A 144,179-nucleotide genomic window follows, 5' to 3' on the forward strand; every position below is an offset into this window, starting at 1 on the left:
ATCTGGCTGGTCCACTTGCTCTGTCATCAAAGTCTCTGACTGCTATTGCCTCTGTCAACTGAAACTCTGCATCTCTGTGCTCTTCAGTATCTGATTGCTCTAGCCTCTGTCACTTTGATCTCTGACTGCATCCGTGCTGCTGCTGGTTCTATCTCCCAGCATTGCATCCGCACTGCACCTCCCAACTGACCTCCCTGTTGGGATAGAAACATCCTCTGATGCTGAAGCTCTACCTGCTGCTGACAAGTGCTCCCTCTCTGACATCTGCGCTACTGCAACATCTCCATGCATCTCGCACCATTGCACACCTCTCTGTGCCACCTAACACTGTGCAAAACACTTGTGCCTCTCGCATTGCTACAGCCTGCTAGCTATGCGCTGTCCTGGGATTCCCTGCACTGTCGCTCTCTCTGCCGCTCCATCCGCATCTGTCTCTACCCAATCAGTCAGTTCCTGCTACTACACATCGGGGCTCCCGTAGCAAGGTCTCATCCAAGAGGTTGGGTACCTCAAGGATCTTGCCCCTCCTCCTTGGGACAATCAATCCACATCACCCCACCTCCTACCTGGAGGTATGGATGCATGCGATCCCTCAGCCCACCTGGCTTGAAGTTTCCCCCTACTGGAGGTCTCTGGATGAGTAGATGTCTCTACTCGATCTCCTTTCAGCTTCCCCTGTTGTGGCTCCTCCACAACCTCCTGAAGCTGCTGCACCAATCGTGGCTCCTCCACAATTGTCTGAGACTTCTTCTGGCTCTGCATGTTGAGAGGTAATATACGCTCCCTCTCAACCACCAAGTCTCCATCAGTTGCCTCGCTGCTCAAGGCTTTGCATGCATCTTGATCCTCAAGAGCATACAGGTTCCTGACCCGTGAACCAATCTGCTTCACCTGTCTAGTGATGATGTGTCTAAGGAAAACCTTTCCCTTAGTAAAGACCACATCATATCCTCTGTCTTCCAACATCGCGATCGACACCAAGTTTCTCTTCAGTCCTGGTACATACTTGACATCGGTCAAGGTAAGGCGAGCTCCATGCTCCCTCTGAAAAATAACCGTGCCTACACCTGAGACACTATACTTCTCATCATTACCCATCCCTATGAGTATCTGGAGATCTTTCTCCTCCAAAGTACTGAACAAACTTTTGTCACCGGTCATGTGGAAAGAAGCTCCACTGTCAAGAAACCAACCACTTCCCATCATGGATGAAACCATGCATGCGAAGAGTTTGAAGTCCAACTCAAACTGTGAAGCAAGTGAGGCTGCCTCACCTTCAGATCCTTCCCCGGATCCCTTCTTGGACTTCTTCTTTGGGCAATTAGTAGCATAATGACCCAACTCATGACAACGAAAGCATCTCACCTTCGCCTCGTCAACCTTCTTCCCATCATTGGAAGAACTGGATTCGGAAAGAGAAACCTTCCCCTTCCCCTTCCTCGCCTTACTCGCTAAGGCACAGTTCTCCTCATCCTGCATGGATGAAGAACCGTCTCTGGTGCTCCGCCTGATCTCCTCCTGCACAAGATCCGACCAAAGTCTCTCCCATCCTGGCAATTTCTCTCGACCATTGATAGAGTCCTGATAGGAATGCCAACTCTTCGGAAGACCAAGGAGAGCCAAGCTCACCAAGTCCTCATCATCGACAGTAACCCCCACACTTCCCAGCTCATCTCGACACTGAGTGAACTTCGTGAGATACTTGGGAATACTGTCTCCCTTCTCGCATTTGATGTTTCTGAGTTTATCTTTGAGCGCTAGCTTCCTCTGATCGCTCTTGCTTTGGAATAATTCTGTTAGTGATTTCCACATCAAATATGGAGTAGCCTTTCCATGGAGGCTGGACACAATGTGATCCTTCACGCCCTCCAACAGAATTCTTCGACATTTTGCGATCTTCTTTTGCCAAGCATCAGCTTGAGTAGCATCAGTAGGCTTTGGGATATCTGTATCTATGAACTCCTTCAGCCCGTTATCATCCAATACTGCCTCCATCCTGTCCTTCCATGCAATATAGTTTGAGCTGCCCTCAAGAGCATACTCCAATCGCAATCCGTTGAAAGACATTGCTGCGTTGTCACCAAGAAAACACTGCTGCAAATTCGAATTCCACCAGCAACCAACTCAACTGCTTCCGATCTAGAATTCGTGACTGAATAGTAGATCTGATGATCAATCCTCGCTTGATATCCTGTAAAAATCTCTTCTACAAATCAAGCTGCTCCGATACCATGTAGAAACCTTTTCTACAAATCATCTAGCTCTGATACCATGTAGAAATTTTGAATAATATGACACATATTCAACAGAGATTATCCTGATCATACAATTTAAGCGGAACATGTATAATACATAATCTCCTCTACGTTGATCATCAAATTACAGAAGCAGAAACATCCACAGGCACACATAGAAGCATCAATCAAACTCATAAACACAGTATGTATCCCGGGGAAAGCATCTCGCTAAAAACCCCACACTATCTGTATATTATATTGATTGAATCATGTAACAATACAAAGCATAATACTTCTCACAAGTATCTCCACCTGTTACACACAATACAGCTCAGATTTGATCTCCAAATCTCTCCCGCTGCTTGCCTGTCTCCACTGCTCAAACCTGCTCGAGAACTGATGAGAATTGCTTCCCAAACTCGATTTTACACTGCAAAATAGTCACCCACACTATGTTGGACGTGAGCAACAGCTATAATATCATGAAGATACGTGAGCAAACTCATTGGCATACTCAATCCTTTGATTGTGCAAATCATCATGCACAGCTATAGTCACAACTGATAGCAATCTGATCCTCTAACACCTGTCCCTGCTAAACTGAACATGCACTGACATGCAACTGAGTTAACTGATGTATTCTATAGTTGCATTATGAGTAAATAACTTGTGAATTAATTAATAACTAATTCACCCAACTCATCTTTAGTCTATTGATCAGTTAGACTAAATACAACCAGTTTAACAAAGCTAAACTGAACACAACTCCATCAACTGTACCTCCAGTCCACTAAACTCAACTCACTTGAGTTCTAACTGAAGTCATGCATGCACCAACTCAACTGACTCATGAGAAAAGCGTATTTCCTTCTGACAGCTGCATGTGCCACTTCTGTAGCTCAAACTGAAGTGCTCCAAGAGAATAAGATTAAGTTTATAGTCCAAATATTATTGTGAGATAATAATATTTGACTTTTCTATTTTTGACTTTGATCACTCACACTGTGATCACTCACACTGTAATCACTCACACTGTGATCACTCACACTTTCATCAAAAATAGAAGTCCATCTATTTTTCCCAACTTGATCAATCATCCATAGACATGATCCATATGTCTAAAAATAGACATAGTCTAAAAATAGACTTGCGCCAAAAATAGCCTGCGGGCCCACTTAGTGAAGGCGACTCTTTTCACTAAGCTCCATCATCTTGTTGCACTCTCAACAAGCATTTCTTGTTGCACACTTTTCAACAGTTTTTGACCGGAATAAGGAGGAAGCCTATCAACTTGCAAAGGAAATGGACTTGCTTGAAGCAGAATTCAAGGAACTAGAGATAAGACATAAATTGAATCAGAAGAAGTGGGATTGCCTAGCTCTTGAGGTAAGGCATCTCAAGGCCTTGAAGAAGAAGGTTGAGTCTGATGGAAAGAATGAAGATGCTTCTGTGGGGATGATGCAGATACTTGGTGCTTCTGCTACTACGGAAGTGGCCTCTAGAAGGGATCCTGAAAGGAACAAGTTGGAGTATGTTCGAATGAAGGTTGGAGGTGCTGATGTGCTCACTATGGTGGATAGTGGGGCTTCTCACAACTTCATGGGCGAAGATACTGCGAGAAGAATTGGGCTGAAGTTTGTACCGGCAAAGGCACAAATGAAGACAGTGAATTCTCCTCCTATTGAGATTCTTGGTATAGCTGAGAGGGTGGACACTACACTTGGTGAATGGACCGGGAAGGTGGACTTCACTATAGTGCGGATTGATGACTATGAAGCTGTATTGGGGATGGAGTTCATGAAACAATTTGATGCTATGATCGTTCCACATTTGAAGAAGCTCTACATTTATGATGGAAGGGAAGATGTACCCATTGGTGTTCCAACCATTGGTGTGACAAGGCCTGATTGTAAATTAGGAGTGATGCAAATGGAGGATAAGGAGAAGGTGAACAAGCGGTTGTCTAGTGTTGAGACAAAGCTTGTGGAGCAGTCATTGGTCATCAAGACACTTTCAGATAGCATCTTGGATTTGACAAGAAGGCTAGAGTTGGTGGAGGATGATGATGATGATGATGAGGTATATGTGAGGCTGGATGTCCAGAAGGAAGATCGAGTTTCTTATTCACAAAGGATGGAGATTGAGGATCCTGATAGATGGATCGAATTGATTAGTGAGGGAGAGCCTTTAGGCTCTACTCCCTCTACATCTTCTTAGATGGATGAAGAAGATGGGGCTCATTGTTAGCTGCTCATGGCAGTGAGTCCTTAAACATGTTTGAGCAGGTATGATTGATGATGCAGGGATGGCTTGGCATCAAGCATCATGACATGTTGCAGATGAGATGGATGGAGTTTCCATGGACCTGAGCATGGATTATGGATATGGATTCTTGAGGAGTCAAGGATGTGGCAGAACAGCTGATGATGGCATGAGGATGTTCACTCTCATGGATTGAGCGTGATGGTTGGATTAGCTACCCAACTAGTTCAGACATGGGGACGCGTAGTGTACAGAGATGTGTTGGCATTGTGCTGGAGTATCATGACAGAGGTTCACATGGAGACACATGATGAGGTCGACACGAGATGTTGCAGTGGAGATTGTGGCAAAGGGGTCGATGATCATGGATCGAGATGATATCTGATGGAGAGCATACCGTTGAGGTGCATACCTTGGTATGGTGAGCTTGGTGGCCGTTGGTCACTAAGTCGAGGAATGATGGAGATGAGGCTCTACATATGTTGCAGGGATGTTTGCCTTAGGTGGAGGATTTGACATCATAGATAATGACGATCTTGGTGGATGGCTACCGGGATGGTATGTTGTCGAGGACGACAACGATTTCAGGTGGAGGAGGATGTAAGGCCTTCGAGTTGCGGGTGCGACGGGCACCGGCGAGTCTTCGTGCACGAGGGCATGGGCACGCACGAAACGCCAATGCAACGGAGATGCGAACATAATGCGATGATTGGTGCGACAAAAGGCGAGACACTTATGCGACTAAGTGTTGAACGACATAATATATATATGTGATGGATTAAGACTTGAAGCCGACTTGTGTAAAAGTCTTATGGGCGCATGTTAGTGGTTTTGGGGGTCGGCCAAGGGGCTGCACACCCCATGTAAACCCACGCTAAGATGGATATATATAAGTGGAGCTTAGAGCTCATTTCAACAACACATTCCTCTCATCTCTTCTACGCATAAGATCAAGAGGTAAACAAAAGTGCGCAGAAATAAGGGGAGCTGCGCATATCTCATGCGCTCCACTTGAAGGTGCACTTGGAGGTTATCTTGAGTCGGTCGAAGAGTGGGCAAGGTGTGCCCGGGGTGCGGTGGATGTGCAGATTTGTGCAGGACTTGGTGAAGAGGATTTAAGTGGCTCGGGTGAGCACTACTCTTTGTGCAAGGGTGCACATGTATTGTAAAAGGCAGGGTTGCCTCTCTGTTGTAATATTTGGCTAAGTGTAGACTTGGTTTGGCAAGGCACACTTGTACATTGTAAAATTGATATTCTTAATATATTGTCGGGCAGACTCACATTACGGGGAGTTGCCCCTCCCCTTTATACTTGTTGCAATTGTTGTTGTTCTTGGTATAATTGCATGATGATAATGAATGAGTATGGGCTTCATTAAGTATAAAGGATAAATGCATGTTTACTTGGTTGCGAAACACAAGCTAAGTAATGTTAATGTGAAAGTAGGTGTAGTCCACGAATGTTAGTATTGGTGAAAAGAAAGCGTTCGGTGGTGCCGCACCTTGCTACAAGCGGTTGGAAGACTACCGCAAGTGTAGGGGCGTGACATGGCCAACGGTAGAAGAAGTGGTTTATGGGCGTATTATGAGTATTTTGGGGGTCGGCCAAGGGGCTGCCACCCACATGTAAACCAAGGATGGAACGCATATAAATATGACATGCGTTGAGTCATTTTGAACAACAAGCTTCGCACTTCTCTACGCTCTTGGAAGAAGATCTCTAGTGCGCATATTTAAAAGGAGGATGAGCGCATACCTAATGCGCTCCTCTTGGTGAGTCGCACTTGGTGAGAGTACTCTTGGTGAGAGGTGAATACGTTGGGCAAGGCGTGCCCGGGTGTATTGTGCGGAGGCATTTGTGCGGCGACTTGGCGTGGGTGTCTTGGCGACTTGGGTGAGCGCCCGCCCACCGTGCAAGTGTGGACGAAGGTGAGACGGAGGTTGGAACCGGAGGTCGTTGAGTTGGGCAGGCAGTACTATGTGTTGTGCACACGATTTGGGCATTTGTCAAGAGTTGGCAAGCGGGATTGCATGTGGGTAGGGATACACGGTTTGGGCGTTTGCGACCAAATGAAGAGCGAACCGGCGAAGACGTGCGACGAGGTGAACGACGGGTTGGAGAATCGTGCGGCGACCGTGCGGAGGTGCCGACGAGCTGGGCAACCGAGTTTGCCGAAGTTGTGAAAATTTGGCTGTGTAAATTTGGGGTTTCCCAAGGACTTAGTCTGTACATTGTAAAAATGATGATTATATAATATATTGATTCGGGCAGACTCACATTACGGGGAGTTGCCCCTCCCCTTTATACTGTTGCAATTGTTGTTGTTCTTGTTATAATTGCTATGGATAATGAATGAGTATGGGCTTCATTGGTATAAAGGATAAATGTATGTTTACTTGGTTGCGAAACACAAGCTAAGTAATGTGAAAGTGAAAGTAGGCGTAGTCCGTGAACATAAGTATTGGTGAAAAGAAAGTGTTCGGTGGTGCCGCACCTCGCTATAAGCGGTTGGAAGACTACAGCAGGTGTAGGGGCGTGACACTTACAGTCGCTTGGAGGCCTTGTCAAGGGAGCGACTGTGGCTCTTGTTTAGTGTAAAAGAGAGTTAGCTTAGGGGTTAGACAACTGGAGGGGTTGGGTAGCTCTTGGAGGTCCTGTAACACCTGAGTGAAGTCAGTGAAGTCTTAAGTTGTCGACTCCATTTTCTTAAGGTCATAAAAGAGGTTGAGTCTTATCATAGTGACCCTTGGCTCATGTAAACCGATGGAAATGGGAAAATGTGAGAGGAGGCACTTACATAGTGCAAGTCTTAGGACCAAAATTTCAACACCTTTTGATATATTTTTGAATTCTCATGTATGATATTTAAAGAACTGAAGGTTTTGCCAATTGTCTAGTTTCCCTAATAATAGACCCAGGTAAACCAACATGATAACTTTGCTTTTCTTTTAACATATCAATATAATCTTTAATTTACCCCAATAAAAACATATAAATATATTACTCAAATAAAAACCCACACATATACTTCTTAATTTAGAATTTTTGGAACATTACTATTTTTCAATCTTAATATCTATTATAAAATTTTTCTTGATAATTATCCGTAAATTAAAAACTAAAAACACCAAAAAAACATATTAACTTCCTTGTTTGTGGGACAAGGGACCCACCTGTACTCAATGATTTGACTACTAAATCTAAAAAAACATACATACTCTACCTCTCTGATTTTGAACCTATCTACAAAAACATACATATAAATTAAATCTAATTTTTTTTTAACCCTAAGTACTCTTTGGATAATGTAATTACATTCATTTTGCCGTTCGCACGATACCTTTGTCTTTTTTTTTAATTAGAGAGGAACGTTTGACATGAGTTTAAATGGTTAACCACTCCGGATTAAAGTTGTCGTTCCTAACGCTCGGACTGACGTATTCCTGAAGTAATACGTTGAAAAGTCAACTCTAACTAGAATGCCATAGAACGTCAAAGCTAAGAAAATATCAAAAAAGAAATGGTCAGTTTTAGATCATCAACCAAACCCACACGTCAGAAGAGACAAACTTAAACCCAACCTCCCTGGGTGCCGTGCATATCCTGATTTGCCCCCTAAACACCGATCAAACGAAGCAAAATCCTCGATGACTCGTTTTCGGCCATGGCCGCCCGACATGTGTTGAAGCCAACGACTCTCCCCCTCCTCAGTCCACGCATTAATCTCTTGCCCGGACGTTTCCGTTAACCCTCATCCCCGGACTCAGTCCATATTTTTTCCTCCTCTGCCTACAAATATTCTTGGCTTCTCATAGAACCTCTGCAACTGATTTCGACAAGGTTTGGAAGACTTAGAAGACTTAGAGATAAATTGGATTTTACGTATTCTGTATATCTTTCCTCTGTAATCATATATTTTATTTTCAATAATCATGGCAGCTGCAGCAGTAAGTCAGAGATCGTTCGCTTTGAATTTGTTCCTCTTGTTTGCCATTTTGTCTATGACAGCTCTGGCTACAGCCAGGCCGATGTTTTACAAGGAACGGCCCTGCGAGGAGATATACATCGTTGGGAAAGGAGAAACTCTGCAGACAATCAGCGTGAAATGTAACGCCCCCTTCATTCTCATCGACAACCCTCACATCCAAGATACCGACGATATCTATGAAGGCCTGCCACTCCAAATAACTTATTAGATTCACAGATGACAGATTAAGAAAGAAGATACTCAGCTGTTTGGTTAAGTGGGCTAATTACCAGATGGCCTGAAGATTTGAATTTTATTGGCCCAGTGGATTATTGATACTTTTCATCTTCCCTGTACATAAAAAAAATTAGCGAGAAATTTTAACAATATCTTACAGTTCTTGTTTATTTTTCATTTTTTTCCCAAAATGAAAAAATATGCTTCAGCTATCGACCGGGATTCAATGGATATAAAGCGATTTCTCCTCTCAGTCAATTTCGTACAAAGACAGACATGTAGCTATGCGGAATTTAATAACACAGAGTCAATAATATTGTTGATATAAAATCTGTTTTCGCGTGTTTCATCTTCTGGTTCTGTAAACATCTTACTGTTGAAAGTTTCCGAGGTTCTTAGATTTCACTGATGGTGGAGGATTGTTCGTTCTGTGTAGCTTCCATTTTGGCGGATGTAAAAAGTTTATTTTTATATATATATTTAATTGAAAAAATTGTGTCTCAGTAATTTTGGGTATACATAATCTTATTTAAAATTAGAATATCGAAAACTAAATTTCTTCACCTAATTATCAAACCACATACTCATAAATTATTATTTATATTTATATATATATTAACATAAATTAATAAAAATTGTTGTTTTTTACTTCAAGATAGACACAAAATTTTCAACCTCATAACATATCTATTTATTAAAATATTATCTACCTTACTTCCTCAAAATAACAAATATGTACAATATAATAAACGACATAAATACAAATATATCAGTATCCTTATATTTTTAAAAGTCTGCGCATCTTTAGATTTTGGGCATCCACTGGTTGTGGCGCAAATTCAATTGTTGATTGGTATCTTGTTGATGGGTATATCGCAAATTTTGCCGATATATTCAATAAATCAAAGGCCTAATGAACGGTCATCATTATTTTTTTGGGGGAAGGGCACTCTGCTGAAGAAGCTACATATTACAATATATATAATTATTTGTACATCTGAACTGAGTATATCGTAAATTTTGTCTATATATTCAATAAATTAAAGGCCTAATGAACTGTTATCATTATTCTTTTTGGGGGAAGGGTATCCCGCTGAAGAAGCTACATATTACAATACAATATATACAATCATCTGTACATCTGAATTGAGTATATTGCAAATTTTGCCCATATATTCAATAAATCAAAGGCCTAATGAACTGTCATCATTATTCTTTTTGGGGGAAGGGCACCCCGCTGAAGAAGCTACATATTACAATATATACAATCATCTGTACATCTGAATTGAGACAAACATCTGTTGCACGCAAGCAACTCAGCAATCCGGCAGAGCGAGATTGATAAGCAAGCAACGAGGGATCTAACACGGGTGAGGAGGCGGAAAACCGCCCATACCGACCACGTGGGATAAATGCCCAAGTGCTAAACGGCCATCATTATTCTTATATTTTGAAAGTCTGGGCATCTTTATTTCCATGGTAGATTTTGTGCATCCCCGGCTGTGGGGGGATTTCGTTGACTCGTATCGTTATGTAGATTGCAAATTTTACCCATTCATCAGGTCTTAGTTTTTGTGATGCAAATTTAATGGTTGGTTGGTATTTTTATTAGGCAGGTTGTAAATTTTGCACATGGGTTTTTAGTTTATTTGTTTTATGTTTTAAAATTTTGGGTAATTTTTTTAGTTGAATTTACTCAAAATTTAATAAGGATTTATTGGAATCATTTGAGTTGTGAATTGTTTGTAAATAAGTATTTGGAAAAAAAAAATTCAGTATGTTAAATTTATTTATGTATTCAGAAATGCATTTTCAAAAATAAAAACTCAAAAATTAATCCAAAATTATTTTAGCTATCAAAAAATTCCAAAACAATTAAACAAAACTATAATAAAACAACATAAATTTTTAACTTCATTCAAAAATTTACAATTAATAATATATAAAATCATACATTGGAAAATTTGGGCAGTCAAAATTAATGTTAATAGTTGATTTTATTCAATGTCCATTTGATAGATAAATTTGCAATCATACTAATATATAAAACGATGCAAAATTAAATGGCTTTCTTATCTTTAAGCCATTGCAGCAATTGCTTCCTTATTCAGTTATTGTCTTCCATAGAAGGCTAATTGTTCTAGAAACAGCTTGTTAAGATAATCTTTAAATATATATTAAAACAACTTAAAATATGGAAGACTAATTGTTCTAGAAACAGCTTGTTAAGATAATCTTTAAATATATATTAAAACAACTCAAAATTATTTGTGGTTTCAAGATTTAAAATTGTTGCAGTAGTTGATGGGATTTTGATTAGATGGTTAAGATGGAGGGTTGTCATCCATTCCCTGCCTTCACAACATGCTTATCCAAGTCCACTATTTTGGGGTTACTCAAAGCTGTAAAACAGATAGTCTTGTATTTGTAGTTTCAATCTGGGTTACTCAATGCTGTAAAACATACTCTTTGATCTTTAGTTTCAATCTGAAAAGCTACATGAGATTACCATTCAAAAATTGGGCACACATAGTCTTGCATTTGAAGTTTCAATCTGTGTTAATGCTGTAAAACACATACTCTTGGATCTGGACTTTCAATCTGAAATGCTACAGGAGATTGCCATTCAAATTTTTTGCACTCTGCAATGCTGCTTTGACATCGTCTGTGCTTCCATTAGAAGTCCATATACTCTTGTATGAGAGGGTAACCAACCACCGTGAGCTCTGAAAGGTCAGAGTTTCAGAGTAATCCGTTAACGTGTTTGTCTAAAAACCTCAGTCAAAGCTTGGTAGATGCTTACTAAATGTAAACATAAGAAACATTCACAGAATATACCCGAAATAAATGTCAAGTAGTGGAAAATTTAATCGGTGCAATAGTTTTACTATGCTCTCAATAAGTAGAGATGCGTTGAATGTTAAATGCATACTCTCCAACAAGGATTTATGATGTTCATAAAGAAGCTAAAACTTTTCTTTAGGAGAGATTGATTAGATTTGATATCTTCTCAACACAATAGAATCCCATATTTATAAGTGAAAAAATTTATAAGAATTATGATAATAACGACATCTAAATGTTAGAACTCACATGAAAAATAATAGCTTCTGGAAGATTAATATATTTATGGAATTATCTCCGACACTTTTCTTTAATAAAGAAATATATTTTTTTTTAGCACACTTAACCTTTTTTTACACCATTCAAACTTAGCTTTTCCTAGAGGCCTATCAAATATATATACCACATTATCATATGTATTACAATATAGATCGAGTCATTTTACTTTGATTGTATCTTTTCTCTTACAAAATGACGTTTTGTATCAATATACTTTGATTGGCATGACAGACTTAATTGAGCCTTATTATTACATTTGATGATGGTTGTTTCATCTTGCTTTTCTCCCATATCTTCAAGGATGCTCCTTAGCCATATTCCTTCACAAGTAGCATTGTGTAAGGTTTTGTACTCAACTTTAGTGGAAGACAAAGAAACAATTGATTGCTTCTTGTTGTGCTATCACATAATTCCTAATCCAATACAAAATGCATAACCAATGGTGGACTTCCTACCATCATGATCTCCTGCTTGTCATCTGGATCTCCTTCACAATCGAAATCCAAATAACATATCAACTCAACATTAAAATCATTAGTATATTCAATACCAAAAGTTGTAATCTCTTTCAAATATCAAAGGACTCCCTTAGCTTCTTTTTAGTAATTGTCATGTGCTTAGCTATGAAATGACTAAGTATACTGACTGAATTTGCAATTTATCTAGCCTAGTAGTAGTTAAGTAATTTAGATTTCCCACTAGTGCTACTATAAAGTACCATTCACTTCTTTTGTTTCATCATCATTGCCGAGATTAAAATTATGCTCCAATGGTCTAGACACCGACGATATCTATGAAGGCCTGCCACTCCAAATAACTTATTAGATTCACAGATGACAGATTAAGAAAGAAGATACTCAGCTGTTTGGTTAAGTGGGCTAATTACCAGATGGCCTGAAGATTTGAATTTTATTGGCCCAGTGGATTCTTCATACTTTTCATCTTCTCTGTACATACAAAAATTTAGCGAGAAATTTTAACAATAGCTTACAGTTCTTGTTTATTTTTCATTTTTTTCCCAAAATTAAAAATATGCTTCAGCTATCGACCGGGATTCAATGGATATAAAGCGATTTCTCCCCTCAGTCAATTTCGTACAAAGACAGACATGTAGCTATGCGGAATTTAATAACACAGAGTCAATAATATTGTTGATATAAAATCTGTTTTCGCGTGTTTCATCTTCTGGTTCTGTAAACATCTTACTGTTGAAAGTTTCCGAGGTTCTTAGATTTCACTGATGGTGGAGGATTCTTCGTTCTGTGTAGCTTCCATTTTGGCAGATGTAAAAAGTTTATATATATATATATATTTTTAATTGAAAAAATTGTGTCTGGAGTAATTTTGGGTATACATAATCTTATTTAAAATTAGAATATCTGAATCAGGAAAACTAAATTTCTCCACCTAATTTTTTTTTTTTCCGAAGGTGGTAAAACCTATCAACTCAGGTGTCAAACCAACAGTGAGGACAGCCATCTCTGGCTGCTATCCGCGAATGCTGGGTTTGACTCATCACTGTTAAATAGGAAAACCACGCCACCTGGCATAACCCTGCTGGTGGTCCGTAATCGGGAGCAGGCTCTCACTCCTGCCAGATGCCTCTGGGTCTTGGGCCGTTAACCTGTTTCCTTACGTCCGAGGAAGACGAGCTCTTAGCCAAATTATTAAACCACATACTCATAAACTATTATTTATATTTATATATATATTAACATAAATTATATGATAAAAGTTATTGGTTTTTTTCTTCTATACTATAGAGATAGACACAAAAATTTTCAAGCTCATAACATATCTATTTATTAAAATATTATCTACCTTACTTCCTCAAAATAACAAATATGTACAATATAATAAACGACATAAATACAAATATATCAGTATCCTTATATTTTTAAAAGTCTGGGCATCTTTAGATTTTGGGCATCCACTGGTTGTGGCGCAAATTCAATTGTTGATTGGTATCCACTGGTTGTGGCGCAAATTCAATTGTTGATTGGTATCTTGTTGATGGGTATATCGCAAATTGTTGATTGGTATCTTGTTGATGGGTATATCGCAAATTTTGCCCATATATTCAATAAATCAAAGGCTTAATGAATGGTCATCATTATTCTTTGGGGGAGGGTACTCCGCTGAAGAAGTTACATAAATGGTCATCATTATTCTTTGGGGGAGGGTACTCCGCTGAAGAAGTTACATATTATAATATATACAATCATTTGTATGTTCGAATTGAGACAAACATCTGTTGCGCGCAGGCAACTCAGCAATCCAGCGGTTTAATGAATGGTCATCATTATTCTTTGGGGAGGGTACTCCGCTGAAGAAGTTACATAAATGGTCATCATTATTCTTTGGGGGAGGGTACTCCGCTGAAGAAGTTACATATTATAATATATACAATCATTTGTATGTTCGAATTGAGACAAACATCTGTTGCGCGCAGGCAACTCAGCAATCCAGCGGTTGTATGTTCGAATTGAGACAGCAATCCGGCGGTTGTATGTTCGAATTGAGACAAACATCTGTTTGCGCGCAGGCAACTCAGCAATCCGGCGGAGCGACCGGCGGTTGTATGTTCGAATTGAGACAAACATCTGTTGCGCGCAGGCAACTCACCAATCCGGCGGAGCGAGATTGATCTGCAGAGCAGCGAAAGCAAGCAATGAGGGATCGAACACGGGTGAAGAGGCTGAAAGCCGCCCGTCCCGACCACGTGAGATAAACGCCCAAGTGCTAAACGGCCATCATTATTCTTATATTTTGAAAGTCTGGGCATCTTTATTTCCATTGTAGATTTTGTGCATCCCTGGCTGTCGGGGGGATTTCGTTGATTCGTATCGTTATGTAGATTGCAAATTTTACCCATTCATCAGGTCTTAGTTTTTGTATTTACTCATTGTGATGCAAATTTAATGGTTGGTTGGTATTTTTATTAGGCAGGTTGTAAATTTTGCACATGGGTTTTTAGTTTATTTGTTTTATATTTTAAAATTTTGGGTAATTTTTTTGGTTGAATTTACTCAAAATTTAATAAAGATTTATTGGAATCATTTGAGTTGTGAATTTTCTGTAAATAAAGTATTTGGAAAAAAAATTCAGTGTGTTGAATTTATTTATGCATTCAAAAATGTATTTTTAAAAATAAAAACTCAAAAATTAATCCAAAATTATTTTAGCAATCAAAAAATTCCAAAACAATTAAACAAAACTATAATAAAACAAAATAAATTTTTGACTTCATTCAAAAATTTACAATTAATAATATATAAAATCATACTCAACTAAATGATTGGAAAATTTGTCCAATCAAAATTAATGTTAATAATGTTAATAGTTGATTTTATTCAATGACCATTTGATAGATAAATTTGCAATCATACTAATATATAAAACGATGCAAAATTAAATGGCTTTCTTATCTTTAAGCCATTGCAGCAATTGCTTCCTTATTCAGTTATTGTCTTCCATAGAAGGCTAATTGTTCTAGAAACAGCTTATTAAGATAATCTTTAAATATATATTAAAACAACTTAAAATAGGGAAGACTAATTGCTCTAGAAACAGCTTGTTAAGATAATCTTTAAATATATATTAAAACAACTTAAAATTATTTGTGGTTTCAAGATTTAAAATGGTTGCAAAGTTGATGGGATTTTGATTAGATGGTTAAGATGGAGGGTTGTCATCCATTCCCTGCCTTCACAACATGCTTATCCAAGTCCACTATTTTGGGGTTACTCAAAGCTGTAAAACAGATAGTCTTGTATTTGTAGTTTCAATCTGGGTTACTCAATGCTGTAAAACATACTCTTTGATCTTTAGTTTCAATCTGAAAAGCTACATGAGATTACCATTCAAAAATTGGGCACACATAGTCTTGGATTTGAAGTTTCAATCTGTGTTAATGCTGTAAAACACATACTCTTGGATCTGGACTTTCAATCTGAAATGCTACAGGAGATTGCCATTCAAAATTTTTGCACTCTGCAATGTTGCTTTGACGTCGTCTGTGCTTCCATTAGAAGTCCGTATAATCTTGTGTGAGAGGGTAACCAACCACTGTGAGCTCTGAAAGGTCAGAGTAATCCGTTAACGTGTTTGTCTAAAAACCTCAGTCAAAGCTTGGTAGATGCTTACTAAATGTAAACAGAAGAAACATTCACAGAATATACCCGAAATAAATGTCAACTAGTGGAAAATTTCATCGGTGCAATAGTTTTACTATGCTCTGAATAAGTAGAGATGCGTTGAATGTTAAATGCATACTCTCCAACAAGGATAAAGAAGCTAAAACTTTTCTTTAGGAGAGATTGATTAGATTTGATATCTCCTCAACACAATAGAGTCCCATATTTATAAGTGGGAAAATTTATAGGAATTACGATAATACAACTCACATGAAAAATAATAGCTTCTGGAAGATTAATACATTTATGGAATTATTTCTGACACTTTTCTTTAATAAAGAAATATATTTTTTTAGCACATTTAACCTATTTTTACACAATTCAAACTTAGCTGTTCCTAGAGGCCTATCAAATATATCTACCACATTATCATATGTATTACAATATAGATCGAGTCATTTTACTTTGATTGTATCTTTTCTCTTACAAAATGATGCTCTGTATCAATATACTTTAATTGGCATGACAGACTTAATAGAGCCTTGATTATTACATTTGATGATGGTTGTTTCATCTTGCTTTTCTCCCATATCTTCAAGGATTCTCCTTAGCCATATTCCTTCACAGGTAGCATTGTGTAAGGTTTTGTACTCAACTTCAGTGGAAGACAAAGAAACAATTGATTGCTTCTTGTTGCACTATGACATAATTCCTAATCCAATACAAAATGCATAACCAATGGTGGACTTCCTACCATCATGATCTCTTGCTTGTCATCTGGATCTCCTTCACAATCGAAATCTAAATAACATATCAACTCAACAATAAAATCATTAGTATATTCAATACCAAAAGTTTTAGTCTCTTTCAAATATCAAAGGACTCCCTTAGCTTCTTTTTAGTAATTGTCATGTGCTTAGCTATGAAATGACTAAGTATGCTGACTGAATATACAATTTATCTAGCCTAGTAGTAGTTAAGTAATTTAGATTTCCGACTAGTGCTACTATAAAGTACCATTCACTTCTTTTGTTTCATCATCATTGCCGAGCTTAAAATTATGCTCCAATGGTCTAGACAATGATTTACATTCACTCATAGTGAACCTTTTGATTAATTCCTATGTATATTTACTTTGTGTGATCAAAGTTTTACCATCATCTCTCTGTACCTCAAGGCCTAAACAATAATGCAACTCTCAAAGGCCCTTTATTTCAAACTCTTGTGATAGACATATTTTGATATTTTCAATTAACTTAGTGGCATTTCCTGTTATTATAAGACCATCAACATATAAAGAAATCAAAGCAGTATGCCCAATTTTATTCTTCTTGATATACATGTTTGGATCTCCTTTACTTTTAATAAAATCTTGTTGAACAAAGAAGGTATTAATCTTCGCATACCAAGATTTGGGTGTCTACTTGAGTCTGTATAATGCTTTCTTTAAGCTACAAATAATATGTCCATGTCCTTTCTTTACAAAACTTTTTAGCTGAACAAGATAAACTTATTCCTCTAATTATCCATTTAGAAATGTCGACTTAACATTCAATTGATGTAGCTCCTAATTGTGCTTAGTAGCCAATGCAATCATCATCCTTATGGTGCTTATTTGAGCTATAGGTGCAAGGGTTTATTCATAGTATATCCCCTCCTTTTGTGAATAACATTTTGCAAAAAATCTCGTCTTATGTTTTTCGATGCTACCATAAACATTAAATTTTAGCTTGTTTAACTATTTTGAACTTATAGGGAGTTTATTCTTAGGAGCTTTGTTAATTCCATGTTTTATATTTTATAATAGAGTTACAATGTTCTTTTATAGCATCCATCCATTCCTTATGATCCTTAGCTTAAAAACTTAATAGTTCCATAACTTGAGTCATTAATGCATAGTCCTTATACATTACAAGTGTTTGAACTTTTTGTGTTGATCTATTGGTGCTACACTAATTTGTGGAGTTCATTGACCTCTCTTTTTTTCTTTGTGGAGTACCTTCATTTGTACTTGGTGTGCTTTTAGTACTTGAGGTGTATATGCTACTTGAAGCTTCATCTTGCACCTATTAAACAACTTATTCCACTTTGAAATTTTCATCATTTCCTTAGGTAGAAGCCATGCATCATGACCATCCTCTTTTCGTATTTCACTTCCATGCTCATGAAATAAAACATATATGATTACAAAGAATTTTTGAGGGATGGGATCAAACATTTTATAAGCTTTATTATATGTACAATAACCAACAAAAATACATTTTGGTTGCACTGACATTAAGCTTTGTTCTATATTCTTAGGGAATATGTGAAGGACTTTTATCCAAGAATTCCCAAATGTATAACTTTTGGTTTAAAGCTATAAAATGATTCAAAAGGTGTTTTCTTTCTATAAATCTTTGGTAGGACTTCTATTTTTAATTATAGAGAATTATTAATGGCTTCATCCCAAAAACCATTAGAAATAATTTTACCTTTTATCATGCTTCATGCATATTCCACCAATGTTTTAATGTTCCTCTCATCTACTTCATTTTGCAGAGGAGGATGTGGTATTATATGCTATTGTAGAATCCTATTTGTTTTCCAACCATGTTCTTGAATTCTATAAAATACTCAGATACAACACTTTTCTTCCTCATAAACTAGACCTAATGTTAGGTCCCTATAATACTAGTGTATCCCGCATATTGTTATTGTTGTGTCCATGTTGCCCCCATATTGCTATTGTTGTGCCCCATAGAAGCCCACTGTTGTTATTGTTGCGCCCTTAAATTATTATTGTTATGTAGACCCTGATTATATTGTGACTCGTTAGACTCCTATATATACAAAGGAGGTATTTTAATTTGTATAATCCAAGAATTTTTCATTTATGTAATGTAAAGAAGGTTTGTCCCTCGAAGAGAATAATTTTTAAGTCATTGATCTTGTTGTCACTCACTGAATTGTGGGTTTCAATTGGTCAAGGTTGCCCAAGAGCAATGAAGTTAAAGCCATTTTTCAAGCCACAGAAGCCATCAGAGCTTAACCAGACCCTCCCCATTTCCAAGTGCTCAGAAAAATATTTCCAACGATATATGGAAGTCCAAAAATGGACTCCTGGAGTAGAAGATAAAGCATTTTGAATATTACCTTGGAAAAGCCCAGCTGATAGAGAAAAATGACTAAGTGTAGAAGACAAATCACAATCGGAGGTCTCAGGCTGATTGTAATCACAAATCGAGCTTGCTCGTAGGTAAGGAGCACTGGCGGAAGTAGAAATAGCGATCTGTCGATCACCAATATCACATATCGGCAGTCGGCGGATTAGGGCTCAGTATTCATTGGTGATCGATGGGTTTTAAGTCCTAAAACTATGCAGGGGGCCAATATTGTGATGCAGTGTTAAAGTTCCAGGGAAGGGCTGAAAAAGTTAACAAAGGAAATTGTCGACATAACCAAGGCGGGCGGACCCCTTTCTCTCTCTGATCTAGGTGGCTCCACAGACACACATAGGACAAAGAGGGCTTATGAAAGCTTGAAAATCAAAGTGATCAGAATGCTTTCGAAAGAAGACCAAAACATATATCTTGTCGTCTTAATCGCAATGGTGTGAACGGTTCGTCAATTCGAGCTCATATGAGGGAGAATGAGCCAATCAAAGTTTTGGTCAAAGTTCGACTATGGGCTAGGTTTAAGTGTCCTACAAATTGACCGACCCCGGGGCATGAAATCTAGCTCCTGAAAGCGGGCGAAATTGTGGCCTCGTTAAATTGTCCAATATCCCTTATTTTCAAAATATTTAAAAATGACTATTGGTTTAAAAAAAAAAATAAAAAAATATATATTAGGTGGTGGGCCATGACCCCCGCCACCTCCATTGGATCCCAAAGCTTTAATTAAAAAAAAAAATTTAATTATGGCTCGATGGGCCATGACCCCTGCCGCCCTCCCTCAATTTCAAGCCACAAAGTTAAATTTAAATGTGGCTCGGCGACCATTAGCTTGCCGAGCCCTCCAACCCCCCATATTAAAACTTAATACGGGGTGGGTGCGGGCCACCTCCGGTGGACCCGACCCACACCCCAACACCATGACATCACGTTAAACAAGGCCGGTGGGAGTTGAAGCCATGGTCGGCAGGAGGTCTTGCCCCACCCATGCGGCGGCCCCACTTTAAAACCATTCCACACACCATGTAACTTTCAACCAGCAAACCTTAAATGCACCCCTTTTGTATGTGTTCATTAATGCACCGCGCCAAAAACATTACGACGGGGGTTATGGGGAGAGGGCCACCAGACTAACGGACCTTCCCCCGTTTTGGTTAATTAAAACCATTATGTAATAAAAAGGAGGGGCATGATTTGATCCCCCGACCCCTCCTCAACGAATTGCTTTATTTACCAACGCGCCAACGGTCACTGTTGGTAACTCCGCCTGAAATTTTACATATAAACTCATTTTGTCAGTTTGCCCGCAGCATGGAGGAGCCAGTAGAGCGCACAGAAATTGAGACAATTTTTAATTAATTTATTTGTAGGTGGAAACATGAGTCCAAAGAAGAGGCAGGCGGAACCATGATTGAGTAAAATTCTCAGGAGGGTGAAATTTTTGCAATGTCCAAATTGGACAAAATTTATGTCGATCCTACACCTCTCGGCAACATGAACCCGATGGCGCAGTCAGTTTTCTGAACTGAGCAGCAGATTTTCAGAGGAATCGGAGGAGGGAATCTTTGAGGAATCTAGGGGGAATCTAAAAGATTCCTTAAGCCCCAGAATTCCACTTTCTCAGAATTCAGAAATTTGACAGTCGATTTTGCACTATTCGATGCCACAAATATGATGGTGCATTCAAATTTTCCATTTTCTCATTTCATTTTTCGGCCACTTTTCAAAGTGGAGTGTAGGTGTCAGCATTCATGTGCAAGCAGTCATTTCCATGCGATTCGACGCCGTGAGATCGATGGTACGAACAACTTTAGCAACTTGACATCCTTTTCTTCAGATGGCCCCAGGATGTGAGGTATATGCAGTGTGTTCATGTACTTCTTTTTCTATGAGATGCATTGTGCTGCACAGATCCCTGTTTGATGTTTGATGTGGGATCTTGTTTCTTACATGTCTCATGATTCCTGCTTAATGTGATGCAGAATCATTTCTGGGATGTACTTGTTATCATGATTCGTCATGTTGATGGGATACTCATGTGTCGTCATGTATGCTTACATTGAGATCCCTTTTATGCCATGTTGGTGAGATGCTCATTATCATCATGCATGAGTTTAGGTCATACTAATAGGAGTCCTTTTGAATGAGAGTTCCTGCAGCGAAACATCTCTTGGAGCCACTCATGCGTGAGGGCATTTTCCTTGTATGATAGCGACATCACCTCTTATGTACATCATCACTATTGACAACACTTAATGCAGCGGCCTACACCATCTTGACACAAGGGCCCATAGATGTAGTCCCTCCTGGATGAACTCCATTATGAACATCTTGTTATTTTATGTTGTTGATGATTGTCAAGTTCCTTCTTATTTACAACATGCATATATGTTCAATTATGCTATTTTAAATACAATTATAAACACATCATGAAAGCAAAAGATCTTGGATAAATCCGGGAGTTGAGACAACTCGGATCAATTTTGGTATCAGAGCGGTCTTTGCGTGGATGTGAATTGCAAGCGTGAACAATGGAACATGCAGTGACAGAGGATGAAAAAGCGATATATGAGACCATGCTCAAAATTTCCCAAAGGGTGGAAATAATGTATGAAGCTCTACAAAAAGAGACAGAGGAAAAGGAGCGATTGTAGCTTTAGTTGCGAGCCATAGAAGAGGCCCTGGAAGAACTAAAGAACAACAACTAGAATCTTCAAACAAAGAACGTTGAATTGAAGATGCTTCTACATGAAGAGAAAGAGGAGAAACATATTTTGCTACGATAGCTGCAAGCAAAGGATGAGGCCTTGGAAAAGCTGCAGCGTGACCCATGTGAGGTGAAAGGTAGTTCTCTGAATACATGTATGTGTCCTGATGATGTTTTCATTGTTTTTGAAAATCATACCACATGAATTAGCTCCAAACTGTTGAAGGGAATGGGTTATGAAGGAAAAGGCTTGGGCGTTAATGGCCAAGGCATTGTCAACCCCATCAAAGTAGAAGAATTACCCCATCAGGCAGGACTTGGGTATGTCAGAAAGGAAGTTGGGGAATGTGCTGAGACAACTAGCGAACCACCAACAACAAATGAGGAGTAGCCCTCATCAGTTCTTTCCAAATCGACAAAGGACGTAAAAGATGTTGATTTCCTTTCAGTTTCATCTTCACATAGTATGATTTTTGTTGGAGAAGTGGAGATCCCAATTACAGGGACAAACATGAGGATCCTTACTAGGACGAGGCACGAGGAGGAAAAAGAACTTGGTGTTAATAACCAAGGCATAACTCAACCTTTGGAGGTTTTGCATAAACATCGATTTGCAGGATTGAGATACACCAAGGGAGAATGCTCGAAGGTGTCAGATTCTTCCAAGACATCGTTGAAACTATTGAGGAAAGAGAATGATGGGAACACATCCCCATCATCCCATGGCAGTGCCCATTGCAGGGAAGGAGCTGAGGCAAACTCTCATCACCATACTTACACCAGAGACAACAAGGAAAGGTATAACCAGTTTCGATATTCGAATGTTCATTTCGATTATAATCATGTTGTTAATGATGAATGTAAAACATGGCATCAAAAAACATGTACCTTTTGTGGATTACATAACCATACATTTTCTAAGTGTTGGAAAAGAATAACAACACACAAAAGGAGGAGGCATGAAAGACCCTCTCAATAGCAGGTAAAGAAACATTTAAGCAGGTTTGGAGGAAGAAGAAGTACTGCAGTCATTGCAACAGAGGTGGCCATCAAAGAGCCACTTGTTGGAGGCTCCATCCAGAGAAGCGCCTTAAAGACAAAGTGTCAGTGCATGAACCACGTGAAACAATTGTTCGACAAGAAAAACCACAATAGGGGGATGACCCATTCATAGCGATAAGTGAAAAATGGTTTCTAGATATGTTAGCTTGTCATGGTCATGCTTTTGTAAATCATTTGTTGCATTTTAAAATGTAAAAGTGATGATGTGTTTTCCATCACTTGTTAAGCAACAATGATGTCTGATCTTATTTTGAGTTGCATGATAAACTGTGAAAGTGATGTCGTGTTTCCATCACTTGTCAAAACAAAATAATGTTTGGCCTTGTTTTTGTGGATCATGTGTTGCAGTGATGATGTGTTTGCCATCACTTGTTGGAGCAACAATGATATGTTGGCCTTGTTTTCGTAGCTAGCGTATTGTTTCCATTTCGATGTAAACTTGACCACCGAGTATGTGTTATAAAATCGTGGCAAGTGTGGGATGATTGAGTCATTAGTTGGTCATGAAAGTCAAGCATGTAATTTTCAAAACAATGTACTACAGGTTGCAGGTGTCGGCTCATCGCTTAAGGCTTCGAAGAACAAAGGTGAAGGAGATGGAAGCGAGACATTTCAGGATGCTTGTGATGCAGACAAGGTACATAAAAGTTGCAGATTATTTTTCATGCTTTTGGAGGACAAAAAGATCCTCAGTGGGAAAGATTGATCCAGGTGGCTCTAGGGACACACACAGGACAAAGAGGGCTTATGAAAGCTCGAAAATCAAAGTGATCAGAATGCTTTCGAAGCAAGACTAAAGTGTAGATCTTATTGTCTTGATCTCAACGGTGTGAACGGTTCGTCAATCTCACAACACAAAGTTAAATTTAAATGTGGCTCGACGGCCATTACCCCGCCAAGCCCTCCAACCTCCCATATTAAAACTTAATACGGGGTGGGTGCGGGCCACCTCTGGTGGACCTAGCCCACACCCCAACACCATGACATCGCATTAAAAGAGGCCGGTGGGAGTTGAACCCACGACCGAAAAGAGGGTTGGCCCCGCCCACGTGGCGGCCCCATGTTAAAACCATTCCACACACCATGTAACGTTCAACCAACAAACCTTAAATGCGCCCCTTTTAAATGTGTTCGTTAATTCACCACATCCAAAACATTACGGTAGGAGTTATGGGGAGTCGGCCATCGGACCGGCGGACCCACCCCCATTTTGGTTAATTAAAACCATTATGTAATAAAAAGGAGGGGCGAGATTTGATCCCCTAACCCCTCCTCAATGAATTGCTTTATTTACCAACGTGCCAACGATCATTATTGGTAACTCCACCCGAAATTTTATGTATAAACTCATTTTGTCAGTGCACCAGGAGCATGGAGGAGCCAGGAGCATGCAAGAAAATCGAGACAATTTTTAATTAATTTATTTGCAGGTGGAACCATGAGCCCAGAGAAGAGGCAGGCGAAACCATGATTGAGCAAAATTATCAGGTTGGTGAAATTTTTGCAGTGTCCAAATTGGACAAACTTTATGTCGATCCTACACCTCTCGGCGACACGAACCCGATGGCGCAGTCAGTTTCCTGATCTGAGCAACAGATTTTCAGAGGACCCAAAGGAGGGAATCTTTGAGGAATCTAGGGGGAATCTAAAAGATTCCTTAAGCCCCAAATTTCCACTTTCTCAGAATTCAGAAATTTGACAGTCGATTTTGCACTATTCGATGCCACAAATCTGATGGTGCATTTAGATTTTCCATTTTCTCATTTCATTTTTCAGCCACTTTTCAAAGTGGAGTGCAGGTGTCAGCATTCATGTGCAAGCAGTCATTTCCATGCGATTTGACGCTGTGAGATCGATGGTACGAACAACTTCAGCAGCTTGACATCCTTTTCTTCAGATGGCCCTAGGATGTGAGGTATATGCAGTGTGTTCATGTACTTCTTTTTCTATGAGATGCATTGTGCTGCACAGATCCCTATTTGATGTTTGATGTGGGATCTTGTTTCTTACGTGTCTCATGATTCCTGCTTGATGTGATGCGGAATCATTTGTGGGATGTACTTGTTGTCATGATTCGTCATGTTTTGTTTGAGATCCCTTTGTCGTTATGTTGATGGGATACTCATGTGTTGCCATGTATGTTTGCATTAAGATCCCTTTTATGCCATGTTGGCGGGATGCTCATTATCATCATGCACGAGTTTAGGTCATACTAATAGGAGTCCTTTTGATTGAGAGTTCTTGCAACGGAACATCTCTTGGAGCCACTCCTGCGTGAGGGCATTTTCCTTGTATGATAGCGACATCACCTCTTATGTACATCATCACTATTGACATCACTTAATGCAACGACCTACACCATCTTGACATCAGGGCCTAGAGATGTAGTCCCTCCTGGACGAACTCCGTTATCAACGTCTTGTTATTTTATGTTGTTGATGATTGTCATGTTCCTTCTTCTTTACAACACACATATATGTTCAATTATGATATTTTAAATGTAGTTATAAACACATCACGAAAGCAAAATATCTTGGTTAAATCCGGGAGTTGAGTCGACTAGGATCACTCTCCTCCACGTGGCATTGACGATTGACGATCGATTGATCAACGAGGTTTCAACTTAAAAAGACCCGCAAACTGCTGATATTGCGATAAAGTGGTGCATCGTTGGGGTGAAGAGAAAACTGAATACAAAGGAAAGTATGAAAAAACAGGGCTCGATTGTCCTCTTTCTCTCTCCTCTTAGGAGCCACTTGGCGGCCTCTAATTGGTCCACCGAGCTGACATGGCAGTTGACATCAACGATGACATGGAAAGTACAGATGATGATGTGGTGGTGGACATGTGTCACTCGTTTGTGGCATTTTCAGGGGTCTAATGGGTTATTTCCAAGTGCCACGTGGCAGTGATGATGTCAGCAATGACATCACCCATCGCAATCGGCGATTGGCGATTGCACAATGTAAAGCTTTCTCTTCCGCTGAATCTCCTTCCATAGGCTATATTCCATAAATATATTGCATTCGGACTATCAGCCCGCGCTAAGGAAAAAGGTAAAGGGGTCTCCATCTCTGTGGTTACAATTGCAATAACAAAGGAATAAGGCCCCTACATAGTTGTTGAGCGCCTTAGTGCTCAGAGGACTAAGCCCTTGGTTCTAGCCCCCAGTCATATGCGGAAATTTACAAAAGGGGCTAAGGGGAAAATTAAAAGCGCCCTTCTGTTTCGTCTGTTTTTAGCGTTTAAAGGCCCGTGACTGAGAGATTTGGCTGTCACACTTCAACGAGGCACCGATAGTGCAGGACAGAGGGAAAAAGGGCATGATGGGTTGGCATTTAAGGCAGACAGTGACCAGGAACTAACCAAGAGAGGATTAACCATGAATTAGCAGGAACACTCCATGGCAAAAGGCTAGCAAAGAAGAGTGGCATGAAGATATTTCCATAAACCATCATTTCAGTTTCGATGGATTAATTCTATTTTGTTGTTTTGATCACTGTATTGTTATTCTGTTTTTCTTTCAAGAAAGAAATCTCCCTGCTGTAATAGTTAGAGGATTCACGCTGAGACACCCATCCATACAGACAACTGTAACTTCAGCCTGAAATATATTTTATGTAACTGATTTCTTACCCTCCCTCTCATTATAAAAGGGAGGAAGAAACATTGAAGAAAGGTTTGAATTCTAGGAAAAAACTGTATGTGCTTCTGAAGTTGTATGGATTCTAGATCTACATATTTCTTAATAGGAATGATACAATGGTGATTCCCATGTTCGAGTATTACAATATGTTGTTTCTCTGTTAGAATACCATTATGTTCGCACTTCCTCTCTGATTTCAAGCAATTTTAGCTGCCAAAAATATCTCTTATATTCTTATAGATTCATTGGTGTTAACTAGTTAATACATATGCCTGTATGCAAGTCTGAGATTATATCTTATAATGTGCGCTTCTTGAAATCATAGCATTCACTCTTCTTACATCCACCTGTCTATCTTTAACTCAGATAAGTATAGAACTCTTGATGTTTCAAGCTCTATGTGATGAGTTATTATTCTCTTTCTCTTTCATTATTTTGCAATATCTCATTAAACTGCAAGTCCTTGATTACTCGGCCTCCACTTGTTTTTGCCTTATTCTTGTGAGTTGTATATGTGAAAGGATACTAGAAATACATGGCTTATATCCTTGGATGAAGGAAACAACCCATGTTGTTATGTGTATATTTGTATATTTGTAATTACTATGTGGAGAAGATGCATTTGATGCCTTCGGTTTCTTGAGGATCATATGAGATAAATATAATTTACATGTGCCCAGGCACTGGTCTTATAAGAAATACAAGGCTATCTCTAGGAGAGAAAATAGATCTATCTTTTTGTGAGTTGATTGCATAACATTTGGTATCAAAGCTTTGAATTCTAGGGTTTCTCTTCTTCAAATAGGTCATCTTGGAATTTTCGCTATACCGTTTTTTCTACAAGGCTTCAAATGATGGAATTTTACCACACAGAGATAAAATCTTAGTGAACTTCATGTAAACATTTCAAATCTTGGTTCACTATATTTTCAGAGATATGATCCGATTAAGTTAGGTTTTTTGTAGACTCCAAAATTCAGTCTCAAATAGGTGACCAATGTAAAATCGTCATAACTTTCGTTTCATGCATAATATTTGACTTCTATAAAAAGAGTCTAAAAGTGCATGGAATTTAGTTTTTTGTTTATCAATTTCAAGGACGAAGGTTGAAACAATGACACATGACATCCCATACAAATTCGCTCTACCGAACGAGTCCATAATCAGGTCATCGTGGGAGATTTAGCATAACTCTTTCTTGAAGAATCCAATCTCTGTCAGACTTTTGGGTTTAGAAAGAAGACTCAGAGGGCTACCATGGGAAGAAATTTTAGAACTTGGAAATTCACATAGTTACAACCATTTCAAGGTCGAGTTCCTAAAATAAAGAAAAAGGTGTGTATTTTGTTTTTAAAAAGTTGCATAACTTTTGTTTGAAATATTAGTTTGAATAGATTCCAAGGGCATATTGAAGCATATATACCAGTATTGGGTTCTAAAATTCCTCCCAAGAAAAATATTTCTACACCCATTAAGTCCTATGAAAGCTCTATTATGATGCACAAAGAGGAAGAATTGCAACATGATATATCAATATTACGAGACCAAGTGCAACATATTTCGCTCTCAAAAAGATAAACCAAAGATGAACTAAAAGGGGACATGGTTGGTTTAAAAGAAGAATTAAATAGTGACATGGATGGTTTAAAAGGTGACATGAATGGTTTAAAAACATACATGGAAGGTTTGAAGGAAGTTTTGACATAATTTTTGCAAGAAAGGCTTCCCGGTGGTGACAAGGTAGTCCATGAAAATCATGATGAGGACAAAAGGAATATGAATTACGATTTTAGGGACTCCAATGTGAGGTTTAAGCACCACCGCATTCCAAAGATCGATATGAGGAATTGTGATGACAAGGATAAAGTAACATGGATACTGCAGATGGAGCAATATTTTGATCTATAGGATGCGCAACCCTCACAAAAGTTACGTATTGCATCTTTATATTTAGAACCCAATCAGTTTGTATGGTATAGATGGCTTTGTTCTTGTAAAACACTTGTCAACTAGTCAATTTTTATGGAGGAAATGATAACACACTATGAAGATACAAAGAGAAACACCTTCTTTAGCCAATTGATAAATCTCAAACAAAAGGGTTCAATGGCGGAGCACATTGAAGACTTCCAAAAATTGAATATTACAGTAACTGATATTCCAGGGGAGCATAGGATTGATGTCTTTATAGGGAATTTAAAAGATCACATCTAACATGAGGTTTGATTTTGGGAACTTGATTCATTGGAGAAAGCATTCAAGGTGGAAAGAAAAGTTAAAAGAAAAATTAGGGCAACAAGGAAGTTTACCACTCACAACTTTAAAGATGGAAGTGTTGTTGCTCCTAGTCTTCCACAACCTACAAGGTTGACACCAAAAAATTTCTGGAAAAAAGAGAAAAATGGCTTTGTTATGGTTTTGATAGAAAATACACTAAAGGTCATAAGTTTGTAGATAAGAAATTATTTTACACAGATTGTGAAGAGGAGTAAGAAAAGGAACAATAAACATCAAAAGAGGAGGATATACACCAGGAAAGAAACCCAGAGAAATATGAAATGAATTCGACCATATCTTGTAATGCATTGGCACGAATTACCACTCCTCAAACTCTCAAGATAGAAGGATGTATTAAGAAGAAAAAGGTAATAGTGATGATTGATTTGGGTAGTACCCATAATTATATTCATTGTAAGATAGCCAAGGAATTGAACTACTTCCTATATCCAACACTGGAGTTTCAAGTGATGGCTGCAAATGGAGGAACTATAAATTGCTTTGGAAAGTGCCATAATATCAAGCTAACCATGGGGAAACATGCATTGAATAGTCCAATGCTTTCCATTCCAATGGGTGGTGTTGATTTTGTACTAGGAGTCCAATGGTTACAATCTTTGGGGACAATAAATTTCAAATTTTAAGAACTTTTCTTGATTTTTTTTTGGGAAGGAAAGGAAGTTCAATTAAGGGGTATCGTAGGGAAACTAGGAAACATAATCAACTCTAATGGCGTGAAAAAGCTTATGAAGAAATACAAATGGGGTGTAATTGCACAATTATGATCACAAGAGGTTCAAACATCAAAATCATCTATTTCTCCAAATCTCTTAGAAGTATTGGACAATCATTCCAAGGTGTTTGAGACTCCCAAAGGCCTCCCACCTATTTGTGATCATGATCATGCTATTCACTTGATTCGAAGAAGTGCTCCTCCAAACATCAAGCCTTAAGGATATCCTTATGCCCAAAAGAGTTAAATTGAACGTATGGTTGCAGAAATGCTAGAGGTTGGTATAATTCAACCTAGTCAAAGGTCTTTCTCTGCTCTAGTAGTATTGGTGCACAAGAAGGATGGATCATCGCATATGTTTCGAGATTATAGGGAGCTCAACAATCTCACTATTAAATATAAATTTCCCATTCCAATCATTGATGAATTGTTGGATGAATTACATGGATAAATTTACTTCACCAAGTTGGATCTTCATTTAGGATATCATCAAGTTAGAATGAAGACTGAAGACATTTCGAAAACAACTTTCAGAACTCATGAGGGTCATTATGAATTTTTGGTCATGCCTTTCGGCCTTATTAATTCACCTTCCACATTTCAAGGTTTGATGAATTCCATTTTCAAACCCTTCCTTAGAAAAATTGTGTTAGTATTTTTTGATGATATACTAATCTACATCAAGTCTTGGAAGGATAATGTTCAACATGTGACAAGGTGCTCAAACTATTGGAGGAGAAACAATTATATGCAAAAACCTCCAAATGTTTCTTTGGAGTACAGGAGGTGGAATATTTGGGTCATATTGTATCTCCTGAGGGTGTTAAGGTAGACCCTAACAAAATTAAATCCATTAAGGAATGGAAAATTCCCACAACCATAAAACATCTTTGAGGATTTCTTGGGTTGACAGGGTATTATCGCAAGTTTGTTAAGAATTGTGGGAGAATAACAACACCTCTAACATCATTACTGAATAAAGATGCATTTTCTTGGACTCCAGAAACAACGAAGGCCTTTGAACTTCTTAAAGAGGAAATATGCCAAGCACCAGTCATAGCTATGCCAAACTTCACAAAAACTTTTATTGTGGAATGTTATGCTTTAGGAAATGGAATTGGTGTTGTTTTAATGCAATAAGGATGACTCATTGCTTTTAAAAGTCGTCAAATAAAAAACAAGTATTTACACAAACCTATTTATGAGAAGGAAATGTTGGCAATACCACATGCACTAAAGAAATGGCGACCTTACCTAATGGGAAGACACTTCAAGGTAAAAACATATCATGATAGTCTTAAATAATTTTTGGAACAAAGATTATATTCATAGGAGTAGCAAAAATGGGTGACAAAGATGTTGGGTTATGACTTTGAAATCATCTACAAAAAATGGAATCAAAATGTTGTTGCAGATGCACTCTCTAGAAAGGATGATGATGTGGAAGAATTTATTTGTGCCATTTCTATTATCCAAACCAAGTGGATAAATGAAGCAAGGGATGAATGGAAGAATGATGAAGAGGTGTTGTCACTCATTAAAAAATTGCAGCAATGTCCCAATACATATGATACATTTACCTGGAAAAACGATTCATTATGGTACAAAGATCTCTTATATATTTTTAAGAATTCCCAACTCAAACAAGACATTCTTTTGGAATTGCACACCTCTCCCTTAGGAGGGCACATAGGATTTTTACAAACTTACCTAGGGTCAAGAAGGATTTTTTTTGGGATGGCCTTAAATCTGATATTCAAAAGTTTGTGGCAGAATGTTTGGTTTTCCAGCAAAATAAAGTCAAGACAATTAAGACCCCAAGTCTGTTACAACCTTTAGCCATTACAAGTTAGTGTTGGGAGGAGGTCCCAATGGATTTTATCATAGGTTTACCCAATTCTAAAGGAAAGAGTGTCATCATGGTGGTAGTTGATAGACATACCAATTATGCACACTTTTGTGCATTATCTCACCTTTTAAAGCTAGTACAATTTCTGCTGCTTTTATGGAAACAATTCAAAAGCTTCATGGACATCCAAAGATTATAGTAAGTGACAGAGATCCCATTTTCACTGGAAATTTTTAGACAAAATTATTTTCTTGTCTTGGTATTCAATTATCTCATAGCTCATCTTATCATCCTTAATTTGATTGGAAAAATGAGACTGTGAACAAATTTTTGGAAGGATATGTTCATTGCTTTGTATCTAATAAACCAACACAATAGGTCAAGTGGTTACCTTTAGTTAAATGGTGGTATAACACTTCCTTCCACACTACAGCAAAAATGACCCCATTTATCACACTTTATGGATATCATCCACCATCCATCACATCATATTTAAGAGAAAATTCTAAGGTTCAAGCAGTGGAAGATCACATTGAGCATCAACAATAAGTTCTCCAACTCGTAAAGGATAACCTCACTCTGGCATAGAATTGAATGAAAAAACAAACAGATAAACGTCGCAGTGAAATGAGTTTTTATGTAGGTGATTGGGTATTTTTATGGCTACAACCATACACACAATTGTCTCTCAAGCAAGCTAACAAGGATAATAAATTATCACCCAAGTACTATAGTCCTTACAAGGTATTGCAAAAGATTGGTATTATGGCATACAAATTGGAGTTTCTTGCATCTTCTCGAGTACACCAAGTTTTCCATGTTTCATGCTGAAATAAGGTTATTGTTGACAAGATTCCAGTTCAAACAATGTTACCACAATGATGAAGAAGGAAAAGTCATATTTGATCCTGAAGCAGTCACGGAAACAAGAACCCAATAGCTACCGAATCGATCAATTTCAGAGTATCTCATTAAGTGGGAGAACTTACCCACTGAAGATTCCATATGGGAGGATGAGATTTTTATATAGAAGCATCCAAAACTACTCAAGCATTGAGGAAAACACCTTTTTGAAGGATAGGGGCATGTTATGTCCCTATAATACTAGTGTATCCCACTTATTGTTATTGTTGTGCCCATGTAGCCCCCATATTGTTATTGTTCTGTCACATAGAAGCCCACTATTGTTCTTGTTGTGCCCTTACATTATTATTGTTATGTAGGCTTTGATTATATTGTGACCCCTTAGACTTCTATATATACAAATGAGGTCTTTTCATTTGTATCATCCAAGAATTTTTCATTTATGTAATGTAAAGGAGGTTTTTTGCTCGAAGAGGACAATTTTTAAGTTGTTGAACTATATTTTTTGTGAGTTGGTTGCATAACACCTAAATATATCTAGTTCTATTATCAATAAAATACTGATTCAGTTTGGATCATTATCTTATTTTTCATCTACATTTATGATTTTAGAAAAAAGTGGAGGAAATAATTCACAAAACAATTTTTACTAGTGGGTCCTAATTTAGTGCATTTGGGTCTAAAACCTTCTAGAAATAGTTTAAGGCATCAACTGGAATTTAATTAATTAATTTAAATTATTTATTTCTAAGAGAGGGGTTAAAACCTTCTTTCTTGACTTATACACCTCTTAACTTTATTCTACACATATGTACCTTTCCAATGGTGCAAGAGTCACGTCAATTGGAGTTTGTATGCAAACGTTATGCCACCCAAAAGTTGAAATTCCTATTTTGACCACCATGATTTGAGAGGATGCCACGTCAACTCCCATTATTCATGGAAAAGGGGCTAGCCACATGATCATGATGAAGAAGACTCTAGAAGAGTTGATATTGTAACTATAGTTAAGAGTTGAAGGAGTCAAACTTAACCACTAGTAGGCTATCTGGTAGTGTTATAATCAGACCACTAGGAGGAAAAGGGGTTCCATTCTATTTGAGCACAATTTTTTTTTTCTATAGATAATAAGAGAAGCTGAGAGTCAACAAAGAGAGAAAATAGAGAGGGTTTCTGCACTATAGTATCATATGGGCCATAATTCCCACTTATTTGTACTTGCATCCATTTCCATTCAAAGAACGAGAGAGTAGAGTAGTGTCACTTTCTAGCTGTGAGTGATATTAAATTTTCATCCCTTCTCTATTTTCTACATTTTATGTATTACATGAATAAAAAGAATAACTTAATAAATCTAGAATTGTAAGGAAAATAACCCTCATAGTATATATTTCATTTTCAGTATAAATTTATTAAATTTGTTGTGACAAGCTGTCTAGTGCAATATCCATGGCAGTTTATGGATCATATTGGTACCAGAGAAGGTTTCTTTGTGTATATTGTGCACAGTTATAGGGGATATAGATTACCTAAATCAAAAGTGATAAAACCATAGCCTTGTCCAATGAATTTTTCAATAACCTTTAAGATCCCATAGGGAGAAGTTTGTATGGTTGGAAGCACAAATCATAGATATAAACTTGAATGTGACGCTCCTCATGGTGGCCTTAAAAAATAAGCTTTGGCTATTCAAAGAAGATGGAATTTCTAATGTGGAGGTTGGTGTTAGGGTCCTATAATAATAGGATTCATAATGTTGAATTGGCTGTGGTTAGTCTTGTAATATTGTACATACTTTTGCTTTCTGCAAAATGTTTTCCATATTAAAAATTAAAAAATGTAAAGAGGGTATGTCCTAAAAGAAATATCAAAGGACAAAAAGAATAAGAAAAGATAAAAAAAGTCAAAAAATATGAACCCCAAACAAAAACAGATCATGAAAGTGTGCAAGTCTAAGTGCCACTACTTTTTACTTTACTATGCAAAATAATGGTTATGTGTAGCTTGTCATAAATGCCACAATCCATGATAGTCAAACAGTTTAATCTTGACTACTTAATGCTTTAAATTTCATGTTTATAGATAGAGAATAAAGATCTATCCAAATTGTTTAATCTTGGCAGAGCAGTAGTTAGGTAGAGAAATAAAATGTGCTCATAAGCTTAATCTGAGCCATTGGAAGATATAAGGATAGAATTAGATAGTTTACTTTTCAAAAGAAAAAGGAAATAAAGGGTATGCTAGCTTAAATGCACCTAATAAAGTGAAGAAAAAATGTTAGGGTAAGCAAAGGGCAAGTAGAAGAAAGGTTGCAAAAGTACAAGGTTGATTGAAGCATAAGCACATTTATCATAATTAATCCTATGTTTCAGTGTGTAGGAGCAATTATGAAAGTGAAAGGATGTTCACAAGCTGGTTTGATTAACTTCCCCTCATTTCATTTCATCCCCCACTACATACTTACAAATTTCCCCATTATTCCATCATTTCCCATTAAAGTACCATGTTCCCTTCATTTTGACCCTTGCCCCTTGGTTTCACACATTTCCCTGATAAATTACCTTCCAAAAGTCATTTCCCAACCCAAAACCCCTTTTCCCTAGTGTGAAACCCATTCCCCTTTGAAAAAATCATTTTCCCCTTATTAATTTCCCTATTTTACACAAAAAACCCCCAAAACCCTTTTAAACCATAAAACCCAATATTTCCTAAGTTTTGTCTCCCTCCCATTTTATTTAAATTAACTGCGCAAATTCAATTTTTTCCCATTTAACCCAGCCCCTTGGTGTGGTTAAATAAACCCCATCGCAGTTAACCCTAGTGCCACTATATTAAACCCACACATTATACTTTTAACCTGCACCACTTATTCATTAAATAATTACAAGTTAAGTGTAATTATCCCCTGGGCCCCGCTAATCTCCGCCTGATTTCCCTTCGTGCAGCTTCACCGCACGATAGCCGTCAAATCTTTCACCCCTAGATCTGACGGCGTGCACCCATATTGCATGCTCCCGACATCCGACCTTTACTAGCCTGAGAGCATGCGAGATTTGTGGTTTTTCTCGGGCCCCTTTTGGCTACGTGGTAGCTCCATGCTAACTCGTGTGATCTTAAGAAAATATTGCCCGATGGCCAAAAGCGGCACGATGAGCCTCCGAAACTGCCTCCCCGCTAAAGCTGAAACCATCCGCTGTTCATATTATGAAATTCTGCACCAATTCTAGCCGTTACCCGTTAAAACACCAAAGACACTCATTTTCGCTATTTTCACTTGTTTTTCACTAAAAAGCTGCCTTAGCCATTTATGCCACCTTGAGCCCCTGCGACCGCATTTCACCATGGATTACCTCCTGAACATGCTCCGGGCTTCATCCATAGTTCCTACCTATTCAAATACAGCCTTCGGTCACCTCCTCTTAGACCTGGATTTTATTAATAATTGTTGTATTTTGCAAGTAATTATAAGACCAGAAAGCTTGGATAAACAGTTTTGATACTAGTTCCAAAACTTGTTTACTCCAAGATTCGCAAGGAAAATGTATTCAGAATCCTTTATCCAGAAGAAAAAGACAATCATCACAGAGCAGAAGAAATCATTAACACAGAGGTAGTAATGGTTAAAACACAAATAAAATCATTTTCACCAGCACAACAAAGGATTCTTATAAACTACTCTCCCAACAACTTTTTGTATTCTACATAATAAAAATCATTTTTACTAAAAACACAGAAACAAGAAAAAGTGAGTAAGATTTACAGTAATAAGTAAAATTAAAAGCAGGTGACAGAGCATTCATGGTAAAAGAAGTACAGTTAAAAGACAAACAGAGGAGGCAGATGAAAGTGTATCAGATAAAAGGTCATAAGTAAATAAGACATCCAGCGTGAAGACCAAACAACCAAGTAGCTTAAAGGGCAAAAGATCAGAGACTAAAAGCCAGTGAAACCTAAATAACAGGGACAACAAACAACAATTCAATAGCTATCTCTATCTTCTTGCATGAAGATATTTCCTTTTCCTAGATTAGTTCTCAATACAGTTTGAGATATTTTGTAAAGTTCTTTAGTATAAATACTTCATAATTCGAAGTATTGAGAGTGGATTGCTATACATTTGTAGAGTTATTTTGATCTTAAACCTAAGGGTGATTATACCACTTTTCAAGTCAACAGACTGGAGCAAGTAATAAAAAGATTGCACTAGAGGATTCATGAGATGAGCTATTGCAGTGAAGTATCTGCTTTGTCTAATTTTGTTACCTTTTTTGTGTTTCATAAACTTAATTGTTATCTAAATTTGAATGAATTAACTGGAAGCTTAACTCAGAATTTGTTTAAGTACACTCTGTTTTGCACAATTAGTCATTTATATGTTTTCCTTTGATACCCGGATTTGAGAACCCTTAATTTCTCTCCTGTCCCGGTTGCCCTCTTTCACTTATCTTCATGATCCGACCTAGGGAACCCTTAATTGTTCCCTGGATCCGATTGGAAACCATTTCACCTTCAATCCTTTGAGATCTGTAGTAACTCCTCTATCTTTCCCTCTAGACACTATTTTTAGAACTTAATCCAGTCTTGTTTGTCTGACATTTGACCCTATAGCCCAATTGTAAAAGACAACCCTTTTCATCTAAGTAATTCCACCACCCAAATTCAAATAAAAAAACCCAAGCACAATCATAACTAGCCTAAAATGAATTAACTAAAACAAAGTTAAATCATAAAGAGAGAGCCCTCTCTGAGATTAGGAAGGCTAGGTCCTGATCTCCAAAAGTGGTTTGTGGTTATCTCTATCATTTCCTTTTCTGACAACTTCGAATAAATTTTGGAGTGATAACATCATTGGCCACCATACTGGGGACTACGACACTTAGTCTCATCAAACTTTAAGGAAACCTTAAAATTTCATCTAAAGCCCCTTAAGGTCATTTTTCGAAGTTGTTTTTGAAAAATTTCATAAAAAACAGTTAAAAAAGTTAAAATTCTGGCTCCTAAGAAGACTCACTATACCAAGGACAATCCAGATCCAAACCCTACTACTATAGTTGATGACCCAGACAGAATTTTAAGAAAACCAAAAACATAGAAACTCAGGCAAGTAGTAGCTAGTTAGTCAAAGCAAACTCACTCCCTGAGGAGTTGTCAACTTTAGAGGAAATCCCTTTTGATTTGTCATTTGACCTCTCATTATTTAGAACTAAATCTGAGAATGCCATCCATGAAACAGTGTTAGACCCTGAGTTTGTTCAACTCATTAAATAAAAAAGGGTGATTATCCATCTAGATTTAGATAAATTTGTCTTGGAGACTTTTGACAAGTTAGAAGCTTTGACCTCTACATTGATAAGCCATATAGATGATGCTTACCTTCAACAGTCTGTTGAACTAGTTGCCCTTACTGCTGCTGCCTCTGAAATTTCTGCACAATCTTCAATCACTGTAAATACACCTTCATTTACCACTACCTCACTTATAGTATCCACCACGATCCATTGCCCTAAACCAGTTATTCATCAACCATCCTCACCATCATCTATTTCATCTCCATCCAGTTCAAGCCATTCCTCAACTACCAGCTCCTTACCCCCTAGTCAAACCAGAATCCAAGCCATGGCAGACCGATATGCACCTCTGGTTTTACCTACACAACTCCATGCCATGCCCCAAGACTATCAAAGCAAAATCTTTTTGTTTGATGCTACTGGTTAGTACACTGCCCAACAACATGTGAACAAAATGACAAACTATTTTGAATTGCATGAGGTAGATGAATCAGATGTCCAAATGAGGTTGTTTGCCCAAACATTAACTGGGGATGTTAAGAAATGGTTCAAAGCTTTACCTGCTGCCCATATTGTAGACTTAGCTACTTTTCATAGATTATTCCTTGATAGATGGGAGAGAAAGAAAACCCCCTGCAAATACTTTCTGAATATGATAACATTAGAAGAGCTCCTAATGAGTTAGTTTAGGATTATTGTATTAGGTTCAATAAAATCTACAATGCAATACCTGCTAATCTCCACCTGACCTAGCTTTAATCAATTTCCCTGATGGTTTTGACATTGACATGTCATACCAGTTAAGGGAAAGAAACCCTCAAACATTGGAACAAATGCAAAGCAATGTTGTTAGTGTAGAGGCCAACCTATTAGCCAAGAAATCCAGAATGAGAAATGAAAAGAGAGTTGTAATTAAAGAGGAAACTTCCACTTCTGATGGAAAAATAGATAATTTAGCAAAGAGTGTAGAAAGAATAATGGATAGATTAGAAAACATGGAAAGAAAAACTCAATGGGAGAATCAACAACCACCCCCAATAAGAAACCCCAACTTTAGGAAGAATCCTAATGCTGGAAAGAATGCTATACCAGATCAGCAGATTAGGCCTCCCTTCCAGGAGAACTATGTTGAGGGTTCACAGAGCCATGAAGAAGAGGATGACACCTAGATAAACTTGTTAGGAATAAACAATGAAAATATTGTTTTTCTTACTCAAGAAGAATAGGAGTTGTACATGCTGCAACAATTGCAATTAGAATCTGGTGAGTCCTTTGACTTTAAATAGGGTTATGAGTTAGCTATATATGAGGCTCACAAATACTATAGCTTAAGAAGGAAAAAGAACAATGAAGCTCCCACTAAAAAATCAATCTAGACCCAAAATAAAAAGATAATAGAAGCTTCTGTCACTAAGATTTTACAAATCCTTCCTAGGGGAACATCGGAGACTTCTACCCCAAAAATTGTAGATATAACCTCCACTGAAACTAAAACTGAAACAATCACTCAAAACATTCCAAATAGGAGAAATCAAAGAAAAACAATTGAAACATAGACTGAATTGCCTAGTACTGAGAAACAAGATAAAAACACACAGATTGCATTTGTTAAGGAAGATCTCATCCAAACAAACAAAGCTCAGATCCTTTCAACATCAAAACTGAAATAGAAAAATTAAAGATATCAGTTCCTTTAAATGAACTAGTAAAGAATGAATCCTATAGATCACAGATAACTGAAACTTTAAATATAGGAGAGGGAGAAGATGCTGTCAATTTGAATGATGATCAACCTGAATTATTGTTTGGCCCTGAGGCCAATGGTATTCATCAGCAAGGGGGAGTCCCTCCTTTCTACATTAGCTTGAACATTCATGACAAAATATTACATAATGCTATGTTAGACTTAGGGGCATCCCATAACTTGATGCCAAAAGCAATCATGGAGAGATTGAACTTAGACATTACCAGACCATATAAGGACTTGTTTTCCTTTGACTCTAGCCAAGTTAAATGCCTTGGTTTGATCAAGGATTTATGTGTAACTCTAGTCCAGTGCCCAACAAAGAGTATTCTGATGGACATAGTAGTTGCAGACATCCCACCCAAATATGGAATGTTGCTATCTCGCTCATGGGGAGCAAAATTGCAAGGATCCTTGTAGTTAGATATGTCTTATGCCACCATATCTATTTTTGGCCAACAAAGGAAACTATATAGAGAGACCTTGATGAAATACATGGTGAGTAGTGTAGAAAAACCACAAAAATTTCCTATATACTCCATGCATTCTGATATGGACTCTTTCATCTTGTACAATTCAGACCATGACAATAATCAAATCACAACTAAAGAACTGAAATACAAAACAACTGATAGTGAGAACATTTTTCATGAGTCCCTATGGCATCTAGATTTTGATGGATCTGTGAATAGGTTAGGGGCTGGTGTAGGAGTGTGGATCCATAATATGGAGAATAATCATTCTAAGGGACATGCATTTAGATTAAACTTCAAGTGTACAAACAACATGGCAGAGTATGAAGCCCTAATCTTAGGGTTACAAATGGTTAGAAAACTTGGAGCCAAGAGAGTTTCCATACTTGGAGACTCAGAATTGATTATTAAACAAATAAATGGTGAATACTCTGTAAACAATCCTAGACTTAGTCAAGATATGGAGACTGTCCTAGATTTGATTAAATACCTCTTGGAAACAAACTTTGCTGCCATTCCTAGAAAACAAAATATGCTAGCCCACAGTTGATCCAGGTGGATATTGATGGCCACCTACCAAGTCCACCTGGACCCCCACCATTGTTTCTCTCAGCATTTTTAGTTTCCTTAATTGTAGCACAACTTACTATTTTTAGCAGTTTTTCGGGTCCTGAACTTCCAGAGCCGTTTTGAGGCCCTAAACGATGGTTTTTGGGAAATCTGGGGCAACATGGGTCCATGGACCGATGTTGCCTCCCAAAGTGGTATTGCTCGGATAGATCTTTCTAATGAGCTATTGTACGCGTCAAACGAAGATCGTATGCCAAAGTTACGACCCCGGGAAGTTGGTGTACCAATTTACCCAAACGGGGCCCACAGTTTGGCGTTTCATCTTCTAGGGTTAGGTTTTGGAATGTTAAGGGTTTTCCATTGTTTCTCAACAATAAATAGGCCTTCGAGCCTCATTGTAACATAGTTCAGAGGCATGTAGCCACCACATCTCTTCTCAGAGATAAGCTACCATCGCCCTAGCTAGTTTATTTCCATTACTGTTTGTAAGCATATTTCAGTATTTTACATTAATGAAATGAAGTATTATTTCCGCTGCATATCTGTGTTTATGGTTATCTCTGTAATTTGTTGCGTTCCTGTTTAAAGTCTGGATCAATGGTATCAAAGCGGTTTGCTTTTTCTCTGTTTTTCTTTGCATGTCCCCAACAAGGTCAGGATATAAGGAGTTAGGGCTTGAACTGGTCGAACCTTTGCAAGACCAGCCTCTCAAATCCCAACGGCCTCCCATGGCGGATGAGAAGAAAGACAAGGGGGCAGGAGATCCTATCAAAATCTTGCTCGAAGAAGCCCTCGAGCAACAACAGAACGCGATGATGGACAACTTTTCCTAGATCCTTCAGCGGCTACCCAGAAGCGATGCATCGGCTTCCAGCAGCTACTCTGGAAACGCCACACCCTTTAAGGTACAAGTTAATTTTGAAACCCCCATATTCGAGGGTTAGATAGACGCAGATGTCGTAGATAAATGGTTAAATCTACTAGAGGGTTATTTTTCTGTTCATGAATTTTCGAGTCGGGAAAAGATTGTTTTCACTCTTTTAAAAACAGCCCCCACGTCAAGGACTGGTGGGAAACCTACTGCGAGCAGAAGGATGAAATTACTGGCTCACTATTTTTAGTCGCACCCACCTGTAATTAATTCCGGGATGCCATCAAGGAGCAGTACTACCCTGTCGGGAGCTATGAGGATGAATACATAAAGTGGACCATGCTGCGATAGGGAAGGGACCAAGACGTGCCGGAGTTCACCAATCTTTTCCATACCCTTCGCACAAAGTTGGGTATCAAGGATTCGGAGCAGCATTTGATACTCAAATACCGTGGCTGCCTGAACAAGTACATCCAGGAAGAAATACAATTCCTGAACATCTCCTCGCTCGGCACAACATACCGATATGCCATCAAGATCGAGTAGAAGTTCAAACAAAAGAAGCGAGACTTTGGATCTGTGAATCCAAAGTAGGGGAAAGGTGCCCCTAAACCATAGAACAAAGGACAAAGCCAAGGCGGGGCAGCCCAAGACAACCCGCCGAAGTTGCAAGCAAAGAACAACGCCGTGAAGCCAAAAAAGGACACGGGAAAATAGTGTGAGTTCCATAAGAGCTCCACTCACAACACAAGTGAGTGCCGGGCCAAGCAGTCACTGGTGGCTGAGCTAAAGGTTTTAGAATCAGATGCATGTTCCGACTCTGAGTCAGAACCCGACAAGGGGAATGACAAAGGGAAGCAGATCATTGATGCGGATCCCAACGCCACTGTTGCTACCGCCAAGATCCAGAGAAATGAACCCGAAGATCTAGAGGAGGAGGAGCATCTCTTCCAGTCCTAGATGTGGGTAAAGGGCTCCCCCTACAGTTCATTGTTGATAGAGGGAGCCAAAAGAACCTCATTTCGGCAGAGGTCGTGAAGCGGTTGGGCTTACCGACCATAGCACATCCACAACCGTACACCATCGGGTGGCTTCACCAAGGACGAGATCTTCGTGTGAGTCAGCAGTGTCGCCTTCCATACAACATCAAGCCCTTCACGGATGAGGTATTGTGTGATATTTCTCCCCTTGAAGTTTGTGATGTATTATTAGGACAACCATACTTGTGGAAGTGACATGCTGTGTATGAATCAAGGCCCCGTGCTGTTATTATTACAATGGGAAATAAGTTGTACAGGATACCAGAGGTAGCATCACCTACCGCCATCTCTTTGGTTACTGCAAAACAATGCAGTAAGCTCATTTCCAAAACCGGGAAATTTGTTTTCTCGATGATACGCCCTCAAGGAAAGAAGAAGCGGCCTCCAGACAGGGCCCCTCTGCATGACAACTACAGATGGACAAGGTCGTGGAGGAGTACGAGGACATCTTCACCTCCCTCGCAGGGGTTCCTCTGCATTGTCAGGTCAAGCACTCCATCAATCTGACCCCAGGTGCGCCGCTACCCAATGGACCAATTTATCGGTGCTCTGTTCTAGAGAACGATGAAATCAAGAGGCAGATTCAAGAGCTCCTGTAGAAAGGTCACATCCGTCCGAGTTCATCGCCTTGTGGGAGCCCGATCGTGTTGGTACAGAAGAAGGATGGGACGTGGAGACTCTGTATTGACTATTAGGCACTGAACAAGATCACTGTCCGTAATAGGTACCCGATCCCGTGGATTGATGACCTCCTGGACCAACTAAACGGGGTGAAATATTTCAGCAAGATCGATCCGAAGTCAGGATATCACCAGGTACCAATCGAACCCTCTGATGTCTGGAAGATTGCCTTCAAATCCAAGGAGGGCCTTTTCGAATGGTTGGTTATGCCTTTCGGATTGACGAATGCTCCTGCAACCTTCATGAGGCTAATGGATGACATCTTGTGGCCATTCACCAACTCATTTGTAGTAGTATACTTGGATGACATTCTGATCTTCAGCCAGAGTTGGGAAGAGCACCTCCACCACATCCGACAGGTTCTCCAAACATTGCGGCAACACAAGCTATGTGCCAATTTGGAGAAATGCACTTTTGGCATGACCCAGGTTCAATATCTGGGATACATCATTGATGAACAGGGGGTGCATGTGGATCCAGCCAAGATCCAAGTCATTCGGGATTGGCCATCTCCAACCACTCTAACAGAGCTCCATGACTTTCTAGGTCTTGCCAACTTCTACCGCAGGTTCGTGTTGGGGTTTTCTCATATTACTTGGCCCTTGAGTCAAGTCACTAAGGGAGGAGTGAAAGCAAAATTCTTTTGTTATGAATCTCAACAGAAGGCATTCATAGAGTTGAAGGATCGCCTCTACACAGCACCAGTGCTCGCGTTACCAGATTTACAACAACCATTTGAAGTTGAGACAGATGCCTCTGACTATGCTATTGGGGCAGTCCTTACTCAACATGGACATCCAGTGGCATATCACAGTGAAACACTTTCAGACACAGTCCGAAAGTACCCCACTTATGATAAAGAGATGTATTCCATTGTGCAGGCCTGCCGACAATGGAAGCATTACATTTTGGGGAAGGAAACGGTCATCCACATAGACCACCGACCCCTGCAGTTCATACAGACCCAAGGGAAATTGCAGAATGATCGCCATCAGAAGTGGTCTACATACCTGCAACAGTTCCACTTGAGTATCAAGTATAAGAAGGGCAGCACCAATAATGTTGCAGATTGCCTCAGTCGACCACCGATCATGGCGTTAACCACCGTGCTCAACTCTTGTGGGCACGAGACTTCTGATTGGCCACTTCTCTACAAAAGCGACCTAGAATTCAGCCACACATACCAAACACTCTTGGAGGGTCAGCATGTTCCAGATTTTCACCTCTAGGATGCCCTGTTATGCCACCTGGGTCACCTTTGTGTTCCTTCAAGCGAGCATGCCAAGATGATTTGGGAAGCACACTACAGTCGGGCTGCTGGGCATTTCGGGGTCGAGAAAATAGTGGCAGTACTGCAAAATTATTTCTATTGGCCGAATCTTCGACAGGATGTTGGGAAGTACATCAGATCATGTACTGCCTGTGCCATTGCCAAACCGACCATCAAGAAGCACGGCCTCTATACCCCGTTGCCTACCCCTAGTCGACCTTGGGAATCCATCTCCATGGATTACATGTCAGGCTTTCCTTCCACTAAGTATGGAAATGACTGTGTTTTTGTGGTCGTTGACAGGTTCTCGAAGATGGCCATTATGGCGGCTTGCAAGAAGAATATCACAGTAGAAGCCACTGCTAAACTCTTCTTTGAACGAGTATGGGTGCACTTTGGGATCCCATAGTCTATCATCTCACATCGGGACAGTCGGTTCCTCAACACATTTTGGTCCAGTCTCTGGTCAATGCTGGACACCAAACTCACGAAGTCCACAGCCTTCCATCCTCAAACTGATGGCCAGACGAAGGTTGTCAATAGGATGATTGTGCACATCCTGCGCATGTATAACTCAAAGCATCCACGCACATGGGACGAGAGCCTCCCCTATGTTCAGCACAGCTACAACCGAGCTCTTCACAACTCCACTGGCCATACCCCTTTTCAGGTGGGTTTGGGATTCTAGCCACTATGCGCCATTGATGTGGCCATGCCACTTGCAGCTACTCACATAAATTCAGCTCATGTCCAGTCCGAAATAGATAAGGCCACCAGCTTCATTGAGCACATCCAACATATTCGCCAGCAGGTCCATGACATTTTGGAGAAATCAAATGCCAAGTACAAGCAACGACATGATCAACATCGGGTGCCACACAAGTTTCAGGTGGGCGACAAAGTCTGGTTGCATTTGCAAAAGGAATGCCTTACTGGAGCCTATCGGAAACTGAGACCACTCCGATATGGTCCTTACACCATTACTAAGGCTGTGGGAGACAGTGCATTTGAGCTCAGCATCCCCCCATTCCTTGGCCTGCACCCAGTGTTCAATGTGGACCGCCTTCGGCCATACTTTCCACCATTGCTAGACACATCCGACATTGCAGAACAGCTCACACCCACAGAATTAAATCCAAATTGCATGGAACAAGCTGCAACTGATCGGATTATGGACACACAGATCAAGAACACTCGCCAACAGAATATCCAACTGTATCGAGTTGTCAAAGCAGGCCAACTCCTTCACCAGGGCAAGTGGCTCACCAGGGAACAAGTTCAGCAAAAGTTTCCTCATCTCATGGAGGAACTCAACGCAATGGGGACCATTGCTTCCTAAGGGGGGAGGAATGACCCAGGTGGATATTGGTGGCCACCTGCCAAGTCCACCTGGACCCCCACCATTGTTTCTCTCAGCATTTTCAGTTTCCTTAATTGTAGCAAAACTTACCATTTTTAGCAGTTTTTCGGGTCTTGAACTTCTAGAGCCATTTTGAGGCCCTAAACGATGGTTTTTGGGAAATCTGGAGCAACATGGGTCCATGTTGCCTCCCAAAGTGGTAGTGCTCGGATAGATCTTTCTAATGAGCTATTGTACACGTCAAACGAAGATCGTATGCCAAAGTTACGACCCCGGGAAGTTGGTGTACCAATTTACCCAAACTGGGCCCACAGTTTGGCGTTTCATCTTCTAGGGTTAGGTTTTGGAATGTTAAGGGTTTTCCATTGTTTCTCAACAATAAATAGGCCTTCGAGCCTCATTGTAACATAGTTCAGAGGCATGTAGCCACCACATCTCTTCTTAGAGATAAGCTACCATCGCCCTAGCTAGTTTATTTCCATTATTGTTTGTAAGCATATTTCAATATTTTACATTAATGAAATGAAGTATTATTTCCACTGCATATCTGTGTTTATGGTTATCTCTGTAATTTTTTGCGTTCCTGTTTAAAGTCCAGATCAACAGTCTTGCCACTTTTGCTAGTACCTACAAATTGCCCTTCCAACCCAACCATCAGTACACTACAGAAGTGAGACATAGGCATATCCTACAAGATAATTTGAAGTATTGGCAGATTTTCTCACAAGATTGTCAAATTTATGACTTCATGAATGCTGAAGGTGAGTTTCAGAATTGTAAAATAGATATAGACTATACAGTAGATAATGACATAGATGGTGACATAGATGTAAATATTTTAGATATAGGTAAACCAACTAATTTTACTAGATTATAAGTAGATAACTTAAAAAATGTAGAAATAGAGGAAATAATGAATGATGATTTTAAAATTCTTAATCTTAAAAATATTTTTTTGCCTAAGGGATTAGGCCCCGTAGAAGATTTTTTTGATTCAAACGATGTAGCTAGGAAATTGAAAATGGAACTTTTGACAGCAAATATAGAAGAATGTAACATAGGAATTGAGGAAAAACAATAACTCAATAAAATATCAAAAGCCTTACCTCCAGAGGAAAAGGTAAAATACATAAATCTGTTGAAAGATTTTCAAGATGTATTTGCGTGGAGTTATGAATACTTGAAGTCTTATGACACCAGCATAATTCAACACAAAATACCTCTCAAAGAGGATCATAAACCTTTCAAATAGAAACTTAGGAGAATTAATCTAGTTCTTATGCCATCTATTGAGAAAGAAGTTAAAAGAATGTATGATGCCCAAATCATAGCTTCCATTAGATATTTAGATTGGATTTCGAACTTAGTCACTACTAGGAAAAAGACTGGAGAATCAGATTGTGTGTTGATTTCAAAAATTTAAACAAGGCCTCATTAAAAGACAACTATCCTCTACTAAAGATGGACCATATCCTCCAGAGGGTAGTAGGCTCATCCATAATCTCTTTACTTGATGGATTTTCTGGATATAACCATGTCATAGTTCAACTAGAGGACCAAGCCAAAACTACATTTACTACTCCTTGGGGTACCTTCATATATTTGAAGATGCCTTTTGGATTAATGAACTGTCACACGAAATGAGTCGATCTTGCGGACAAGATAGACCTTCCTAGAATCTAAAGAGATCTAATGACAAGCAAGCCAATCAAAAACTATCTTTCTCTAAATATGCATTTATAAACAAAGGCAAACAAGTGTTTTAGGCCTACCTTGGGTCCAATGCAAGTTTGTGGAAGCCTTGCTCCTTTGATCCAAATGAGCTCCCTCGTTGTGTATCTGCAAACACAAACAAGCAAACAAATTAAATAGCACCTGAAAAGCCAATATCATAAAACATATTTAACATGAAGATCAAGGAATTCATGAAACAAATGACATAAGACAATTTGTTGAGAAAAATGAATCTGATTGTATTAATTCAAATCAAAGAAGAACTTTACAACCTGTGCCTTGATGCTGTACAATCTCCTCCCAGGGTCCAACAAGAAGTCTCCTCTACTTTGACAAGTTTCACTCTCTTCCCAATGAAGCCAAAAAGGTATGTGATCTCTCCTCTCAAGCTTAACTAGGAAGTCTCAATTCCACCAACATTTACCCTAAAAAATGTTCAGCTTCTAACCTCCCTAGCAACCAGCCCAATGCCTTAATGTATAGTGCAATGGAGGGAAGTTACAAGGTCCTCCTTCAAAGGGATAAAGCCCTCCTTCAAAGGGATAGCTCCTCTCATCAAGGGATTAGCTCTTTCTCTTTTGGGATGCATGAACCACCTAAGAGCAACCAATCCACGTCAAAATTCCTTCTAGAATCCTCTAGAATTAACCCAAAGTGAGTTTTTTAGAATAAACTTGCGCCTTTTTGACTTTCACAGGGGTCCGCACCAACTCCTTTAGAGACAGAGCGGGCAGGTCCGCAGCTTTTATAAACAGGGGGTGCGGGACCGTAGGCAACAGTGAGAGAAAGTGCGGAACCAGAGATTTGTTGATTTTCAATGTCTTTCTCTCATTTTCAAAGCTTGACTTGAAGAGCTGAGGTTTGAGACTTGCTTAGGAGGACAGTACAAGTGATGATAGACCCATACTGACTGCAAATAATCATGGTGACGATATTTTTGTGTAACATGAACGCAGGAGCAACATTTCAAAGAGCTATGGATATAGCTTTTGCCAAGGAGATCCATGACTCCTAGTGGTATACTGTTAGGCCCCTATACTACTATTGTAACCCATTATTGTTATTAGTATAACCCATTTATTATATTGATGTACCCATGTAGTGCCCATATTGTTACTATTGTGCCCCATAGAAGCCCACTATTTTTATTATTGTGCCCTTACATTATTATTGTTATGTCGGCTCTGATTATGTTATAACCCCTTAGACTCCTATATATAGAAAAGAGGTCTTTTCATTTGTATCATCCAAGAATTGTTCATTTATGTAATGTAAAGGAGGTTGCCCCCTCGAAGAGGCTGAATTCTAAGGCGTTGATCTATCTTTTCTATCTTTTCTTGAGCTGGTTTCATAACATTTGGTATCAGAGCTTTGGATTCTAGGGTTTCGCTGCTCCAAACAGGTCATCGTGGCATTTTCACTATAACTTTTTTTCTGTGACGTTTCAAAAGTCGCAAAAAAAAACCCATTTGAGAAGAAATCACACTGAACCTTGGGTTTGAATTTCAGAGCTTTTCACGCGATATTTGCGGAGATATGATCTGAGGAAGTTGGTCTTTTTGCAGACTCCTGAATTACATTCAAAACAGGTGACCTGGGGAAAATCGTCATAACTTTCTCTCTGGGGATCGGATTGAAATTTTGTAAGAAGGTATAGAAAGAGGATGGACTGTAGTTTCTTGTATGCATTTTTCAGATCCAAAGGTTGAAACAGTGACACGTGGCACTTCATACAATTTCGCTCTTCTGGAAAGGTCTATAATCAGGTCATCTTGGGAGATTGTGCATAACTCTTTCTTAGAGAATCCAATTTGGATTAGACTGGTGGCATTGGAAAGAGGACACAGAGGGCTACTATAGTTCACAATTTCAGAACTTAAAGATCTGAAAGTACAGAGTTACAGTCGTTTCAAGGTCGAGCTCCTAAAATCAAGAAAAAGCAAGATGAGGAAGTTTGATGGCAAGGATCCGGTAAATTGGATACTTCAGATGGAGCAATATTTTGATCTACATGGTGTAAAACTATTACAAAAGGTATGTATTGCATCTTCATATTTAGAACCTGATCAATTTTTATGGTATGAAGGGCTTTGTTCTCATAAAAAACTTGTTACGTGGTCAATTTTGATGGAGGAAATGATAGCACATTATGAGGATACAAAGAGCAACACCTTCTTTAGAGAAACACCACAACAATTGGAAAGAGTAAAAGGGCTTTGTGACATAATGGAAAGAAAAATTATGGAAACTAGGAAGCATACCCCTCACAACTATAAAGATGGAAGTGTTGTTTCTTCCAGCCTTCCACAACCTACAAGGGTTACACCACAACAATTGGAAGAAAAAAGAGAAAAAGGGCTTTGTTACAATTGTGATAGCAAATGCACTAAAGGTCATAGGTGTGCTGAGAAGAAATTATTTTACATAGAATATGAAGAGGAGGAAGAAAAGGATCAAGAAACATCAAAAGAAGAGGATATACGTTAGGACACCACCCCAGAGAAAGAAGAAATGAATCAGACCATATCTTGTAAAGCATTGGCAAGAATTACCACTCCTCACACTCTCAAGATAGAAGGACATATCAAGAAGAAAAAGGTGCAAGAAGTGAAAGATCACATCGAGAAATAAGAAATGAATCCAACCATATCTTGTAATTCAATGGACGAAATTACCACTCCTCAAACTATCAAGATAGAAGGACACATCAAGAAGAAAAATGTTCAAGAAGTGAAAGATCACATCGAGCATCAAGAAATGAATCCGACCATATCTTGTAAAGGACTGGAAGAAATTACCACTCCTCAAAAGATAGAAGGACATATCAAGAAGAAAAAGGTTCAAACAAAGAAAGATCACATCGAGCATCAACAACAAGTTCTCCAACTTTTAAAGGATAACGCCACTTCGGTGCAAAATCAAATGAAACAACAGGTAGATCAACATCGTAGTGAAAAATGTTTTGATGTAGGTGATTGGGTATTTTTATTGCTACATCTCAAGCAAGCTATTTATGAGAAGGAAATTTTGGCAACACTACATGCACTTAAAAATGGCGACCTTACCGAATGGGAAGACTCTTCAAGCATGAGGATGTGGAAGCATTGTTTTGTGCTATTTATATTATCCAACCAGATTGGATAAATGAAGCAAGGGATGAATGGAAGAAGGACGAAGAAGTATGGCCACTTATTCAAAAGTTGCAAAAGATCCCAATTCAAGCAATATTGCCAGAAATTGAAGAGGAAGGAAAAATCATATTGGAACCTGGAGCAGTCACAGAAACAAGAACTCGACAGCTACGAAATCGATCAATTTCAGAGTATCTCGTCAAGTGGAAGTACTTACCCGCTAAATATTCCACATGGGAGGACAAGAATTTTATACAGAAGCATCAAGAAATACTCAAGCGTTGAGGACAACGCTTTTTGAAGGAGAGGGGCATGTTAGGTCCCTATACTACTATTGTAACCCCTTATTGTTATTAGTATAACCCACTTATTATATTGATGTACCCATTTAGTGCCCATATTGTTACTATTGTGCCCCATAGAAGCCCACTATTGTTATTATTGTGCCCTTACATTATTATTGTTATGTCGGCTCTGATTATGTTATAACCCCTTAGACTCCTATATATAGAAAAGAGGTATTTTCATTTGTATCATCCAATAATTGTTCATTTATGTAATGTAAAGGAGGTTGCCCCCTCGAAGAGGCTGAATTCTAAGGCGTTGATCTATCTTTTCTATCTTTTCTTGAGCTAGTTTCATAACATATACCAAGATGACAACACTGTCTTTTCTAAATATGATAATGAACACCTAGATCACTTGAGAAGAGTTTTCATCAAATGTAGGAAATTTGGGATTTCTTTAAATATCAAAAAGACACTCTTTGGTCTAGAAGAAGGAAAGATGTTGGGTCATATCATCTCTAAAGATGGAATTAGAATAGATCTTGCTAGAATAGAGGCCATTTTGACCATTGCCCATCCTAGAAACATTAAAGAGTTACAGTCATTTTTAGGCAATATTAATTTTCCTAGGAGATTCATTTCAAATCTAGCAGAATTGATTAGAGAACTAAATAACATTTTAAGAAAGGATTCAGCACTTAAATGGACAGTGGAGGCCAACTAGTCCTTTGAAGCCATCAAGGAAGCCCTAACCAAAATTCCGGTCCTTATAAGTCCTGATTTTCAGAAAGATTTTATAATTTTTTCTTTTGCTTCAGAACACACCATTGCAATAGTCTTGTTGCAAAAGAATGACCAAGGATATGAACAACCAATTGCATTTTTCAGTAAATCCTTAAGAGATGCCACACTCAAATACAATATTATGAAAAATAAGCATTAGCTTTAGTAAAGGCTGTCAAAGATTTTAGAGTCTATATTATGTATGCTCACATCATTTCTTATGTTCCAAATCAGTAGTTAAAGACATTTTGACACAAAATGGGCCTGAAGGAAAAAGAGGAAAATGGATTGCCACTATATTGGAATATGACATACAAATAAATCCTACTAAGCTTATCAAAGGCCAAGGTTTAGCCAAACTCATGGCTGAATCGAACTGTCGGGCCCTAGATATTAATTTCATTGGTGCCCTTGATGATCGGGAAGAGATGGCGACTCCACAGATCAGTGAACCTTTCATAGATTCACCTTGGTATGCAGATATCATATTTGTAATACTAAACTTACAAGCTCCTCCTGGTTTGACAAGAACTAAAGCTATGTTTTTGAAAATGAATTCATTAAAGTATTGTATCATAGATAATGCTTTGTTTTGGAAAGACATTATTGGTGTTGAAAATAGAAACAAGAAATGATAAAAATAGAAATGCTATAAATAGCATTGCTATAAATAGCATTGATATAAATACCATTTCAGGTACTAGTGTTGGAAATAGCAATAAGGAATGATAAAATAGAAATGCTAAAAATAGCATTGCTATAAATAGCATTTCGGGATACATTCCAATTTTAGTTAGTCCCTGAACTAAAATTCGAATTTGATCTTAGCAGCTATTTGAAAAATAATTAATTAATTCATCTTAAGTCAATTAGTTGGAGAAAATCAAACATGAAGTCTATGTGAAGACATGCAACATTTATCACTTTGATTGAGGAAGTTATCCCTTAATTAAGGAGATCAGGATGAGTTGTACTTTGAGTTGTAATTAGTTAGCTCAGTTAACTGAGTTAAGTCCAGTTAGATTAGTTCCAACAGTTCGTGGAACTGATTTTGAGTTCAGTTAGTTAATGCATGCATGCATGTAACTAGTGTACTTCATATAACTAAATATTCTCTCATAAATAACTCATGCATGTCATTTCAGTCAGAGACATAGTTGAGATCAGAGGATGGGACAATGTACTATCAGTTGGAGGAATTTTCCTATATAGGAAACTCATCCATGCAGAAAGAATTATCTCTTTCAGGATTGCGCATTTATTTCTGAGTTTGGTGAGTTGTGTGAGAGGTGAATTCACACAGGTGGAAACATTGGACCCCAAAAGAAACTGCACAAGGAAATAGGAGGCTTGGAGGGAAGAGGAGAAGGTTTGTGAGAAGCCTTTCACTGTCTATGAGTAGCAGAGGGATTGTACTGAGAGTTGGATAGCTTGTGAGCTAAAGCCTTGTGTAATCCAGACATATTTCCACTTGTATGATAATACATATATTAGGGTTTTTAGTTGAGGCTTTCCCCAGAGTATTCTTCTGTGTTCATGTGTGATTGCTTTCTCATTCTCTGTTATATGTGTTCTATTTGATCTTGCTCAAAATCGATTAAGCTTTCGCAAGTTTGTTTGTAGAAGTAGATCAAGTATTTTGCTTTAGTATATTGCATTATCAAGTGATCTATAATGGGAATTTCTACAAGTGGTATTCTTTTTAACTGTTTACTGAAAGATGAAGCTGATAAAATTATGCAAGAATTTCATGCAGGGGATTGTGGAGGACACTTGTATTGGAAGACTACTGCTGACAAAATTCTGAGGGCTAGTTTTTACTGGCCCACTCTATTTGTAGATGTTAAGAAACATGTGACCTCCTGTCATAAGTGCCATATATTTGAGGGAAAGAGAAAACTTTTACCCTTGCCTCTTAAACCAATCTCCACAGAAATACCATTTCAACAATGGGGGTTAGACTTCATTGGAGAAATACACCCAGCCTCCTTAGCCCAGCATAAGTGGATTTTGACAACCACTGATTATTTTACCAAATGGATAGAAGCCATCCCTTCTAGACAAGCCACAGACACTGTCATTATCTCCTTCCTAGAAAATAATATCCTGTCAATATTTGGATGCCCCCAAAAGCTCATTACTGATAATGCAGCTGCCTTTAAATCCAAGAAAATGATAGATTTTTGTAACAAATACCACATCACCCTTGGCCACTCCATTGCCTATTACCCTCAAGGTAATGGACTTGCAGAATCCTCTAACAAAAGCCTGGTCAATATCATTAAGAAATTATTGGAAGACAACAAAAAGACATGGAACAAAAAGTTGGTCAATGCCTTATGGGTAGATAGACTAACTACTAAGAAGTCCATTGGCACATCTCCCTATCAGTTAGTATATGGGATGGATGCTGTTTTTCCATCATCTTTGGGAGTGCCAGTGATGAAGATCATCTAGGAGTTGCAGGTAGAACCAAATGATATCCAGAGAAGGATAAATCAGACCATACACTTGCAGCAGACCAGAGAAGAAGTATATGTAAAATCATAGGTAATCCAGGACAAAATCAAAAAGGTATTTGATAAAAAGACCAAAGCAGATGATTTTTACATAGGTGATAAAGTTCTTAAGTGGGATTCAAGAAGGGAAGACAAAGGCAAACATGGAAAATTTGACTTCTTATGGCAAGGGCCTTATGTCATTTATGGTTACAGGGGTAACAATGCTTTTTTCTTGAGAGAGATAGATGGATCAGATCTACCAGGAGGACCTGTCAATGGTAGAATGCTAAAGCATTACTTTTCCATTGATTAACAATAGTTCACTTTAATTTGCATCATTGTACATAACATTGTAGAGTGTAGATTGGATTGGATGGTAATCTTTTGAAGTTGAAGCCCGGAGAGAAGGCCCTGAGCTTTGAAGGTTTCACCATCATAAGTATCAATAAAGTAGAGTCACAATTCAAAGGCTACTGATCCTAAAGTTCTTGACATTTCACCAGGAAATTCCATCCCCATGTGGAGCCACTGTTAGGGTCCTATAATAATAGGATTCATAAGGTTGAATTGGCTGTGGTTAGTCTTGTAATATTGTACATATTTTTTCTTTCTAATTTTTTTTTTCCATATTAAAAATTAAAAAATGTAAAGAGGGTATGTCCTAAAAGAAATATCAAAGGACAAAAATAATAAGAAAAGATCAAAAAAGTAAAAAAATATGAACCCAAAACAAAAACAGATCATGAAAGTGTGCAAGTATAAGTGCTGCTACTTTTTACTTTACTATGCAAAATAATGGTTGTGTTCATCTTGTCATAAATGCCACAACCCATGATAGTCAAATAGTTTAATCTTGACTACTTCATGCTTTAAATCTCATGTTTATAGATAGAGAATAAAGATTTAGCCAAGTTGTTTAATCTTGGCAGATCAATAGTTAGGTAGAGAAATAAAATGTGCTCATAAGCTTAATCTGAGCCATTGGAAGATATAAGGTTAGAATTAGATAGTTTACTTTTCAAAAGAAAAAGGAAAGAAAGGGTCTGCTAGCTTAAATGCACCCAAAAAAGTGAAGATAAAATGTTAGGGTAAGCAAAGGGTAAGTAGAAGAAAGGTTGCAAAAGTACAAGGTTGATTGAAGCATAAGCACATTTCTCATGCTTAATCCTATGTTTTAGTGTGCAGGAGCAGTTATGCAAGTGAAAGGATGTTCACAAACTGATTTGATTAACTTCCTCTCATTTCATTTCATTCCCCACTACATACTTACTAATTTCCCCATAATTCCATCATTTCCTATTAAAGTACCCTCTTCCCTTAATTTGACCCTTTCCCCTTGGTTTCACACATTTCCCTAGCAAATTATCTTCCAAAAGCTATTTCCCAACCCAAAACCCTTTTTCCCTAGTGTGAAACCCATTCCCCTTTGAAAAAATCATTTTCCCCTTATTAATTTCCCAATTTCACACAAAAAACCCCCAAAACCCTTTTAAACTTTAAAACCTCATATTTCCTAAGTTTTGTCTCCCTCCCACTTTATTTAAATTAACTGCGCAAATTCACTTTTTCCCGTTTAACCCACCCCCTTGGTGTGGTTAAATAAACCCCACTGCAGTTAACCTCGGTCCCACTATATTAAACCTACGCATTATACTTTTAACCGGCATCACTTATTCATTAAATAATTACAAGTTAAGTGTAATTATCCCCCAAGCTTCACTAATCTCTGCCTGATTGCCCTCCGTGCAGCTTCACCGCCCGATAGTCGTTAGATCTTTCACCCCTCGATCTAACAACGTGCATCCATATCGCGCGCTCTCGGCGTTCGACCTTTACTAGCCTGAGAGCACGTGAGATTTGTTTTTTTTCTCGGGCTCCTTTTGGCTATGTGGCGACTCCACACTATCTCACATGCTCTTAAGAAAATACTGCCCGATGGCCAAAAGTGGTGCGATGAGCCTCCAAAACTGCCTCCCCACTAAAGCCGAAACCATCCATTGTTCATACTATGAAATTCCGCACCAATTCTAGCCGTTACCCGTTAAAATTCCAAAGACGCTCATTTTCGCTCTTTTCACTTGTTTTTCACTACAAAGCTGCCTTAGCCATTTACACCACCTTGAGCCCATGCGACCGGATTTCACCATGGATTACCTTCCGAACACGCTCCGGACTCCATCCATAGTTCTTCCTCATTCAAATACAGCCTTCGGTCACCTCCTTTCAGACCTGGATTTTATTAATAATTGTTTTATTTTGCAGGTAATTATAAGACCAGAAAGCTTGGATAAACAATTTTGATACTAGTTCCAAAACCTGTTTACTCCAAGATTTGCAAGGAAAATGTATTCAAAAGCCTTTATCCAAAAGAAAAAGACAATCATCACAGAGCAGAAGAAATCATTAACAAAGAGGCAGTAATGGTTAAAACACATATAAAATCATTTTCACCAGCACAACAAAGGATTCTCACAAACTACTCTCCCAACAACATTTTGTATTCTACATAGTAAAAGTCATTTATACTAAAAACACATAAATAGGAAAGAGTGAGTAATATTTATAGTAATAAGTAAAATTAAAAGTAGGTGATAGAACATTCATGGTAAAAGAAATACAGTTAAAAGACAAACAGAGGAGGTAGATGAAAGTGTATCAGATGAAAGGTCATAAGTAAATATGACATCCAGCGTGAAAGACCAAACAACCAAGCAGCTTAAAGGGCAAAAGATCAGAGACTAAAAGCCAATAGAACCTAAATAATAGGGACAACAAACAACAATTCAATAACTGTCTCTATCTTCTTGCATGAAGATATTTCCTTTTCCTAGATTAGTTCTCAATACAATTTGAGATATTTTGTAAAGTTATTTAGTATAAATACTTCATAATTCGAAGTACTGAGTGTGGATTGCTATACATTTGTAGAGTTATTTTGATCTTAAACCTAAGGGTGATTGTACCACTTTTAAAGTCAACAGACTGGAGCAAGTAATAAAACGTTTGCACTAGAGGATTCGTTAAATGAGCTATTGTAGTGAAGTATCTTCTTTGTCTTATTTTTTTACCTTATTATGTGTTTCATAAACTTAATTGTTATCTAAATTTGAATGAATTAACTAGAAATTTAACTCAGAATTTTCTTAAGTACACTCTGTTTTGCACAGTTAGTCATTTATATGTTTTTCTCTGATATGCGGATTTGAGAACCCTTAATTTCTCTCCCATCCCGGTTGACCTCTTTCACTTATCTTCATGATTTGGCTTAGGGAACCCTTAATTGCTCCCTGGATCCGATTGGAAACCATTTCACCTTCAAGCCTTTGAGATCTGTAGTAACTCCTCTATCTTGCCCTCTAGACATTGTTTTTAGAACTTAATCCAATCTTGTTTGTTTGACATTTGACCCCATAGCCCAATGGTAAAAGAAAACCCTTTTCATCTAAGTAAGTGATCCCACCACCCAAATTCAAATCAAAAACCCAAGCACAATCATAACTAGCCTAAAATTAATTAACTAAAACAAAGTTAAATCATAAAGAGAGAGCCCTCTTTGAGATTAGGAAGGCTAGGTCCTGATCTCCAAAAGTGGTTTGTGGTTACCTCTATCATTTATTTTTCTGACAACTTTGAAGAAATTTTGGAGTGATAATAGTTGGATTTGAGGGGAAATAAAAAATATAGAATAATGAAATAAGGAGTATAAGAAAGAACCCAGAAAGGAACAACCTAGTTTGAGTTCCATGAACCATTCAAAGTCCCTGTTCAAAATGGAAGCAAAGGTCAACATCAAGCCATATCAAGGTGAGATTGGTGCTCTAAAGTGAAATTACTAGTTACAATGATTATAACCTTATTTTAATGTTAATCATATAAATGAATAATAGAAGATATCATTTGCTCAGCCAAAATTAAAGGCCATGCCCTAATCTAGTGGGAAAGCCACACAAAGCTCTAAGGTTGGAGGGAGATCCTCTAGTGACTAAGTGTGAGGATTTCAAAAATATCATAAAGTCATAGTTTTACCCTATAAGGTGTATAAAAGACTAATTTGTAACATCCTTGGTGAAAATCCCATGTAAAAATATATAAATACCATGGATGATGGGGCACATATTCCAAGCTGAATGTTAGGAATATGTGTTCTATGAGTCCCACATTCATGCTTGGAATATGTCACGGGGTGATTGGTTGAAGAGAGACTTGGTTCAACCAATATATGGTTGGGTGGTACGTGGTATTCCCATCTCCGATTGGTTCATTGCATTTATTAATGAGAAATTCATTCCATTGATTTTCATGCGTAAATGTACCAGTGTATATATGGATTTTAATGGTTGTTATGTTTAATGAATTTATGTTCCTATTATGTTCGTTATATGTACATTTTATGGATCTCAACATGTTTTTACTTGTATTTGATTGCATATTATGTTTATGACCTAATAAGTGATAAGGCAACAAATGACATGAGGAAACAATGGTTCATGGTGATTCTCAGATAAGTAAGAGATTCGTACACTTAACTTTGTTATTTACACCTGTAGGTTACATGTTGATGATATGTTCGATTAAATGACTTTCATGGCTAGTAGGGGGCTGGCTAAGGCCTTGATCAACTATTTACTTTTTCATTCTTGTTTCCCCATAATTTACTTAATTATGAGATTTCATTCCATTCTGTGAAGTGGCCTGGGCTCTGGACCTAAAAAAGTGGCTCAAATCCGGGAGCCGCTGGCACAAAACTGGCAAGTTTCATCCACAACCACTCACATGCAAGCCTATGAGAGTGAATTTAGGTCTGTGGTCGCTCCCTTTCCCATAGCATGAGAGCGACTGAGCCTTAAGTTGTCCAGAACAACAATAGGACCCAGGGACAAGCTGTCTGAGATGTTGACTTGTGTCCTGAGGGTTTTGTTGATGGTGTTGGATGGCTGCATGTGATGTTCCGTTGATTCTACCTCCTTAAGGTTACCTAGGAGGTCGAATCCAATCATAGTAGCCTCTCATCTAATGTTTACCCCAATTGGCATGGTTAATTAGGTGGATGTGGGAGGAGGGTGTTACAGAGTGGTATCAGAGTGTGGTTGTGCTCTCCTTGGGCTATGTGTTGATCATGCTTTCATGTTGGTTGCATATGTGTTTCTTATGATTGTATTCCATGTGCTTGTTGCATTTGCATGGTGTTGATCATGGTTGTAGTGATGTCACCATAAGGTTGAAGGTGTTGTTGTGGAGTATGTCTTCATGTGTGTATGGATGATTATGCATTGATTTCATGTCAATGTTCACAGGTTATCAAATGCATGTGAGGTGGTTGTGGTTTTCATACATAAGGTCATGGTTTGTGTGGTTGATATGGTCATGCATTGATGACTGGACTCTAGCTAGAATGATGTATACATGGTTTTGCACTCATATGTTATATGTATATACGTAGTTGTCATGCATGTATGGTCTTGGTTATAGTTATGCACGAATAGTAGGTAAAATATGCCTTGTGAAGTCATTGTATGCAATTTAGGTCATCATGGTGCTATTGGTATGTTATGATGCTAATGTGTTGAATGAGGTAAAGAAGGAGATGCAGATCATCAAGGTGAAGTTGCAGCATAGGAGCTCGAGGAAAAAGCATGTCGTCATTAATGTTTGTATGTTGGGCATGCAGGTATGTAAGTTAAGGATTATTATCTGAATTAGGTTTATATGCATTAGGTTTATGTACATTTCTTTGATGTTATGGTTACATAAATTTTAGGTGATAGTTGATTAGTATAGTCATATGCACATGTGTCAGATAGTCGAGAATGATAGTAACATGTAGTTGTAAAAATTTCTATTGTTGGTTAGGTTAGATAACTTGATGATTATGTTATATGATATGTTGTTGATGAGTATGTTATAGGTTAACTTGTTGTTTCTATATGACAATTAGCTTGACGATTAGGTTTTATGTTGTTGATGAGCATGATATATAGCTTATTGTTGTTATGTGCTATTAACTTGATGATTAGGGTTATTTCATTGAGATCTTGATGTTGTAATTTGGATTGGTCATATGCGTGATGGTTATGTTCATTGCATTGAAGATCTTGATGTTATATGTATTGTGTTAACTTGTTTTGACATATTAAGATGGTTATGGTTGCGATATTCAGGTATGAGCTAACATATTTGTGATATGGTGTCGTACTAATCTAGATTGATCGTACATATGTGATTATTATGCATGAACGATAAATGCTTATGAGTTTATGATGTGAACATGTTAGTTAGTTAGTGTTATGGATATCGTGATCTTATTTATGTTTGAGTTGACATGTTGTAAAGCTATATCTTGCTAACTAGATTGATTGCACAAACAAGATATCCTCCCCTGAGGTACACTAAGGTATGAGTTTGATTATGTAGTATACTTTGTGCTTGATTGTTTGATTATGACATCTATTTGGTGTTTGAGTGTTTGGTGTCTAGTTAATTTATTTAACATGGTATGTTGCAAGTTGGCTGAATGTTTGATGAATTACATAAATGAGTATGGGTTCAAATGATTTTGTTTTAAGATGATTGTACTAACATATATGTGCTGAGACACTTGATATGTACTTGAATGTAATTTATAGTTGTAGCATTATGTATAATGACTATGAGTTGACTATGGATTATGACATGTTTGTTAGTCTTGCTAAATGTTGATTTCAAATTTATAGATATGATTGTCTTGATATTTGGAACATGTGGTTGATATGTTTGAGTAGTTGTAGGAAACATGCTTGGTATTAGCGTGACAAGTTAATAATTGATGTGTTTATATAACTAAAAGTTGGGTGACATGACAAATATAGTAAGACTTAGTTGCATGAGGGTAAGGTTAAAAGAAAGGAATTGAGTAAGAATTACTTTGGCTATGTTTGGAAACCCTATTTCCAAACGAATGAGTGCTTCACATACAAGAATTCTTCTTAACCTTGATTTTGTTTGACATTATGTGGATATGTGCTAAATTCATGAACACGTACTTGACAAGTAAATTAGCTAGTCTTTAGTTACAGGTGTATCTGTCAAAGGATTGGAGTCCCCTGAGAGATGGCATAGATGTGTTCAGTTGCAAGCTACGTGCTTGGCAAAACAAGATAAGGTAATTGACGTACAATTATGTTTATTTATACACTGATAGTTATGTGTTTATGGAAATATGATGCAGGGAACTACATGGCAAATAGAGATTGCCATGAAATCTTGAAGATGGGTTTGGTTGAGTTTATTTATGAACCATGGGGATTGAGTTGTGGTGTTTGTTGTTAGTCTTGTGCTTTTTGTCTTTTTTTTTAATTTACTTGCACTTGATTTGTAGCTTTATTTATGTCTAGAGTATGGCCATACCACTTTGTTGTGGTGTCGTGTTGTTATAGGTTTTCTTCTTGTTGTTTCCATTCTTACCTTTTATGTTTTGAATATGGGGAATTGGTTGGGAAAGATGAAAAGTTGATGGAGCTCGGGGAGAGCTATGTGGTACCCAACAGGTAATATAAGACATGGATGAAGCTCGGTGTATGAGTAAGTGCAATGGAAGGTAAGACGATGACAGTCGGTTGGACCGGTTGGATCCATTGTGGTAAATGGATGACGATAGAACAATCATGCGAAAGGTAATCAAGAAAAGGTAAAGTAAATGGATTTGAGGTGTCAGATGTCTTGGTTATGTTGGGACTATTGTTCTCAATATTGCACATGTGTTGCATGAATAAAGGAAGTTCCTCTTAACATTGACCTCGATATCTAGTAATTATGTTATGATCATGATTATGTTGATGTTTATACATGTAGGTGTGTATGTATGTCATGTTTGACAGGGTCATCATGGATCATGATTATTAATGCTAACATTTATATGTATACATATATGTATGTATGTCATTGTCTGACAAGATTATGTTTGTTTTATGCTAATGATTATATATGTATGTATGTATGTATGTATCTATGTCACTGTCTGATAGGGTCGTCCGTGGTTGTTTGTATGGAGGAATGATTTATTATGTAGGGTAATGGCATGAAGAGATTCTTGGTTCATGAGGAATCAAATGGGAAGACTAGTCATGAAAATATACGAGGTCAGTATCATGTGGTTATGATTTGATATTATGTGATTATATTATGTCTATGTTATGGATAGGTTATACCAAGGGATACATCAACAAAATGAAAGCAATGTGCACTGTGACATGCTAGGAAAAGCATGGATAAGACACTAGAAGCAAGGTTTCTTGGTAAAGAGTCAGTGTGGTTTTGGATGTGTGGTATGACTATTGTGCATATGTCGTATATGTTGTACTTGTTGCACTTGTGATGTTGTGTGCATGCGGTGTGGTGTACATTTAGTGTGTGTACATGTTGATTATGCAATATTATGTACATGGTGTATTATAGATAGTGTTGTATGAATGTTGCATATTCAATGCTGGGTATAGATGGTGCTATGTACATGTTGGATATGCGGTATCGTGTACATATTGTACTGTGTGCATGATGGATATGTAGTGTTGTGTGCATATGGTGTTGTGCACATGTTGGATATGCAATGTTGTGCACAGATGATGCTATGTACATGTTCGAAATGCAGTGCTATGTATAGGTGGTTTGCGTGCATGTTGTACATGTGTTGCTATGTACATATGGTGTGGTGTGCATGATTGTACAAGTAGTGTTGTGTGCATGTAGTGCTGCGTACATGTTGTACAAGTGGTGCTATGTACATGTTGTGCATGTGGTACTGTGTACATGTGGTGTCACGCACATGTCGTGCATGTGGTACTATGTACATTTTGTATTGTGTACACGTTGTACAAGTGGTGTAGTGTACATATGGAGTTGTATACACATTGTGTAGGTGGTGCTGTGTACATGTGATAATGTGCACACGTTGTTCAGGTGGTGCTTGGTACATGTGGTACTGGTGTACGTGTGGGATTGAGTGCATGTTGTACATGTTGTGTTGCGGGTATGCGGTACTATGTATGTGCATTGTGTAGTCATGGTATCATGACAAATTTATTCATTGTGTTGCACTCTAGATACATATTTGTGTTGTGTTGTACATCGGGTATAGGTGTATGAGTTGTGTTGTATACTGGGTGTATGTGTATGCATTTTGTGGTGTCGCATGTCATGTGTGGATGAATTTCTTTTGATGTACATTATGCACGTATACGTACATACACTGGGTGTAGGTGTATGAGTTTTGTTGTATGTCAAGCATAGGTGCATGTATTGCATGATGTGTATGTCGTGTGTGGTTGTATGTGTGTGATGTACACTATGCATATGTGCACCTAGTTGAGGAGAAAGCACTTGGTTTTTGCTGGGTGTAGCAACCGATTTGGTGTGTGTACATAAAGAAAAAAGGCAAAAGTAAGGATTAATGAAGGATAAGTATCTGTATTGTATTTCATTTTTACCATGCATGTGATTTATGAATATGATATATGATGATTATATGTGATCTATGATTTTTGTTTAAGATGGTTACATGTGATTTATGATTTTGATATATGATGGTTATTTTTTGAGCTAACCTGATGAGATATTTTTATACAAGTTGATTTGGTTAAATATGCTAGTTTGACTTGTTGTGTTAGGAAGTGAATAGGATTGCAAATGTACCTTATTGACAAGCTACCAATAAGGTATGATTTGAAGTTATTTAAATTTATTTTTAATTTGATGGAAGTTATGTGCTTGGTACAAGTAGCACGAAAATTCCTGGTTGGGTGGTTAAAATCAACTGCAAGAATCAGTGTCAGCAAAAGGAATTGGAAAATGCAGCAGTATGTTGGTAAAGAATTTAAGGACCAGGGCCATTGTGGGGCACTAGTACCCAATTGTGTCCATTGATTTCCATGAGCATGCTATGATCGGTATAGTGGTTTTAAGGTAGGTATATGCCTTGGTTTTTGTATCTTTCGATGTGCGGAAGCCTTGCCAAGGGATGGACTACCTGGGATGGGGGTGCCAATGGATCTTGGAAGGTGAGTGACTTCACGAAAGGGTTGACCGGATTGCCTGAGGGATTGTCTAGCAGAGAAGGGAAGGTCACAGACGGATTTTTTTTGGTCATTATCATTTCCAGATGGAATCAGATGCACATTGGGAGCGTGCCCTGGAACAATGAGTTGGTAACTATTCACTGAGAGGACAAGTGGCACAAGATTATAACGTTGGACATTGGATGCAACTTTGACTGTGGCAGTGGATTCTGGACCTCCTGGGAAGGAGGTGAATCCTAGTGTTACCTTGAGGGAGAAGGTTTGAGCCTCTGGAATCCCTTGATATGGGCATCATATTCTCTTATTTGTTGGTTTAACAGATGTGTATATATGTGATTATTGTAAATACCGTAATGAGTTGTGTTATAAAGCTCCACTATGTGGTATGTTGTCATGTTGTCATGATGTTTTGTGTTAGCACATGGTCATTGTAAATATTGCAATGAGCTATGTTATAAAGCTCCATGGGCAGTATGTTTTGTTTTCACCAGTCTTGTTGGTTATAAGTGTCATTGAACACCGAGGACAATGTTCCCCCAAGGGGAGGGTTCTATAACAACCCTGGTGAAAATTCCATGTGAAAATATATAAATACCACAGATGATGGGACATGTATTCCAAGTTGAATGTTGGGCAGGGCATCCTAGTGGGTGTTTATGGCTAAGGAAAGTGGAAAAGGAAATGACTAAGGAATTAAAGAGGAAAAAAGTTTTTTTGGCACATTTAATTATGAAAATAACGGAAATTAGGAGAAAAGGATGGTGAAAGGTCACAGGTTGCATGTGGGGAGGAAATTGAAGGAAAATAATGGAAAATGAAGAAAAGAGAGGCCTCACTAATAAAAATTCTTTTGAGGATCAGTGGGAAAGGATTGATCAGTTCAGTTTTGGATCTCTCTCATTATTCTCTCTCTCTCATACTCCAGTGGACACTTAGAGTTTCTTGGAGCACTTTGGCATTGGAGCAAGAAAGGAAAATAAGGCAAGAGGAAACAAAGATCAAGTAGGGAAAGGTAGGATCAAGCAGCTACAACAAGCTTCATTGTAGGTATCAACTTGCATGTGTATTTTCCTTACTATATTTGGCATGCATGGGATTGCAAATGTTTCTTTTCTACCATGGCATGGGTTTTTCTAGGTATGACAATATTTTTAGCCTAGCCTTACCATTTCTTGATAGATTTGATGAGATGGGTTCTCTTATGTGGTTTATGTGGGATGGTCAGATTGGATTCGAAGTTGAGTGGGGTGGATCTTTGAATTGACAAACACACGGTGGTAGTGGTCCCTAAAACAGACTGAGGATGCATGAAGCCACTAGCCTAGTAACCCCTTAACCAGACTATGGGTTGCGATATGTTAGATTGCATGCCTCGGTGGGCCTAGGAATCATTTCCAATGAATGGTGGGATATATGGTAAATCCAATAGGTGGATCTTCTCTCCATTGGGTCTAGTGATTCTGGATGGAACTCACAGTAAATCCTAGAGAGTATGTCTTAGTGTAGGGCCTATTGATCCCTGGATCAGACTGTGGATGCAAGGTAAAGCCTGAGAGACTAGGAGGTGCTCAAATTCCTCGCGGTGTAGGTGGAGAACTCCGATGGCATACACATTGATTGGTGTTTTTGATGTGTTCTATGAGTTCCACATTCATGCTTGGAATATGGCACAGGGGTGATTGGATGAAGAGAGACTTGGCTCAACCAATCTATGGTTAGGTGGAACATGGTAGTCCCTTCTCCGGTTGGTTCATTACATTGATTAATTAGAAATTTATTCCATTGATTTTGATGTGTAAATGTACTAGTGTATATATGGATTTTAATGGCTATTATGTTTAATGAATTTTTGTTCCTATTATGCTGGTTATATGTACATTTTATGGCTCTCAACATGTTTTTACTTGTATTTGATTGGATATTGTGTCTATGACCTAATAAGTGATAAGGCAACAAATGACATGAGGAAACAATGGTTCATGGTGATTCTTAGATAAGTAAGAGATCCATACAGTTAACTTTGTTATTTACACCTGTAGTTTACATGTTGATGATATGTTTGATGAAATGCCTATCATGGCTAGTGTGGGTCTAACTAAGGCCTTAATCAACTATTTACTTTTGCATCATTGTTTCCCTGTACTTTACTTAATTTTGAGGTTTCATTCCATTCTAGGCAGTGGCCTCAACTTTGGGCCTGAAAAAGTGGCTCAAATCGCTGGCATAGAACTGGCAAGTTTCATCTACAGTCATTGGTATGTAGGCTTATGAGAGTGACTTTAGGTCTTTGGTCGCTTCCTTTCCCATAACATGAGAGCGATTGGGCCTTAAATTGTCCAAAACAATAGTAGGACCCAGAGACAGGCTGTCTGAGTGGTTGACTTGTCTTCCGAGGGTTCTATTGATGGTGTTGGATGGTTGCATGTGATGTTATATCGATTCCACTTCCTTAAGGTTACCTACGAGGTCGAATCTAATCATGGTAGCCTCTTGTCTCATGTTTACCCCAGTTGGCATGGTTACATGGGTGGATGTGGGAGGAGGGTGTTACATAATTTATTTGGTAGAATTACTTTAGGTAGAGACATGAGAAAAGTGTACAAGAGTATATAATGTTAGGTATTGCCTTTAAGAACCTGGATTTACTCCTAAAGTCTTTGTGGGGTTTACACATCCACCTGTTGGAGAAAGTGATGTTGTTCAAACCAAGAATGGTGGAAGAGGCTTGTGTACAACATAATATTTAGAGAACATAGGCTAGAAGAAAGAGAAATAAAGTGGGTCAAAGAAGAAGGAGCACTTGAAAGCTTCCAAGGAGGAGGAAAGAGGTAGAAAGTTGGAAAAGAAAAAAAATACAACAACCACAATGCACCAATGAAAATATCCTAGTAGCTAATGCAACCACTATAAAATTGAGAGTCATACATGGGATAAACGATGGAATTTTCACCGAGAGGTCAACCTAAATAACCAAAAATAAGGATTTCAAGAAGAAAAATCCCATGGCCACTGATTCTAGAAACCAAGTGGAATGTAGCTTGGACATGGATGAGAAGATTTTTTGCACATCAGTATATAAGGGGGTGAATTTTAGTAACCTTTAGCAACAAGAAGAGATGGAAATGACCATACCCTTCCATATAAAGATACAAGTCATGAAGATGAAAAATGATACTCTATTTGACTCATGATAATGGATGAAACTCATAACAACATACCTAGTCAATAAAATGGGACTAGAGGCTGATGACCATCCTATCCCATATCCATTGGGATATTTCAACAAGAAGGTAGAGATAAAGGTAACTAAATAGAGTAGAATCAAATTTTCTATGGTGTTGATTTTATTGATGAAGTAAAATTTGATGTAGTTCCAGTATATGTATGTGGTGCTTTGTTTGGGAGTCCCTATATGTACATGCATGATGCAATATTCATGTGGAGAGACAAATAATATCATATCATCAAGGATATAAAATCCTTCATCATTACTGCACACAAGAGCAAGTTGAATATCTCATTGGTAAGTGAAAATGAGGCTGAAAATTTAATCAGTTCTAACAATAAATATGTTTTGTGATTCTTAATAGAAAATCTATTCCATATATATATATATTTTTTTGGTTGTGGGGGGGGGGGGGGGGGGGGGGGGGAAATCAAAGATATTTTAACTTCTTCAGAGAGAGAAGGGAAAACACATAATATTCAAGGGAAGAAAAATCTTTATTAAATCAGAGAAAATGCTACAACTCCATTGTGAGGACAAAGCTGTCCTTTTATAAAGTGAGGCCCAAATTTATAGCCTTTTAAGTTACAATACCATGGGTAGTTACCATGCGTGGATACATGGGAAATACCATGGCAAGATACCATAAGTGACTACCATGGGTCGATGCGAATTTCTATTTAGATCATTCCTCCCTTCTTAGGAAGAAATAGTCCCCATTATGTAGATTTCCCTCCTCAGAAGTTTCTTTTAACATGAGCCAATGAAGAGAAGGGTTTTGTATGGTGGACCCATAATGATGGGTTTGTGGATGACCCAAAACCAAATGCTATTTATGACAAGGTCTTACGTGGTTGATCCATAACCGTGGGTTTGTGGATGACCCATAACCATGAAGAATGAAGATCTGAGGATAGAGATACCCTGTAATGCTTGTGAGCCAACTGTGATATTGATAGTGTGTGGTGTAGAAAATGAACTTTTATGGCAAGGGTATTGTGTGGTTGACTCATAACCGTGATGAACGAAGATTTGATAGTAGAGATACCCAGTAATGCTTGTGGCCAACTGTGATGTTGACAATGTGCAACCTAGAAAATGGACTTTGGTGGCAAGGGTTTTGTGTGGTTGACCCATAACCATAATGAATGATGGCCTGAGGATAAAAATACCATGGAACCCGAGATACTAAGTTCACTTGATCATCGACTTGGTAGAAATTTGGTGGCTTATCTGACCGCTTATCTTTGTAGATTCTCATAAGACCCATTTCAATAAGTTTATCAAGAAATAAACGTGCTTCTATAATGCTTAAATGGAACACCATTTCTAGGGAAGCCACATCAATCATATAAGTTGAAGCTTTTATTTCTGATGCTTTTGAAGCAAGCTTCCCAGAACACTGTATCCAGTTATACCTAAAGAAAAATAGAATAATATGAGAGCATATGTGAGTGATGAGCATGATCCTACATCTCCATTTGGGCATGGGGTTGTTCTTATCATTCCATCCTTGAATAACCAATTTGGTGGCCAAAAACCAAATACCTAACACCAATCTAAATAACACCAACATCACTCCAACCAAGGGCAGGCATATGACAATCTTGGTCCACTCATATAGGCCAACAATACTAGGTGTATGATTTCAAAAAGGATCAATCAAAGAGGGTGAACCAAATGAGTGGGGTTTGTTACCCGTAAATAAAAAAGGAATGAATTTTTCACTATTGGTGCTACAACATTCAAAATAATTGGTATTGGAAGTAAACACTTCTTCTCTATTGATGAAGAAGTTGTGGATATTATAGCAATTTCCATTATCATGGACATTTCCATTGTTTTTAAAAATAATGATGGGGCATTTAGAGTTGTAAATGTTCAACATAAATGTAAAAGTATTCTTGAGAATCAATGCAAAAACCTTTTCAGGATATTTTTGGCACATTTTGCTCAAACCTCTCCTCCCAAAGATCTTCCAAACATGACTATTCTTGATGAATCAATGTCAGTCACTTGGAGTAGTTGTTGAAATGTTTCTTCTACACATTTGAGAATGCCAAGTTGTGATGGTTTTCCATCACTTGCTCCATATCCTTGCTAAAATCCATCATAAATTCAATTAGTGAGGGTTTTCTCTTCATTGGTGACAACCTAGAGCCAAACCATTTTCACCTTGAACTTGCATCATGAAATAAAATTATTAATACGAGCACAAAAGTGAAACATCCCCCCATCATCATCATCATCATATAGACCAAACCTGATCTACTTCAAAATGATTCTTAATTCAATCCTTGCCAAAGTCATGATAATCATCATTAGGTACATTAATATCCTAAGATGATTCTTCTTTATTAGTATCTCTTGTATCAAACTTCTGTGATTTCTTGCTTGTGGAACTTTCCATGTGATCATTTTTTTCAACCTTTGGCCTCTTCTTCCTTGACCTCTTATTTTTTGCCTCATCATCTTGCCCCTTTCTCACATTAATGCTTATGTATATATCACCTTTTGAGTTACAATACCATGGGAGGATCCCATGGGGAAATACAAGGGGTAAGTACCATGGGTGGATGAAACTTTCCATTCAAATCAAAATCAGTCTATAAAATAATTCATGAGAGCTAATTCATCCATAGGGGGGTGTTCTAAGAAAAAAAAGTAAAAATTGAAAGAGTTTCTATAGGAACCCAAGGGTATGTTCTAGGAGCCTAAGTGGATACAACTCAAGGGGGAAGTAGAGCATGAGATATATGTGTTCACTGAGTCTCCATTACTAAACATTGAGATACACAGGTAGTCCATTATAGATGAAAATGAGGTGACGAATAAGTTGTAGAAAGTATTAGAACATGGTGTCATTCCACCAAGTACCTCACCATGTGGGTCACCCATCATCATTGTTCCGAAGAATGATAGGGCTTGGAGGATGCATATTGATTACATAGCATTAAACAAAATTACAATCAAGAATAGGTATACTTTTCTCGGAATAAATGATTTTTTAGATCTGTTGCAACAAGCCAAATACCTCACCAAGATTGAATTAAAGTCTGGATATCACTAGGTTGGAGTTAGAGAAAAATATAGATGGAATATTTACTTCAAAACTACGAAACTTTTGTAGGAGTGGTTAGTCATGTTGTTGGGCCTAATATTGCATCCTTTTATATGAGTGGTTAGTCATAATGTTAGGCCTAATATTTGTTATTTTTTATTAGGGTGTTATATTAGTATATAGTGCTATTTGGGAGGAGCATATCTCACATTTCATGCAGGTTTGAAATACATTAAAGAAGAACTAGTTGCTAGAAAATCTCAACAAGTGCAAGTTTTCACAATAGTATTTTGTTTATTTGGGGTATGTGATTGGTGGGGAAGAGATGAAAAAGGATCCAACCAAGCTGGTGGCCACCATGAAGTGGTTGGTTCTTATTAACGTTTTTGAGGTCATGATTTTCATTGGGGAAATAAAGTATTTGATGAAATTTATAATATCATTTTTAGCAGTAGAAGCACTACTTAACACCATAAAAATAAGTGGCAAGGGTTTCTAGTGGGGAAAGAGTCATTAGAGGCCTTTTGGGGAGTTAAAGAAGAATATCAGTCTAGATTTTTTTCTATAATTATTGATTTACAACAACTATTAAAAGTGAATATCATATACATGAGTGGGTATGCTATGGAAGCAGTCTTGATGAAGGGAGGGAGGGCCATATTCTACTATTATAATGTATTTCATGGTGTAGTTCTCAACAACCCTACCTATGACAAGGAGCTCTATTCCCTATGCAAGTTGTGAAGAAGTGGAAACACTATATGAGGAGAAAGAATATAGTAATCCACATAGATAACCAACCAATGTAGTAGTTTTAGGCCTAGTGTTATCTTGAAAATATTGCAAAGGATAAGGAGTTATTGCTCCATATATCTTGCCTCAAGATATGCCAGATAGTGTGTGATGGATTTAAAAAAATTCCCTAGCTCTAATGTGATGAAAACCATTTAACTCACATACAAGTATGATTAGGTCATACCTATGCATCCACGCAAGTCGATGTAGCTTGTAGATCCCTTTGAACAACTAGAAAACATGTTCCAATATGAATATCTCACTCCAATCCCTTCAATCTGATCTCTTACACACATGCCCCACCAAACAAAACAATATTTTCCTCCATCGAAGGCATGTTAACATGCACCATAAGTTATAACATTAAAAAAATCATATTCTCACATATGAGAACATGAAATAGAGAAAGAATTCACTTTTTCCATTCATAAATAAGAATAGTACAAGGAAATGTTTTACAAAAGTTAACTAATAGGATCTCCTCTCTCCTGAGCTTATAGGTAGGTTAGGATCATCTCACATGGAAGATAATAATGTTATGGTGAAATTTCACTAGCATTACTAAGCTAAGACCCTTTCTACCTACTATCTACCCCTTAAGAGGGTCTCACTATATAGACATTTCCTAGATCTAGGAGGATATATATGGACACCTAGGGCCATGAGAAGTTAGGAAATGTCTACAATAATTGAACCTCATCCAACTGAGGATAAGATGGGTTGAATTGATCTGCACGGGAATGAATTGTTCTATAATTTTGACATCCATCACTCCAAATATGAGGACATTATGTATTCAATTGCTAGGCTACACAACTACAATGGAGCATGAGTGACAAGAAAACATGCTTGTGGAAGAAATGGGCTACTAGAAGTGAACTAAAAAGGGGAAAGAGAAACACATTTAGGCCAACAAATTTAGAGGGTTGAGACTAGGTTCCTCTTGCTGACATAAGGTGGAAGAAAAAGTTATAATAGATGCCCCCTAATGCATGAGTTCATAAGAGAAAATGACGGCCAAAATGCATTATGAAAACATGTATCAAAACGAGAGGAATAACTTGACACTAAGAAAGTGTATTAGAACCACAATGACGACCAAGTTTCAATCATAAGAAGATCATCCCCAAAGTGGGCATGCCCATGCTTGGAATAAAGAGAAATTGAAATGCTAGTACATGGATGTGAGACATACACAGTGGATCCACGCAAGAGACCAAGAGAACATAGACACCAACAAATACAATGTGGATCTATGTCACAATATAGATTATTAGGGCTATGGACACATAGAGAAGAGGCTCCCTAGAGTTTCCCTCAAAGTATATAAGATGATACATAATACCAATGTAGCTTAGGAAGGGTGTCATATAAGAAATAAATATCCCTAACCCAATGTCCTCTACTCAAACTTGATGGTGTAAGTCTACACCATAGGAGTGGATGAGACAATGTTGAGCATGGTAGAAACTGCCTAATTACTAGTCAATGAGATATACCTTTAAAGAACATGAGGGGAGATACCAATAATGAAAATGGACCTAAAGGTACCTAGCACAACCCATAAAGTATGAATAAATGTGCTAATGTTGAACACTTGTGGATTCAAATGGTTAGGATATAATGAGAAAAGTCCATCATAGATTGTGAGGAAGCCTGGTATTGAGAATTGCAGTTCCAAGGTACTACTGGTTCCTGGATCAAGCTCCTAGATAATGAGCTAAAGTTAATAGGAGAAGATATTTTAAAGGAGGGACTTAATGCATCCCCCATGAATTAACATGTAATAGACTGGGAGATGATATAAACATATGAATTCACCAAGTACAGTTGACATAGGGATGGCTGAATGAAAAGGTAAATAGGGACTATAAATGGCTGACTGAGATTTAGACTTCCCTTGAACATGTAATGACACAACACAACACAAAAGCGACTTGGTAGAATTGACTAATGAGCACCACATGGTATCATGTGAAAACACAAGATACATTGAAGCATGATCCATAGTAACTAGAAGAGTATCTAACAGGAGAATTACAAATACTCATATATATGGTATGGCCCCTACGATATCTAAAACCTAGCTATAAGGTATTGATGGAAACAGGTGCATGTTCAAGGGAAACGTGATTGACACATCCATTTTGAATGATATAATGATCACAAAAATCTTCTTTCCTTATATTTTTATTGGTTAGTATCTACTTCATGGTTTAGCAAGAATAATAAGGAAGAAAAGTAAGCTTGATAGTGTCTTTTCTGTTTAGTTTTAATGAGCCCAAAAAGAGATAAAATGATTCTCAATAAGATGTCTTATTTTCTTTTTAAATGAGATCAAAGAAGATATATTAGTATTCTTGATATAGGGTGTATTTTTCATGAGGTTTTATTGAACCTGAAAAAGGCATAAAAGGATGCTTGAAAATACGCTTTAGTGTTTAACACACACAAGAAGAATACAAAGAAATATTTTCATAGAGAAATGAGTGGTATAAAGGCTATAAACTTGTTCTAAGTTGATAGAAATTCCCTAAGGGAGGTAGATACAATAGGTAACTTGGAAAGGAAAACCACTCATTATAGCATTCCCTCAAGCAAGGATAAAAACACCAAGCGAAGGCTAGAAATAAGGTAAAGGGAAATGCCACTGTAATGATGAAAGTTAGACCAGGTCATATCAATACACAAAAGTAAGATGGCAATGCATAACAACTATTTCAAGGGAAAAGTGGTGGAATCCTCTTGGGGTATAATCAGAAGATGAAAAAGAAGAAAAAATGAGGCTCAGGTTTAAAGTCATGGCAAGTCAAAAGGAGGGATTATGGAGTGATAAAAGGATGCATAATGGACACCAACATGGTAAATAGGTGTTAAACTAGTGCATCCATGTGAAGGAGGGATCTACCATGGATGTTATGATATGAAAATATAGAGTGGTTAATGATGAAGTTTGATGGGATCAAACCCAAGGCACAATGAAGACCTATACCTATATTCTATATTCTAGGTTCAATAAAATGCACCTAAGGCACAATGAATACCTATACCTATATTCTAGGTTCAATAAAATGCACCTAGGGTTGGTTGTAGTAATGATACTTCAATAATACACAATAATTGTGATCAAGTTATTCCACAATATTATAGACAAACATCAATTAGTAGGAAAAATATGGTAAAAATAAGATTGTAATCATGAATAAGTTCTTTTGTGAGAGGAAAATGGAAGAAATTGAAAATAAATTCACACATGTGGGAGCTCCTAAGGTCTACATATAGTAAAACAGGGCCAAAATAGAGTTGAATTACTCATTTTCTAGTGGAGAGTTTGACTACTGGAGAAAAATCCTCCTTACCCTCAGAAATTCAGATCATGATATTTGTTGGGCCCTTTGTTTTGTTGGGAAAGTACAATAAATTGAAGTTGTGGAAGGAAAATGGAAAAAGCGACTAGAAATAGATCACTGAAAGTATAAAAAAGGCAGATAACTAAAGCGTTAGAACTTGCATAACTGGAAAATAGGGAAGCACACCTACGAAAGCAAGAAAAGGCGATAAATTTTGAAGAAATCAAAAGGGAAAAGGGAAAACTGCTCTTAGATTTCATCAAAAAGGACTAAGTCTATGGGAGATCATGAAATGGCAAAGAATAATGGGTCAAGCAAGCATGCCTATAAGTTAAAGCATAGAGGACGGATTCAACAACTAGTTTTTCATATAGATAGGGTCTTTGTGTTAATTGTAATGAGAGTTCTATAATCTTTGTGTTGCACAAAGGATTTAATATTTGTGTTGTGAAATATGCTGTAATGTTTTGTTAAGAGAGTCCCACTGATATGTATGATCATTTTTGCAATTATTGTCATTTTTAATAAAATGGAGTTTGGGAAATTCTATGTTGATGCTATATTTATGCGTCGAATGTATGGTCCCCTTTAAAATTTTAGTTTATTTATGCAAGTAAGGCTCAAATTATTACTAGAATAAATGCATATCATCATTATAATATAGTTATGTAGATGTTAATTCTAAATGGCGTAGATGATACTGGGATATCAATCTAGATCCCTTCATTTTTCTGTGGTTTTGGCTTGCCTCGAGTGAGATGCTCCTTTTCAAAGGGAGTGAAAATTCCAATGGAAAGATAGACTACGACAATATATTTTGTTGGAAAATCATGTTGAACCTGGGTCATTAACCTTTCAAAATTTTCCACCAGCAAAGGTTCCATTTCCATGACCCTAAGCTAAAAAGGGATCTAGATCATGGTATCTAGAATTTTTGGTAAAGGCATTCAGAATTGGTGGCATGAGAAAGTTGATTGTTATCACCCCAAGAAACTCTCCTAGGTTGTATATCAGAGATGCTCGGGAACATTACAAACTCAACAAAATGTTGGATAAATGGTGGATGAATGAAAGAAATGCTGCATATTCAAGCCAGATAACCACTTCTACTATGCTTAACCCCAGACATGGGTGAACACCCCCAGACTACAAGGCTTTAGACCACCAATTACTCACAGTTTAAGGAAAATGTGATGATGGAGAATACTGATCACACCAGCAGATGCATAGGACCCTGTGATGGCCAGCTGCAACCAGTTAAGAGGTTTGTAAATCTATTTCCTAATACACAGACAGGATGACAGCTCTCTGGCATTAATAACAACAACCTGCATACAAATTCAATGATACATGCTAGATTCAAACACAGAGGTGGGATGACAGCCCCTATAATGCTAAACATCTATAGAACATGAATAAATACATAACGTGCACAACCTGGAACAAAGAAGAAGTGGAAAGTGAGAAATTAACAGCAAAAGAAGCTTGCATTAGCTGAAAATGAAGACCAGATGCTGCAGGTATCACAGTGGTTACAGTCTCCAGAAGCTGAAGCTTACAACAAAATAACACTTATCAACCATCAACATTTTGTCTTCTAGATATCTATAGAAGTTGATTACAAAAACACTCTGCTATGTTATACGAGGAAGGATAATAATGGGCCAACAATCATATTAACTCTTTGGAATGGGCTTCTGACATGATCTGCTGCTTTAATGGACAAATCGACCTTTCTCTGGTGTTTTTCAATCCTTCTCTGAGCAGATGGAGTGAACAAAGGATGAAATTCAATGCCTGATAAATGCTCATCACTGCTCGAGGTCGTCCTTTTTGTCCTTCGGCCATTCTGCTCTTGAATGTAGTAGTTGTAGAATAATTTATACAGGTACATAATCTGCAGAGCACCTCCATCCTTCAGGAGTTTGGAAAGGCTGTGGGAGAAGACCATGTGTGAAATTGCGGGAGAAATAGGCCGTAGGATCATGCAGATCGACGATGGAAAATATTCGGCGAGGAGTACCGGGAGGTGAGGCGGAAGAAGGCTAAGAGTCGTCAGATCGTGAAAATGCACGACTACGATCAGCTCACAGAGGGAATCAGGAGAAAGCATGATTGGAGAAGCGCAAGCCATCAGATCGCGAGATGAACGATCGGACGGTAGACGGGCGCGAAATCTGCACAAAACTTAACACGCGGGGAATGACGGTTTTGCGGGCGGGCGGTTTCCTCGCACTGCCTACCAGGGCTTGGCGGTTTCCGTATAACAGTGTGCGATCCAACAGAAATGTAACATGTGGCAGCGGGAAACCACCGCCCCTGCAGGTTAACGCGCGCTCAAGTCGTGTGATCGGGGGAAGCATCCACCATTGATTGCACGATGGACGATCGGATGGCAGGGAACGAGCGCGAAGTTTAACGCGTGGGCTGGGGCGATGGGGATCGTTGGATTAGGATGATCAACGGCTGCGATGAAAGAATGGCGAAGGGTTGAGGAAGCACGTAGACGTGCAATCGCAAAGGGATTAAGGCGGAGGGCTATATGGGCACGGGCTCGTGTGTTAAGCACCCGGGCTAAAGAAAACGAGTTTATGCGGGTTTTTTGGAATAAAACAGAGACAATGGAGTAAAAGGGAATATGGGTTAACAAAGGATTTTGGATATAAAATAAGGACAGCGGGAGTGAAGAGAGTAAAAGGAAAATGAAGGAGGAGGGAAGAAAAGACTGTAGCAAGCTTTGTTTAAGCACCAACAATACTGCCCAAGCTGTCATTGACTGTCAACTGTTCAAAATTGTAGCAGAGCTAACACTGGCTACTTCTGGGGATGAGATCCTCCCTATGAGGTCTCAAGAACCTGCAGACCAATGCCTTCATGCAAAACCAGCTTAAAAACAATGCCTAGTATCCATTGGGCATGGAGTCAAATCAAGTCTACTCTAAAACCAGAAAAAGAAACTGCTTATAATCAACACAATTTACTCAAAAATTGGCCAACTGATAGGCCATCAAAATTGTTTCCTGTCATCGAGTTCATCATAGATCAGCAAGACAGGATTTATTTGATCCTCTTCCTCAAAGAGTTTAGGACATTTGAGCTTAATAGGTAGAAATGGATCAACCTTAATCTCCCTTCTGTGTATTTTCCTCCTTGGATGTTCTTCACAGGAGCCTTTGTACACCTGCTGAATAATCATTGTTGCTGTGTACTTTTCTATATCATCTGTGGTCTGAATAACTAATATGAATGATGAACCATCGTTTTCTTGTGCAGGGGACATAGAGACATCATTTGCTCCTTTATTTTTCTTAGAATAGTCCACATCCAAGGAGGAGTGCCAAGACTGTGCATCCTCTTCCTCTGTCATCTGATAAGTTTCCTTTTCAATCTGTGTTGAGGCCACCTGAGTAGGTTTCAGAATATGAAGACTCAGATGATCAACTTCAGTATTGAGCATTGAAATTTGTTCTGCCTCAGTGTTTAAGTGGAAACTTTGAGGGATTGTCTTCTGAGCAGACAGAGAAACATAAGATGATGGGGAGCTTTCCTCTTCCTCTTTGATTACTGGGCTAGGAATGATAGTAGGCTGGCTAATTTACAGATCTGCATAGCCATGTGAAGATGAGCTGGCTTTGGGCACAAATTCTTGGAGGATGAGGGGATTAGCTGCTGACTGCTTTTGCTGATCAGCTTGTTGTTTTGTAGGCATAACAAACTCACGAGCAGTGCCTCTGGATATTGCTTTCTCATAAGCAGCCCTTGTTAGGAAAGGAGCACCTTCCAAAACATGGACCTCCTCCTCATGCTGCACTTCTTCCATGACTATATTCTGTAAAATGGGCCTTACCCCTTCATCTTCATTTGTAACTTTATTTCTTTGCAAAATCTGCAAATGCTCATTTGCTCCTCTATGTGGATTTGGAGTTGGAAGAGAAAAGGAACAATGAGCTCCTGCTTCTTCAAAATGTTGCTCAACCTTTAGTTTGGAAACTTCAGAGGCTAAAAACTCAATCATCCTAGCTAATTCATCGATCTCAGGCTCTAAGGATGATGAGGACTCACCTCCCTGACTTCTCCTTTCAGCATCACCTTCAAGTCTTTCTGCAGCAATAATGTTTGCTTCTACTTCAAAGGATGCATCTTGCATATCAGCCAAAGAAGCACATCTTCTTTCTCTTAACAGTGGGCAGAACTAAGAGTCGAAGTTATTAGCATAAGTGAGCATAGTAGAAGAAGAGGTAGGTCTTACTTCAGCTGGCATTCTGCTGTACATATGATTGAATTTGATGTTAAATTCAGATAGCAGCTCACCATCTTCTCTCTGCAAGTTCCCAAATTCATCATGATAAAAGAGCAGATCTTTATTATTCCCCCAATGCTTTAAGAACACATCATCTAGGGCCTCAATGTTTTCAATAGACCTAGGGGGTAATTCTTTAAACCATTTTATAGCTTCCCCATCTAGGCTTTGGACAAAAACCCTCATCCATACATCCTTTTCATTAATATCTAGATTATCAGCATAACAATAAAAAGATTCGAGGTTCTCTTCTGCTGATAGTCCTTTTGCACCAATAAACTTTGGCATAAATTCTTGATAATCTCCTGCAGGCATGGCATGTAATGGGACAGGCAAGACCAGGGGTCCATATCTATCAGCAACTATTTTTTCTATCTTTGTAAGGGCTCGCTGACCTGCCATGGCTAGGGTATACGAAAGGATACTGGTGGACTGAATGGTGTAAATCAATGAAAAGAATGACAGAAACAGAGGAATATGATGGACAACATGGATGCTTTTTTGCACTGAGGTCTGAAAGGGAAATGAATGACTAAGGAGCTGTATGAATCTCTGAAGGTATTTCTACACTGGCAGAGATACATAAAAATTATTAAAGGCTTACCTGACCCTGATGCTCCTTACTGCGATATTTTCTTCTGCTAAACAATCTTCTCAGGATCAGGCACTGGTTCAGCTGACAGTTTCTGAAGATATCTCTGAACATACCTCACAAACTGAGCCAGAACTGCAATGTGGAGTCGCCAAAGGTTGGTCTTCCTCCAGTGGAGTCGCCAGATAGATGATTACAACCAGAAACTGTGTTCAAACCTTGTCTATCATCAAATCTTGAAACTGTGTCGTTCTCCCAGGGAAGCTGAGCTTCAATCTCCTCTCCCCGGAAACGATGCCAATTAATGTTATCACCCCAAGAAACTCTCCTAGGTTGTATATCAGAGATGCTCGGGAACATTACAAACTCAACAAAATGTTGGATAAATGGTGGATGAATGAAAGAAATGCTGCATATTCAAGCCAGATAACCACTTCTACTATGCTTAACCCCAGACATGGGTGAACACCCCCATACTAAAAGGCTTTAGACCACAAATTACTCACAGTTTAAGGAAAATGTGATGATGGAGAATACTAATCACACCAGCAGATGCACAAGACCCTGTGATGGCCAGCTACAACCAGTTAAGAGGTCTGTAAATCTGTTTCCTAATACACAGACAGGATGATAGCTCTCTGGAATTAAAATAACAACAACCTACATACAAATTCGATGATACATGCTAGATTCAAACACAGAGGTGGGATGACAGCCCCTCTAATGCTAAACATCTACAACACATGAATAAATGCATAACATGCACAACCTGGAACAAAGAAGAAGAAGTGGAAAGTGAGCAATTAACAGCAAAAGAAACTTGCATTAGCTAAAAATGAAGACCAGACGCTGCAGGTATCACAGTAGTTACAATCTCCAGAAGTTGAAGCTTACAACAAAATAACACTCATCAACCATCAACATTTTGTCTTCTAGATATATATAGAAGTTGATTACAAAAACACTCTGCTGTGTTATACGAGGAAGGATAATAATGGGCCAACAATCATATTAACTCTTTGGAATGGGCTTCTGACATGATCTGCTACTTTAATGGACAAATCAACCTTTCTCTGGTGTTTTGCAGTCCTTCTCTGAGCAGATGGAGTCAACAAAGGATGAAATTCCATGCCTGATAAATGCTCATCGTTGCTCGATGTCGTCCTTTTTGTCCTTCGGCCATTCTACTCTTGAATGCAGTAGTTGTAGAATAATTTATACAGGTACATAATCTGCAGAGAACCTCCGTCCTTCAAGAGTTTGGAAAGGCTGTGGGAGAAGACCATGTGTGAAATTGTGGGAGAAATAGGCCGTAGGATCACGCAGATCGACGGCGGAAAACATTCGGTGAGGAGTACCGAGAGGTGAGGCGGAAGAAGGTTGAGAGTCGTCAGATCGTGAAAATGAATGGCTACGATAAGCTCACAGAGGGAATCGGGAGAAAGCATGATTGGAGAAGCGCAGGCCATCGGATCGCAAGATGAACGATTGGACGGCGGACGGGTGTGAAAGCTGCGTGAAACTTAACACGCGGGGGAACAGTGGTTTCGCGGGTGGGTGGTTTCCCTGCACCGCTTACCGGGGCTCGGCGGTTTCCGTATAACATCATGTGATCCAACAGAAATGTAACACGTGGCAGCGGGAAACCACCAGCCCCGTGGGTTAACGCGCTCGCAAGTCGCGCAATCGGGGGAAGCGTCCACTGTTGATTGCGTGACGGACGGTCGGATGGCAGGGAACGAGCATTAAGTTTAATGCGCGGGCTGGGGCGACGGGGACTGTTGGATCAGGACGATCAACGACCTCGATTAAAGAACGACGAAGGGCTGAGGAAGCGCATAGACATGCAATCGCAAAGGGATTAAGGCGGAGGGCTATATGGGCATGGGCTCGTGTGTTAAGCACCTGGGCTAAAGAAAACAAGTTTATGCGGGTTTTTGGAATAAAACAGAGACAACGAAGTAAAATGGAATATGGGTTAACGAAGGATTTTGGTTATAAAATAAGGATAGTGGAAGTGAAGAGAGTATAAGTGAAAATGAAGGAGGAGGGAAGAAAAGACCGCAGCAAGCTTTCTTTAAGCACCAACAATACTGCCCAAGCTGTCATTGACCCTCAACTGTTCAAAATTGTAGCAGAGCTAACATTGATCACTTTATCTTGCAACAAGCCCAATTGAGACTAAAGAACCTAGACTGGGTTAGGTCAAAATTTTTGTATGCCAAACCTTCCTTTGATCAATACAAAATCTTTTGGTGTGAGTTTCCTGAAAATTTGCAAGATTGGTTAAAATGTTTGCATATTAAGGTAGGGGTTGGGAGTCAACCTATAGTTCACAGAGATTGGTCAACAACTGATGTAGCTGAACTTCACTGATTAGATGCAGATCTGATGAGGGTTATTTATTTCTGGGTGAATGCGACAATAAAAGGGTATATAATTGAATTTGTAGCTGAAGATCTCCAGTCCTTTTCTAGATTAGAAGCAATTTTCAAATTTTGGGTGTGGGGAAGACTGCTGAAAGAGATTCCTCTATCGATCAAGGTATTGATGGGTGAAGAACATTTGCTACCATTCCAAGAAAATAAAATGGAAACTTAAAACCCTAAGTGTTGGGGGTCAGCTCTAGGGGGAGGAATGTTGTCCCATTGAAAATAAGGGGTTGTTGCAATGGATTAGGAAGAGTTTCATAAGGCATGAGATTTTAGAGCATTGTGAAGGGAAAGAATAGCCTACAAGTGGAGAGAAAGGAAGTTGCGAGAAATTAGGTGTAGACAGAGAGAGTTACAGAAAATTGGGGAAGCAATGTTAAGTTCAACGTCGCATAAATATACTATGGATAGTCTGGAGTTGTGGGGAAAGAAGGAGCATGATAGATCTCTTTTTGGAAAAATAAGAGTCACCAAAAACAAAATTGCGGGAAGTTTAGAAGGGACTAGTAGACCCCACTTGGAGGCTGAGTGATTTCATATGCCTGAGCCATCTGTACAACCAATTATGATGTCTGTAGAACACACTCTAGTAGATGATGATATGCATTTTGTGATGAGGAAAATTTTCTTTGAAGATGAATCACAGCCCATTAGTAGTAGCCCGCAACATGCCAGTACAAATCCCCCTCTCCCTAATATTCCCCTCGTACTGTATCACAACCCTGACAAATTCTTTTCTAAGTTAGCTAAAAATATAAAATTTTACTAGATACATTCTAGATATAACATTGGTAGTTCCAGTGGAGGAAGTAGTGCTAGAAGTGGTGTTCAGTCCAATTCAGTTCATAACTTTCAGCTAGGTTCCCTAGGATTTGTAATTGTTCAACTAGGGCACACAGTCATGGATAGAAATATGGATGAATCACTGATCCAATATCCATAATTTTCAGGATGAGGCGGTGAAGATGTCGAACAAAATTGGTATTTATGTGAAGCTGTATGGAGGGCTTGACAGACTCCTGATGCCTCTAAACTTATTGAGTTCCAAACCACTCTAAGGGATTGATCACTCCGATGGTTTATTAAGTGTATTGATGCGAATCTCAATGCCACGATGGATCTTTCCAAACGTGAATTTCTTCAGGAGTTCAAGTTACCACATTCAAATCAACAAGGTTTGGAAGAATTTTTGAACATCCTTCAACGAGAAGGAGAATATGCTTAGTAGTGCATGCAACAATTTAAATATGCTATTAGTAAACTCTCATATCCCATTGATCATCATCACTAGAGGGATTGTTTTATTAAGGCCTTACTCCCAATAACTAGGATTCCATTGTCATAATAGAATATTGACACACTGCATGATGCATTAGAATAGGTAATGTAGATTGATGCAAGGGTGGGATATCCACAAGATTATAAAGTAGGAGCTCCTTCTACCGATCCTACTATTATGGGACTTCAAAATTAGATTGCTACTCTTACTAAGAGGCTAAAAGATATTTCTCCTACGTGACCCATGCAACCTTAGATTTGGTGCACACACTGCCAAGTTGAAGGGAATCATGTTATATAGTGCCCGTAGCTCAAGAGTTAAGGCTCAACGAGTTTTCCTATGGGCCCTCCACCTCCACCACCAAAAAATATAGGATTTGCATAAATTTCTTCATCACTACCTTTCCAAGGTCCAACTCAATATCAGGTGTTCCCTTCGCATGAAGGTATGTCCATGAATGAGTATTGTGAAATATGTAGATCTTATGGTCACTCACCTCGGCTATGTCCTATTTTGCAAAGTATTCCAATCTACCCAACAATCTGTTTTGTGAATTCTGTGGGTCACCCACACATTATGTAGACCAATGTCGATCATTAGATGCATTGATTGACCATCTCAACCATATGAATTTTCAATTTAATGAATATCCTAGGGGATGAGGAGGTGGTTCCATGGGGGGGGGGGGGGGGGGGCAGAGGTGGACAGGAGGAAGAGGTTCAATCAAGTGTTATAATTGTGACCAAGAAGCTCATATGGCAAGAGAATTCTTGATGCCAAGGAAACCCTGGTGTTCACATTGTTGGGTGAATACACATGCTACAAAATATTGTCCAGAGCTGATTTCCCATTGGGAAGAACGTAACAACTTGAAAGGAACTAATTTAATCAATGCTAAACCAGGAGAACTAGAACTAGTGGTGTGTCCTATTATCAATGTTGTAACCAGATGAGGGAAAATAACTGTATTTGACGTTGGAACTTCAGAGTAGCCAACTGTCATAAGGGCAGTGTCACCAAAGAAATCGTATGCTCCTAATTGATAGAAGGAGTACTATAGATACATAGTTGAATTATTCTATCAATTAATGTCTTCTCAAGGTCCCCGAATTGAGTAGCTAGAACAAGAGAAAATCAAAAGTCCCATACCACCACAAGAGACATCTTGACCAATCCTAGAATGGCTTAAGTTATTCTTACAGAAAATGAATGATGAGAAACTTGTTGGCCAGTTTCACAAAAAGATAAAAGTTGTTGTGATAAATGACCCGTTCTCAGAAGAATCAATTTATTCTAATCTTCTTGAAAGACATTCTAGGTGGGTTTGACACAATAAGAAGATAACTTGAAGATAATTTAGGGTTGATGCTTAGATTGCTGGATATCAGATCAAGGATTCCATGCTTGATATTAGTTCAGATGTTAATATCTTACTGAGGAAAACTTGGGAGGTGCTTGGGAAACCCAAATTAGTTTTTTCACCCATCCAATTATGTATGGTGAATCAGTGTTGTATTCTCCCCATTGGGAGATTAGAATATGTTGAATTAAACATTGTAGGTGTTAAGGCCTATGTATACTTTGAAGTAATTGATATTATCGGTGGTAAATATCCATATATAGCTTTCTTGGGTATTGACCGGGCTTTTGAAAATTATGCAGTCATCGATCTAAAATGGAAAACTATGACCTTTGAGGTGGATGGAGTTTGGGTTATACAACCATTGGATCCATACCAAGGTTTAATATTCAATAAGCCAGTGGACGACGTTGAAGAATCGAATTTGTTAGATCAGTTGTATCAACTGATTGCTGGGAAGAGAGATGATTATATCAATCCCATGATGGCTAGATCCATCATTTGGAGAAGTGTCTGAATCACAGACATAGGGTTTGATGCCACGATGGAATATTGGCAATAGGGGGATCATAAGCTTCACTCGCGACATTGTGCAACTGTCAAGTGTATCTTCTCCATTGGTAATGAGGTACACAACTATCATGTTTTCAATGGTACTGAATATGTTGTGAATTTTCTTCACGAAGTCGATTCTAGAGTAGAAGAAAATCAAAATATATATTTACTGAATGTTACTTTACAAGTGACCCCTGCAAGATGGTGGGAAACCCATCATGATCAATTTCATGATTGGGATACTATTAAAACTAATATTATTTATAAATTCTCATCTTAAGATAGACCTTCCAATAAGATTCCTATCTATGATGGATGCACTAGACAAAAAAAACACATCCAGAGTTGTTGTTCCACATGATGAGGGTGTCTCAGTTGTGATGTGAATGCATCGACTCATTCATACATTGGGTACTATTCCGCAAGACTGGTACTTGAAGGAGGAGATGAAAAGGAAAACAATATACTGGGATTCAATGATTGATTAGTTCTGCAAAGATTTTTCATTTCATGATACTAATGAGAAGATATATAAAGCTCTCAAAGCTATAAAAAGAGTTTTATTCTCATTTGGGAGTGCTCTAGTAGAATGTAGCATATATGGATATTTTGCAAGACAATATGAGTTAGGGCTTCATGAAGTTGTATACTACAGGAAAATTAATAGGAAACCCGATGATGACTTAAAAGAACTAAGGAATTTATCTTTTAAAGAGTCTGAAGGGGAGCATGGGATAAAATAATACCTTGTTACTGATGCACTGCATTTACAGCTACTCAAGTTGAAGAAACTAAATACTGGAACTAGAGAAAAACCCAAGCTTACTTATATTGGTGATTACTTGGATGAGTGGAATACTAAGGAGATTTTTGACTTGCTTAAGGAGTATGAATATTTATTTCCTATTTCAGCTTGAGAATTAAAAGGCATCAAAGGGGAGATGAATACAACACTGAAACCAGACGTAAAACCAGTTAAGCATTGACCTTACAAGTTAAATCTAAGAGTAAAAGAGAAAGTAAAAAGAGAGATTGACAAGATGTTAGTTGTCAGACTTATATTTCCAGTTGATGAGGCTAAGTGGATAAGCCCTATTGTCATCCAAGATAAGAAAGACTCTTAGGAGATTAGGGTGTGTGTTGATTATAGAAGTATTAACAATTCCCTTCTGCATGACCCGTTCCCCACTCCTTTCAGTGATGAAGTCTTAGATAATGTTGTAGGCAATGAGGCTTACTCTTTTACTGATGGATTTTCTGGTTATCACCAAGTCAAGATTGCAGAGGAAGACAAGAAGAAAACCACATTTACCACTGAATGGGGTTCTTATGCATATAATTTCATGCCATTTGGTTTAAAGAATGCTCCTTCTTTCTTTTCACAAATTGTGATAACTGCTTTTTTAGATTATATTCATAAGTTTCTTGAGGTTTACATGGATGACTGAACAATTTATAGTTTGCTAAAGAATCATTCTAGTTTGTTAAGAGTTATGTTTGACAGATGCAAGAAACTTCAAATCTCTTTAAACTTGAAGAAATGCATTTTTGCTGTCCCATTTGGAACATTATTGGGTCACATAGTGTGCAAGGAAGGAGTATGTGTCGACCCTACCTAAGTCGTAGTAATATTAAATATGGCACCCTCGACTTCTGTGAAGCAGTTGCGGTCAAATTTTGGACCTATCACGTATTATCATAGGTTCATCCAATATTATGCCTTAATCACCACACTGTTGGAGAAGCTTATGAAGAAACCATAAAGGTTTTTTTGGTATGTTGAATGTGATTATGCACTAGACACACTCAAAAAGAAACTTTCCAGTGAACCTATTTCAGTTTATCCTGATTGGAATAAGGAATTCCATGTTCATATTGATGCCTCTAAAATTGCATTGGAAGCTATCTTGATGCAACCCAGAGAGGAAAATTTGGATCATCCCATATATTTTTCTAGCCACAAACTCTCTACGAAATAAAATTATTATACAAGTACAAAAAGAGAAGCCCTTTAAATGGTGTATTATCTCTAGAATTTTTTACATTATCTATTGGGAGGACCATTCAAATTATTTCTAGATCATTCAACATTGAAATACTTGGTTAAAAAACATGCGTTGGAAGGGAGAATTTTCCACTAGCTAATTTCGTTCCAAGAGTTTACCTTTGAAGTTATTGTAAATCTAGGGAGATCAAATGTGGGACAAAATCTCCACCACTTGGAAATTTCACAGGCATCGGCTCCATTCCTAGTTTTTTTGACTCCATCCTGGCAAAGAATACATCTGCAGCTAGGGTTTCTACTTCTCTAGCAGCTGCACATCCTATTGGGGTTTCTGAAGTTTCGGGCAACAGAAATAGAGGGGTTTCTAAAATAAAACGGTGCCTACAGCTCTGGAGCAGCGAGATTTTCCTCAAGCTATCAGAGGATACACCGCTTCTTGAATCCATGGACTCGGCGGAGAAAGTACTTGTGGGACGAGTTCATGGCAGGCACTACAGTGTGGAGCGAGTATAGAAATGGATGGTGGAGGCTTGGGGCCATCATTTGAAGGACCCCCCTAGAGTACAAACGTTTATCAAGGGATGGTTTGCGCTACAGTTCAATTTCTTGGCCCATACCAACTAGGTTCTCTCTACTATTTGGCACATCGACCAAGCCCCTGTTCTTCTTCGACGATGGACGCCAATTTTCGATCTAAAGCTTGAAAGGGTTGATGCTGGGCCAATCTAGGTATGTCTCTCGGGGCTACCCATTCATTTCTGGACGAAAGATATCTTCAAGTGAATTGGGGATGCTATTGGAACCTACCTCACTTTTGACGCCTCCTTTCAGACTACAGGGCGTATGGCATTTGCCAGGATCCTGGTGCATTTAGACCTCTCTGATGGATTACTGGAGCACATAAACATTCAATGGAGGAATGCTACAAGGCGACAGATTTTGGATTATGAAGGAGTCCCCTTCAGATGCAGGCGATGCCATAAAGTGGGGCATCTCTTCAAGGATTGCCCCCTTAATGGTGGGAAGCTCAGGAAGACTACTAGACAAGAACCATAGGAACCATTGGAGTAGGAGGCATAGGTTCATGAGGAACTGGTACTGGAGGAACAACCTCAGAATACAGTATCCTCTATTGGGAGGACGGTTGCATAGCCTGACACTGAGGAAATGGCTTCGGCACCGACACAATCCACCCATAAGAAGCGAGGAAAACCTCCTCATCGTCCTCCTCCCCCACTTCCCGATCAGTCCATGGTGGCCTCCGGAGACTCCAATACATCGGGTAAGAATTTCAATCATTCTGTACCCTCTCATTGCTTCTCAAATATTCATGATATCTTATTATCTAGACTTTCTTTGGGTTTGGGTTCAGCAATTTCCTTGGCTGCCACTACTCAGATTAATTTTGATATTGCACCCCCTCACCCTACCATCTCACTCACTCCCCCCTCCCTGTCGTCCCCCCCCCCTCCGGCACCCTCATCCTCCATGCCTGCTCCTCCTGCATCTGGGTATCTCACTCGTTCAAAGGTAAGAAACAGGCTCTGGACCATGTCAGACTCGACATTATCCTCTCCCCTCCCCCTCCTAAGCTTCATCGAGGTTGACCCTCTTCTCTCACTATTGCACAATCACAGGTGATGATGAAATTGCATTGGGTAAATAGTCCACTATTCCTAGGGTCCTTAGAGCTAGAGAAACCCCCTCTGAACCCTCGCCATGAAGATTTTATCCTTCAATTGTAGAGGGCTTGCTAGGCCTGAGAAAAAACTAGCACTTCATTGGTTAATCTGCACCAACTCGCTGGACCTCATCTTTTTACAGGAAACCCTCGGTCCTGTTGTTGATATTACTCTCTCACTTGAGCATATGCTACCTGGGTGGAAATTTACTAGTCTGGATGCCCATGGTCGATCTGGGGGACTAGCCTTGGGATACAATTCTCGTTCTATCAAGTTACTCAATTGCTGGGGAGGGGCTGGACATATTGGTGTGGATATTCATACTGCCGACCTGGGAATGACATTTAGAATCTTCAACATATATGGGCCATGCCATAACAGGCTTGAATTTTGGGAACATCTCCTAGGTTCGGTGTTAATTTTTTTGTTGATCATCTAATACTTGGAGGAGATTTCAATTTCTCCATAGGACACTCAGAGTCCTGGGGCCATCGTGCTCAGAGAGATTCTCTCTCAGATTTTTTCTCTGCCACTCTGGATTTTCATCACCTGATCGACATTCCTTCTGCCAAGATTCAAGCCACCTGGAGAAATAATCAGACTAGGGAGAATGGTTTGGCTAGATGACTGGACCACTTCTTAGTCAAAGAGAATGTTCTGGATTTAGGACTACACATCAGACAATGGGTCGGATTTGGGGGGATCTCTGACCATCTACCTATTTACATGGAAATTGATGGAGGCAGAGAAAAGCCTAAGGGACCATATAAATTCTGCTTTGCCTGGCTCAAGGAAGCCACTTATATCAACATGGTTACTGAATACTGGAAAGAAAATCCTCCTGGGGCAAGGGAAAATTTCACTATGGGCTTTATTAATAACCTCACAGAGCTGAAGAAATTGTCAAAAAATGGGCACATCATAAAAGAACTCAGGATGAACTCACTCTACGACAAATTGAACTTGGGCTGGCAGATTTTGAAAATGATTTGGGTAGTTTGTACAGTTCAGCTGAACATAAGGAGAAGATCACATCCCTTTACACTGCTCGAAGGAAAATTCTTAAGGATAGGGAAGAAGTCTGGAGGCTGAGAAGTAGGGCTATTTGGATGCAGGAAGGGGATGCAAATACCAAATTCTATCATAAGTTCGCCAATGGGAGGAAGGTGATTAATACTATATGGCAACTACAGGATGAAAAGGGACAGATGGCTAACACTTTCCCTCAATTGGACCTGGCTCATTGCTAAGTTGGAGAAAAGACTCAACATATGGTACCTCAAATACTTATCTCGTGCTGGTCGCCTCACACTCATCAAGAGTGTCTTGGAAGCCACTCCTGTTTACTGGATGTCCCTGGCTTGGATTCCTAGAGGAATTCTAACAAGAATACAAGCACTTTGTTGTAGATTTTTATGGATGGGAAGCCAGTCAAGAAAGATTTTTGCATGGGTCAAATGGGACGCCCTCAACCTACCAAAAAAATGGGGAGGTTGGGGACTTAAAAAACTGGATGATTTTTCCTCTGCATTGGCTGCAAAGCTTGGGTGGCATTTGGTCACATCTGACAGCCTTTGGACGAGAGTGACTTCATCAAAATACATTTCCCCATTACAGATCTTGGATTGGATCAGAAGACCGAATAGGAACACTTCAGGGATTTTGACTATTTGGAAGGCAGTCATTAAGGTACTGGACCCCATTCGGGTAGGCCTTACATGGAGGATACACTCGGGTCTCAGTGTCCATATTGGTATTGACCCGTGGATAGGGTGCGGGAACACTCACAAATTTCCAATTGATCTTCTACAGCATCTTCGGGAACACAATGTCTCTCACATTGCTCATATTGCAGATGCTGCAAACTCTACATTTCTCTACCAGGCCTGGAAATCTGCCCACCAACTAAACATTCCCCCTCAGTGGCAATAGCTCTGGGTGGACTATACACAGGCTCTATCTGAGGCACATATTCACATATCTGAAGGAGAAGATGAGCTCATTTGGGCCTTAGCTAAATCGGGCAGATTTACCCCAAAGGATGGATATTTGGTCTTGTCAGAAGCGAGGAAACCACAGACCATACAGGCATGGTGGAAACATCTTTGGAAGCTGAAGGCTCCCCCCAGGACTAGGCTACTAATGTGGTGTATTTTGAATAATAAAATCCCCACTAGGGATAATCTACTGAAACGCACCTTTCACGGTCCTCACTGGTGTTATCTGTGCAAAAGCGATAACGAATCTGTAAATCACCTGTTTCTTATTTGCCCAGAAGCTCGTAAGTTATGGATTCTGTTATCATCTGCTATTTCCCCACCTTGTGACTGGCTTGCAGACACTATCAACGTGGCCTGGAACTTATGGTACTCCATAGTGTCCCCCCACAAGCTGCGTAACCTCCCCTTGTTGTACTGCTGGGCCATTTGGATCACCCGCAATCTCCTTATCTTTCAAAACACTCCTCCTCGCTGGCCTATCATAGCTGCCAAGGTCATGGCCGATTATGCACTCATCCCAGATGACCCCCCTCCCCCGCGGCCAAGGAACATTACTCCAGAACATTTTGATCCCCACATGCCATGGGCATACTTTGATGGGGCCGCATAGGATGATGGCTGTGGGGGGGGGGGCATACTACATATCTCTTCAAAACACTCATATAGTATGCTCCTGGGTTTCAGAAGAGGCACCAACAATTTTGCGGAGTTATCAACAACAAAACACCTCATACTTTTTGCTTTGGAGAAGAATTGTCGAGCCTTACAATTATTTGGGGATTCTAAAATTGTTTGTGACTGGTTGAATAGAACCTCTAGATGCTGGTCTTTCTCTTTGAGACATATTCTAGATGAGACTCTGAGATTGATTACTCATTTTGATTTTTTTACTTGCAATCACATCTACAGGGAGCAGAACACAGCTGCTGACCGCCTTTCCAAAGAAGCTGCGCTCTAGGAGCCGGGCATCTGGATGATCCATGAATAGAATGATGGTGCCCATTATCAATACTACCATTGGCCTTTTATGGACATTATTGCTTAGATTTGCAGGGCACTTGGTATTTTATTTTTGTATATATATCGCACTTCTGGACAGTTATGTCTCTATTATATTTTGTTTATCATAGTATATTTTGGACTGTTACCTCCCTGCGTGGATCAAGGTAACAAGTTTTTTTGAACTCTGTTACTATAGATGATGACGACCATGTCATTAAAAAGTTTTCTGAATATGCATATGCATCTACAAAATGTAATTTCTCATCATTAATGAAATTACGAATTTTCCAAGGGGAAAAAATGTGGGACAAAATCATTTATCACTTCTTGAATCAGGAGAATCGGGAGGTTCAGTTGATGATTAATTTTGAGATGCTCATTTATTCTGCATTGAAGTTTTTCTAGATTGTTTGGAAGATATTTCACTATTCCTCAAAATAGGCCAATCTAGGAGGAGTATACACCTATGTAGAAATAACATATGGTTGTTTGAGATGCTGATTATTAGTTGATTGCAGACCAATTATATAAATTGGGGCTTATCACATTTTGAGGTGTTGAGTATTGAATCATGAGCAAGATCAAATTTTATGGGAATGCCATGCAGGTGTTTCCGAAGGTCATGTTGGAGGAAAAAATACTACCTAGAAGGTGCTACAAGCTAGTCTATGGTGCCCAACATTATTTAAGGATGTCAAGGAATATGAAAAGTAGTGCGATGTTTGCCAACGGGTTGGTTGACCATCATGATGGGATGAGATGCCTCTACATCCTATCAGGGCATTGGAAGAATTTAAGAAATGGGCTATTGATTTCATTGGGCCAATCAACCCACTTACTCGCCGCTCTCACGCTAGATATATCATTACTGCAACAGATTACCTAATGCATTAGGCAAAAGCATCTCTTTTTAAAGATTGCACTGTTGACATTGCAACACAGTTTATTTTTGAAAACACGATCACTAGATTTGGTTATCCCATAAGCCTTACCAGTGATTAGAGATCTCACTTGATTAATGAAGCAGTTACAGGACAACTGCAAAATTTTATGAGACAACATCCTAAGAGTAGTCCTTATCACCCACAAGCAAATTTTGTTGTCAAAGCTTTTAATAAAATTTTAGAGAAAGGACTTACTAAGATCTTGTTAGTGAATCAGGATGATTGGGATGATCGAGTTCCCACTGTTAGAAAATTATATATTATAGAGCAATGGAACACATAAAATATTGCAGAAACACAAACACGGAAAATGCATAAAACAAGAGAGAGACAAGGATATACGTGGTTCACCCAATTGGGCTATGTCCATGAAGAAATATCTAGTCCTTCCTTTTATATTATCCAGCAAAATGAAGAGATAAAACCTACAACTGATCCGTTATAATTTCCTCTTCACTCTCACACCATCTCCTCTCTCTTTCTCTCTCAGAATACACATATTCACAACCACAATACAATTCCCTAATCTATAGTGAGGCATTTCCTTCTAGGGAAAAAAAACCCTAAATTAAACATATCTTCTACCATCATATCATCCGCTTGGACCCCCTTGATGATGATTAAAGAATGGGTGGCATTGCCACCCCGTTACGAACTAGGGTCCAACACAGTGATACCTATGAATAAAGAAGATAATCAGGATCCACACCCAACAATCTCTCACTTGGAGATTGATGAGAGGAATTTCAGTTTCTCTCTAGTTACAACTTATGCTAACATATTTGCAGGATTATGGCTAGTGTTTATCTTTTCTAGCTTCAACTATCCATCTTCCAACACTGACCGTATGAAATGGTACATGAGTTTTATATGTTTAGTCTTAGAATGAAATGTTGAGTTCTTTGCAAGATGAATGGCCCTCTTGCTGTCACTATAGCTTGCCCAACTCCTGCTTCTTACCCAATTCATCCAGAAACCTTTGTAAGCAAATCATTTCTTTACTAGCCTTTGTAGTAGCAACATACTCTACTTTCGTTGTTGAGAGTGAAACAACACTCTGCAATTTTGAAACCCAACTGATAGTTGTTCCACCTACAGTAAATACATACCTTGTGGTGCTCCTCCTATTATCTCTATCACCTTCCGTACATGCATCAACATATCCTTGTAGATAGATGTTTGAACCACCAAAGCATAATGTTTGATATGTGGTACCTCTCAAATACCTGAGAATCCACTTCACTGCCCTCTAATGTTCTTTTCCTGGATTGTTCATGTACCTGCTTACAACTCCCAATACATGTGCAATATCAGGCCTTGTGCAGACCATTGCACACATTAAGCTTCCAACTGCTAATGCATATGGAACTTTAGACATATAATCCATCTCTTTCTGAGTCTTGGGACACAACTCCTTATTGAGTTTGAAATGGCTAGCCAAAGGTGTACTAATTGGTTTTGCATTCTGCATATTAAATCTTTTCAACACCTTTTGTACGTACTCACTTTGAGACAATGTTAATTTGCGATTTTTCCTGTCCCTACTTATTCTTATACCAACGATTTGTTTTGCAGCACCCAAATCCTTCATTGCAAATGAATTTTCCAATTTTTCTTTAAGAAAAATTATTTCTTGCATGTTAGAACCTGCAATAAGCATGTCATCTACATACAATAAAAATATAATATAGCTGCCATAATTTTTCCTTTTGAGATAAACACAATGATCAAAGTGACATCTAGTATAACCTTGTTTAGACATAAACCTATCAAATTTTAGATACCACAGCCTTGGAGCCTATTTTAAGCCATCCAAGCTCTTCTTCAACCTGCACACTAGATTCTCCTTCCCTTTGACCTCATATCCTTGTGGCTTATGCATATATATCTCTTCCTCCAAATCCCCATGGAGAAAAGGCTGTCTTTACATCTAACTGCTCAAGATGCAAATCTTCTGCTGCTACCAGACTTAAAATAGTTTTGATTGAAAGCATTTTAACACAAGAGAAAATATCACATCAAAGTATATACCTTTTTACTGTGAAAACCCCTTCACCACAAGTCTAGATTTATACCTTTTTTCTACCTCCATCTTCTTCCTTCAACCTGTAAACCCATTTATTATGCAATGTTGTTTTACCTGCAGGAAACCTGACTAAGTCCCAAGTCTATTTATGTACCAAGGAGTCAATGTCTTCTTTCATTGCTAGCTCCCACGTGTTCCTGGTTTCTACATGACCTGCTTCTTCAGGGGGTCTACTTATCCTAGTAGATCTTCTAACACCATTTTCAGGTGTTTGAGGTGCCTGTTGTTGTTGTGGTTGATGTTTTTGTTCTGGCTGTTGATCATTATTATTTTCAGGTACCTTTACTTTTTCTGTGATCTCACCAAGCACCATGTATTCTCTATTTTCTTTTTCCTATTTCTTTTCATACATCTGATCCTTATACAAAACCTTTTCATTGAATATGACATCTCTACTCCTAATGATTTTGTGATTTTCATAATCATATAAGAGATAACCAAAATCATTAACACCATATGAAATAAAGATACATTTGTTTGATTTTTCCTCAAGCTTGTTCTATTTTCTTTATTAATATGGACAAAGGCTTCACAACCAAAGTTCTTTAAAAACGAGTAGTTTACCTTTTTACCTATCCATGCCTCCTCTGGAATACCTCCATCCAAGGAACTTGAAGGCCCTTTGTTTGTAAGATAAACAAATCGTATCTACAACATCTGCTCAAAATTGTAGAGGCAATCCTGCATGCAATGCCATGCACCTTGCACGCTCCATGATTGTCCTGTAACTCCTGTTCATCCTTTCTGACACACCATTTTCTTGTGGTGTTTCTAGAGATATCTTCTCTCTGTGAATTCCATGCTCTGAACAATACTTATCAAAATCTTTGCTACAATAGCCACCTCCATTGTCTGATCTAAGACACTTCAACCTTTTCCCTGTCACATTCTCAACCAAAGTTTTCCATTTCTTGAAAGTATCAAATACATCAGATTTATTTCAAATACAATAAATCTAGGTTTTTCTAGTTGCATCATCAATAAAACTAACATAATAATGAGAGCCACTAAGATATGATACATGACTAGGTCTTGATACATCTGTATGCACAAGCTCTAATTTTTCACTCTTCTTTTCTTTCCCAACTCTTAGGAATCTGACTTTCTTCTATTTTCCATAAACACAATTCTCACAAAATTCCAAATCAACATTGCTTCAAACTTGGAAAAAAATTTCTTGAGTGAAAAATCTGCATCCCCTTCTCACTCATGTGCCAAGCCTATGATGCCACAATGCTATATCTGCCCTTGTATAGGTTAAGGAATTAGTATAATTAGAAATACCATCGCATAAATACAATGTACCAACCTTTTTGTCATTTTTCTATTACTAGGGCTCCTTTAGTGATCTTCCAGGTTTTATCTGTAAAATTAGTTACACAACATTCGCCTCCCAAATTCCCTATTGAAGTTAGATTTTTCTTCATATATGGTACATGCCTTACCTCCTCCAATAGCCATTGGTTTCCATTCTACTGTTTTATGAAAACTTTACCCATTCCAATGATTTTACAAGGTTTATCATCAGCTAAGCGAACCTATCCAAAATCTCCTTGAACATAATCATGAAAATGTTTCCTATTAGGTGTGGCATGGAATGAGGCCCCTGAATCTACCACCCAGGCATTAATAATATTTTCTAATGAAAGAATGAAAGCATCTTGCAAGACATCACCTATCACATTCGCTTCACGATTGTTTTCTTGCTGCGTCTCCTTATTTTCCCTTTCGAGACTTACAATCTTTCTTCAGGTGTCCTTTCTTCCCGCATTTCCAACACACTATCCCCGATCTAGACTTGGATCTTCCTTTCATTGACTTACTATGATATCTTGGGCTCTTTCCTCTTTACATTTTTCTTCCCTTAGTGATCCAGGTGGATGTTGGTGGCCACCCACCAACCCATTTGGACCCCCACAACTGTCTCTTTCAGTCTTTTCAGTTTCCTAAATTGTAGCACAACTTACTATTTTTAGCAGTTTTTCGGGTCCTGAACTTCCGGAGCCGTTTTGAGGCCCTAAACGACGTTTTTTTGGAATTCTGGGGCGACCGAGCCCTATGATGCCTCCCCGCAAAGTGGTAGTACTCGGATAGATCTTTCTAACGAGCTATCGTACACGTCAAACGAAGATCGTATGCCAAAGTTACGACCCCGGGAAATTGATGTACCAATTTACCCAAACGGGGCCCACAATTTGGCGTTTCATCTTCTAGGGTTAGGTTTCGGTATGTGAAGGGTTTTCCATTGTTTCTCAACAATAAATAGGCCTTCGAGCCTCATTGTAATACAGTTCGGAACAGTTCAGAGGCATGTAGCCGCACATCTCTTCTCAGAGATAGCTACCATCGCCCTAGCTGGTTTATTTCCATTTCTGGTTGTATTTAGTATTTTCCATTAATAAAATGAAGCATTATTTCCGCTGCATCTCTGTTTTTATGGTTATCGCATCTCTGTATTTATGGTTATCTCTGTAATCTATTGCGTTCCTGCTTAAATCCGGATCAGTGGTATCAGAGCGGTCTGCTTTTTCTCTGTTTTTCTTTGCATGTCCCCAACGAGGTCGGGATATAAGGAGTTAGGGCTTGAACTGGTCGAACCTTTGCAAGACCAGCCTCGCAAATCCCGACGGCCTCCCATGGCGGATGAGAAGAAAGACGAGGGGGCAGGAGATCCTATCAAAATCTTGCTCGAAGAAGCGCTCGAGCGGCAAAGGAACGCGATGATGGATAGCTTTGCGCAGATCCTTCAGCGGCTACCCAGAGGCGACGCATCGACTTCCAACAGCGACTCTGGAAACGCCACACCGTTTAAGGTACAAGTGAATTTTGAAATCCCCATTTTCGAGGGTCAAATAGACGCAGATGCCGTAGATAAATGGTTAAATCTGCTAGATGGGTATTTTTCTGTTCATGAATTTTCAAGTCGGGAAAAGATTGTTTTCGCTCTTCTCAAAGCAGCACCCCACGTCAAGGACTGGTGGGAAACCTACTGCGAGCAGAAGGATGAAAGTACAGGCTCACTATTTTCAGCCGCACCCACTTGGAATGACTTTCGGGATGCCATCAAGGAGCAGTATTACCCTGTCGGAAGCTATGAGGACAAATACATCAAATGGACCACATTGCGGCAGGGACGAGACCAAGATGTGCCGGAGTTCACAAACATTTTTCATACCCTTCGCACACAGTTGGGTATCAAAGATTCTGAGCTGCATCTGGTACTCAAATACCGCGGCTGCCTACATAGATACATCCAGGAAGAGATGGTGTTCTTGAACATCTCCTCACTCGGCACAGCGTACCGATACGCTGTCAAAATCGAGCAAAAGTTCAAACAGAAGAAGCGAGACTTTGGATCTGCAAATCCGAAGCCCAAAGGACAAAGCCAAGGCGGGGTAACCCAAGACAACCCGTCGAAGCCACAAGAAAAGAACAACACCACGAAGCCGAAGAAGGACACAGGAAAGTGGTGTGAGTTCCACAAGAGTCCCACTCATAACACAAGTGAGTGTCGGACCAAGCAGTCATTGGTGGCCGAGTTGAAGGCTTCCGAATCAGATGCATGTTCCGACCCTGAGCCAGAACCCGACAAGGGGAATGGCAAAGGGAAGCAGATCATTGATGCGGATCCTAGCGCCACTGTTGCCACTGCCAAGATACAGAAGAATGAACTTGCAGATCCAGAGGAAGGGGAGCGTCTTTTCCACTCACAGATGTGGGTGAAGGGTTCACCTCTGCGATTCATTGTCGACAGTGGTAGCCAAAAGAACCTGGTTTCAGCAGAGGTCGTGAAGCGGTTGGGCCTACCAACTACACCGCACCCGCAGCCGTACAGTATTGGGTGGCTTCACGAAGGACGAGATCTCAAAGTTCGCCAGCAGTGCCGCCTTCCCTACAGCATCAAACCATTCACAGACGAGGTATTGTGTGATGTTACACCTCTGGATGTTTGCGATGTATTATTAGGCCAACCATACTTGTGGAGGCGACATGCTGTGTATGAGTCCAGGCCTCGTGCTGTCATTATTTCTTTGAATAATTCATTATACAGGATACCAGAGGTAGCCCCACCTACTGCCACATCTTTGATCACTACCAAGAAAGGCAGCAAGCTCATATCACAGACCAGGAAATTCATTTGTCTGGTTCACTCCCAAAGTAAGGGGAAGATCGTTGCTACATCCATGACCCCTGCAAAGGGTTCCTCCACGCAGCAGCAGCAACAAAGGGATACGGTCATGACAAAACACAGGAACAACTTCTCCTCACCCACATGCGTACCACACAAGTTTCAGGTGGGCAACAAAGTCTGGTTGCATCGACAAAAGGAACGCCTTACCAGAACCCATCAGAAGCTCAGACCACTCAGACATGGTCCTTACAACAGTACCAAGGCTATGGGGAACAATGCTTTGGAGCACATCATTCCTCCATTCCTTCACTTGCACCAAATGTTCAATGTGGACCATCGTCGATCATGCTTCCCACCATCACTGGACACATCAGAGATTGCAGGACAAGTTCAGCAGATGGAGGAACTCAACGCAATGGGGACCATTGCTTCCTAAGGGGGGAGGAATGATCCAGGTGGATGTTGGTGGCCACCCACCAACCCATTTGGACCCCCACAACTGTCTCTTTCAGTCTTTTCAGTTTCCTAAATTGTAGCACAACTTACTATTTTTAGCAGTTTTTCGGGTCCTGAACTTCCGGAGCCGTTTTGAGGCCCTAAACGACGTTTTTTTGGAATTCTGGGGCGACCGAGCCCTATGATGCCTCCCCGCAAAGTGGTAGTACTCGGATAGATCTTTCTAACGAGCTATCGTACACGTCAAACGAAGATCGTATGCCAAAGTTACGACCCCGGGAAATTGATGTACCAATTTACCCAAACGGGGCCCACAATTTGGCGTTTCATCTTCTAGGGTTAGGTTTCGGTATGTGAAGGGTTTTCCATTGTTTCTCAACAATAAATAGGCCTTCGAGCCTCATTGTAATACAGTTCGGAACAGTTCAGAGGCATGTAGCCGCACATCTCTTCTCAGAGATAGCTACCATCGCCCTAGCTGGTTTATTTCCATTTCTGGTTGTATTTAGTATTTTCCATTAATAAAATGAAGCATTATTTCCGCTGCATCTCTGTTTTTATGGTTATCGCATCTCTGTATTTATGGTTATCTCTGTAATCTATTGCGTTCCTGCTTAAATCCGGATCACTTAGCCTCTGCAGTCAAAGCATTACCTGGTGTCTCATCGGAGCTTTTTTGTCGCTTTTACTCACTAAGAATTGCACCAACAACATCATCAAACTTTAAATACTAGATCTAAAGACATAGTTACTAATGGCCATAACTAAACCATTCAAACTTTTTTGCAATGAGCATAGAAATAACAGAGCCCTAATTTCATCATCAAAATTTACCCCTACATAACTTAACTGACTGGTAACTGTATTAAATTCATTTAAATGATCTGCAACAGTTCCACCTTCTGACACCTTCATATTAAATAAACGTTTCATAAGATATACCTTATTTGAGGCTGAGGATTTTCCATATAGTTTGGTCAATGTCGACATTAAACCCTCTATTGTCGTTTCCTTTGAAATATTAAAGGTTTCTGATGTCGCTAAGCACAACCATATTGTTCGAAGTGCCTTTCTATCGAGAATATCCCATTATGTGTCTGTCATACTTGTTAGCTTCTTTGCCTTTTTTCTCGATGGTAAGTATAGATATTTCTGATACAGATAATATTCCATCTGAATCTTCCACAACTGGTAGTTTTGGGTTTTAAAATTTTCAACCCTAAACCTACCATCTTCTACCATTGCTCCCACTCGAACCAGGAACCCTTATCTCCTGCGTGTTTGTCATCTAAATAGACCTTCGGCTCTGATACCAGTTGTTAGAAAATTATATATTACAGAGAAATGGAACACAAAATATTTCCAAAACATGAACACATAAAATGCATAAAACGAGAGAAAGACACAGATATATGTGGTTCACTCAACTTGGGCTATGTCCATGGAGAAACAGCCAGTCCTTCCTTTTATATTATCCACCAAAATGAAGAGATACAACCTACAACCGATGCACTGTAATTTCCTCTTCGCTCTTGTTAGTGTCAGTCATTTCTGCCTGTCACTAGTGATCAAATATGCTTTTACCAAGTTTTGTTAGGGGTCTCAAGGTCAAATTTTATCATGTCACTAGGTTTTCAGAATAAAATTTGGTCACTAGTTAGTTTGTCTAGGATTATCTCTATTCTCTCAAAAATCTCACATGTCGGTCGCTTACATCACTTAGATGAGTGTATCATCATAAAGAGAATATCATCATCATGTCAGTCATCACCATCAGGATTTCACTCAGTCTAATGTCTTCATTAGGTCATTAGGGTTTCAAGGTCACCTACATTTTCATTTCATGCATAAAAATCTGGCATAGGATGAGTTGTGATAAGCAACTCTTTTCAATAATTTTTTATGTAATTTCATGAGTACTTCATGGCCACAGTCTCAAGGTTCCAAAAGAAAAAATGTCACTGTTCAAAAAGGTAAAAAGAAGTTCAGGTTACAAATATCCAAGGTGATAAATTTCAAAAAGGAGTGGAAGTTGTGATTGAAAAAGGTATGTGGGGCCCATTTTCACTCAAAAGAGGATCATACTATGCCTATAAAAGCCCAAAAGCCCAAAAGTCCAAAACATCAAGCTCTTTCCTCCTTAAGTGAAAAAACATGGGTTTTCTAGCTCAAATTGGAAGAAATTTCTAGATGCTGCGCTTCTGTGAACTGTGCTGCATTTCTGGGAGACACAATGCGCTTCTATGAATTGCTCTGCACTTTGGTGCTACGCTTCTGTCAACTACACTGTGCATAGGACAAAGTGTCTTGAAACTCACCAAAAATTGCCCAAATTCAAATTTTAAGCTTGCATTTCTGTTTTCTATTGCTCTAAGCCATCTTGCAAGTAAGTACATTCATTTAACTCCCTCTTGTATTTTGTCAAAACAAATGAATGATGGTTAGTGTAGTCATCTAGGGTTTGTATGAATTTCATGTTTGAAAGCTTTCTAATGGTGGGTTTAATCAGCTGGAAACATTCAAACCCTAGAAATTGATATCCCATACCTATGTTTGCATACAAATTACCATTCCATTCACCAAACAAAACATTTCCTTTCAGTTTACTTCATCTTCCTACAAATCCTATCTCTTACCTATCAAAATGAGCAGTTTCCCTAGCTAGGATTGTTTTTAAATTTTCTTGCTCATTTTCCCTCATTCATTTCCATCCATTTCAACTTTATAAGATTTATAAAATCCCTTCCCATCTCTCAAAATTTCCCTATCACCATTTCCCTTCCCTAACTCCCTCATTTCACCATTGTACTCATTCCTCACTATTTTTTCCATTTTCCTATCATCTAGGGTTTTCAAAGTGGAGGGAGATTCTTCACCATTAGAAAAGAAAAAAACATCATAAAGGAGGGAGGATTCTGAGGTATGAGCCTACAAATTGCAATGAAATCAACTCTTCAACATTCATTAGACAGTTCTTTGAAGATGTTATCTTCCTAGGGTTTTGTCAAAGAGTGGGTGAAGTAGGTTTTCATGAGCAACTCACTGATTGGATTGCCACAAATCTAAAAGGGGAAAAATCCACTATAGCAGGGATTGAATTTACATTCTCAGTAGCTTCCATCTCTCTTGCCACAGGGATACCTAATCATGGGGAGTATTGGTTCAAAGGCATGAGCCTAGACCTTGAGCAATACAAACCTTTCTTAAAATCACCCTACAGAGAGGCTCATTCACACATCATTCCATTCAGATACCTGTTGGAAAAGTATGCACCACTAATGAAGATTGTCATGAAGTTTTTCACCTGTGAGGGGTGATTTTCCAGACAATATGAATACCACATTAGGCTACTAATGCATTTCACAGCTGTGAAACCTCTCAACTTGTGTAACTACTTGTGTAGAAGTCTTATCAAAATGTCTGAGAAGGTGCAAATGAAAAGTAAAGAGAATTACCCTAGCCTTTTCCATCACAGTTTGATAAAGGTTGTAGTCCTCCATCAGTTGGCAGAAAAGAACATGGCATGGGATACCTTCATTGAAATAGCTTTGTAGTGGCATGAAACTACTTCATCAAGCCATCACCAAGACTCACCAACACAGGCTACGGAGGTAGGGTCATCAGACAAATTAGAGGAGGTTCCCAAGGCACCTAGACCTGAGGTGACCAAAATATATCAGAGAGGAAAAAGACTTGTGTTTACTTCTCAAGTTGAGAAAAGGGCCAAGCCTTCTACATCAACACAACAAGGATCACATTTATAGGATGAGGAGCTAATTGAGCATGATTTTGAACTATTTGACTTGGAGGCAGCAGATGAGCATTCAAATTTGCAACAAATTATCAAGGAGAAGGATTCCCAAATCAAAGAGCTCATGGACAATTTGGCAAGGGCCAGATTCATCATTTCTTTCCTTGAGCAAGAAAACAATCAACTCAAGGCCAAACAACTAATCATGGAGAAAGATCAATCCAAGATGTTGAAGCAATGAGACAAAGGTGAAGTAATGTTATAGCATGATGAACAGGAAAAGCAAGCTAGAAAGAAGAAGCCAAGGACAAAGGGTCTCAAAAGAGCATTGCAGAAAGAAAAAGACCAAAACTTACTGGATGAAGACTTGGACATTGAAGACATAATTTCTTTGGAAATTAATGAAGACAAAGAGTATTGGATAGGTAAGGTCAATGAACATCTAGAGAAGCTTCTTGACAAGGCTAACATGGACAACTAGCTATTGAGGCACATGGCCCTCCACTACTAAACCCGAAACATGATTTGCAACATGAAGCTCAAGCAAATGCAAAACAAGCTAAAGGAAACCCTAAAAGACAAAAATGAGAGGGATAACTTGGATATGCTTGTTGAAGCATCCATGAGAGCATAATATACCTCATTTGGCACTTCTGAACCAATTTTGGGATTTTTCTAAGCATTTTTGGTTTTTGGTGAATTTTGGTGCAAAACTCAGAAATTGCACTAGTTACAGAGACGCAACACCTTGGAACAAGCAAATTTTCCTCAAGGCTCAAAATGACAAGTGGCTTACATTCGTGGAAATATGGTGGCTTCCTCTCAAAACCCATTTTGTTATATTTCTTAGATAGGGCTCATATTTTGAGAAAAATGAGAAAAAGGGGTCAAAAATCAACATTTTGCCCCTCTTTTTGACAGGCGCTGTGCTTTTGGAGACACCTTGGGAGAATCAGTTTTTGAAGGCCTTCCCATGGGTAATTTTAAAAAATTAAAGATGTTATGGAAACTAGAAAGGAAAGGCTAGTTTAATGTTCTCTAAGATAAAAAATTTGACTTCAAAAAGGCACCTAAAAGTTGCCTCAAAGTTGGTGCTGCGCTTCTGCAATTTTCTGAGTTTTTAATTAAAAATTCCACTGTGTAATTTCTCAGGTTTTTAGTTTGACTTGGTCAAAGTTAAATTCATGATGTAACTTCAGTAGTTCGAAGTCTAGATGATGTAATCATGAATAAATTAGCATGATAGGTTTTTATTTTTTATTTTATTTTTTTATTTATTTTTTATGGTTAATTAGGCCTCATAAATGAAGCAAAACTCAAATCAAAGTCTAAAAGAAAAGTTTGTTTTTTACCATCTCACTCTCACTTGTTGGTTGAGAGATTCATTGAAACTGTTCCACCACTTAGGGATTCGACCCCTAAAGGTGGGGAAACTATTTTTTTGAGTCTATATGTATCATTTCTCATTCAGAGAGAAGGGTTGGACTTCATAGGAGAGGACTTGTATCTTATGCTTTCACATAGTTAATCAAGGAGCAGTTGCAACTATTTTTCAGGAATACATGTGCAGTGAGTTTGTGATGTTGTTTTCTTTCTATGTCAGTTTCTTATGAATGAATCCATCTCTCTTAACATGTTTTTCTTTCCTCGGTGATTTTCCTTATAGTTATATAGGCATAATTCTTTATATTCAAAGCTCTATTTATGTGGAAAATCATGTTTGTATATTTCTTCTTCTAGATTAATGAATTTTGGTAATACATGCTCATTATGACCTTCAAGCTTTTAAGATCCTACACTACATTGACCAAATTATCAGATACATCACAAGACACTGTTATCTTGCTCCTATTTATGCATGCTACTAAAACCATTTGAGACCTTAACCTAATTGCTTTTTCTCATCCCTAGTCCAACAACCTTAAAACCCTAAATTTTCAAAAACTCAACTAAAACTATTATATCTAGCCTAAAATCCATTTCTCTTCCAGTCATTGACTGTGAAATCCTTAGAGATATCCCTCTCTGGTTTAGCAGGGTTAGTTGCTAAACTGCAAGTGCTTTGAAGTTACCTCTTTCGATCTCCTCCTAAGCCTGAGACATTGTAGAGGATAACAACTCTCACACAGTCTCCTCTCTCTTTCTTGCTTAGAATACACATATTCACAATCACAATACAATTCCCTCATATATATCAAGGGGTTGCATTTTAGGGAAAAAGAACCCTAAATAAACATAAATTCTACTATAAGATCATCCACCTAATGAACAACTTAGATTGACTATGAAATTACAATATTTTACAAGGCAATTTTACATCTATTTTGGCTCATAAAATTGTTGTCACCCCCTCTTCGACCCCCCTAATGGTGATTAAATGATGGGCGACATTTCTGCCCCATTACAAACTGGGGTCCAACATGACGATACCTCTAAATAAAGAAGATAATCGAGCTCCACACCCAACACCTACAACATTATGGGCTTATCATATTACAACCAGGAAATTACATAAATACACCCATTTTCCATTGGTTTATGGTCGAAAAGCAGTGGTTCCAGTAGAATTTACAGTTCCTAACCTTTTTATTACTCACACCAAAAACATGTCATAAGATGAATTATAACAACCCTCGTGAAAATTCCATGTAATAAAAGTTAATAAAGGAAAAATAATAACCACGGTTGATGGGACACTTATTCCAAGCTAAATCTTGGGCAAGACATCCTAGTGTGGGTGTTCATTTAGTTATTAATGGCTAAGGAAATTGGCAAAGGCAATGGCTAAGGTTTTGGAAAGGTAAAATTGCATTTTTGACACATTTATTTATGAAAATAATGGAAATTAGGAGTAAAGGGAGGTAAAAGGTCACAGGTTGCGTGTGAGGAGGAAAATGAAGAAAATAGAGGCCTCATTCATAAAACGGCTTCTGAGGATCAATTGGTAAACTTTTGTCAGTTCAGTGCTAGAGCTCTCTTATTATTCTCTCTCTTTCATACTCTTAGATACTTTAGAGTTTTCTTATACTTGGGTTTTTGAGCAAGAAGGCAAAGGAAGATAAGGAAAGTGTAAGAGGACATTACGATCAACAACTATAATGGGATTTTCTTATAGGTACCAAGTTGCATGTATGTTTTCCTCATTAGTTGTGGGATGCATGGAATATGCATGTGGATTATTGGTCATGATTTGTCACTGGCATGGACGATTGGCTAGATTGATAGTGGATTTCCTAGCCTTGCCATTTCCTGGATATACATGGATATTGCAGGTTTATTTCCTTGTTTTTTTTTGGTTGGTTCTCATGATTCCTTAGCTTGGGTTGAGTTATTAGTTCCTGGAAGACCTGTAACAACTTGGGTTGAGTTACTAGTCCTAGAAACCTTGGTTGGATAAACACTTTGGAAGCCTTTGGTGGGTTGAGTTACTAATCCTGGAAGCCTTAGTTGGACAAACGCTCTAGAAGCCTGACGACAACTGTGGGTTGAGTTACTAGTCCTGGAAGCCTTGGTTGGAACAAATTCTCTGGAAGCCCTGGAAGGATTGGATAGAGACCAATCTAATGATGGTTTTGTGATGTTTGACCATGAGGTGGAATCACTGTTTGATGGGTTGAGGTGGATGGCTTCTGGAAGCCCTCGATGGTTTTGGATTGATGTGTTCTATGAGATCCCACATTCATGCTTGGAATATGGCATGGGGGTGAATGGCTGAAGAGAGATTTGGCTCAGCCATTCTATGTTCAGGTGGAACGTGGAATTCCCATCCCGAGTTTGGATTTTGCATCATTAATATGAAGTTATTTATTCTTGTATTTATATGAGTATTATACTAGATTGTATGTGGTTTATATGGCTATGATTTCATTGGTATTTATGTTGCTATTATGTTGGTTATATATATGTTTCATGACAGAAGCTATGTATGGATCTCATCATGTTTTTATTGGTAAATGAATGAACAATGTATCTATGACCTAATGGATGAAATGGTAGTTGATTTGATGAGGAATCAATGCTTCTTAGCGATTATCAGTTAAGTATGAGACCCCTATGCTTAGATATGCTATTTACACCTGTAGATTACATATTTGTGATACGTTTGACAAAATTCCTGTCATGGCTAGTAGGGTTCCAGTCAAGGTCTCATTAAAGTGATTGCATTTATACTCTCATTCCCTTATTATTTTACTGTTATGATGATGTGATTCAATTTTGGGGACTGACCTGGGATCTGGTCCTGAAAAAGTGGCTCTAATCATGGGGACGATGGCACAACACTGACAAAAAGAGTCCTTGGACTCTAGCTTGCAGGCCTGTGAGAGCGTCCAAAGGTCCCTGGATGCTGGCATGCCCATAGCATGAGAGCATCTAGAGGTAAAGTAGTCCAAAATTTCAATCGGACCCAGGGGATGGTTGGCAGGAAGGTTTGGTTGGTTCCTAAGGGTCCTAATGATGATGTTAGATGTCTGTATGGTGTGTTTCTATCGGTTCCACTTCCTTACCTTGATTTAGGAGGTTGAATCATATCATAGTGGCCTCTTGTTGCATATTTACCATGGTTAGCCATTTTATTGGGTAGATGTGGGAGGAGGGTGTTACATGAATCCATAACCAAAATGGTTGTAGGAGTTATAGAAGTTGGATGCGTAATGCTTCCTCATAGATTTTCACCAAGTTGTACAGAAATAAAGATAAAAGGCTTGGCATGATGGACACATCAAGAATAAGTCACTCTATGTTGGGGATCATGTGATACTTTATCATAATAAGTATCTGAAGCATGCTAGTAAGCTCTAAATGCATTGGTTTGGCTCCTTTTATGTTGCATAAATTAAATATTCTGGAGTTGTAAAGCTTGCTCGATTATATGGTATCCATTTTCTTGGTTGGGTGAATGGTGCTCGCCTGAAGCCTTATTTTATCTTATCAAATTTTGATTGAAATTATCTCTATCAAGGGAGTATTAGTTAGGTTTTAGGGTTGTTGTGTCATTTTATATAGAAGCCGTGTTCTTTAGTTAATACAGTCAGTTTTAGTCAGAGTGTTTTTGTCATTTTTCATGTTGTTAGTTCTTTTCCAGTTGCGACTAACTTCAATAAATTTTGGTCGTGGGGGGGGGGGGGGGTGGTGGGGGGCGGCAGTTATGTCATGTCCTATCTTTTCAATTGCTTTTAATACCTATCTTATCAATAATTAAGTCTATTCTTGTCTCAGTTAGTCTTCAATCCGATCTTCTCGTATCTCAATAATATTTTCCATTACTCCTAGATCTCGGGTGTTAGTCACTTAAGTTGTCATGACATGTCTAGAATTTTTTCATAATCGTCAGGGATTTTTGGATCTCACGCCTATCCATATAAAAACGGTTAAGTCACTTCAAGCTCATGTTGTAAATTTCTAGATAACCCTTGTTTGTTGTCCTTTGAATGTCATTCCACTTAGCATTCTCTCTAGTTTGTAACCATGGCTTTTGTGTCGTGTCCTACTGAGTCCCCTATTTGCTGTCACCCCATATTCATTATGTTTACACTTGCCATTATATTATCATGGGTCACATAGTCAAAAATGACATGTCTCTTTCCCCATCAATTCCCATATTCATTCTTTTGATGACCTTCTCAGTAAATATGATAAGGCCACTTCGGTAAAAAATGACCTCACATAGTGCCGAGGTGACTGCAACATTTGTGGAACAAGTTTATGCCATATTGAATACATGAAATGTTGTTGTTTCCGCATACACCACTTTCAAGAATGATGTGCTGCAATCACTACCAAAGTTGGGTCCTTCATTTGAGGGAGAAACAATTATAGTCAGTGAAGCACAAGTGAGACGAGAGGCAGATGTATTAGCAGTGCATTAACTCAAGGGCGAGTCAATGTATTGTGGTTGGGGCCTATTAGGTCCTTCATTTATTGGGAAAATATAGTAAATAATAGTTGTTGGAGGGAAATGGAAAATGTGACCAGAAATAGATCACTAGTTGTATAAAAGTGACAGAGAACTAAAGTCTCGGAACTTATGCAGCTGGAAAACAACGAAGAACACTTGCAGAAGAAGGAAAAGATGATCAATTTTAAAGAGATCAATAGTAAAAAGGGAAAAAAGCTCCAGGATTTCATAAAAAAGGACTAAATCTATACGAGATCATCAAACAGCCAAGAAGACTAGATCAAGCGAGCGTTCCTATAAAAGAAAGCATAGAGGAGAAATTCAACCACTGGTTTTCCATATAGATCAGGTCTCTATGTTAGTTGTACTGAGGGTGCTATAATCTTTGTGTTGCATAGAGGATCTAATATTTGTTCCATGAAATATAATGTAATGTTTTGTTAAGAGAGTCCTGCTGATATGTATGATCATTGTTGTAATGATTAACATTTTTAATAAAATGGAGTTTGGGAAATTCTATGTTAATGCTATAGTTATGTGCCAAATGTATGGTCCCCTTTAAAATTTTCACTTTATTTATGTAAGTAATGCTCAAATTATTTCTAGGATAAATGCATGTTGTCATTATAATCTAGTTGAATAGATGTTAATTCTAAATGGCACAAATTATACTTGGATATCAATCTAGATCCCTTCATTTTTCTATGGTTCTGGCTCGCCTCAGGTGAGACACTCCTTTGCAAAAGGGAGTGAAAATTCCGTGAAAAGCTAGACTACAATAGTAACTTTTGTTGGCAACTCAGGCTGAACCTGGGTTGTTAGCCTTTCGAAAATTTTTGCCAACAATATTAGAGTCTAAAAGCCATTATTTAATATTATTCTTCTACTATGTATTTATGTTATTCTTCCTCATCATTTTTATAGAGTTATTCATAATTTTCATGGATTTTGGACCCCTAATACACCCCTTCTAGGGGTTTGCTGCATCGTTTCTCCTAGCCAGGCACCTTGGGAGTGACCATGATCAAATAAACCCCGCCGAGGAATAGAATTTGGGGCTGGTGGCCACCTTTTAGGGGAAATTATTGAGGAAACGTTCCAACTAAAATTCATATCTAGAAAAATTATTAATTTTTTGCAAAATGGGTAGTCTTTCTAAGGGTGCTATTTATTTATATGTATGTGTTTTTGGTAGATAGAGAACCAGTATGATTGAATAGAAGGAAATAGAGCACCAAGAAGATGACATGAGAGCCTTATTTGACCCTCCCACCATGCATGCTTGCAGGGACTATGGTCTCTTGAAATTCTTTAAAGATTAGAATATGAAGGGGAAATTATAGCTCCTCCAATGGTTGATTGAAAGGTGGTAGACCCATGATCAACAATTTATAGTGAAAGGAGAAGTATTGAAACAAGAGATGGAGGATATTTACTTCCTCACCAAGTTATTAAGGCATGGGTCTTTAAAAGTATTGGTTAACTAGAAGAGTATTGCTAAGGAAAGTGTGGATGAGTACATGAATTGATATTGCGGCCGTAAAGCGGGTAAAGTAAGCAACAAAATACTTATTTGGGAGATAATGGACCTCACTCTCTACATGATCCTTGTTGGTGCCCTAGAGTCACACTATGTTGTGTTGTACTGAAGAGCCCGAGAAAATCTAAGTGCCATCTTATTTTGCTACTACATTAAATATATTCTATTTAAATCATTGTATATGGAAATCTATTATTATCAGATCTTGATTGGTGCATTTTTGCATTAGGTTGAATGTTATAGTTCATTAGTTCTCGGTGTAAAACTTCATCAAATAGGTGTAGATGACTCTAAATCGAAGCAATCAAGATTGTATATTTATATTGTTCTTGTGAATGTGTTGTTGTGAAATGACTGTATAGTTCTATCGAACCTATTTAGTGTTATAGATTTTGAATTCAATTTCAAAGTTCACATACTTTATTTTCTCCTATAAAGTGTCACAAGAAAGTAAAATAATATGAAGAACTTATCACAACCATCAAATTGATATAAAATATCTGTATATGTGTATATCTTCTATGTTAAATGAGAATGAACAAATTAGAACACAATTAATATTTCAGTAGCCTTGATGATATGCCCATTATCTACATTCAACATTCATCATGTGTTCTTCAAGGAAAGTACTCAAATTATGCATGAATCATGTTCAAATTCAACATTGATTTTTATTAAGATATAAATCTGTTAGGGAATAAGGGTTAAGGGAGAAATGATCAAACATTAAATGTATTTTGCTAGGTTGCATTTCCATTGATCTTAAGTTAGATAATTCATGACCCTTTGCTTTGAGATAAAGAGTTAAAAATATGAAAGGTGGATGAAAAATAAACAACATGTTCTAACATATTTAAAGGAGAAATTAAGAATTCTTTTAAATTAGTCAAATCCTGGTGGGTTGTTGAGAAATTAAGAATTCAACCACTAGAATACATACAAATTTGAAATTTTCCATTTCTTGTAAAGCCCTAGTAAAAGTCATTAAAGAAGTCATGATACTCTTCAAATAACCTTGATAAAATTTTCAAAACTAAAATAAACCATCATATTGATGCCATAATTTATTTCAGTTAAACAATTCCATCCAATTAACATAACAGATCAAGTTTACAACACAAAATGCCATGAAAATTGCATAAAATTGTATTCATATGTAGAAAGATTCAAAATATGAAATGGGTATGTGAAATTACATGATAAGAAGTGACAGATAGCTTATGAATTACTGTAGAATTCTTCCTTAGAATAGCCTAAAAAAATCCCATCATTTTCCAAAAATTTTGACATATTTTCCCTACAGCCTAAGATTTCTCCCCCCAAATTTACAAAATGAGGTCTATATATAGGCACTCAAGAACTAAGACCACACCCTAAACCACTAGTGGTATTTGAAAAACCACCAATATTCTTTACAAAATTTCTAGCTGTACTATAACTAACTTCTTCTAGAAGTTTCTTGAAGGATTTACTAGCTGTAGAGTGGGTCCCTTTAGATTTGTCTTTAACAACTATTCATTCTCTCTCTTAGTTGTGCATTGGGACTTCTCTCACCTTGTTGGGAATTTCCTGAGTTAGGCACTATTGTGGGTGTGCTATTGACAGGGCTAGTGATGTTGATGGTGTCAATGCTTGTGCCGGTGGTGATGAAGGTGCTAATATTGAGTCAAGTGTCGATGCCATGTTGAATGGTGAAGTCTTGTCTGGTGCATTAAAGTCCTCGCATTGGAACTGGATTCTTCTTAGGATTCTTGAGATTTTGGCATGAATCCTTGTTAGGAAGCCCATTCATAGAGATCCATTAGGGTCATCCATTATCTATCGTACGAGAAGTCATAAGAGAAAGCCTTTATGATGGCTCCCTTTAGGCTAGCAATGTATACATAATCAATTTTAACCCGCTCTATTAAGATATTCTTGAGAAAGAACAAAACTTCATAGTGATTATTATATAACTTCATGATCTTCTTTCCTTGAAAGAAACAACCTTTTTCTACAAGGTCTATATGGTCTTATTTGATTTCATCTAGGAGTCTCATGAAAGAATCTTTGGGAAGTAGGTTCCTCTATCAATCGAAGAAAGTTGGAAATTTTTTGCAATGAAGCATCTCACACTTTATTTTAAAACATTTTATATCACCTGCTAAATATTTCACTTCCTCTTTATCCATCATCACTAATTCACTCTTCATCATTATTTGGTTGTCTCTTGTCACCCATTCATTTCGGTCGAGGTTTACCTTCATGATTTCTTCATTTGACATTAAATTCAAAAAGTATACAATAACCTCACCCTTTCCCAGTGAAACTCCAATGGTCTTCTTAATGGCCTCTATCTCCTTGTGCACCCTCCTCCATATGTTTCCAATGTATGTCCATTGTATTTATTATGTGCCCCATAATCGCTTCCTGATTGCTTTGAATGAAGGCTTGTTAGTGTTTTTTTTTTTTCCACTAGCTCTAGCTGAGTTTCTAGCCTATTTATATGCTCCCTCACCCAAATGATTATTCTTGTTTGGCTATTTACAACTCTTTTATTTATTTTAGAAGTGAACACCATGATTCATCAACTATTAATATATCCACCTATTTGGCTAAGACATGAATAGGTTCAGAAGCCACTATGAGCGGGTCTTGGTTGCTAATGCCATCGTCATATCAGCATGCTTGTTTTCCTTTTCCTTTTATATCTTCACAACTTCCTATAGATGAAGAGACCATGTAACTAGGTGGTGGGATAAATAAAATGCTTAATTGACAACTCGAGGAGGAATAAAGGGACTCCAAAAATTAGAATTGTGAATAGCAGGGTGCCACATGTCATAGGATGAGAGTAACAGCGTGGTAGGAGCCAATTTTAAAAGTTTGATCCGAGGAATGACAACACACGTGAAAATAATATGTTGAGGGTTTTCAAGTTAAAGAAGCTTGATTTTAGCAAAATAAGAGGTTGTTTAAGCTTAAGAATGCAATCATAAGGCTCGATTTATGAATTCATATGATTCTGAAAATATTCTTTGAAAGAGCACACATTTCTCGCAAGGCAAAGCTAAGGTTTAATTTTGAGCCAATTTTCTAGTAAATTACGAAGTATATAGACCTTGATAGGATAAATTCATTCAAAGGGGTAGCTTATAGGTTTAATTGGTGAGATTTGGGCCAGAGTTTTACCAAATTTGGCCAAATTAAAGGCTATAAGCACGCAAGAGCTAGCCTGGATGATAACAATGGAAAATTCCAAAAGTGGACCCCTGTACTCCCTTTATACTAATCAATGCAGGACACATGTTAGGAATTTTTAGTGGGAAATCTTATATGAGTTCACGCTGACATGAGCAAGGTGTGGGGCTAGCCATGTGGTAAGCTGACTGTGCATGGTGACTAGACTTGGTAGGGGTGGCGTGTCATGCGGTTAGGTAGACGCAAAGTGCTGACGTGGGTGGCTAACTGGGTAGATAGGGAAACCATGTAGAAGGGTGACCAGCAAAGTGATTGAACTGAACGTGTGGCAGGTGCAACATAGAGGGGCGATGAATGATTTTCCTGATGGAGGGCACACAACAACACTTCACAATTTCAAGCCTTCTACCTTTGAAACTTGCAGAGTGGTGTGGAGCACATGGGAAGGTGATGCTTGGAATTTGTCACAACCTCGCATCATGATATTACATATGCATCTTTGCTGGGCGAGGCTCCCACAACCATTAGATGCACATTCTCATACACCATTAGATTTTCTAGTGCGTAAGTTGGTCAAGAGTCATCAATTATGTCACCCTGGAGTCAGTGGAAGGTGGGGTTGACCACGTGAAAGAAAGCTGATGGGGTAGCACCTAGGCAGATGTGGTGTATGAGAATGATGAGTTGGTCGCTGATGGGGAAGGGGAACTTAGCAGTGGGGGCCTGAGGGGCTAACGTGTGGCCTCCTCTACATCCCTCTGTCTAGTTATATATCAAGCGTCTTAGTGGTGCAGAGAGATATGTGCCATTTGATGAACAGGCTTCCTAACTATTGGATTTGCCGCCATGTAGGTTCTATACTCTGTTTTAAAAACAAAACTGAAAAATAGAACAATACTCTGTTTTAACACAGTGGAAAAAAAATAATCGTTTGCGGAATATGGTGTTTTAGCAACGCAGTTTCGTCAGTTGCTGTTTGCAGTGTTTTAGCAACGGTGTTTCAACAACGCTGAAACTGGTGTTTCAACAACACTCTATTTTGACGCTAAGAAACTATTTTCTGGTTACGGTGTAACAACAATGCGTAACGATGTTTCAGCAACGCAAAAAAAAACTTGTATTCATTAACAATAAACTAACTGTTACAAAAACATCTTCCTCACATAGAGGGATTTTCACAAAAGATTATGCTGAAGAGCATCTTCCTGTTGACAGAGGGATTTCAACAGGAACGCTTCAGTTCCACAAACCGATTTTTCACTATCTTAGAAAATTACAGTTTCAGCACTGCTGTGCGTTACAAAAGGAACTCTCTATCATTTCTCCTAATATTAGAAAGAACTGCTGTTCATTACATTTATATGTTAAAACATATTTGTCTTTTAACAATAAAATAATACAAATCTCTTCTAAAGCTTATCTGCGTATTGAATGCAGCAAGCGGTGATGCCTTTTGAATAAATGAAGTCGGCTGTTGTAGGGGAATTTAATGCTGAAAATTTAATGCACATTAATGTGCAAAATATCAAGCACGACTTTGAGGCATCCAACAGTCTGGAATATCTACAGCAAATCAGATTTCTGTCTAGCTGTTTATGTTGCAGTTGGAATTAAATTCAGACACTCCCCCTTAATTTCAACTACTGGGTTTTTCTGCATACCCAAGCATTTCCTGAAATGATCAACACTTTTCTTTCCCAATGGTTTTGTCAAGATGTCAGCGAACTGATCCTCTGTTCTACAGTGCTGCAAAACAATCTCACCATTGTTAATCAATTCACGTATGAAGTGAAATTTGGTGTCTATGTGCTTTGTCCTTTTATGAAAAACAGAGTTTTTAGACAATGCTATTGCTAAGCTATTGTCACAGTAAATGGTTGTGCCCTTTTCTTGTTCATGACACAAATCTCTGAGAACTCTTCTCAGCCACACTTCTTGGCATGCTGCTGCTGTTGTTGCCACATACTCTACCTCTGCTGTTGACAAAGACACAACTGGTTGCTTATCCCATATGAAACACATATCCCGATGTGCTTTTCCTATCATCAACACTTCCAGCCCAATCACTGTCAGTGTAACCTGTCAACATGAAACTTTCAGAAGAGGAGTATAAAATACCAAACCCCTTCATTCCATTCACATACCTTAGAATCCTCTTGGATGCCTGCCAATGAGTCTCTTTCGGTCTTTCCATAAATCTGGAGATTAAACTCACAGCATGCATAATGTCTGGCCTAGTTGCAGTCAAGTACATAAGGCTGCCAACTATGCTCTTGTATAATTTTGGATCAAAATCCTTGCTGCTGTCTTCTTTGGTCAATTTCAACCCCATTATAGTTGGAGTCACAACTGCCTTGCTGTTCTGCATGTTAAATCTCTTCAACACTGCTTCTACATATTTAACTTGAGAAATGAAAACACCATTTTCACTTTGGTCTACTTCAATTCCAAGAAAATATCTTAAGAAGCCCAAGTCAGTCATTTCAAATTCACTTTTCATGACTGCTTTAAAATCAGCAATGAGAGAAGCATCATTGCTAGTAAAAATCAAATCATCCACATATAAGACAACAATAAGAATCTTACCGTCATTCTCCTTTATGTAGAGTGTGGGTTCACCATCACACTTATCAAACCCATTCTCAATTAGATAAGCATCTATTCTGCTGTACCATGCTCTTGGAGCTTGTTTCAGCCCATAAAGAGCCTTCTTCAGTTTGCAGACTTTATGCTCTTGGCCTTTAACTTCATAGCCTGGAGGTTGTTCAACATAAGCCTCTTCTTTTAACACTCCATTCAGGAATGCAGATTTAAAATCCATCTGATAAATCTTCCATTTGTGTTGTGCTGCAATAGACAACATTGTTCTGACTATTTCCATCCTTGCTACTGGTGCAAAGGTTTCATCATAGTCTTTGCCTTGTTGCTGCTTGTAGCATTTCACAACAAGTCTTGCTTTATGGCTGTCAATCTTGCCTTCAGCATTGCTTTTGGTCTTATAGACCCACTTAACTCCATTGGCATCTTTTCCTTCAGGGAGGTCCATTAACTCCCATGTTTTACTCTTCTCAATTGCACCAATTTCTTCATTCATTGCTTCAATCCATTTATCTTCATTTACAACATCTTCAAAATGAACTGGGTCATCAACATGACAATACAAAGAGAATAATGAATTCAGACCGGTATTGTTACTTACCTCTCCTTGTTCATAAATCTCATTCAGATTTCTGAATCTTGGTCTTCTTGGTGTGCTTGGAGTTCCATCCGAACTTGAGGGTATTTCTGATCCCTGTGGTGTGCTTGGAGAAGCACTTCCTTGACTTCTCAAGGCTGTTCGAATTCCAGCTTGTGGTGTGGTTTGTTGTACTTGCTGTGGTGGAGGAGGAGCCACCAAGGAAGGATTATTTGCTGTTGTCCCTTCCTCTTCTTCTTCGTGAGACACAATTGTCTTCACATTCACTGTCTTCTCTAAGCTTCCATCCCAAGCTTCATCTTCAATGAACTGCACATCTCTGCTTACTATCAATTTCTTGGTGGATGGATTATAGAGTTTGTATGCTTTTGACTCATCACAATAGCCAATAAAGACACACTTCTCCCCCTTACTATCAAGCTTCTTCCTTAGCTGATCCGGTACATGTGCATATGCTACACAATCGAATACTCTCATGTGAGTGACAATTTTATTTTGACCACTCCATGCTTCTTCTGGTATTTTGTTCATGACAGCTTTAGTTGGGCATCTATTCAAGATGTAAACTGCGCAAATGACAGCTTCTGCCCAATACTCATGCGGCAAGTGTTTTGCCTTTAGCATACTTCTGACCATGTCAAGAATGGTCCTATTCTTCCTTTCGGCAACACCGTTTTGCTGAGGTGTATACCTCACGGTGAACTGCTTTTGTATGCCATTCTGTCTGCAAAAACACAAGAAGTCTTTGGAGATGTACTCTCCTCCTCTATCTGTTCTGAGCACTTTGATATAATGCCCACACTGCTTCTCAACAAGAGTTTTGAAGTGGCGGAATTTCTCAAACACTTCACTCTTCTATTTCAGCATAAACACCCATGTCTTTCTGGTGTAATCATCAATGAAAGTTAAAACATATTTATTTCCGGCAAATGATGGTATTTGCATCGGTCCACACACATCAGAGTGAACAATTTCTAAGGGTGATTTTGCCCTTATACTCTTTCCTGCTGGAAAGCTTTCTTTGTGTTGCTTGCCCAAGATGCAGCCTTCACAAAGGCTGTCTAGTTTCTCGATCAATGGCAATCCCTTTACCATTCCCTTTCTGTGCAACAGATTCAAGCCTCCAAAATTGAGATGTCCAAATCTCAAGTGCCACAACCAATTCTCATCTTTCACTTGTTCCTGAAAGACTTCTTGTGTTACAGCTGCAATAGTTCTTCCTTCCTTCAAATCTGCCCTGAGTTTGAGAGGAAACATTCTATTGCTAGTCATCTGCACCTGTGCAATGATCTTCTTACTTGGAGGTATGTCTCTGATTGTACACATATCATCTTTGAAGAACACATTGTAACCTTTGTTAATGAGCTGTCCAATGCTCAAAATATTACATTTCAGACCAGGTACATAGTATACCTTTGGCACAATCATCTGTTCTCCATTTCTTGCTCGGATACTGACTCTGCCCTTACCCTTGACAGATATCTTACTATTAGTTCCTGTTGTTACCTCAGATTTCACATTTTCATCCAGATTGGCAAACATTGCAATATTTCCAGTCATGTGATTACTACAACCTGAGTCTAAGAACCAAAAATCTTCTTGTTTGTCTTGTGCAATGTTACATGCTAACAGCACAATCTTTGGATTCTTATCTTCTTCATTTGCAAAATTAGCATTCTGCCTACTATTCATGTCATTTTGTTTTTTTCTACATTCATTGGCGTAGTGCCCATATTTCTTACAATAATGACATTGGACTTGGGATTTGTCATACCTTTGTCCATGAGCTTGCTGTTTGCTTGAACCTTCATTTTGGTTTTGATTGCAGCTCCTTCCGCTTGTGCTTGCAGGATTATTTTTGCCTTTGTTTTGGCTTCTTCCACGACCTCTGTTATTTGCTCTGCCTCGACCTTTTCCTTGGCCAAAAGACATCTGAGTCTTGAATGCTTGCTCAAAAGAGGAATCTGTTCCTCTACTTAGTCTGTGTTCATGAGACATAAGAGAAGCACTCAGTTCATCTACTGTGAACTATGAGAGATCCTTTGTTTCTTCTATTGCTACCACAATAGATTCAAACCTTGAGGGTAAAATTCTCAAGATCTTCTCTACAATCCTTCTTTCTTCAAGAATCTCACCATGAGATCTTATCTGGGTTATCAACCCAATAACCTGAGTTAAGAATGAATCTATTGTATCAGATTCCTTCATGCTGAGTGTTTCAAAGTCTCTCCTCAACATCTGCAACTTTGCAGTCTTCACCTTCTCCATGCCTTGATAGGCAGTTTTGAGAATATCCCATGCCTCCTTGGATTTTTTTGCTGCTGCAATCCATGGAAAAACACTTTCATGTACTGATTGGAAGAGAAAAAAGAGGGCTTTGGCATCCTTCTTCCTGTTGCTCTTCAACTGGTCTCTTTCTACTACTGTCAAAGCAGCCAACGCTGTTGCATCTGCAGGTTCAGCATAGCCAGTTTCAACCAGCTCCCATATTCCTTGAGAAGCAAACAATGCTTTCATTGTTATGGACCAATAACTGTGATTTTTCCCATTAAACTGTGGCAGTTGGGAATTTGTCAAACCAGTTCCAGCATCTGCCATCTTAACCTGTATAAATAAAGAAGAGATACTGACTGTATAAATAAAAACAAGCAAAAAACTTTCTCTGCTGGAGAAAATCTGCTCAATAAGCTTCTTACAGCTCCTACAGTGAAAAACAAACTCTGTTTTTGACTCACTGAGTGCCTAGACCAGCTCTGATACCATGTTGGAATTTCTGATCATTCCAAACAAAACTGAAAAACAGAACAATACTCTGTTTTAACACAGCGGAAATAAAAATCGTTTGCGAAATACGGTGTTTCAGCAACACAGTTTCGTCAGTTGCTGTTTGCAGTGTTTCAGCAACGGTGTTTCAGCAACGCTGAAACTGGTGTTTCAGCAACACTCTGTTTTGATGCTAAGAAACTATTTTCTGGTTACGGTGTAACAGCAACGCACAACGGTGTTTCAGCAACGCAAAAAAAAACTTGTATTCATTAACAATAAACTAACTGTTACAAAAACATCTTCCTCACATAGAGGGATTTTCACAAAAGATTATGCTGAAGAGCATCTTCCTCTTGACAGAGGGATTTCAACAGGAACGCTTTAGTTCCACAAACTGATTTTTCACTATCTCAGAAAATTACAGTTTCAGCACTGCTGTGCGTTACAAAAGGAACTCTCTATCATTTCTCCTAATATTAGAAAGAACTGCTGTTCATTACATTTATATGTTAAAACATATTTGTCTTTTAACAATAAAATAATACAAATATCTTCTAAAGCTTATTCGCGTATTGAATGCAGCAAGCGGTGATGCCTTTTGAAGAAATGAATTCGGCTGTTGCAGGGGAATTTAATGCTGAAAATTTAATGCACATTAACGTGCAAAATATCAAGCACGACTTTGAGGCATCCAACAGTCTGGAATATCTACAGCAAATCAAATTTCTGTCCAGCTGTTTATGTTGCAGTTGGAATTAAATTCCAACATATGTCATTGTGATAACAGTGTTGTGCCTGCCACCATGCACCAACGCTCGTAGTGTGGTGTGGCTCATAGGTGCTCATTGGTGACAACAAAAGGCTTCGAAACTCATTGACAACAATAGCATAGGTGTTGATTCTTTTCAACAAAGGTGCTTGTCTTTTTGAGCTCAACACACTTTTTCCCTTTAAGCTTAGTTCAGACCAAAGTTATGAACTTAGTGCCTACAGGGCAAAAATTTTGGAGGGGTTTTACATTTTGAGACCAAGATCAGCTCCACAGGGGAAAATAATCTCCTGCGATCTATCGAGAACTTGCAGTTCCAGTGCCTTATTTTATTGGGTTGTAGAGTCTGCGTGCAAAGGCATCCATCTCTCTCTAGACATTATTGAGATTGAGAATTGCAACACTACAAAAAGGGACTTGAGAGGATAATTCTTGAGGGAAGGAGAAGATCAACATTCATTTTATTTTTTTTCTTTTTTCTTTTTTGAACTTTTATTATTTTTCTCTTTCTTTTTCTTTTTGTTAAATTTTAGTGTTCAGGTGAAGAACTTCTTCAGAGACTAGCCATTGACTAGATTAATGAGGAAATATCCATTGAGGGTTTCTAGATGGTAAGTATTAATATCCATAACCTACTGTACTAAAAAAGGGCCAATCCAAAGATTATCAAACTTTCTATGCTTACCTTTATCCACTTAGATTGAGTCCCATTTTAGTACTAAATCTCAAGTTGAGTCCCATTTTAGTACTAAATCTCTAGTTTGCAGGTCACATTCATTTTCTCTTTTATCGAAAAGAACTTTCAACTTTGCTCATAGGCTTCGGTTTTGTTCAAGGCCTCTTCCCTTTTATTGTTGAACTTATATCATTTGATTGATTCCCTTATGCATTTGGTTGGTATTTAGCTCCTCTTCATGTACAAGCTTCATGACTATCAAGGTAAGATTCATAGGAAAAATGAAATCCATTCCATACACTAACTAATCAGGTGAGCGTTGATAACTCTTTTTTGCTAATCCTATCTAGCCATAATGTATATTTAATATTTGTATCCCAAATCCTTTTATTATTTTCCAAAATCCTTTTGATGATACTTATTAGGTTATTGTTTGATGGTTTCACCAATCCATTTCCTTGAGGGTAGTAGGTTGTGGAATTCACTAGCTTTATGCTATAATCTTGACACAACTATATCATCTTAAAGGATTTGAATTCCTGGGCATTATTTTTTATTAGCCTCCTGGGACATCTAAATATAGAGAGAATGTTATCTTTTAGGAAAGCTATGATGACTTCATTGGCCTTGTGGGTTGGAATGGATTCTAACCACTTAGTGAAGTAATTAGTTTGCATGAGAATGTATTTGTGTTTCCTGCTTGAGTTCAAATGTATCTCTCCAATGAAATCCAATTGCCACTACTGAAAAGTAGCTTGAACCTTGATTGGATTCAATGATAAAGATCTAATTTTCTGTTTTCTTGTAAACATCTGACATTCTGGGAAAGCCTTAATAGTAATATTTGTATCTTTGAACAAGGAGGGCTAGTAATATTTTTCTCTCAATATTTTGTAGGTTTGATGTCCTCTGTACATGCCTCAATGAACACTGAGATGATCATATGTACTTGTTCCCTAATGATGCAGGTAAGTAGGATGTCAGTGGGGTATTTCCAATATAAGACATCATTCATAATGCAATACTTGATCGCTGTTATGAAAGCAGCTCAAGAAAAGATAGAAAATATATATCAACGCCATAAAATCCAGCATCTTCGAGGGGGCAACCTCCTTTACATTACATAAATGAACAATTCTTGGATGATTCAAATGACAAAACCTCCTTTCTATATATAGGAGTCTAAGGAGTCACAATATAATCCATCCGACCTAACAATAATAATATAAAGCCACAAAAATAACAATAGAGGGATTCTATGGGGCACAGTAATAACAATATGGGGGCAATAGGGGCACAACAATATTAATAAGGGGTATAACTACAATAGTAATGGGGTAATCACTAGTATTATAGGGACCCAACATGCCCCTCTCCTTCAAAAAAGTGTTGTCCTCAACGCTTGAGTAGTTCTGGATACTTCTACATAAAATTCTCATCCTCCCATGTGGAATCTTCAGCGGATAAGTTCTTCCACTTGATAAGATACTCTGAAATTGATCGATTTCGTAGCTGTCGAGTTCTTGTTTCTGTGACTGCTTCAGGTTCCAATATAATTTTTCCTTCCTCGTCAAGTTCTGGCAATATTGTTTGAACTGGGAGCTTGTCGCCTATAACCTTCTTTAAACATGAAACATGGAAAACTGGGTGCAATCGAGAAGCTGCAGGAAGCTCCAATTTGTATGCCATAGTACCAATCTTTTGCAACACCTTGTACGGACCATAATACTTTGGTGATAATTTATTATCCTTCTTAGCTTGCTTGAGGGACATTTGCTTATATGGTTTTAGCCGTAGGAATACCCAATCACCTACATCAAAACTTCTTTCACTGCGATGTTGATCTGCCTGTTGTTTCATTCTATTCTGTGCCAACACGAGGTTATCCTTTAAGAGTTGGAGGACTTGTTGTTGATGTTCGATGTGATGTTCCACTGCCTGAACCTTAGAATTTTCTCTTAAATATGATGTGATGGATGGTGGTTGATACCCATAAAGTGCCATAAATGGGGTCATTTTTGTTGCTGTATGGAAGGAAGTGTTATACCACCATTCAGCCAGAGGCAACCATTTGACCCATTGTGTCTGTTTATCAGATACAAAGCAACGAAGATATCCTTCCAAACATTTGTTTACTATCTCAGTTTGCCCATCAGATTGAGGATGATAAGATGAGCTATGAGCTAACTGAGTACCAAGACAAGAAAATAATTCTGTCCAAAAATTTCCAGTGAAAATGGGATCTCTGTCACTTACAATAATCTTTGGGTTTCCATGTAGCTTTTGAATTGTTTCCATAAATGCAGTAGAAACTGTACTGGCTTTAAATGGATGTGATAATGCACAAAAGTGTGCATACTTGGTAAGTCTGTCAACTACCACCATGATGACACTCTTTCCCTCAGACTTGGGTAAACCTGTGATAAAATCCATTGAAACCTCCTCCCAACGTTGGCTTGGAATGGATAAAGGTTGTAATAGACCCGGTGTCTTAATTGTTTCAACTTTATTTTGTTGGCAAACCAAACATTCCGCCACAAACTTTTGAATATCTGATTTAAGGCCATCCCAAAAAAATTCCTTCTTAACCCTGTGGTAAGTTTTTAAAAATCCTGAGTGCCCTCCTAAGGGAGAAGTGTGCAATTCCATAAGAATCTTTTGTTTTAGCTGGGAATTCTTACAGAGGTATAAGCGATCTTTGTACCATAACGAATCATTTTTCCAGCTAAATGTATCAGACGTACTGGAATCTTGTTGTAACTTTCGAATAAGTGCCCACACTTCTTCGTCATTCTTCCATTCCTCCTTTGCTTCGTTTATCCAATCTGGTTGGATAATAGAAATGGCACACAACAATGCTTCCACATCCTCATCCTTTCTTGAGAGTGCATCTGCCACCACATTTTGCTTCCCTTTTTTGTAGATGATTTCAAAGTCATAACCCAACATCTTTGTGACCCACTTTTGTTGCTCTTCAGAGGATAATCTTTGTTCTAAAAAGTATTTAAGGCTATCATGATCCGTTTTTACCTTGAAGTGTCTTCCCATTAGGTAGGGTCGCCATTTCTTAAGTGCATGGAGTATTGCCAACATTTCCTTCTCATAAATAGCTTTGCTTAAAAACTTTCCCTTGATTGGACGACTTTCAAAAGCAATGGGTCTTTCATCTTGCATTAGAACAGCACCAATTCCATTTCCTGAAGCATCACATTCCACAATAAAGGTTTTTGTGAAGTCCGGTGTAGCTAAGACCCGTGCTTGGCACATTGCCTCTTTAAGATGTTCAAAGGCCTTTGTTGCTTCCGGAGTCCATGAAAATGCATCTTTCTTCAATAATGTTGTTAGAGGTGCTGCTATTCTCCCATAATTCTTAACAAACTTGCGATAATACCCTGTCAACCCGAGAAATCCTCGCAGATGCTTTATGGATGTGGGGATTTTCCATTCCTTAATGGCTTTAATTTTGCTAGGGTCTACCTTAACTCCTTCATGAGATACAATATGACCCAGATATTCCACCTCCTGGACTCCAAAGAAACATTTGGATCTTTTTGCATATAATTGTTTTTCCTCCAATAGTTGTAGCACCCTGTCAACATGTTCAACATGATCCTTCCAAGACTTGCTGTAGATTAGTATATCATCAAAAAATACTAACACAAATTTTCTAAGGAATGGTTTGAAAATTGAATTCATCAAACCTTGAAATGTTGAAGGTGCATTGGTAAGGCCAAAAGGCATGACCAAAAATTCATAATGACCCTCATGAGTTCTAAATGCTGTTTTTGGAATGTCTTCAATCTTCATTCTGATTTGATGATATCCTGAACGAAGATCCAACTTGGTGAAGTAAATTGATCCATGCAATTCATCCAGTAATTCATCAATGACAGGAATGGGGAACTTATCTTTAATAGTGAGCTTGTTGAGCTCCCTATAATCCGGACACATGCGCCATGATCCATCCTTCTTGTGCACCAATACTACTGGAGCAGAGAGAACTTTGACTCGGTTGAATTATACCAGCCTCTAGCATTTCTGCAACCATACGTTCAATTTCACTTTTTTGGACATAGGGATATCTGTACGGCCTGATGTTTGGAGGAACACTTCCTGGAATCAGATGAATAGCATGATCATGATCACGCATAGGTGGGAGACCTTTGGGAGTCTCAAATACCTTGGAATGATTGTCCAGGACTTTTTGGAGATCTGGAGAAATAGATGATTTCGATGTGGAAACATCTAGCGAACATAATTGTGCAATTACACCTCTTTGCTCCTTTTTTAGAAGCTTTGTCATACCATTAGAGCTGATTATCTTTCCTGGTTTCCCTGCAATACCCCTTAATTCAACTTCCTTTCCTTCCGTAGAAAATTTGATGAAAAGTTCTTGAAAATTAAAAGCTATTGTACCCAAGGATTGTAGCCATTGGACTCCTAGTACAACATCAACACCTCCCATTGGAATGGAAAGCATTGGGCTAGTCAATACATATTCTCCCATGGATAGCTTGATATTATGGCACTTTCCAGAGCAATTTATTGTTCCTCCATTTGCAATCATCACTTGACACTCTGGTGCTGGATATAGGAAGCAATTCAATTCTTTTGCTACCTTACAATGAATAAAATTGTGGGTGCTTCCTGAATCAATCAACACTATTACCTTTTTCTTCTTGATTTGTCCTTCTATCTTGATGGTTTGAGGAGTGGTAATTCCAGCCAATGCATTACAAGATATGGTCGGATTTATTTTTTCTTCATCTAGGCTTTGTTCCTGGAGTATATCCTCTTCTTTTGACCTTTCTTGCTCCTTTTCTTCTTCCTCTTCACAATCTATGTAGAATAATTTCTTCTCAGCACACTTATGACCTTTAGTGTATTTGCTATCACAACTGTAACAAAGCCCCTTTGCTCTTTTTTCTTCCAATTTTGGTGGTGTCAACCTTATAGGTTGTGGAAGACTAGGGGCAACAACACTTCTGTCTTTATAGTTGTGAGTGGTATGCTTCCTGGTTGCCATAATTTTGCTTTCCATTTTTCTTGCTAACCTGAATGCCTTCTCTAATGAATCAGGTTCCCAAAGGCGAACATCATGTTGGATATTATCCTTTAAAGACCCTATGAACACATCAATCCTATGCTCCTCTGGAATATCTTTTACCCTTATGTTCAATTTTGGAACTCCTCAATGTGCTCCATTATTGAACCCTTTTGTTTGAGACTTATCAATTGGCTAAAAAAAGTGTTGCTTTTTGTATCCTCATAATGTGCTATCAATTCTTCCATAAAAATTGCCCAAGTGATAAATTGTTTACGAGAGCAAAGCCATTGATACCATACAAACTGATTTGGTTCCAAATATAAAGTTGCCATACGTACCTTTTGTGTGTTTTGCACATTATTGAGATCGAAGAATTGCTCCATCTGTAATATCCATGTGGCAGGATCCTTGCCATCAAACTTCCTCATATCGATTTTTGGAATATGGTGGGTCTTCGATCCAACATTAGAGTCTATGGAATCATGATTAACATTTCTTTTGTTCTCATCATGAGTTTCCTTTACTACCCTTTCACCATTAGTGACCATTTCTTGTAGCAACTTATTCATATTTATCTTCAATTCGTCCATGTCTGTCTTCAAATCTATCTTCAAATCGTCCATCTTAGCTTCTACGCCTTTCTTTAAACCATCCATCTTAGCTTCTACATCTTTCTTTAAACCATCCATCTTAGATTCTGTTCCTTTTTGTGCAAGTGACAATTGTTGCACTTGGTCTTGTAATTTTGATATATCATGTTGCATTTTTTGCTTTTCTTCATGGGTCATGCTAGAGCTTTCAGGTTGCCTACTAGGTGTTTGCATTTTCTTTCCTCGGGGCATCAATTACCAATAATAATGCTTTACTATGCCCTTTGAATTCCTTCAAACTAATTTTTCAAACCAATCTTATGCAAAAATTTTAAAAAAACTACACACCTTTTTTCACTTTGTAGGAGCCTGATATTGAATCTGATGTATCTCTGTAATTTCGGATCATCCAGTTCTAAATTTGTGACCTGCAGTAGCCCTCTGTGTCCTCTTTCCAATGCCACAAGTCTGACCCAAATTGGATTCTCCAAGGAAGAGTTATGCGAAATCTCCCACAGTGACTTGATTATAGACTAGTTTAGTAGAGCGAACTTGTATGACGTGCCACGAGTCACTGTTTTGACCTTTGGATCTGAAAAACGCATACAAGAAACTAAAGTCCGTCCTCTTTCTGTACCTTCTTACGAAATTTCAATCCGATCCCCAGAGAGAAAGTTATGACGATTTTTCCCAGGTCACCTGTTTGGAATGTAATTCAGGAGTCTGCAAAACTACCAACTTCCTCAGATCATATCTCCGCAAATATAGCGCAAAAAGCTCTGAAATTTGGACCCGAGGTTCAGTGTGATTTCTTATCAAATGGGTTTTTTTTTTTGCAACTTCTAAAATGTCGCAGAAAAAAAGTTATAGCGAAAATTCCACGATGACCTGCTTGGAGCAGCGAAACCCTGGTATCCAAAGCTCTGATACCAAATGTTATGAAAGCAGCTCAAGAAAAGATAGAAAAGATAGATCAATGCCTTAGAATTCAGCCTCTTCGAGGGGGAAACCTTCTTTACATTACATAAATGAACAATTCTTGGATGATTCAAATGACAAAACCTCATTTCTATATATAGGAGTCTAAGGAGTCACAATATAATCCAGCTGACCTAACAATAATAATATAAAGCCACAAAAATAACAATAGAGGGATTCTATGGGGCACAGTAATAACAATATGGGGGCAATAAGGGCACAAAAATATTAATAAGGGGTATAACTACAATAGTAATGGGGTAATCACTAGTATTATAGGGACCCAACAATCGCCTTTAACTTCAGATACTTGCACTTGGCCTTAGGAAAATTAGGTGGCCACTGTAAGTTCTATAATAAAAATATGATATCATGACACCCGGGAGAATTTTAGAACTTTGAGAGGTCCTTTAAAAAGGGTTCTTGTGGATTCCTTCTGTTTGGTGGGAAGGGTTTTGTTGGATTCCTTTTGTCTGATGGGAAGGGTTTTAGAGGATTCCTTCGTACTAGAATGATAGGTTCTTGTGGTTCTCTCTTCCAATATGAAGAGGTTCTTGTGGATTCTCTTCGTTCAAAGAAGGAGGTTCTTATGGATTATCCTCTCTGCAAACATTACAAATATCTTCGTTAATGGACATTTCCATCACAACATGATTGGAATCAATGAGTAATTTAGCCAATCCCTAGCCCTCGAAAATATCTATGGGCTTGATTTCCATGTCATATTCTTGAATCCTCACTATCCATTTTCCTCGTCTACCATCACTATTAGTTTGTGTGAGTATCTCTTTCAATACTACTGATGGAACATACGCTATGAAGAATGTTTGGGTTGTTAACACTTTTCATTTTTTTGTAGCAAGACGATACCAATGGTATGTTCAGATGAAAATGAGAAGATATGGAACTCTTTTGTAAAATTTGGACTTGCTAGGACTGGGGCTTCCATGATAGCTTTCTTGATCTATTAAAATTATTATCGTGCTTCTAGAGTCCATATCACATCATTGTTGTTTCTAAGCATTCTTATTATATGTTTTATGAGCTTTGCAAAATTCAAAATGAACATGCACATGAAGTTGATATTTCTCAAGAATTATTGGAATTCTTTCTTATCTTGGGATAGGCCGATTTTTTATATAGATTCCATACATTCTGGATAAATTATAACAACTTTATTAAAAATGATATGTCCCAACAACTTTCTCTCTCGCAGAGCAAAGAAAGACTTCTGGGATTCAATGATAGACCAAATTTTCTACAATTCAAGAAAGTCTTCCATAGATGTTCCAAATGGTACTCATTTAATTTTGAAAACACAGTCATGTCATCTAGATAAATGACTATGAACCTATCTCTCTCGAAAAAAAATGCAAATCCATAGCTCTTTGAAAAGTGGCTCTCATGTTTGTTAAAATGTAGCAAGAAAAGGCTTCATTTGAATTGTGCCTTAGTCAAATGGAGAAATTCAATTTTCCAAATCAGCAGGATGTCTTGGATTTTAGCTAGCTTGAGTGACATGGCTTTGTGTCCTAGTGAAATCGGTAAATTCAACTTTGTGGGATAGAAGGAGAGTTGTGCATGGGATTATTGCTATGATCTAGCAATCTAGTGGAGTTATTGTTAGTTAAAATTAGTTATCTGAGCTTTAGTCATTAGTAGAGTCACTACGAGTTCAGTTGAATAGTTATAATAGTTGTTAACTCACCAATCTCTTAGTTAACTAATCAATGTACTAAAAGTAGTCCTAGTCATGCATGGAATTCGAATTTCCTAGTTGGAGTGGAGGAAAAGGAACATTGTAATTGTCAATTGTTTACTAGTTTAGTGTATAAAGTTTTGCATTGATCAGGTGGTTAATTATTTTAGGATTTGCACAAGGAAATAGGGAATTTCCTATTTTTTAGGGGATAATTTCCTCAAGGATTACATAAGGAAACAAGAGGAAATGTTGGGATGGGGTCCTTGGGGTTAAGTTTTGGCCAAATTTTGGGTTAAATTTTGTATAAAATGTAAAGTCTCCATGAAATGTAGAAGATGAGCGTGAAGATAGTATGAGTTAAAGGGGCTTTAGTCCCTTAAGTGGGTAAGTGATAGGGAGGTTTTGAGACCCGCCCATGGTTCGTAGACCATGGTATTGTAAGCGAAAATGCTATATATAGATGAGTGATAGCGAGTTTAGAGAAGTAACTAAGATAGAATATTATTGTTTTGGGAAATAAGATAAGGAAGTAAAGGTTTGTTTCCCGTACTTAGGTGAAAGGGGAAGGCTCATGCAGCTGAGTGTGCAGAGACCTTGGTAAGTCTGCAGGTTGAGTGCATGGGCCCTTGCAATTGAATGCATAGGGAAAAAATCTCTATAATTTGAAGAATATCTAATAAAAGACAATTTTGAAGACCTATCCTATGTATTTGCATCTCTATGTTTATTTATGCAATTTTATGTGTTTGCTTTGTTATTGAAAATATATGAAAGAATGCTTAATTTATGAGCGAAAGTAGAAAATCTGTAGAACTTATGCATGTTATAACTATTTAAGGACCTTCGCGAAGGTATAAATACTGTGTATATGCTTCATTATTATTAAATTTTCTGGGAAGATTAGGGTTCACGAAGATAGAAATAAATCCTGAGGATCGCAGGAACCCTTCACACAGACCTATGGATGCAGAAGTCTGGTTCTGTCATCCCCCAATACTGCTTAGGGTGAAACTTCATCCTACATTACATGGGTTGTTTCCGAAAGGGCCAATAGTTAGGGTTTTGTTGGTTGGTGTAGCTAACGTTGAACCTGGGTTAGGCCCCATCAAGCCAACAAATGGTTCCGTTGCCGGGACCATGATTTTGCTGAGGAATGTGTGCTAAGTGGTTCCCCATGAAGAAATAAATTGAGAAGTGTGTTGATAAAAAACTGCACGCATTTGCAACACATGAGAATAGAAATCCACTTTTATCTAGGGAAGAGTGGCTGAACATATACCTGTACATAGATGAGCTTGAAATCTTCTTCTTCTCTTTTCCTTGCGAATTGCATGAGTGGATTTCTAGGTTAGTAGATAGTCAGGGTACGTGGAAACTTGATGGTCCCTTATTGTGTAGACCCCAAAATTGGTGAAATGATTGGAGGCTTTAGAAAATAACATCGTGTGGGCCGTTGATCATTGGATTGATTGTATCTTAGGAGGATTCATCACTGAGTTCGCAATCGATATGACCATTGGCTATAGTGAAGAAGAGTGCAGGTTCTTCAAGGGACCAAGAGGTAAGTGTTTAAAATATATAAAGACCTGGATTAAGATGATATTGTGTGAAAAGTTGGTTATGAGATTGCATTGATGTTTGGGACTATGCGAAGTGGAAAACCCTTCAGAAGAAATGAAGAATCAAGTTCTCAATACAGTCTGCTATTAGGATCTCCTGATAGAAACATTAAAGGAACTATTATGAGAACATCACAAAGCGCACTGCAGATAGTAAGCTAGGGTATCATGGGTATACCACATCCATCCACTCCACCACCACCTCCACCTCCACCACATACACCTACACCTCCACCTCCACCTCCACCTTCATATCAACCATTCAACATGGCAAACACGATGAATATGCCGATCTTTAAAGGGGTGGGAAGCGAGGATCATGAACAGTTATGGTTCGTCATGGATGCTGTGTGGAAGGCACAACAGATTACTGATGATAATATGAAGAAAGCATAGCTAGTCACAACGCTGCAGGATAGGGCATTGACTTGGTATATCAAGTTCTGTATGGATAAACCCGACATGACAATGGCAGAGACTCAGCAGGCACTGAACAGTGAGTCTAAAAATCCGAAGTCTCAGGTGTAGCTTGTAAAAGAGTTTAAGGAAATACAATAGAGGGTAAATGAGTTTGCATGGGACTTCGATCAGAGGCTAAAGTGCCTGATCCAACAGGCTAATATGTCTATCACAGATTCTCAGCATAGGGACTGGTACATCGCTTCTCTCCTTCCCCATCTAAGATTACCATTATCACAACAGAAAATAGGAATGCAAGCAGAGGCTATGGAGATCGTGATGAGGTTGGAAGCCTCACCAATGCAGGATACAAACATTGGAGTACAACAGATTTAGTTGTATCTAGAAAGCTTGCACATGGAGTTGCAGAGATTGAAGATAGGAAAGGAAGCTCAGCCCGAGGTGCGCGTAGAAGTTTGGTGCATAAAATGTAAAGACAAGGGACATGATAAGGATCACTGTCCTATTTATGAAAATTACCTAATTGGAGGAGGTCCTATTCATTTGAAGCCTGAGAAAATTGTAGGACCAAGTGCAAGAGTACCCTTATGGTTTGCTATCTGCCAAATAGCTAGGAAGAACATGACTTACCATTGTCACCTCTTGCAAAATTTTGTACATACTCTGCAACAGTTGTTTTGAACCTTCTGTAAATCGATTGGGCATGATGAGAGAAACTACTGAAGCTATGAATTAATGATGGATCAAGCACCTACATATCGAATGCAAGTAGAAACTCGACCTTAGGATCAAGGCACAGGTGCAGTGCCTAGAGGATTCAAGGGCTGTGGAAGAGGAAGAGGAGGAGGGGCTGGAAGAGGTCGCGGACAAGTTATTTGCTACAACTATGGAGAAGCAGGACATTTTGCGTGTGACTGTCAGAACCCAACGCATCCATCCTGTCAGTATTGTAGATAGTTTGATCATGTGATAGAGGATTTATCGGTGCTGATAGTGAAAATGCAGGAGAAAAAGAATAAAACACCCATGCAAAATATATAGATGATGAGGGCAGAGCCTCGTGAATAGGACCATAGCATGAAAATCGTGATGTGAAGTGGTATTTCCACGGGAGAAGATAAAGGTAAGAAGCCAAAAACTGAAGGCTAGGTGTGAAAGGATGCTGAAAAAGAGGTCGGATTTGATCTCAACAGGGCTAAAGAAAATTTTATGGAAGCCAAGAAGAAATTCACTGAGGCTTCTATGCCAGGAATTCAGGAGAAATCAGCTAAAGAAATGAAGTGCAGGACGTGGATCCCTTGCTATTGGTAACTTTTCTGAAAACTTGTATGAAGCTGCTGTGGGATAGGAAGGTGAGGGAAGGGACCCATGAGCTAATTGAAAACTGTACGGTAAAATAAATACTCCTCCCGAACATCGTGCTGTAAGGAAATTAGGTAAACATAAGAAGCAAACAGGGCACAAAATGAGGCTAACCGCACAGATTGGAGAGAACAAAATGGATCAAGTCATCTTGGATCTAGGATCTGATGCGAACATGATTTCAAAGTAGACATGGGAAAGGATTGGGAGACCTGCACTACGATGGTCTCCTATATAGCTGCGCATAGCCAATCAACAAAAGATCATTCCTATGGGATGCCTATATGCGGTAACAATAGACATTGAGGGGGAAAGCACTCTAGCCGACTTCGAAGTAATTGAAATAGTGGATGACAACAATCCTTACCCTGCACTACTAGGAATTGATTGGGATTTTGGTGAGTGCTAGTATTGCAGCAAGAATGCTGCAACTCCTGGGCTACCAACTTTACTTTTATAAACCCGGTAGTTCGTAACAAACTTGGAAGCGTCGGTGCTATATGCACAAGTACTAGTTCTCACTGCAGGTTGTCACTTGGTCAGCCGGTGCGAGATCACTAGGAGCTCAAGCCAACTTCTATAGATTTCAGAAGAAGCTCTATGTGTGATGAAAGGAAAGAAAGATTACTCTATAGATGTTATTTTTACTGCAGAAAAGACAAAGGCTATAATGTAAAGCAAAACCTAGTAAACCCTAATTAACAGGTTAATTCTACTTTTGCCAAAAACACTATGGAAACCATGAAAGAAATGCCATTATCTACTCAAGGAAGTAAACAAAATCTAACCATGCTATTTCTGGAAGTAAATAAGCAAAAAACATATTTTTGGATTTTTATGTGTTTTTATGTGAATTTAACATGCATCTAATTTATTGTGTGTGAGTGTGGTAGCGAACAGGTGGTGTTAGAGGTAGGTTTTGGAGCTTGGGAGGATGTAGGATGGTGTGGATGGATCCTAGGAGGTCTTAGGTGGCCTTCTGGAGGCTTTTCCCACACTCGACCTTCAAAAGAAATCCTACACAAAAAACTATAGGAGGACACAGGAAAACTACAGGAGGAAAGCAGGGAAACTACAAGAGGCTTACACGAGGAGGTCGAGAGAAATTTTCACTGTTTTGAGGATGTGAGAGTGGGTGGAAAAGGTGGATTAAGGTTGGAATGAGGTGTTAGGGCACTTAAGGTCTATCATGAATCACCAGGAGAGAGAAAGATGATTAGGTTTGCTCAAGGAGAGAGGAAGAAGTTCTATGAAAAATGAAGGAAAATAGGGCAGAATTGAGGTGAGGTTTGGGAGACCTATAGGGCATGAATTAGATGGAGGGTGTGATTGCTGGTAAGCTAGCCTACTTCTGGAAGAGATTTACTGCATAGAAACTGACAATCAACCAAGAAAATAAAGCAACCAATGAAATGAGTGCATCTTAGGAAAAACAAAGTTTTGCATTAAAATGACCTAAACTATGATGTATAGAAGGAAATGTTGGGAAATGTTGTAAGAAAGGAAAGCATGCAAAAGGAATATTGCAAATGAGGAAATGAACATGATAAAGAATATCTAAAGCAAAACAAAACTGGACTGTCAATCTACTAGAGAGTTGCAAACACTAGAAGTCCTATGAATGAGGAAAATCTGTGTTTCTAGGGCAGCAAGAGAGTCTTTGCCTCAAATCATGGTCCTAGATGTTAGAAAATTATATATTATGGAGCAATGGAACACATAAAATATTGCAGAAATATAAACACAGAAAGCGCATAAAACAAGAGAGACACAGATATACGTGGTTCACCCAGTTTGGGCTACGTCCACCCCGAACAGCCAGTCCTTCCTTTCCATTATCTAGTAAAATGAAGAAACACAACCTACAGCAGATCCGCTGTAATATCCTCTGTTTTCTCTCACAGTCTCACCTCTCTATTTCCCACTCACAGAATACACATCTATCACACAGCCTCAAATACAATTCCCTCATACAAAGAGAGGGGTTGCCTTCTAGGGAAAAAAACCCTAAACTAAACATAAGTTCTACCGTCAGATCATTTGCCTAATGAATGGCCCAGATTGACTAGAAATTACTATACTTTTACAAGGCAATTTTACAGCTGTTTTTAGCTTCGGGGGCAGCGCCCTCGAAACCCCCCGCCAGGGGGGGCTCCCAAAGGTCGCAGCCGCCCCCCCTGGACCCCCCTGTAGCGAATATTTTACGGGCGGCATTGCTGCCCCCATTTCAAACTGGGGTCCAATGTGGCGATACCTTTGAATATAGAAGATAATCAGGCTCCACACCCAACAATCTCCCACTTGGAGACTGATTGTAGCAACTCCATCGCTGCTCCATTTGCTAGACAATGACTCCTCTTTGGACCTGGCTGTTCCTCATCTTCATCGTCATCCTTGAAGACCAATTGAAACTGAGCATATTCTCAGTTTCTCCCTGGTTAAAACTTTTGTTAGCATATCTGCAGGATTCTGGCTAGTGTGTATCTTTTCCAGCTTCAACTCTCCATCTTCCAACACTGATCGTATGAAATGGTACTTGAGCTGTATGTGTTTAGTCCTGGAATGAAATGCTGAGTTCTTTGCAAGATGAATGGCACTTTGGCTATCACTGTATAACGTGCCCATATCATGCTCCTTACCCAATTCACCCATAAACCTTTGTAACCAAATCATTTCTTTACTAGCCTCTGTAGCAGCAACATACTCTGCTTCTGTTGTTGAAAGTGCAACAACACTTTGGATTTTTGAAACCCAACTGACAGCTGTTCCTCCAACAGTAAATACATATCCTGTAGTGCTCCTCCTGTTATCTCTATCACCTGCCATATCTGCATCAACATATCCTTGTAGGGAGATGTTTGAACCACCAAAGCATAATGCTTGATTTGTGGTACCTTTCAAATATCTGAGAATCCATTTCACTGCCATCCAATGTTCCTTTCCTGGATTGTTCATGTACCTGCTTACAATTCCCACTGCATGTGCAATATTGGGCCTTGTGCAGACCATTGCATACATTAAGCTTCCAACTGCTGATGCATATGGAACTTTAGACATATAATCCATGTCTTCTTGGGTCTTTGGGCACATTTCCTTGCTAAGTTTGAAATGGCTAGCAAAAGGTGTACTAACTGGTTTTGCATTGTGCATGTTAAATCTTTTCAACACCTTTTGTATGTACTCATTCTGAGACAATGTTAATTTACGATTTTTCCTGTCTCTAGTTATTCTCATACCAAGGATTTGTTTTGCAGCTCCCAAATCCTTCATTGCAAATGAATTTGCCAATTTTCTTTTGAGCAAATTTATTTCCTGCATGTTAGATCCTGCAACAAGCATGTCATCTACATACAATAACAATATAATATCGCTGCCATCATTTTGCTTTTTCAAATAAACACAATGATCAGAGTGACATCTAGTATAACCTTGTTCAAACATAAACTTGTCAAATTTTAGATACCACCGCCTTGGAGCCTATTTTAAGCCATACAAGCTCTTCTTCAACCTGCACACTAGTTTCTCCTTCCCTTTCACCTCATATCCTTGTGGTTGCTGCATATATATCTCTTCCTCCAAATCCCCATGGAGAAAGGTTGTCTTTACATCTAACTGCTCAAGATGCAAATCTTCAGCTGCTACAAGACTTAAAATAGTTTTGATTGAAGTCGTTTTAACAACAGGAGAAAATATTTCATCAAAATCAATACCTTTCTTCTGTGCAAACCCCTTCACCACAAGTCTAGCTTTATACCTCTGTTTTCCTCCATCTTCTTCCTTCAGCCTGTAAACCCATTTATTCTTCAATGTAGTTTTTCCTACAGGCAACCTGACTAAATCCCAAGTTTGGTTATGCATTAAGGAGTCCATCTCTTCTTCCATGGCTACCTCCCACTTCTTCTTGCTTTCAACCTGCATTGCTTCTTCATAACATTCGGGTTCACCAGAATCAGTCAACAATAAATAATATAATGAAGGAGAGTATCGTTCATGGGGTCTACTTATCCTGGTAGATCTTCTAACACCACTTTCAGGTGTTTGGGGTGCCTGTTGTTGTTGTGGTGGTTGCTGTTGTTGTGGTTGTTGCTGTTGTTGTGGTGGTTGCTGTTGTTGTGGTTGTTGCTGTTGTTGTGGTTGTTGATTATTATTATTTTCAGGCACCTTTACTTTTTCAGTGATTTCATCAAGAACTGCATATTCCTTGTTTTCCTTTTCCTGTTTCTTTTCCTGCAACTGATTCTTATACAAGACCTTTTCATTGAATATTACATCTCTGCTCCTAATGATTTTGTGATTTTCGTAATCATATAAGCAATAACCAAAATCATTAACACCATATCCAATAAAGGTACATTTCTTTGACTTTGCCTCAGGCTTTGTTCTGTTTTCTTTATCAATATGGACAAAGGCCTCACAACCAAAAGGCTTTAAAATAGAGTAGTTTACCTTTTTACCTGTCCATGCTTCCTCTGGAACACCACCATCCAAGGAACTTGAAGGCCCTCTGTTTATTAGATAAATAGCAGTATCTACAGCATCTGCCCAAAACTGTAAAGGCAATCCTGCATGCAATCTCATGCACCTTGCACGCTCCATTTTTGTTCTGTTCATCCTTTCTGACACACCATTTTCTTGTGGTGTTCTTGGAACTGTCTTCTCTCTGCGAATTCCATGCTCTGAACAATACCTATCAAACTCTTTGCTGCAATATTCACCTCCATTGTCTGATCTAAGACACTTCAATTTCTTTACTGTCTTAATCTCAACCAAAGCTTTCCATTTCTTGAAAGTATCAAATACATCAGATTTATTCTTAATACAATAAATCCAAGTTTTTCTAGTTGCATCATCAATAAAAGTAACATAATAACGAGAGCCACCAAGAGATGATACCTGAGCAGGTCCCCATATATCTGTATGCACAAGCTCTAATTTTTCATTCTTCTTTTCTTTTCCAACCCTGAGAAATATGAGTCTCTTCTGTTTTCCATAAATGCAATTCTCACAGAAGTCCAAATCAACATTCTTCAAACCCGGCAACAAATTCCTTGAGTGAAGAATCTTCATCCCCTTTTCACTCATGTGTCCGAGCTTATGATGCCATAATGCTGCATCTGCTCCTTTGGAAGTTAAAGCATTAACAGAGTTAGAAATACCATTGCATAAATACAATGTACCAACCTTTTTGCCTTTTGCTATTACCAAGGCTCCTTTGGTGACCTTCCAAGCTTTATCTATGAAAGTTGTCACACAACCTTCACCGCTTAACTGCCCTGTTGAAATCATATTTTTCTTTAGATCTGGAACATGCCTTACCTCCTTTCATAGCCATTGGTTTCCATTCTTCTGTTTTACAAGAACCTTACCCATTCCAACGATTTTACAGGGTTTATCATCACCCAGACGAACTTGTCCAAAATCTCCTTGAACATAGTCATGAAAGTATCTCTTATCAGGTGTGGCATGGAATGAAGCCCCTGAATCTACCACCCAGGAATCAGTAATATTTTCTAAAGAAAGGATCAAAGCATCTTGTAACACCTCACCTGTCACATTTTCTTCATGATTGTTTTCTCGCTGTGCATCTCCTTCTTTTCCCTTCCGAGATCTACAGTCTTTCTTTAGGTGTCCTTTCTTTCCACATTTCCAGCACACTATCCCCGATCTGGACTTGGATCTGCCTTTCCTTGATTTACTGCGATATCCTGAGCTCTTTCCTCTTTCCATTTTTCTTCCTCTAGACTCTGCACTCAAAGCATTTCCCGATGTCTCACCAGAGCTTTTCCATCGCATTTCCTCACTAAGGATAGCACCGACAACATCATTAAACTTAAAGTACTAGATCCAGAAACGGAGTTACTAATGGCCATTACCAAACCATTCCAACTTTCTGGTAATGAGCACAAGAATAACAAAGCTCTAACTTCATCATCAAATTTTACCCCTACAGAACTTAACTGACTTGTAACTATATTAAAATCATTTAAATGGTCTGCAACAGATCCACCTTCTGACATCTTCATATTAAATAACCGTTTCATAAGAAATACCTTGTTTGAGGCCGAGGGTTTTTCATATAGTTTTGACAACGTCTGAATCAAACCCTCTGTCGTGGTTTCCTTCGAAATGTTGAAGGTGACTGACGCAGCAAGGCACAACTGTATTGTTCTGAGTGCCTTTCTATCAAGAAGGTTCCATTCTTCGTCTGTCATACCCGTCGGCATCTTTGATTTTCCACCCAATGGTAGGTATAGATATTTCTGATACAGATAATCTTCCATCTGCATCTTCCACAGCGAGAAGTTTTGGCCGTTAAATTTCTTGACCCTAAACTTACCATCTTTAGCCATTGCTCCCACTCGAACCAGGAACCCTTCTTTCCTGCGAGTTTATCAGCCAAATAGACCTTCAGCTTTGATACCAGTTGTTAGAAAATTATATATTATGGAGCAATGAAACACATAAAATATTGCAGAAGTATAAACATAGAAAGCGCATAAAACAAGAGAGACACAGATATACGTGGTTCACCCAGTTTGGGCTACGTCCACCCCGAACAGCCAGTCCTTCCTTTCTATTATCCAGCAAAAAGAAGAAACACAACCTACAGTAGATCCGCTGTAATATCCTCTGTTTTCTCTCACAGTCTCACCTGTCTATTTCCCACTCACAGAATACACATCTATCACACAACCTCAAATACAATGCCCTCATACAAAGAGAGGGGTTGCCTTCTAGGGCAAAAAACCCTAAAATAATCATAAGTTCTACTGTCAGATCATCCGCCTAATGAACGGCCCAGATTGACTAGAAATTACTATACTTTTACAAGGCAATTTTACAGTTGTTTTTAGCTTCGGGGGCAGCGCCCCCGAAACCCCTCGCCAGGGGGGGGGCTCCCAAAGGTTGCAGCCACCCCCCCGGGACCCCCCCCTGCAGCGAATATTTTACGGGCGGCGTTGCCGCCCCCATTTTGAACTGGGGTCCAATGTGCCGATACCTTTGAATATAGAAGATAATCAGGCTCCACACCCAACACCAGAGGGAGGAAGAGAGGCAAAGGCACTGTTGCTAGCCTTTTGAATCTTCTCTGATCACTACTTAACCTGCTACAGAAAGCACAAATGGAACCAAGCTACTAAATCATCAAAAGCAACCTATTCTTAACCATAATAGAAATACATCTAACACCAAATTAATCTACAAACTGAAGTAAAGAATACAAATACAAGTAAAGAGAAGTTGGCTGCTTGGATTGGGCCCTAACCCAAGAGCTTCAACCTTATGAGGTAACTCAGTGCTTGCTCAAAAACGAGTCCATCTTCATTATCAAAAAATAGTAAGATTACATAAGATTGTCATAAAATAGTAAGCTCAAAATTTGAGCAGAGTTTACACAAGCAAAAAAAAGTCAACCCTAGTGAGGCCCTAGGCCTCTCTACTTACGCATCTAAAGCTACCAACGGCTTCCTTAAAATCAGGGAGGCTTGGCTCCCAAAACTCTAGATAAATATCAATCATCTTCCACTTGCTCAGCCGCCTTCTAGTGCATGATTCGGCTACTTGTACTATGAGTTGAATGAAGGGGAATTTGAAATGAGGAGCAATAAATGAGGGGGATTCCCTCCTATAAGTCCTCTCCTCTGTCTACTTCGAGTTATTGCTGCAGTTTGATGACCAGATCCTTGACTTTGACCTCAAAATCCATTAATAATCTGCATTAAATACATGTTAGACCACATGGCATAATAACTAACTCAACTCACCCTATAAGCATAAATATAATCAGAAAATCATACAATAAGCTAAGAGAATGGTTGATTCGACTAGGTTAGGAGGTAAAATGAGCCCATATAATTACCCAGTTATGAGGTTCATTAGCTTTCGACCTGGATGCGATAATTAATCTAAATAAGCGAAGGATGACATTTGAGAAGAAGGCACTCCGGGTTATTGTCCCGTTGGATCCCACTAAGGGAGCGTGCTACACTGAACCAGTCCGCAACTATGAAGAGGAAGATGATTTGGATCAAATATACAATATCACTGTGCATGATGAAGATTGGATCAATCCCACTGTAGATGGGTGAATTACATGGGATAGATATACCTCATGTACCTCCGATTCAGATGAAGAACTCGAGCACTCAAAGAATAGGTTATAAGAAGTCTCAACACTACGCTGCAATATGATGACCAAATCACTACGCTACGTATCTACAGAGGTACGAAATCTACCTCATTATGATGGTCTAAATGATCTTAACTTGTTTTTGGATTAGTTTTAAGAAGAGGTGCCAGAGGAATACCGTCTCTAGGTGCTAGATCTGACACTGCATGCTACACTTGCACGATGGTGGGGTACACATAATGATAGCTTCGCTAACTGGAAAGAGTAGAAGAGAATGATGAAGCTAAGGTTCGGGTACATGAATACCTATCTAACAGAGAAATACTCAGGCAAGGATGATTTGTATGAGCATTTGGCACGATGGACTAAAGCTTGGGGGGTAGGGAGCCTCAACCTGAATGAGTACATATCTTTTGTCACACCCTAGATACTATTCCGATGAACTAGTACATAGAAATGGAGCTATGCCATGGGATGACTGAGTGGGATATCTTGAGGGAAATTTTCTTGTTAAATTTCAGATTTGAGGATGGATTTGCATGTATTGATGAAACACTCTAGGAAATTAAGGCCAAAATATTCAAGATTCCTATGGATCCAGTAGAATCGGTTCAACCAGACTATAATACACAACTATGCCATGCACTGGAATACTACAATGTGATTGCAAAAGAAGAGGAAGAGGATCCTTGAAATATCAACATTCCATAGTCTGAGGGAGAGTGCAAGGTTGAAGGGCCCAAAGTAGAAAACCCTGATATAATAGAACCTTTAAAGGCCAAGCTAGTGAACATTGGATCTGATGTGCAGCCTACATTTGCAAAGATAGGTGATTATTGGGATGAAGATACAGTCGATAAGGTTGCAGAACTACTACACGAATACTAGGACTTGTTTCCTACCAAGTTCTCGGATATGAAGGGAATAGTAGGGGATCTGGGTGTAATGAAGATCACCTTAAAGCCCGATGCGAAGCCCATGAAATAGAGACCCTACCGTCTAAATCCAAAGTATAAGGAGAAGGTGCACAAAGAGCTGGAAAAAATGCTGGAGGCTGGAATCATTGAGTCGGTGGAAGAGTCTGATTGGGTGAGCCCTATGGTTGTTCAGGCAAGAAGTAACAAGATGAAATCGGGATATGTGTAGATTTGAGGAAGCTCAACGATGCATGCATCCATGAACCATTTCCAATACCATTTACAGATGAAGTCCTAGAGAATGTTGGAGGGAAGGAAGCCTATTCATTCACTGATGGGTTCTCAGGGTACCACCAGATTAAGATCGCTTTGGAAGATCGCAACAAGACCACTTTCACGATGGATTGGATATGCTTCCAGTACACAGTGATTCCATTTGGGCTGAAGAATGCGTCTGTGATCTTCTCAAGGGTCGTAATTGCAGCTTTTAAGGAGTTCATCCATAAATTCTTAGAAGTTTATTTTGATGACTAGACTGTGTTTGGGTTGGTAAAGTGCCATGTTGCAAGTCTACACCTTATGTTGGATACTTGTCGCAGATACCAGATTTCCTTGAATTTGAAGAAATGTATCTTTTGTGTGCCCTATGGGATATTTCTAGGCCATGTGGTATGCAAGCAGGGATTAATGGTAGAACCTACAAAGATAGTTGTTATTGTCAATTTAGAGGCTCTAAAGAATGTAAAGAAACTACGTGCAACGCTGGGACACACCAGATACTATAGGAAGTTTATCAAAGCTTATGCGTAGATCACTGTGCCGATGGAGAAATTACTAAATAAGGACACGAATTTCTACTGGGATGAGGAGTGTCAAAATAGTTTGGATGTTTTAAAGGAGAAGATGGTGACTATGCCCATTTTGGTGTTCCCAAATTGGAAGAAAGAATTTCATGTTCATATGGATGCGTCTTGTATTACGTAAGGTGCGGCATTAACCCAGCCATGTGAAGGACAAATTGATCATCCTATAGCCTTCACGAATAGGAAATTATCAAAGTCCAAGAAGAACTACTGAATTACAGAATGTGAAGGGTTGGAAATGGTGTACGCGCTACAAAAATTTAGACATCACCTGTTAGGCACGCACTTCAAAATGTATACGGTCACTCCACTCTCAAGTACCTCATCAACAAACCTATGTTGGGGGTAAGATCTGTAGGTGGATTTTGTTTTTTCAAGAATACGAATTTGAGGTGATTGTGAAGCCCATACGATTGAATGCGGGACCAGATCACTTATCTAGAATTGAGACAGGCGAAGAGCTCACTAGTTTGGAAGAAGGGTTTCCAAATGCGCAACTCTTTGTTGTACGTGTCGCAGATGATCACTTTTCTAACATAATCCAGTTTTTAACCACTGGAACAACCCCATAGGGAGATTATACACAACATAAAAAGGAATTGGTGGCCCACATGATTGATTTTTCTGTGAGTGTTGGACAGTTGTATAAGATGGGCTACGATGAAATAATGCGCTGATATGTTTCAGAGTTTGAACAATCCAACATCCTCGCCAAAGCACATGGAGGAGTGGTGGGAGGATATTATGCTAGCAGAGAAATTGCACAGAAGATCCTGCGTGTAGGATTGTGGTGGCCAAAAATGCATAAGGATTCTAAGGAATATTGCAGGGAATGCAATGCTTGTTAGAGGACAGGGAAGTCATCGTGAAGGGACGAACTTCCATTAAACCCGCAGATTTATTTGCAGGTGTTTGAAAAATGGGCGATTGACTTTGTGGGTCTGATATAGCCATCAAGGAAAAAGACGAGCGGGCGATACATTATTACTGCAACCGAGTATTTGACACGATGAGCAGAAGCACAACCAGTCAAAGACTATAGTGCTGCTACAACTGCATTTCGAGTTTGTATTAAATCAGTTTGGTTTCCCGAAGATATTGATGAGTGACAAGGGTACGCATTTCTTAAATGAAACTATTACTGCGATGCTGGACGAATTCTGAGTTTATCACCAGAAGAGCACGCCCTATCATCCTCAAGCTAATGGTATGGTTGAAGCATTTAGTAAGGTCCTAGAAAGCACATTGATGAAGGTCTGCAACACAAAACAGAATGATTGGGATGTACGCATACCAACAGTCCTCTGGGCATATAGGACAATGTGTAAAACGTTGACAAGCCAAACTCCTTTAAGGTTGGTCTAAGGAATAGAGGTTGTGATGTCCATGGGGTGTATTATGCCGAGTCTTTGGATTGCATCACTAACCGATATGGATGAATACAACACTATGGAGGAGCATCTCACATAGCTAATGGAATTGGA

Source organism: Pinus tabuliformis, chromosome Q (genome assembly GCF_031772625.1).
Source record: "Pinus tabuliformis cultivar Carrire ecotype Pingquan chromosome Q, CPIR1, whole genome shotgun sequence".
NCBI classification, from domain to species: domain Eukaryota; kingdom Viridiplantae; phylum Streptophyta; class Pinopsida; order Pinales; family Pinaceae; genus Pinus; species Pinus tabuliformis.